Raw genomic sequence first — 121,896 nt, 5'->3', positions numbered from 1 at the left:
CATTATGATACTGAACTACCATGTGAGACTGAAAGGAAGACACACTGTACATGCCTAGAGGCACTTTTTACTTCACAGACAGAGTTCGCATAAGCTTGATTTCCTTCCTTTGTTCTCTACTTTTACATGGCTGGTCCCAATTAAACCCTATCCTGTTTACATTGAACTGGTTACTATTATTCATCTTTTGTTCCATGGAACTTATTTGCAAGATAGTAGGAAGGGGATAGCTACTCTGCAACCTGATCCTCTGCATATTTAAAGGGGTAAAGGGGACCCCTGACCGTTAGGTCCAGTCATGGACGACTCTGGGGTTGAAGCGCTCATCTCGCGTTATTGGCCGAGGGAGCCGGTGTACAGGTCATGTGGCCAGCATGACAAAGCTGCTTCTAGTGAACCAGAGCAGCGCACGGAAACGCCGTTTACCTTCCCGCCAGAGAAGGTATTTATTTATCTACTTATTTATCTACCTATTTATCTACTTGCACTTGGTGTGCTTTCGAATTGCTAGGTAGGCAGGAGCTGGGACCGAGCAACAGGAGCTCACCCAGTTGCGGAGATTCAAACCGCCGACCTTCATATTTACCCAGGAATAATTTGCACTGAATTAAGGCTACCTAACATTCAAGAAAGCAGGTGGCTGCCTCCCCTTTGATTCTTGGGGAAATAATAGAAAAGCTAAATGACTTGCAAGTAGGTTAAAAAAAAAGCTTATTTAAAACCACTGCAAATTCTTTCAAGATACAGTTCTTAGAATAAGAAAATAGCTGCATAATCATATATACACACCCAGTGCTGATTATGGGGTTGGTTCTCCTCACTGCTAAGAAGGGGCGTACCTAGGAGTTGGCCAGGTTGGCCCCCGCCAATGACACAGGCCCAAGGCAGGGGTAGATTGTGGTCTTTCAAATTTCAGCAGTGCCCTCTGTGAGACCAAAATTCATTCACACACACACACACTCTTCATGCCATACACAAACACTCTTCACGTTCACCAGGTCTTAGCTGTGACACCCTGCAGTGCCCCCTCCTTGGCTCAGTGTCCAGTGCAGGGGAACCAGTTGTGCTGCCCTAAACCCACCTCTACCCAGGGGGTGCAAAAATCATGCCTCTCCACTCTGGCTCTGCACACTCCCTGGCTGGCTGAGGAGTGCAGTCTCCTCTGGCCACCTTGGTGGAGGGGCATAACGAACTGGGCGTGGGTGCTGATACAGCTCCTTGCCAAGGGCGCTAGAGAGCCTAAGTATGCCTCTGATGCAAAGTCCAATGCCTGTTTTCTTCTGTGTCATATACACACAAACTGCCTTCCTCTTTCTCAGTCAGGTGATAATTAGGGCTACCCCAGCAATCTCCCCCTGCCTTGGGCTTGGAGAGTGACTCTCTGGGCAGTAGTATAGTGTGGATTGCCCATGCCCAGGGCAAGGCAAGCATTACACCCCCGACCTGTGGATCGTTAGCACTCCCTGAGTCCCTTCCACCAGTCCAGTATTGAACCCCTTTTTAGCCCCTAGCACATGCATTGTATTTTAAGAAAATACTGATGCAATTAAAGTAAAATGCATTTAATGATAGTATACTTAAATGTATTTAAAATTGCTTGGTTTAAATTTGTGCAACTTTTTCAGTAACAGTATCAAAATCTACATTGAAATCTCTCTCCATGGACAGTTTTGCTAGGTTACTCAGTCTTTCTTGGCTCATTGTAGATATTTTGATACTTTTTGATTAAAGTTTTGTGATCCTCAGCATGGGATGGACTTTTTTCACAGTTGCTGCCATGCATTTGTGTGGCATCTTCATCACCTTGACCCCAAGGTCTTGTTAGGATACTGTGTAGCCTAAGAAATGAGGATCAAGGAAGACTTAAAAGCAAAGCTAACATCATCCCGTTGCCTTGGTGAGCCAGGATGTCTGTTCCCTAAATGAAATAGGAAAATTTGGAGACTTCGCACACATACGACACAACCTACCTAATACATGCAGAGTGCTGTGCACAACAGCTCTCCCAGGATTTCATTCTGTACTCGCAAGAAATTGATCTTTTAGTGTTACAGCAACCACAGTTCGTTTATTTATTTCATAAAATGTATACACTGCTTTATTGGGTTTTTTATAAAATGGTTAGAGCAGTTTACTAAAAAGATACAAGAAAAATTATCAATAAGAAAGAATAATAACCATAATTTAGGACTTTAAAATTTTTAAAACAACTGTAGACTGAAAACATTAAAACTTGCATCAACTTTCCAAGCATTTGGGTAGGCTTGTCTAAACAAAAATGTTTTTAGCAGGCCTTGGAAAACACACTGTGAAGGCATGATCTGCCTGTTGTCAATAGGCAGGGAGTTCCAAAGTGTAGGTGTTGCCGCTCTTCACAGGTCGAGTTCTTGCAAATGTAGAAGAAGAGGTCCCACGTGGCACCAGCGGCAGCGCCAGTTCCGCCGATTGAAGCAGTCCAGGGGCGTATATGGAGTAAGACCGCCTGGAAGGTGGTGGACTCTCCTTCAGTGGAAGCTTTTCAGCAGCGGAGGGGAAACAACCGTATGGCTCCGAGCTTCCCCTTGTTAATTCTATGCTCTTGTGAGAGCCGAAAGAAAGGGAGGCATGACGACTCTACACGTTTCTCAACTCTGTGCTCTTGGGAGGCTTGAGAAGAGCCGAGAGGACAAACCCGGCTGCACGGCGCGTGCGTGGAACGTCATCTTCCAGCGCCTCCAAGACGCGCTCCCCTCTGACGCAACGGCGCGATGGCCGCCGCCGTAGCTAGGATGGCCGCTAGCCGGGGGAAGGTCGGTGATCTGTGGGCGGAGAGCTGCGGCGTCCTTAGCGGCGCTCTTCGCCGGAGGCCCTGGAGCGGGGAGGCCCCCGGGCAGCGCCAGGGAAAGGCTGCGCCGCCCAAGCCCGCTCCTCTGCCCCCGCCACCCCCGGCCCCCTCGTTTCTGGAGCAGCGCCATCGCCCCAAGGACAATAAGAGCCCCTCCTTTGCCATCCCGCCCCCGGGCAATAAGGCGAGGCGCTCGGGGAGCCTGCTGCCGCTGTGCGTGGCTCCCCCCTTCCCCGCCCCCCGGCTCGTGCGCCTGGCTATCCGCTGCCGCTGTGGAAAAGCCGCGCCAATCGTTCCCGCGGTCAAAATTTATAACTTGACTGCCTCGAGTTTCTGGTTTATTCTTGGTAGGGATCCCAGTGCGGAATAACTGTGGGAGAGCGAGAGCGAGGCATTTTATTTTATTGCTTGTGCCAGTGTGATTTAGGGGATTGTCAGTGATAGCATGCAGAAGGTCCCAGGTTCAGTCCCCAGCATTTCTAGGTAAGGTTGGGAAAGATTTGGGCCTGAAACGCTGGAGAACCACTGCCAGTCAGTGTAGGCAATACGGAGCTAGGTGTGACTCAGGTGGTGGCAGCTTCCCATGTTCCCATAGGGACGTTTGCATCCTTTGCCATGATTATAGTTGTCTTTATCCTGAAGATATCCCAACTAACACAAACTCTTTCCATTTTTCATCAGATCCATTTTCTGCTGCGCAATATAGTGCGGACCTTTGCTTCACAGACGGAGGGAGAAATCAGGGTGGCACAAGTCCTTAAAGAAAAGTTCCCTCAGGCTGCTGCTATCAAAGTAGTAGATATATCAGGTAATTAGCAAAGCTTCAGGGCTCTGTCTGAACACTTGCCATTCTGCAGGCTTTCCTGTGATCTGAATCATTTCTGTAGATAAGATTTTGAGAAAGGTATTGCTACGTGGTTAATTGTAATTTTGGGTTAAGATTAAGAGTTGGCATTGTGTACCCCTTAGTCTACCTTGTGGGTTTACATTAGCCTAATGAGAAATACTGTTTTGCTCATTTTGCTCTTGGATGCCTTTAACAAAGGTATACAGTAATACCTCGGGTTACGAACGCGATCCGTTCCGGATCGCAGTTCGTAACCCGAATAGTTCGCAAACCGAGCGCGATGGGCGCCGCCATTTTGCGCATGCGCAAAGCGCGATTTTCGCGTTTTGCGCATGCGCAGATCGCGCGCGCGCGCGGCTTATGCGCGTGCGCGCGCGGCGAAAACACTTCTGGGTTTGCGCAGTTCGTAACCCGAACTGTTCGCAAACCGAGGTGGTCGTAACCCGAGGTACGACTGTATTGAAAAATGTAGTGGCAGTACTCTTAGAGAATCAACATTTAGAGAGAAATGAAAAGGTTATATGAATTTCCCCATAAATCTTGTAAATTCTAAGTCCAACTAACAGGTTGCCTTAGGTTTCCCATGTTGTTGTTGTTCTTTGGTGATCGCTCATAGCCGAGTAAGATTGTTTTACATGAATATGGTCTTAACAGTGTGTCCATGACTGTGGAGGCCAATTCTGGAGCAATAATAAAAATAATAATATTTATTTATACCTCGCCCATCTGGCTGGGTTTCCCCAGCCACTCTGGGCGACTTCCAACAAAATATTAAAATACAACAGGGCTGCATTCAGATGTCTTCCAAAAGCCTGGTAGTTGTTTTTCTCTTTGACATCTGGTGGGAGGGTGTTCCACAGGGTGCGTGCCACTACCAAGAAGGCCCTCTGCCTGGTTCCCTGTAACTTGGCTTCTTGCAGCAAGGGAACCGCCAGAAGGCCCTTGGCACTGGACCTCAGTGTCCAGGCAGAACAATGGGGGTGGAGACGCTCCTTCAGGTATACTGGACCAAGGCTGTTTAGGGCTTTAAAGGTCAGCACTTTGAATTCTGCTTGGAAATGTACAGGGAGCCAATGTAGGTCTTTCAAGACCGGTGTTATGTGGTCTCGGTGGTTGCTCCCAGTCACCACTCTAACTGCCGCATTCTGGATTAATTGTAGTTTCCAGGTCACCTTCAAAGGTAGCCCCACATAGAGCACATTGCAGTAGTCCAAGTGAGAGATAACTAGAGCATGCACCACTCTGGCGAGACAGTCCACGGGCAGATAGGGTCTCAGCCTGTGTACCAGATGGAGCTGGTAAACAGCTGCTCTGGACACAGAATTGACCTGCACCTCCATGGACAGCTGTGAGTCTAAAATGACTCCTGGGCTGTGCAAATCTTTCCACATATGTAGGTTGGGCATAGGTTTCTGGGCAAGAGTTGATCACGGTGAGGATTTGCCAAACATGCCTTCCTCTTGCTCATGCAGAATACAGTGCAGCTTTCATTTGGTATCCACTGCACTCTTGAACATTTCATTTCATTATTTAACACTTTATACCATGTATTGGCTGCCAAAGTACAGCACGGAACACAAAATAAAAATCACCTCTGCAAAATTATAATTAATAATGAAAATGAATGAATCCTAAAACTTAAAAATAAAGTAAAATGTTAGAATAAAATAAAATTTAAAAGCCAGGTTTGGGCCATCTCTTAAAACAGGAAAAGCAAAGTAGCCCAAGTATGCTCCTTACTGAAATATATTCCAAAGTTCAGGCAACACCACTGAGAAGGGCTGACTTTGTGCTCCCACAAATCGCAATAGTGTGAAAGCATTGCTTCCCTTGAGAGTGGGGTAGAACATATGGAAGGATCCTGAAAGTATAGAGGACCTGCACTATGAAGGTAGTTGCCAGGATGTTGAATTGGGCCCTGGAGCATATCAGAGCAGAATAAAAGTGATATTGCACTGTAACATTCCATAGCTCCTACACACAGCGAGCAACACCTTCTGTTATCACCAGCTGAGAATCTTAACAGGAAAGTAGCACCAAAGAGAACCCCACTGTATTCTGAAGGAAATGTAACCTTGTGCATAATGCCAAAACCGACAAGCCTCCCAACCTAGGCTCTGCCACCGTCATGATCTTTGTCATTCATTGAATAAACAACTTGTTTGCCCTCAACCATCCATAATCATAGGCTTATAGAATTGTAAAGTTGGGAAGGATACCAAGGATCATCTAGTCCAACCCCTGCAGTGTAGGAATCTCCACTAGATCATACATGACAGAAGGGCACAAATGAAATATTGTAGAGTAAGTTATTATAAATTGTCATGTGGTTTCTGTTACCATGTAGATTTCTTTCCCTGGTTGATTGTGTGACACCCCCCTCCAAAAGCCCCTATTTAAAAGTGATATCAAGTTAAAGAGCATAGGGGATAAATAAAATAGCTGAAAATATGGTAAAATCGAATCCATTTTGTCAAGGTGGCTGTGGAGCAATGTATGAAATCCATATAGAGTCTGAAGAGTTTAAGGAAAAGAGAATGGTACAGCAACACCAAATGGTCAATCAGGTAAGCAGGTTAACATATTCTGGGTTGTCTATCTCTGTGTTAATGCAGTGGGAAATTATATTACATTTTCATGGATGCTTTGGATCTTGAGTTTTTGAGTTTCAAGCATTTTCCAGGATAATCTGCACAGAGCCAGTGTGGTGTAGTGGTTAAGAGCAGTAGACTCGTAATCTGGGGAACTGGGTTCGCATCTCTACTCCTCCACATGCAGCTGCTGGGTGACCTTGGGCTAGTCACTTGGGCTAGTCACACTTCTCTGAAGTTTCTCAGCCCCACCCACCTCACAGGGTTTCTGTTGGAGGAAGGGAAAGGAGATTGTTAGCCGCTTTGAGACTCCTTTGGGTAGTGATAAAGCAGGATATCAAATCCAAACTCCTCCTCCTCCTCCTCTTCTCAAGCTCCTCCAGACTGTTCCCTATTCCATTTTCTTTGAATTAACTTAATTGTTCATCTTCGACCTTAGTTGGGATGAGCTAATACAAACAGTAGAATAAATTTTTGTATGACCAGATGTTTAGAGTATGCTTTTAAGTTGTTTTCGGTTGCCTTGGACAAGATAAACTGACCAACAAATACAATAAATAATAATAACAACAACAGAGATGGAGTACTCTGAATGTCGGTAACAATTCACCTGCTGCCCAGTGCATTCCAGTAAACAGCATCCATACCTGGACACAAATAGCCTCATTTTTGAACTAGTTGGGTTTTTTAATTCCACAAGCAGATGGCCAGAAGCACCTTTCCCCACTTTGAAAGCAAAATACATTGGGTCGAATAGAAGCTGCTACTGTGCTTGAAGGGGTCTTGAACCATGCCTGGGTGCTGCCTTCTGGTCTTTGAGGTGGTTTCACCCCACTTTTGTGTAGCTGCTTGCAATGCTTTCTTTTTCTAGGCTTTAAGTGATGAAATTAAAGCAATGCATGGACTACGGATATTTACTTCTGTTCCCAAGTGTGGAAGCTAGGAGTGGCTGACGACGTGCAAGATTTTCATATTCCAGAAACTGGTGAGGCTCTGAGAGAATGCTGGTTAGCACATGATACAGCCAGATGCCTTTATTTCCACCCTCCCATGCTTCTCCATCTCCCTCTGATCTACAATCTACAAATAAAATAACTGTGCTGATGTGCTGTAAAATAAGGGTACCTAAGGCTCGTTTCAAAAGCAGTATTTATTTCAGATGCAGAGGTCAGCTCTCTTAATTGCATTGATTAACCTCTTTTCCCCAAGAAGACTTGTGTCAGAGTATTGTGTGAGTCTCTTTTACCAACAGCTCTAGAGAAAGAATGAAGAATATTGTAGACAGGAAGAAGTACACCTTGATATCCACCCCTCTTTATGCAAAAGTATGCCAAATTTCAAGGGAAAATTATAGATGAAATGTGCTGCACTTGTTTCTGGGGTTTATGGCAATTGAGGAGCTCAAAAGGAATTTCAGAACAACAACTTTAGAGAGATTACTGAAAGAAGAATGCAGCTGCCTTGTACACAGAGTGCCTTCTTTGTAATGAGGTTGCGTTAAACCATCTGTTACAAACAGCGCAGTTTTCTAGGGTTAAATGATCCTAGCAACATTGTTTTATTAACTGTGATGAGCAGGGCTGCCTGTCATGACCTTTCTAGGAATGTTATTGCAGTTAGTTTCTTGAAATGTTAAATGAGGTGTGATCTTTGGTGAAGAGTCATTTGTCATTTTAGCATGAGCAGAAGTGTTGAATTCTGAATATCTAAAATAAAAATGCTACTTAAGTTTTATTCCAGTCTAACTGCAAAGCGCTCTGTACTCTAATAGTATTGTATAGTGGGCTGCACTGGAATACAAAAGGGACTTGTTGGACTGCAACTACAATTAGCCATATACCACACTGTGGTCTCTGGGAAGCGCCAGTACCATTGCGGTGCAACCCACTGTAACATTGGTATAGGATCCTTTGCACGCCCTGCAGCAAAGTTGAAAGGGCAACAGCATCACTTCAAGCCACAGAGAATGCGGCAACAGCATTAGATAAACCTCAGCAACCATGGCAATGTTGTTGACATCCACAAATTACACTGCAGCATTAGGATGCCTTCACATTAACCTTGTGTGCCAGGAACCAAGCCGTGCATAGTGACAGGGTACCCCTGTAATGCCATACTGCTAATCACAAAGATGAGACTCAAACTGGCAGATACTACAGCACTTTCACAAGGCAAGTTTTTTTTTATTACCACTTTAATACTGTAGGTATCTTCCTGTGTGTTTAGTTCTCTGTAAATCTCACTGGAATCAAGAACTGACGGGAAGATACACGCATGTTTTCATTACATAAACAGTCCAGCACTCACTGCAGCTGGGGGATTGAATCCCCTTTTTCAACATACAGAGCTTGCCAACAACAGCCTGTGCCGAAAGGGAAGCAGAAGGAGGTGCAGAGGAGAAGGAAAATGGAAGCCCCTAAGAGCTGCTATTGATTGTGATCACTTACCATTCATACTCAACAGTTCTGAGCACTTAGCCAGGCAGAACACAGTATGGAATGTGAGCATTGGATACCACCTGCTAAGTGATTAATGTTACAAAATGGCTGTGGAAGGTGATGGAGCAGATCATACACCTGTGCCTAAACAGACTTTTGTCTGTCTTTTAGTCATGTTAATAGAGAGAATCGTATCACCTTATTGTCTGTTGGCACTATAAAACACCCACTGTGATCCTAAAACATAGCTTGTGCTACAACCTTTATCACAGAAATGAGAGCGTTTCTTCAAATAAAACATAACATCACTTTATCACTGAAGTCTTAAGACTTGTTTTGGAGCTGTTTCATCAGAGAATCTTGAGTTCTAGTCAATTATTAATTCATTTCCTTGACTGCTTTCCACAAGTCTTAAAGCAACTTACAAACACTATAAAAAATACAGTATTTAAAATTGGCAATTAACACACTAAAATCTACTAATATAATCCCCTAATATTTAATAAACAAATGAAACAATGGATAAGCTTGGTCACTATAAAAGAATGCCTGCAGGAGCCATAATGACCTTAACATTAAAATGCTTGAGAGAAGAGAAACATCTTCATTTTGCACCAACAAGATGTTAAATGTCCCTGTTCACTTACACAGCAGTGAAACTATGACTGGACTTAGGGGACTGGCCTGCAAACAGATTGGCTTCACATTGTAATGAGAACAATGAAAATATTGGTGTAAAACCAGTCCCCACAAGGGGGAGAGTGGAGCCGTCCTTTCTTCATGGTACAAGCAGGAGGAAAGCAAGATGAGCTTACATGCCTCTTATTATTTCTCCTCCTCTTCCTCAGCACATTACAAAGGTTTGAGGCTAGCTTGAAACTTGCAGGGGTCTTACTGGCAGAGGAGATTGTCCTGCTGACACCTCTCCCCTCTGGGAGTAGCCCTCTGGCAAAAAACGGGTGTGTAAAATACCAGGTGCTAGACCTGCTTTTCACGTTTAGTGGGCAGTATTTGACTCACTACTAGAGATGTATGTTTTTGTGGCAAGAATAAGGCAATGAGTGGTTGTGTTGTGGGGGTGGAGAATATTGAGAAATACAAAGCACATAACTTTTTAATCACATCTTAGCACACTTTGCTGATTTAAGAGCATGGTAATTTGTTTTGCAAACATGTTCAGCAAATATATGAATTAATCTTTTCATGGCATAGAGCACCCTTCCCCAACTTTGTGCCCTTGGGCTGCTTGGGCCTGATTGAAGTTGTAGTCCAAACCATCTGAAGATCACCAGGTTAGGGAAGGCTTGCATGGAAGTCCATGCTAAAGAAAGTAGAACCCAGCACAAATTTCTCACATCTCTTGTCGCTGACCTTATTTAACACCAGCTACTGTGTGGGAAAAGCCACTGGGAATTGTGTTACATATTATAGTGGGTTCTTTGCCAAGCCTTCCAGAGATTTTTTCTCCCTGCTTGCCTGGGAGACTTAAAAGCAGCAGGAGAGCTTCCATCAAGCAAGGTCGTCTGAGGCTAAGCATCCATATGCACACGGAGTACAGTTGCCTAGTAGGCCTTGATAAGATATCTTTATTGTCATTGTCCCCTTGCGGGAACAACGAAATTACTCGGTTGCTACATCCACTCTGATAAAGCATTCCGCATAATCCAAAATTACAAAACCTAATTAAAAACAGTAAATATAATACAAATAACAAGTAAAATAAGATTACTTCAAAGTCCAGGCTTTCCATTTAAGGCCAAAATCGCTCTAGAGAAGAAACTGTTCCTGAGACGGCTCGTTCTTGCCTGCATAGTTCTATATCTCCGTCCCGATGGCAGGAGCTGAAAGAAATGGTGACCAGGGTGCGTTGGATCTCTTGATATGTCTAGCACTTTTCTATGGCACCTGGTGGTGTAGATTTGTTCTAAGGTGGAGATTGAGCAGCCAATAATGCTCTCTGCTGTTTTAATAATTCTACACAGTCCTCCTCTGTCCTGAGAAGTACAGTTTCCGTACCACACACATAAACCGTACGTGAGCACGCTTTGTATGGCACAGTGATAGAAGGCAAGCAGCAGCTTTTGTGGAAGATGGTTTTTCCTTAAAATTCTCAAAAAATACAGTCTCTGCAGCACCTTCTTCACAAGCCCCCTTGTATTAACACTCCAGGACAGATCCTCCTGTAACTCAATGCCTAGAAATCTAAACGTTGTTACCCTCTCCACACAAATTCCGTCAATCAAAAGTGGCTGGACCTCGTTCTTCTGTCTCCTAAAGTCCACCACAAGCTCCTTTGTTTTCTTTGTATTTATGAGCAAGTTATTAATTCTGCACCACTCTGTCAGCCGCTCCACCTCATCTCTATAGTCCGTTTCACCCTCCTTATCAGAGATGAGCCCGATCACAGTTGTGTCATCAAATCAAAAGAATTGTAGAGTTGGAAGGGATTCCACCCCCTGCAAAGCAGGAATCTTAACTAAAGCATCCATGATGGCTGCCATCCAATCTCTGCTTCAAACCTCCAAGGAAGGCGAGTCCACCACCTTCTAAGGAAGTGCATTCCTAGCTTCAAGTTACAAGAATTTCCTTTCTTGTAACTTGAAGCCATTGGTTTGAGTCCTACCCTCCAGAGCAGGAGAAAACAAACTTGCTCTATATTCCATGCGACAGCCATAGGGTTGCCAGACTCAATAGAGGACAGGACTTCTGTGCCTTTAATTGCCCTGCTCTCTTTTGAGTCTGGAAACCTTAAAGAGAAACCAGCAGACCCTTTGTTTAATTTCCAAGCAAAGGGTCTGCTGGTTTCTCTTTAAGGTTTCCAGACTCAAAAGAGAGCAGGGCAATTAAAGGCACAGAAGTCCTGCCCTCTATTAAGTCTGGCAACCCTAGACAGCCATTGGAATATTTGAAGATCATATCTCTTCTCAGTCTCTCTTCCAGGCTAAACATAATCTGCTCCTTTAACCATTCCTCATACGGCTTGGAATTGTTATAAAATTTAGAGTGCACACACATAGCAGACACACCACAGGAAACCAATCCACTTCAAAATTTAGGAAATATTTCCTGAGAAAATTACACAGGATCACACTTACACAGGATCACACATGACCTTAACAGATTAGACAACTGGGCCAAAGCAAACAAGGCACAAATACAGGATGGGTGACACCTGGCTTGAGAGCAGTACAGTACATGTGAAAAGGATGTAGGAGTCTTGGTAGATCACAAACTTGACATGAGTCAACAGTGTGATGTAGCAGCTGAAAACGCCAATGCAATTCTGGGCTGCATCAATAGGAGTATAGCATCTAGATCAAGGGAAGTAATAGTGTCACTATTATAGCGGTAATAAAAAACTTGTCCCGTGTTGCGGAAACCACAGTGGAAACTTCCCCTTTCATAGCAAAAGAAAAGAAAAGGAAGTGCTACCCGCGTGCCTGCACAAGCCATGGTCACGCCCCTTCCCTCAGATTGCTTTATTTCAGGACCTGCAAACGCGCTCTTCTTTCCTGCGTTTACCAATCAGGACTTTCGATGGGCGTTTAAGCCCGCCTCACGGGTCCCTTCTCCCCGGGTTGCATCAGCCTTTCCCCCCGCCGGTTACAGTACGTAGAAGCCACGGAGCGCTCCTCGGAAGCACCCCGCCCTGCATTTGCGTCATTCCCGGTCCTCGTCCAATCAGGGCAGCCGCGACGTTCCCCTCGCCGGATCGCGTCATTTCCCTTTGCAGCCAATGGCGGCGGGGCCGGCTTGGGAAACGAGGCGGGGCAGAGCCTTTATAAGGCCTTGCTCTCGCGCCGGCGGTCGGTTCCTCGCCCCTCTCCCGCGTTGCCGAGAACTATCGCCATGACAACCGCCTCTGTCTCCGCGCTCCCGCTCTTCCGATTTGTGGCCCGAGCAGCTTCGGCCGGCCCCGCCAGTTGCTCCTGCCCGCGCTTTCCTGTCCCGCGGGGAAGTCGCCGGCTGCACCTCACGGCGCCCAGGTAGGGCGGAGGCACCAACTGGGGTCCGGCGGACGGGGGGAGGGGGCGTCTCGTTGGGTGGTGGAGCCTCCCTGGCCGGGCGCAGTTTGCCAGGGAACACAGAGCGGGAGAGCCAAGAGCGCGCCGAGGCTTCCTCCCCTATCTCCCTTCCCGCGTGGAAACGGAGGGGCTCTTGTGGAGTGGTGGAGCCTCCATGGCTGGGCGCAGACTACCCGAGGATGAGGATGATAATGGCCGGAGGGCTTCGAGGCTTCCCCCTCTCTTTTCCTGCTTTTCTTCCCCGCGTGTCCCTGGCTTCGCCCGGTCGCCGCCTTGGGAGAGGAAAAGGGGCAGGAGGGGCTGGCGGTGACCCCCCCCCCGCGACCCCCCCGGTCCATCTCTCCGGCCTCTGCTTCCCGCTGGGAGCCCCTCCTGGGCGGGCGTCGTGGCGCGACTCCCCCTAGCGGCGGCTCGGAGGTGCAGCAGGCTGATGAAATCGCCCCGGCCGCTTGCATGGCTCGGCCCGGAGCTGCTTCTGCCGCGGAGTTTGGCGCCGCCAGCCCGGGGTTGCTTCCGTGCCTCTGGAAGAGAAGCTGATGGGGCGGGTCACGGGAATGCTTTATAATCATCATTATGGGCATCGGAGGCGCAGGGGTGCGCCCAAGGCTTCCAGGAGCAAAGAGTTGGAGGTGCAATGTGTTGTGCAATGGTTAGTGTTGGCCCAGCAGCGCACCCTCAGAGCCCCGAGTTCTCAGCGCTCACTGGGGGCGAGCAGTCACTGTCTCTCAGCCCATCCTACCTGGCAGGGTTGTTGTGGGAGATTATATGAGGAGGGGGAGAACCACATGCGTTGCCTTGAGCCCTTTGGAGAAAAAAAGGTGGGGTATTAAATAAATACATATTCGTTGCTTGAAAAGGAGTACTGTACTGAATTCTGTCCCCAGAAACCTGCTGAAGTGGAGAATGCGTGCCCCAAAACTTTCAAGGGCAAAGTGTGGAGCGGTAATTGGAAAAGGGGCATCTGTCATCTTTTTCTCTCCCTGGTGCTCTTATCGCTTGAGGAAGCCTGGTCTGCTGGCATGCAAGATAATATTCCGCAGAGCGCAGTTGCACTTTCCCCACTTCATGAAAAACAGCTTTGAGAACTTGGTTGGTGTTGGGCAAACAAGTTTCCCAGGCACTTTTTGAGATTCTGGAAGTTTGAAGAGTGCAAAAGGAATGTGAGAGAAAGATGATCTCTTTCCACAGCAGATTTGCCCTGTGGGTATCAGTGTATCTGATTCAACAAGACCCATTGCATGTTAGCCAAAACCCCAGCATGGTTGGCTCACAGTAGCAGCAAGGCGGTTTCCTGGCTCACTGCAGCAATAAGTGAAACTTTCTTCTGAGGCTGCACCAAAATATCCTCCATTGTTTGCACAGAGATAGTAGCTTGAGTAAAATGCTTTTGCCCGAATACTGTATATTTAAATGTCGTTCTTCCAAAGGGACGCTGTGAAGTCATTCTACTGATACTGCAATGGCAGGTATTTTCTATTTTTTAGAGCAAGAGAAGGCCTGATCTTGTTCTGGAGCCCATCATTCTCTTGCTCTTCACAGTGCCTGTGAACGCAGTTATGTAATGACTTTGTGGCAGTTGTTCATGTGAAGTTTTTAGCTCCCTTGCATTCTTGCTCCATTTTGTCAACTGTTGGCTGTAGAGCACATGCATTCGGCTCCCCCCCCCAAGTCCCTGCCCTTTTGTTAGGATCCTGCCTCCCATGAGATCTGTGAACCTTTAAGCGTTGGGTCAGATAGCCTGGGAATATGTGTAAGCTGCTCTGTGGGGAAGTGATGAATTTCCAGCAAGACACTCCTAAGCTTTTGGGGGATCAAATGCTTTAAAAAAAGCCTCTGCTTGCAGGAATGAAGCAGTTGTCATTTCTGGGAGGAAGCTGGCACGGCAGATCAGGCAAGAAGCCCGTCATGAAGTGGAGCAGTGGGTTGCAGATGGAAACAAACGGCCCCATCTCAGTGTGGTTCTAGTTGGTGAAAATCCTGCCAGCCACTCCTATGTCCTGAACAAAACCAAGGCTGCGGCTGATGTAGGTATGTCTTTCTTGGACGGGGTCTTCTGCAGTATTAGTCATTGCACTATTGCTGGCAGAAAAACGGGCTCAGACGAGTGTTGGTCTCCACGCTTGGTTTGTCTCTCCTCCTGACCATCTCTTGGAGCCTGTCTCAGCTGCTGCTTCCTCATCTGCCCTTCGTTTTGAGTAGTGTAACCTCGCCTTACCTCAGGAATACTGGCTGCAAGTGGTTCCCAGGGTTTAAAAGAGCCATCCTTCCTGGCCCTACTTGGACACACCCAAGATTGAACCTGGGATATTTTGTATGCAAAGCAAGTGCTCTGTTGCTGAGCTACAGCCCTCCTCTAAATTTTGGGCAGTGAAGGGGCTGGGGTGCTGGTGGGTTTGGCCAAAACTGTCTCCCCACCACCACCACAGTCCACTTAATTTTGGTTTCTCTGGCTTCTGACATCTCATCCCTAATGCTGCTGCTCATAATAATCCTGCTTCACTTCTGTGTCAGTCGTAGTTTCAAAGCTTGAGGTGGGAAATTGAAGTAGGACTTGGAAAGTTTCGAACTGAAAAATCCAGCAGGCGTTGCCTCTTTAGTACTTCCTCCTACTATGGTGGTATTATGTTAGTAGCAACAGCAGAGATCTAAATGCTTTAAAACAATATTTTGGGTTGCTGAGCTTTATCAGAACTCTGTCTAGGCAGCAGCTGCTTTTGGGGCTTCACTCTAGATGTGAAATGTAAAAGGAGAAAGACCCAAGGGCTTGGCAGCCACTTGAGGTTTTCATTTCACTGGTCAGATTGCAGTTACTGGATCTTCACTGCCTCCTCCACTCTTGCTGTAGTTTGACATGAGGACAGTGGGCCTCATGTATCCTAAAGAATGTACACAACATTTTTGCACTGTTAAGCAACTCTGCTATTCATGGATTCATTTAGCTGGCTCTGGCAATTCCCTTGCATAGTTTGTAAGCCTGCTAAAGTGTTTTGGGATGGGAAGTGCTAACCAGGGGCAAAAAGCATAGGCTCACTGTCTGTCCAGATGTAGGGTCATATAGCAAGACATTTGGGTTTCACCAACTTGTGGACGATGTCACAATTAAAAGCCCTTCCCCATAGCCCAGGACACAGTGTTCACCAGAAAAGCCAAAATGGGGTGTTGCCCACTGCATCTATTCTTTTGCTTCTTCAGAATACTTTTCTAACAAACATTTCAAAATCTATTGTATTCTGTGTTTCCATCTTGATCTGTTTGCCCGTTGTGTTCCTTCTCTCCTGTATTTTTCCTCCATAATGACTTAAAAAAAATGTAAATGGCTTTGGACCAGGATTCTATTTGATTTCTCCCCTCCTGCCCCCCCCCCAAATAAAATAGAATAAAGTTTACACTGGAGCCATTCCTTGACCTATGAAGTATGGCTTACCAACTTCAATTGTCTTTTGACCCTCTTTCATCACTTTTGGTACTTGTAGGAATCAGCAGCGAAACGATCCTGAAGCCAGCCTCCATCACAGAAGAGGAGTTGCTTGATTTAATCAGCAAGCTAAACAATGACAGAAATGTAGATGGCCTCCTGGTTCAGCTCCCTTTGCCTGGTGAGTGCGGTGCTTTAGGAGAAGCTCTTCCTCCAGCATCCCTAGACACATACTCCTAAGGGTCAGCTTCTGATTTCCCCCTCCGTTCATCCTGTTCCTGGGATTACATGCATATGACTTACTGCACTAAAATCTCTCTCTCTCTCCCTCTCCCCCCCACCCCCGCTTTTCCCTCCAGAGCATATTGATGAGAGGAAGGTCTGCAATTCTGTGAACCCAGAGAAAGATGTGGATGGCTTTCATGTGGTGAATGTGGGCCGGATGTGCCTTGACCAATACTCCATGCTGCCAGCGACACCTTGGGGCGTGTGGGAAATCATCAAGAGAACGGGTGGGTGTTTTTGTGCAAATACTGCTGACCTTGAGTTGCTTGAAAGAAGGCAGAGCCTGACTTGGGTGTGTGTGCTGTGTTGCAGGGATCCCAACCCTTGGCAAGAATGTGGTTGTGGCTGGCCGGTCAAAGAATGTGGGGATGCCCATTGCGATGCTGCTTCATACGGATGGGCGGCATGAGCGCCCTGGAGGTAAGGGTCTGGGGGGCCTTCAGGTGCGACCTGTTTTTCCCACAGATTGTTTTCCTCTTGGTCCACTTTCCTGGTGAGACGGAGGATTTTCTGATATTTGCAGGAGGCAGCAAGTCATATTTGCTGCGAGTTTTTGTCGCTGTTTGGCTCCAGACCGACAGGTCCACTGTGCTTCTGGTCAGCTGTAGCCGCTTCATCTGGCTGGGTTGTGTCCTTGAACTGTGATACTGCCTCTTGCTTTCCTGGATAGAAAAGGGGTGGGGGTGTTGCAGGGGTGGGGGCTGCATGTGAAATTAGTGTATTCTAATACTTCTGTTGGAAGCCACCCAGAGTGGCTGGGGAAACCCAGCCAGATGGGCGGGGTATAAATAATATATTATTATTATTATTATTATTATTAATTTTATTATTTGCAAACCTGGCTTTTGCAGTACAAACTTAAGAACCACACTTGTCGCTCCACCCACTGCCTGCATGTTGCCCAGGAGGTCCTTCACCCTTGCGTTATATGGAAGGTGTGCGTAACCCACATCTCCCCTTCAACTGAAGCCTTTAACTCCGGATCGTTAAACTGTTGTTGTTTTTTAAAGCGCTTTTTCTTGAGGCGCTGGGAGGTCTTGCTAGACCTCTTAGTGGGAGTATACAAAGTAATGCAGCCCAAACTGTTTCATGAGGTGGGTGCAAGGAGTGCAGATTCTGTGGGTGGCAGGGGCATGTGGCGAATTGCCAGAGGAGATGCAGCCCCATTCCACCTCCCTAGCTAACGCTTGCCCTTCCGAAGGCCGTCTGAGGCTTCTGCCAGGAGGCCTGGTGTGTCCTGTTCTCACTGTAACTTCTCTTTTCAGGGGATGCAACAGTAACCATCTCTCACCGCTACACTCCAAAGGAACAGCTCAAGCAGCACACGATTCTTGCTGACATTGTGGTTGCAGCTGCAGGTAAGGTTCTGGGTGGCTTCTTTAAGAAAAACAGCCTGAAAGCAGAAGCCCTTGAAGAACACGGCTGCCATTCCTGTAGTGGCCGTGCTAAGAATAACTAGGAAGGCTTCCGCTAGCTGGGAGTCTGAATGCCGACGCTTCTGCCTGTGGAATTTTACATGCTGCTTCAAGCAGATGACTAGTGGCTTGCGGCGGCTGCCCTACATTACAATGGATGACATGCACCCTTCGTCAAGATCTTGGGCTGCCTTAGATGTTACATGCTGAAGGGTAGGTCAAAAACGAAAGTAAATGAATTAAAATGTTAACCCCTGAAATGTTGCATTGCAGGCATCCCTAATCTGATTACAGCCGATATGATCAAAGAGGGAGCTGCAGTTATTGACGTTGGCATAAACCGAGTCCGGGACCCTGTTACTGCAAAACCAAAACTTGTTGGAGATGTGGATTTCGAAGGTATGCGAGGTGCTTTGTTTTTGGACCCCCAGCCCTCACAGTGATTTAGGCCACCTGAGGCCGTACAGCTGTTTTGGAGTACGCCTCCCCTCCATCTTGTCCTGACTGGGGCTGATGGGAATTGTAGTTCAAAACATCTTGAGAGCGCCAGGTTGGGGAAGGCTGGGTTAGGCAGATAGGCTCCTGCTGTCTCAGCTATCCTTGGGAGGGTTGCAGTTTTGAACGAGCTGCATAGCTTCTCCTATAAGGCAGTGGGTTAGCTTGATGCAGAATATATCTGGTTACTTGATATCTTACATAAAAAAAGATTGTAATTCTTCCTTGTAACTTCATCCTGCAACTTCTGTGTTGGATGGAGCAGCTGGTGGGCTGCGAATTTTGAATCTGGTGTGTGCTCTTGGCAGCACGGAGTGGACTCTTGCGAGTGACCTTGTTTCAGCAAGTAATGGCAGGAGTTCAAATTTCTGAAAGCTTTAGCACATGCAGCTCTTGATAATGTAAATATCAGCTTAGCTAACGTGTTAAGACAATTTGCCCGACAGAGAAACACCTACGGTAGATCTGGCCAGTTTTTTTTTTGTTTTTTTTGGTAATGTAAGGATGGGTAGCTGTCCAGAACTCCTGCTGAATGTACACCACTGTGTGGTTTGGGGCTTCTGGCAAAAGGGCTTTGACTCCCTTTCCACTGTTGCCCCCGCAGGACTTCCCCTACCAATTACTCTGGCTGATAATATGGAAGCACTCTTAACTATAGAAGGCATCTAGAATGGAGAATATGAGGGGTGCAGGCAGTGGACTTTGAAGGACACTGTAGCTCATTAGGGTTTTTTTTTTGGTAAAGGTTAATAAGGGTTCTGAATTTCATATAGGACAAGTATACAAATTATGTTATCTCACAATGCTAAGTTTTAGATACAGTAATTTGTTTTTGTTTTATTTGGCAAGTAACTTGGAGACAAAAGCTCAGAGGTCTCTGAATCTGGGAGAGATCTAGGGTGGCTTTCCAGTGGCCAGGGGAAGTGGCAGTACAGTGGTACCTTGGGTTACAGATGCTTCAGGTTACACACGCTTCAGGTTACAGACTCCGCTAACCCAGAAATAGTACCTCGGGTTAAGAACTTTGCTTCAGGATGAGGACAGAAATCGTGCTCTGGCGGCAGCAGAAGGCCCCATTAGATAAAGTGGTACCTCAGGTTAAGAGCAGCTTCAAGTTAAGAACAGACCTCCAGAACGAATTAAGTTCTTAACCCAAGGTACCACTGTAGTGCTCTCAGCAGCACCTGTGGCTCTTACTTTGCCCTTGGTCCCACATTCACCCTGTTGTTGTCACCACAGCCTTTCCCAGCAGAGATTTCAGGAATTGGCTTCTTTGGGGCAGCCTCCCTCTGCACCCCCCATCTTCTGTGATGGCTGGAATACTCTCCCCATGGAGACTTGCCTGATGCCTTTGTTACATATCTTTAAGTGCCAGGCGAAAACATTCCTCTTCTCCCAGGCCTTTGGCTAATTAAAATGTGTGTGGGGGATTGTTTTTGTTTGTTACGATGGTACACATTTTTATGTTTTTATATTGTAAACTGCCTTTGATCCTTGGATGAAGGGCAGTATGGAAATACACCAACAACATTGGTGTCGCCTTGAATCGCCTCTGTCCTGCTTGCAGCTTCCTCCTAGGGCTTTTGACACTTGTTTTCCTTCTGTGCTCCATCACCTCCTTTCTTCCTTCTCTCCAGGTGTGAAGCAGAAAGCCAGCTACATCACTCCAGTCCCTGGTGGGGTTGGGCCCATGACAGTTGCCATGCTCATGAAGAACACCATCATTGCTGCAAAAAAATTGTGGCGGCCTCAGGAGCTCGAAGCCCTAAGTGCCTAATGCTGGACTTCCTAGTGGCAGCAGCAGCAGCATTCCAAATCTCTTCCCAAACACAGCCTAAGGGACAATGCAATATTTATTTATTGGCTGAAAGGTCATCAGAGAGTCTCACTCTCGAGTATTTATTTTAAAACAATTGTTTTTCAAGGCAAAAGGGTCCAGCATGATCCAGTGGTACCTCGGTTTACAAACACAATTGGTTCCGGAAGTCTGTACTTAACCTGAAGCGAACTTAACCTGAAGCGAACTTTCCCATTGAAAGTAATGGAAAGTGGATTAATCCGTTCCAGATAGGTCCGCGGAGTACTTAAACTGAAAATACTCAAACCGAGGCGTACTTAAACCGAGGTATGACTGTACATTATGATTCCAATCATTTAAGCGTCTGCATTTATGTGCAGGAACCAAGCTTGAGGTTAGAATACAGGGGAGTGATTGTGCAATCTCTCAAACCCAGCAGGAAGCTGTAACTGAGGGCCAAGTGTGTGTGTTCATTGTACAAAATGTGTCTTAGTGTGTACATGGTACACCAACCTCCACTGAACCCAGGAGATACTACGTTATCTGCTGGGATTATACTACAGCTATTCTGGAGTCAGATGTTGCTATTTTCTACAAAGCCTTATTTGTATGACCTTTCGAAGCTCTTGTAACAAAAGTTCTCAGTTCCTAAACATTTTTTTCAAAGATGGGATGGACTCAAAAGCTAGACAGTATTTTGAGATATAGTGTGTTAGCCTGCAAAACACTGTGCCTGTTCAAGCTTGCTTGCTATTTACATGGGCTGTTACTGGAGCTTGGAGGTTGCATCTGAATAAAAGCGATTCTCATAGCACATTCAAACATTTGCATTCCAATGTGTGCACTGACAAGGGGGGTCTTAATTGTGCAGCAGCTGAGGAAGAATAGTAACTTGGTGGTAACGCATATGTGCTGTGTGCCAAAGGTCCCAACTAAGTATCCCTGGCATTTGCCTGAAATCCTGGAGAGCAGCTGCCGGTTCGTGTCCACTAATGATGCTAGTGTGTCCCCAGGTTTTTTTAAATACCAAATCTGTGTGGCCCATGTGGTTTTTTTGCAGTCTGGTTCCATGTTTTGTGACACATGACATTTCCAATATGTGACTGCATCTGATTCTGCTATTAGACTCTCTTTCCCCAATCTGGTGCCCTCTAGGTATGTGGTCAGCAGTGCCCATCAACTCCAGCATCTAGCTATCTATGCTGGCCATGAATCATGGGAATTGTAGTCTAAAGCATCTATAGGGGCACTGTGGTGCGGAATCCTGGCTTACACCACCCAAGTCATTTTAGATGGTATAAATTTGAGAATCCTTAGCAATATACTGAATTGGCTCTTGAAGATGGACATGATTTTCATGAGCACAACACAAATGGAAGAGGTTCAAAAATTTATTAGACTATAAATGTTACCATAGTACCAATGCAATAGCTCTGGGGCTGAAAATCTTTTGCTTTTGAAATCGTGCAGTGTGAGCACTGCAGTGGTAAGTAGCTGATGGTGGGAGTAACAGATTTCACAAGCACAGGTGCATGAAACACTTGGCTTCCACAAACACCCTTTTGATTTTCAAATCTTAAAACTTTAAAACAGTATTGTTAAAGCAGCCTCTAGTAAGCAGTGCAACAGTAGCACACAGTAGTGGTACAAAATAAGTAAGGAAAATATACAAGGCTATGTTCAAGTTCAAGTTGTTCTTGCAGCCTTCACGGCTTGGCACCTTCTAAAGGTTTAGGAATCCAAATCCTGTGAACCTCCACTAGCATGGCCATGATGCTACAATGGACTGATGGGGCACAAGTTGCAGGGAGGCTGAGTTAATTCTATTTAGAAGTTGCCCAGGCATAAAACACGGTTTTGTTTAATTTTGTCCAACAGTTAATGGGTACTTGATTGACATAATATGATAAATAGGATGCTAAATTCAAGTTTCTCTTTTGTTTTGACTTCAATATTTACAAAGTTACAAGGAAATCAGCATTAATTTCACACAGGTTCAAACCAGGTGCAATATTTAGCAGGGCAGAATATTCTGTACATAAGAGTCCTGCTTTAGAAGTAAAGTATCCTTTCCAAAGAAAACATCAAGTCCTTGAAACTGCACAACAGGGAAGAAATTGTAACTGAAAAAAAATCCCATGCCAAGATGTTTTTCTGACAAGTAGAAGGCATAGCTGACAAGTTTTCCCTTTTCTCGCAAGGCAGCCTATTCAGCATATTCAGCATAAGGGAATTTCCCTTAAAAAAATGGAGAACTTGACAGCTATGGTAGAAGGAATGATCTTTAAGCCAGTTAAGGCCAACAGCAAACAGCAAACGGATAGCTTGACAGCCAGGTGACAAGCCACAAACTCACATTTCTGCTGTAGACCGCCTTGTTTCTGTGACAGGTGTGTGATGCTGTTTGGGTGGTCCTTGGCTAAGGGACAATTTCTTAAAGCCTTGAAAAGTTCTTGTGCTCCTTTGATCTGGGTCCTCACCTCCTACCAAGCAAGGGGGGGGGACTTCTGTTGCAACAGAATAATAAAGATCTGCCTTGCTTTCACGGGATCCTGCCTCAGCTCGTTCTTCTCTGACCAGTAATAGCTCAGTTGGTTAGAGCAATAGTGCAGATAATGCAAAGGTTGCAGGTTCAGTCCCTGTATGGAGCAGCTGCATATTCCTACATTGCAGGGGATTGGTCCATTCCAATTCTATGATAACAAACTTGGGGGACTTGAGTCCCTTAAAAGGGGTGTTAGGCTGTTAAAGCCTACCCTCCAATTTTCTGGGGACAGTGGTATTGGCATTATGGTTGGCCAGGGAAGCCATGGTGGGAACTCCCAGTACTTAACAGAAAACACTCATTCACTAAAGGTTTGCCCACATTTCCTCTTGTTCAGATGGCGACTGTGACCGTTCTCTTGAAACCAGCTTGGGGCCTTCATGGCAAATGCACAAACAACCAGCATTTCTCATGAAGGAATTCCACGGGAAGTGTCTCCTTGGGCAAATTGTTGAGAGTCATCAGAAGTCCAAATCTGCTTTGCTGCAACTGGATTCTGTTGCTCCTCAGCCTTCGTCAACAAGCATGTGCAGCATTCAGATAAATGATACGTCATTTGAAGATGGCAGTAATCCGGCTCCTCCTGCCTCTGCAATGCTATGGTTGATAGTGAGAGAGAGGCTTTTTCTACAGGAGTGGAAGGTTTTATACGCTTAGCTACGAAGTGAATAAAAAAAGCCACTGGCTCCACTGAGAGATGTCCCACTGAAATCCATGAGCCTTCAGAGGAAAAGACCAGCAGGTTCAATTGGAAGGAACTGCTGCAGACCACAGGAAAGTTCTGACTGAAGACATCCAAGTCCAAAAATGATACTGTTCCTCCATCCAAGGAGCTAAAGTTCTAATAAGTTCCTTTGTTCCCGCAGACTTTTAAAGTCCTATTTATTTCCATGTTGCTTGGATGGATCTTAAGCTGGAGATCTAAGGTCATCATGGCACATGACCAAGCAGGATGGAATGTCACAAATTGTCTACTTTTCTGATGCTAAATGTATATATATATATATATATATATATATATATATATATATATACACACACACACACACACACACATACATACAAAGGACCCTCCGTTCCTGGGACTATAGAGTGGTCTCGCTGCCCATGTCCCGAGGGTGCTTTTCTGTGTCAGTGTCTTCATAATCTGACTCCATCTCTATCTTCACCTGGGGCACGGCACAGATGGGATTCCGAGAGTAATTAAATGCAGGAGAAGATGGGCAGGAAATCTTCAGGTGAAGTGTAATACTGGAAGAAAAGCAGGAAGGAAGGAGTTAGTTGGCCAGACCATTGCAGCCAAGGAATTCAATTCTACTCTACTCAGGCCTGGTTGCCCCTCTGCCTGTCAGCTCATCATGCGGCACATCTGAACAAACCCCCTTTCCACACCTCTCTTACGGACCCTGAAGACTCACGAAACAGCTGCTACCTGATGCCCTCTTGGCTCCCTGGCCCACAGTTCAAATCCTTTCTCATCTTGCCACTTCCTCCTGGGCTGACCATGATGGCGGCGGCGGCAGAGTCGGGTCCAGCCCTGCTTTTTGGCTTGGCCAAAGCTGCCCTTTCTGGGTGCTGCTCTTCAGCCCATTGCTGCTTTGCTCCAGTTCCTCTGGTCATCCTGTGCTCTCTGGCTCTCTCTCTGCCTTGTTGCACAGGCTCTCTCCTCACTCTAAGGACAGTGAGGTTCCTTCCAGTTGCCTCACTGTCATTGTCCTTTTCCTCATCCCTTCTCCTTCACTTAAACATTCCTCATACCTCCGTTGGCTTGACCTTGGCTGCCTTGCCAATTATTGAATTTATTTACTTATTTTATAGCCCACTTTTTCCTCGAGGAGCTCAAGGTGGTATACATGGTTCTTCTCCCCTCTTTTCATTTAATCCCCACAACAACTCTGTGAGGGAGGTTAGGCTGAGAGGCAGTGACTGGCCCAAGGTCACAAGCAGTGAGCTTAATGGCCAAGTGGCAATTTGAACCCTGATCTCCCAGGTCCTAGTCCAACACTCTAACCCAGGGGACAGCAAACTTTTTTCAGCAGGGGGCCGGTCCACTGTCCCTCAGACCTTGTGCCCCACAAATAACCCAGAGATGCATTTTAAATAAAAGGACACATTCTACTCATGTAAAAACACGCAGATTCCCTGACCGTCCATGGGCCGGATTTAGAACATGATTGGGCCAGATCTGGCCCCCGGGCCTTAGTTTGCCTAACCATGCTCTAACCTACACTGCAATAGCCCTCCCTCCCTCCTTCCCTCCCAAGATGTCTTTCCAGCTTTTCAGCTGGCACAGCAACACTGTTTGTGCACTTGCTTTGACTCAGAGCCAAATGGACCAGTTTTTATGTCATGTCACTGAAGTTGACTTGAAAACATTAGTTGTTCCATGAAATGCTCACATACCATATTTTTATTATGCCAATCTGTGCTGCAAGACAGTGTGGTATGGTAGTCTAGAACAGGCATAGGCAACCTTGGCTCTCCAGATGTTTTGGAACTACAACACCCATGATCCCTGACCACTGGCCCTGTTAGCTAGGGATCATGGGAGTTGTAGTTCCAAAACATCTGGAGAGCCAAAGTTGCCTATGCCTGGTCTAGAAGATGGAGGGTTGGGGACCCTCTGAAAATCCCCACTTGGACATGTTCACCTGGATGAATTGCTCTCCAATTTGTGTGCTGTTTCAAATTTACACATTTCATTGTGTAAATCAGTGCCATGACTGCTTAACATTGTAGGGCAGGCATAGGCAAACTTGGCCCTCCAGATGTTTTGGGACTACAGTTCCCATCATCCCTAGCTAACAGGACCAGTGGTCAGGGATGATGGGAGTTGTAGTCCCAAAACATCTGGAGGGCTGAGTTTGCCTATGCAAAGTAAGTAAGAGATGGCAAAACCCTTTGCAAATTGAAAAGGGGTATAGCAATGAGGCATTTAATTGCTACCTCCTTTATAATTAATAATCTTCCTATTCTTAATTCCCCTTTATCAGGGATTTCCCCCCTCATTGGAACTCACCAGAACTCAGCCATTGCCATTACAAGAGAACAAAGGTGGTGTTCATGCTGAGTTACAGTAAATCTTTTTCTAGAAAAACAGCACTGCCCCTTCTATCCTCATCTTCTTCTGCTTTCTGCTCGCCAGATCTGGAGGATTCTCTGTTTGCATTTCCTTACGTTAAAGTAGGAAGACTATCAGCTGACCAAGTGTGTTGTTTACCTGCGATCCAGGTCTGACCCGTTAGGAGATGTATCAGAACGCAAAGCTGCAGCTGGAAGACTTCTTTCCTGCAGAGAAACAGAGATGGCTATGAAACTGTTTCAAGGCAGGGGAGGAGGAAAGCATGACATGAGCAAGAGAGAGGAGGAAGAGCTGCAGAAGGAAAGGCTCGGCTTGTTTGCAACCAAGTTCTCATCACCCATCCCAAGGTGCCTCCATCCATCACTGACCACTTTCTTGGAAGGAACTGTTTAGTGGAAAAGGATTTTGGATTGAATGAAATTTGTATACCCGGCCCTGCCCTGAACCAATTTTAGTAGAACTGTGTTCTTCCAATAGTCTTTTACCAGCAGTGGCTTGAAGCCACCCCAAAATGCAAAAGCCCCACCCCACCCCTCTGGCTCTGGGAGTGAGAACATGACACACCATGAGATTTCTGGGAGCTCATGACCTCTGGGCCCCTGCTGGCACCCCCACTTCCAGAAATTAACATGGGGCACAAGCAATCCACCTGTGCAAGCCCAACTGAAGTGAGTGCGGCCCCCTGCTGCTCTGCCCCAGCTCCCACCCCTCTCAACGGGACTACTGGCAGCTGCTGGACTGTTGGGCAGACTTTGCCCTCAAAGCACCACACTGGTTAGACACCCACTCTGCTGCCACCGGTAACAGCATCCAAAATCTGCTGCCTCTCACCTTGCTCATGGTAGGGCGGCCTCTGGTGACTCCACTGAACTGGAGCCTTCTTGCAGGAAAAAAGTGAAGTGTGTATATCAGACATAGGCATCGTACGGAAGACAGGCATTGACGAGTCCTGAGTAATCCAGAACACTCTTCACCATGGCTCTTCTGAATGCTCTTCTGCTCATCTCAGAGAGGCAGCGCGTCGGTTTTTGCACTGGGTTTATCAACCTGCCCTTTCCAAAAAGGCTCATAGGGTGGCTGGTGGGTGATTTACTGGCCACAGCTCAGGATCCTCCCCCAAATCCTTTCAAGTGCATAAGGGCCTAACACTATGTATTCCACCCAAGAGCATAGAATCATAGAGTTGGAAGAGACCACAAGGGCCATCCAGTCCAACCCCCTGCCAAGCAGGAAACACTATCAAAGCATTCTTGGCATATGCCTGTCAAGCCTCTGCTTAAAGACCTCCAAAGAAGGAGACTCCACCACACTCCTTGGCAGCAAGTTCCACTGCCAAACAGCTCTTACTGTCAGGAAGAGAGCAGGATGAGAGCTGGAAAGGCTGTTCCAGGCAGAGTGCACCTCTTTCTCCACCATCCACTGCCTCTCCCACTTCCAAGCTTTCCCTCCCAATGGGTTTCAAATGCCTCTTTGCCTCCCCAAGAGAAACAAAGCTCTGCCCAGCTGATGGATTTACTGCTGAGGAACTGGACAATAGTCTTCTGAAAAGTGTTGTAGTGCAGAACTTCATTTCCTGCAACTAGAAACAAAGGACTGGCCATCAGTATTACCCAGGATAGGCTGCAAAATGCACCTATGAAGTCCTCCTGAGATAAAGCCACAAAACCTATTTGCATTACAGCCTGCACAGGAGTTTAGTGTGCGATTGGTGCTGCTGATTCATGTAAGCAGCCTACAGGTTCCACATTACATCGCTGGCATCATAATGTCACAGCCTGTATTTCCCTCTATTTAATATGAATTTACTCGTTTCATGGAAAATCTGATAAGTTTTTTCCCCTTCCCATTTTAAAATGTTCCTCAGTACCCATTAGTGATATTCAAATGACCCCATTTGCAGTATCTTCTGCCTGGAGGCAGCCCAGGATAGTTTTGTGGCAAGAAAGATTGTATCCAGTGTCAGCAACAAGAGATTTAAAGTTGTTCTCGAAATCCTGAACATCCCTAGGATCACTGTGAGCCAGCTAAATGCTCATAATATCTCCAAACTGCAATCTCTAAATGGCAACCTGGAGTATCACTGGGTGTGTTCCAAGTGCTTAGATCCAGCCAGAGGCCTTAAAGTGGTGCCTCTGCAGAGCCCTACTGCACCATCATGTGAGCTGGATGTATGTTTAGCCTGGAGAAGAGGAGACGGAGAGGTGAAATGACAGCCATCTTCAAATAACAAAAGGAAGATGGAACAAACTTGTTTTCTGCTGCTCCAGAGTGCAAACCTCAAACCAAAGGATTCAAGTGACGAGAAAGGAGATTCTGTCTAAACATTAGGAAAGATTTTGTGATGGCAAGAGCTGTTTGACAGTGGAATGGACTACTTTGGAATGTGGTGGTCTCTCCATTGGAGGTCCCTTCCAACTCTACAATTCTGTGATTCTATGATCATGGCCTCAGAACCTTGTTGCTGGTGGGGAATGAGTTGAACCCATGGTCTAAAGGACCCTCCTAAAGGACCCTCCTCCTGCAAGTCAATAAACTGAGAGGCAAACTAGAAAATTAACTGCACCGGGGGGGGGGGGTTTGAAGAACTGGGGGCAGAGAATACCCTAAAAGCACCCAAATGCTCCGTCTGTCTCCTTATCCCCACCCTGCAAACATGCACACATTACTTCAAGCTGCAACGTGAACTCAAGTTATGTCTCATTCTCACCATGGGTTAGTGTGATTAGTAACCAACAAAAGATAAAGCCCCACTGAAATGAAGGGGAAATATGCAAGAAGACAGGCCTTCTCCTCTTCTTGGCCAGTTCCAGTTCAGTTCAGTGGCTCTTGTGTTTCTGGACAATCATGTCCAAAGGTTTTTAAGTTGCTGAGTTAGCTGTTAATTAAATATCTGACAGAGTGTGAGCATGTTACTTACTGGAAATGCAATGCATACTGTTTTGGGGTTCAGATGGGACAGGGTCCAGTGGGATGGTTATGACAGAGGGACTGGGGAGCTTGGGCTGGGAGAAAAGGGGAAAGAGAGACAGTGAACAAGTCCAGGTTCAGGGCAGACACAACACCCAACCCAAAGGAAAACACATACAATCTGAGTATTTGGAATACTGTACATCGCATCCTCCACAAGGTAGACTCAGATTCATATTAGAGGCTGGGCAGAAAATCAGCCAAGTTACCATGGCTTTTCCAAAGCACTTCTCATAATAAATTAAAACTCTTTCACAGGGACTGTAGTAATGTTGTTTCAGTTTGAAAATTTTAGTCACTCAAAAACAAACTAAGTAAAAAAAAAACCTCAACAAACTTGGTAAGCAATTCATTGCTGGGGCACTCAATTGTCATGTGTATTAAATTGTTGAAATATTCTTTCTTTTAAAAAAAGTTAAATAGCATACATTTAAACATACTAGATGTACACCAGGTCTTTGAACTTGCATTGCTTTAGTTTCTGGTGCTTAAGAACATCAGAAGAGCCTGCTGGATCAGGCCAAAGTGGGCCCATCTAGTCCAGCACCCTGTTCTCACAGCAGCCAGCCACATACCTGTGGGAAACCCGGAAACAGGACCTGAGCACAAGAGCAAGAGCCGCCAGTTGTGGAGGCAGAGCAGAGCCATCCTGGCTAGTAACCATTGATAGCCCTCTCCTCCAGGAATTTGTCTAACCTTCTTTTAAAGCCATCCAAATCGGAGGCCATCCTGTAGGAGCAAGTTCCATGATTTAGCTCTGCACTGAGTGAAGAAGCACTTTCTTATGTGGAAATACTATATATGTGGCAATGGATCTCAAATGGTACAAAGAGGTAGGCCCTCCGTAATGCTTCTTTTCAGAGAAGAACTGCTCCTTGCGTTGACTTTAACGAGTGCCAATGCAGACCATTTAATGCAGGGGTCAGCAAACATTTTCAGCAGGGGGCCGGTCCACTGTCCCTCAGACCTTGTGGGGGCCCGACTATATTTTGAAAAAAACAATGAACGAATTCCTATGCCCCACAAATAACCCAGAGATGCATTTTAAATAAAAGGACACATTCTACTCATGTAAGAACACGCTGATTCCTGGACTGTCCGTGGGCCGGATTTAGAAGGCAATTGGGCCAGATCTGGCCCCCGGGCCTTAGGTTGCCTACCCATGGATTAAATGGGTCTGGCTGGCAAGAAAGAAACATGTCCCACCACACTGCCCCCAAGCGTCACGGACACACCTCGTCACTGCTATCATCCTCCCCTTTGTTGCCTTTCTTCTTTTTCTTCTTCTTGTCCTCCTCCTTCTTCTTATCCTTTTCAGGGATGATGTTATCAATCCATGCGAGGTCATGTTGGGAAAAGACAAGGTCTAGCATCTTCCGGACTAAAATCAAGGCTAAAATCTAAAAGGAGAGAGAGAGGGGAAAAAAAGAGAAAGAGAGAGAAAGAAAGGAAAACAAAAACTCACCAAGACAAGGCTCAAATAATCTAGCATGAAGACTATGAGTTGTTTAGAATCCAAGTACTCAAAGTGCAATGAATGAGATCAAATTTCAGTGGGTTACAGGTTGATTCCTTGCAGGGGCTGATTCTGTGGCAGACCTGGGTTGGTGTAGAAGCAGCAGCAAGAGGAGAACTCCTGGCCCTGATACTGGCAGGCCAAATTCTTTGGAGGTGATGCAATTTGGAGTGGGAGTTCATTCATGTTTCTTACTCCTTGCTCAAAGTTTCACATGTGGAAGGCACGGAAAGGCTGGGTTTGGGCCTGGCACTTTCCAGCTCTTAGGTGGAACCATTTCTCTTTTGCACCCTGACTCAGACAAAGAGATGGTCTACAGATTAACTGCTTCCCATCCCACAGAAACAGATATATATTTCTCTCTCTGGACAGAAGTTGGCATTCACTGCTTAATTTCATCCAACAACCTGGAGTCCTGGTTTGGTCTACAACTCCCACCAGTGCTGGCTGGGGCTGTTCGGAGTTGTAGCCCAAAATATCTGAAGGGCACCAGGCTGGGGAAAGTTGCTTTCTTTTTTATGCAATAACTTTTATTGGTTTTGTAAATGAACACAAACTGTAAAATAACAAATCCATATACTGTAAAGAGATTCTCTGAATCTCGAGACTTCCCCCCATCCCCTCCATGGGGTCTTCATTTTAAACATCTACAGCTGCATATTCAGCCATACTCCAATTTTTATATCAAACCATATTTTCCATAATATTTTTACACTATAAGTGAGTCAAAATCCTGGGAAAGTTGCTTTCTTTAGTAACAAAAGAAATCTGAATAAGACACATTTTGGGCAACAGATCATTGGCTTTGTGGGTGGATGTGCACATCCCAGAACCTTCTCCCAGTGGGCCCTAGAACAGGAGACAACAGTGAACATAGCTGCCTACCATCACAGGGAAGATTATGGCTGCCACAGTGGATTTCAGGATCCAGAGAACAGCCAGGCAGACAATCTGAACCATGGTGAACAGGTGGATTCGCCGGAGGGGGACATGCCTTAGGTAGACGTAATCAGGCTGGTGTTTGGCTGGCATCAGGAAGAGCTTGCAGCGATCCCAAAACTGTTCAAGGAAACGGAAGGAAGGCATGAAGACTAGTTCTGGGGGGTGGCCAGTGAAGAGGAGGGGCAAAGATGTTGAAGCAATCATTGAGGGTTTTGTTAAATGCGAACAATGTACAGTGGAACCTCGGGTTACGTACCGTCCTCCTTCGGGTAATGAGCTCCGCTAACCCAGAAGTTCGCTAACCCCGAGTTGCGAACTTTGCAAGCGGAAGTCATGCGGCAGCAGCGGGAGGCCCCATTAGCGAAAGCTCGCCTCATGTTAAGAACGGTTTTGGCTTAAGAACGGACCTCTGGAACAAATCAAGTTTGTAACTGGAGGTACCACTGTACAAGGATCTGTGCTAAGCACAGAATTTTATAAAGTCCATTTTCTGTGGGCTGCTGTCAGGGCTGGCTCAGATGCAGGTCAGCACTCAAATGCAGAAATGACCAGGAAGCTTAATTCTTTATTCAAGGAAACACAGGGAACCCTCAAGGCAGGAGCAGCACAGTTGCCAGGACTGATGGTTCCTGCTTCCCGCTTCTCCCTAAAACCACTCCTCCTCCAGAGGCTGCCAACACAGATGTAAGCTATGGTGGGAGGGAACTTTGCCCGCTTGGCCTTTTCAGGAAGAGGCAGAAGCTGCGGACTGTGAGGCTAATCATCTCCATGGCCGGCAACTGCCTTCTTCCTCCCTGCCTCCTTTCCGACTTTGTAATATACAGTGGTACCTCTGGTTGCGGACACGATCTGTTCTGGGGTGCTGTTTGCACCCCAAAAAGTCCGTAACCAGACTGGTGCTTCTGCACATGTGCAAAGCGTGATAGAGCACTTCTGCGCATGCGTGAACCGCGCAGAATGCTTCTGCCCATGCGTGCGCTGCGAAACCTGGAAGTAAACACTTTCAGGTTTGCTGCGTTCTTATCCCGAAAAAACGCAGCGTGAAGCGTTTGCAAGAAGAGGTACAACTGTACCACCATATCATGAAGTTTAGCTGGCTGCTTATTACTATATTGGAAAGCAGATATCACCCAGCCCTAATGCATAGCTCTACGTGTTCTTGGAGGTAACGGGGGGGGGGAGGGGAGCCTAATACAGCAAGACAGGCAAGCTCCTGGGAAGCTTCCCGCCCAGAGTCTGAACCACTGTCTGCCCTTGGCTCTTCCCTCTCGCTCGCTCACGCCTGTTGCTTCTTCAGCAGCCTACCATTCCTCCCCTCCTTTGTCTTCTGACTGTCCTCAGTGCCCCACCACCATCCCCAGACCTTTGTCCTCTGGGCTTCCCTAGGGGATTCGCCAGCTGGTGCCTCCCCCAACTCCTCCCCACCCAGCCAGTCCCTGGCAGCTTGATAGTGGGGCTGGCATCAATAGTTCACCTGCACCTCAGCTGCAGCCCCACGGACAAGGATCCCCTGGGCTTGGTGCAGTAAGGAGATGGGCTCCCTGAAGCAGGTGGGCCTGTGGATGGTACCTTGCCCACAAAACCCTGCAGAAACGTAGCCTACACCTTTCTGAGCAAACTATCCCATTGCTGAGTAGAAACCTGGCCACTTACGCAATAACCTGAGTGGGTAGATATAGGTGGTGATTGCCAAAATCATTATGAAGTTGCCAGAACAATTCACATTCCTACCTGGATGCCATTTAGCGAGGCCACTCCCATGTAGAGGAAGACTCCATAGAGCACAGGCATTGGGATGTACTATGGAGAGAGAGAGAGAGAGAAGGCAGGTGAGGCTTCCTCTTTATCAGACATCTCCACAAATGCTATTGCAAGGGCTGCTAAGGCATGTTCCCTCGAGTAATCTACCTTTTCAATGATGAGTCACTGAAGGCTGCAACACTATGAATGCTCACTTGTGAGTAAGATCTTTTGAACATGGCAGGATTTATATCTGAGTAAGTATGTATATATATATATATATATATATATATATATATATATATATATATATATGGTTGAACTGAAATTAATCTGATGTAGATGTTCCGATTGGGCCAAAGTTTTGGATAAAAATAAGAAACCACATGCTAAGCCTATGCCTAAGATGATGACAAAAATCTCTGGAATGTGTTACCTTTAGAATAGGAGCCAGGAAGACAGATATCCCAGTCAGAACAAAGACAACGATTCCCGTGACTCTCTGCTCCCTGAAAAAGAACAGAAGCAGTGAAATTGAGGATTCAACTGTTACCACATTCTCTGTTTGTGGTTCACCATAATCTACAGCACAGCCCCATGAATGTTGACTTGGACAGCATTCAGTGGAGCTTACCTACAGGTAAGTGTGCACAGGATACAGCCTAAAACTCTTGTGATGCTCTACTAGAGGTCATCACTGTGCATGGACCGGTTCTTCCCATGCCTAGCATAAGCACAGTTAAGAGTGCCTGTTGGTGTATGGCTGAGAAGTGATCTACAAATTTAGTAACAAACAAACAAGCAAGCAAACAAACAAACAAACAAACAAACAAACAGACAGACATTGTTGTACTGTTGACTCGAATGGCAGAACTGCATAGGATTCTGCTTACATTATGCTGATGGCAGGCCAGGTTTAGTGGCCACTGGCATAACAGGACCATTGAACTGAGATCTATGCAAGGTGAACAGGAGGCAGCCAGAAACACAGTCTGGTGAACTGCAAGATGTGTAACAGGCCTGCTATAATAATATGCTCCCCCAAAACCCACATGGTCAAGGAGGAATTTATGTAGAACACTGTTACATTGCGCTTCTATTTACAGGTCAGTTCAAGGAAGCCTCACCTCACTCCCAGGAACTGAGGCTGCTCTCCTGGTGCACTGGTCTCTGTCTCCATCTTTAAGCTGTCAATGTGTGCGATGGAAATGACTGTGGCTGCTACATACCATGGTAGCCCCATGAATGAACAGATCGCCATAAGGACGCCCACCCAAAAGAGGTCCAGGTGATAGCCAGCAGCTTTCTGAAACAAAAGGGCACACTGTTTTCATAGAAGGAACTGGATTCTACCCTTTTAGCCAAAGAAGGTCTCAATATAACTGACACATTAAAAGCATTTGTGCCAACTTATCTGTCTGAAAAACTAGAGAAATCGAAGATTAAGGATTAAGCCAGAAGTATGGTCAGGTATAACAATGGGGAAAAAGAGCTGTGATAACTCCTGTCTGCAGCAAAGTGGCAGAGCATCTGTTTTGAATACAGAAAGTTTAATCTCCAGCATCTCAAGGTAAAGCTGGGAACAATACACAGGACACACAACAGGGACCTCTAAAGGGTCAGCTAAGCCACAAAATTGGGCTGGAGCAAAAGAAAATGTATGGATTGCTATTAAAATTGATATAAAATAGAATTCAAGTTTAATCTTCCCCAACATTTAAAGATACATAAACAATGAATGAAATAATTATAAGGTAAAAGGTAAAAAGGTAAAGGACCCCTGGGCAGTTAAGTCCAGTCAAAAGCGACTATGGTGTTGTGGCGCTCATCTAGCTTTCAGGCTGAGGGAGCCGGTGTTTGTCCACAGACAGTTTTCCGGGTCATGTGGCCAGCAGGACTAAACCGCTTCTGGCGCAATCGAACACTGTGACAGAAACCAAAGCGCAATGAAACACCATTTACCTTCCCGCCACAGCAGTACCCATTTATCTACTTGCACTGGCATGCTTTCAAACTGCTAAGTTGGCAGAAGCTGGGACAGAGCAACGGGAGCTCACTCCGTCACAGGGATTTGAACCATTGACCTTCTGATCGGCAAGCCCAAGAGGCTCAGTGATTTAGACCACAGCGCCACCTGCGCCCCTAATAATTATAAACACAGCAATAATAAAATGAATGCTGCAGGCTACGGGCATTTCAACCCACAAGGGGTCTTCCACAGCAGCCAATAAAGAAAGAAATTACAGAGTTGTTGCCAGAAGTAAACATTTGACTGATCTAAACAGATACGGTGAGCTGACCAATTGTTCCACCAAATAATTCTGCATGCAAGGGAAGCCTGGAGATGAATGGATTGATAGAGAACAGGCATTTTTCTACTGCCCGATCATGTATATTTCGAGGGCATTCTCCAGGGTTCTGAATATCAATTGTCATTCATGATACTGAATATGAATTGTTAACCCACATTCATCCTGGGTTGTATTTTAGAAATTTCACTCATTTTTTAATTGTATGTTTATATTTTCAGATTAACTTTCAGATTAAAGTTGAAATCTATGTTATATAAATCTTAGCAGCATTCCATATGCACCCTTCTGCTCACATACCATTTTCTGTCAGGGATGGGAAAGATTCCTGTGTGAAACCTGGGGAGCATGGAGTCTTTATGCAAGCTTGTGGATAAATGATCAAAGAGATTAATAGAAGGGGAAATGTTTCCCAAAGTGGGCAGTACTGCCCCCTGGGGGCAATGGGATTACTGAGAGGGGCGTTAAGAGCCAAGGGGTACTGGAGGTCTAAATGACTTTGAAAAATTGGCATCACTGGATCAATCCATCAATGTTGTTGCATAGTTTTAATGGGATTTTGCATAACTTCACAATTAATTGTAAGGGAAGATTATTCATTGCATTTATATCTCACCTTTTCTCCAATGAGCTCAAGGTGGTACACATGGTTTCCCCCCTGCCCATTTAGTCCCCCTGACAACCCTGTGAAGTAGGTTAGGCTGAGAGGCAGTGACTGGCCCCAAAGGTCACCCAGTGATTTACAGGATGGCCAGGTGGGAATTCAAACCCTGGTCCGGCACTCTTAACACCACACTGACAACTTCTACTTCTAGACTCCACAAAAATTGCTGGGATAGTCCAGTTCTTAGAGTGTGAGTCTCCTAATCTCAGGGCCATAGGTTCAAGCCTCACATTGGGCAAAAGAATCCTGCATTGCAGGGGGTTGGATAAGATCACCCTTTGGGTTTCTTCCAACTCTACAGTTCTTTGAATCTATGAATTTTATTATCTTTCTTAGTCGGTTGTGCAAACTGCTGTTCTGACTAATGCTTTTTATAGGGTAGGAGGGAGTGGAGATGAGTTTATGGAACCAAGGGGGCAGTGGCCCCCAAATATTTGGGAACCACTGGTATAGACAATACTGAGCTGGATGGACAAATGGTCTGACTTTGGATAAGGCAAAGTTCTATGTTCCTGGCCTTGTATACTGATCCTATCCCTTTCCTTTTCCAAATGAGCGGGCCTTTGAACTCCATGCCCACCATGACTCCATCATCAATGCCTTCTTCCAGGTTTCACAGCAGACAGTTTTCTCTCTCTCAGTGGGTTCAGCATTGGTGAACACCCAAGTTGCAAGGCAGGGAAAGGAAAGGAAAGCATACCCTGAGCTTGTGCTCCTTCCTGTTCACTATGACTGCTGTAATTTGCTGGTCCATGAAGATCAGGATGGTGACCAAGAGAGCAGGGAGCGCGCTGGCCAAGTAGATCCACCAGGGATTCTTGCCAAATGGGAACACAAACCATCCACGGTCTAAGCGAGTGGGCTGTAAATGCAGTTCAAGGGTAGAAGGTTACCTATCACCACATTATGAGTATGGCACACAAGACTGGCGGGAGGAGCCCTACATTTCTTGCATGCTGCCTTACAGCACAGGTCTGCCTTGCGTGGGAGGGCAATTTCTCTCTCACTTCAGATTTCAACATCAAAAGTGCTCAAATGGAAAGCAGAAATGTAGCTGGACAGGGGAAGCCATATAGCCTGGGAGCCCAAGATGGAGGGGATGTCAGGTGGCCCATGCAGGCCTATACAGTATCTTAAGACAAATTGAAACAAACAATAAGAAAGGTTGAAATGAATTGATTACTTCAGTGCAAATTTATCAGGGGGAAGGTGGAGGCACCGGGGCTATGGGCATGGGCAAGAAAATACTTGATTTAATTAAGTGAACAAAAAACATAGCTATCCCTGGATATTCTTCTTTTTCTGAATTCAGCAGTGCAGTTCTCCAACCAAATAACATGCACAGAAATATACATATTAGGGGAAAGTGTGGGCAGAAAGGCAGGTAGCCAAGAAAACAGAATAAAGGTATGTATTATGCTAGGGGAAATTGCCATACAAAAATGTGTATACTGGGCAAGATTGCATTAAAATGTGTATTTGAAATGAAATAGGAATGCAGACAATTTTTAATGAGGACTTCTTTAAAAATTGAAATTGATATGGAAATGTGAAGAACTAAATTTAACATGAGAAAAATGGAACTGCAAAGAAACGAAATTGACTAATTCATCCAGTTCTAGTTGGGGCAAGTTGGCGTTTTGATCTGATTCATTGATTTTACCTTAAAATCTGTAGGCACTTGTAGTTTTGGAGTATTCAGTCCAAAAAGACAATCAAGACCAACAAACATTAGTATGGACATGAAGATAGAGAAATCACTAATAAGCTTTCGGAGCTAGAAAAGTAGCAAAGGGAGAGAACACAAACCAGAAAGAAAGCAGAAAGTGGCCAGGTTAGAACATTCAATAAGAGAGAAAGAAAAGATTTCAGTTGAGAAATTGTTTTAAAACAAACAAACAAAATCTTATTCTACTTTGAAGGGAGAGAGAAGCATCATTTATGGACATTAGTTACAATACATTTTTCAGCACACTGGGGTCTGAATTAGGGCGACTGATGGTCCAGATCATTCTGCCCTCCCCAATCCCTTTCAAGCACAACTTGCTTTGCATGCTCCAAGTTCAGCATTCTCTGAGACATTGAAAATCCTACATGCAACTCTCAGACCAAACACTGATCTGTTTGTACTATATATATATATATATATATATATGGGCAAACCACATTTTCTCATGGACAACTTTGTGGGTGTTTCCAGAAAAATAATAATGTGAAACTGGAGGCAGAAGTGAGCAGATGTGACAAATGACTACTACACTCCAGCCACACAAATAAGTCAGGTGTATATAACTCTGACACACACATATCTCCAGGCAAGCTAGGAGCATCACTGTAGTTCAGAGACAGATTCCAGCCAGGCAAAAGCATTCAAGAAAAGGGTGCAGAGCAGGACCAGCAAGGGGCGTGACCCAGTGAGAGGGGCTGTGGTCTGATGAGAGTCCCAAAGGCTGAGCAGAGCTCTGTGTGGCACAGCATTTGACCCTGGGCTTGAGCAGGGGAAGTCCTTGATCTTTCAAATTTGACACCCCTGCCCTCTCGCCTTCTGTTCTGCATGAGCACTACCATCATGGTTGTGGCACCCTGTGCTGTCTCTCTTGGCTTGGCGCCATGTGTGTGGAAGTGGTTGCGCTGCCCTAAATCTGCCTCTGGCTTGAGGTTCCCCCCATTCCTGAGATATACCAGTTCCCTATGACTGTTGGTTGTTGTTCAAGTAACTGGGCCAGCCAACCACAAAGCAGTAACAAAACCTTGAAGCTACACATAGAAGTTTTTGGAAGAAGCAAGCAAAGGGGTGGAGCAGGGGAGCATTAGGAGATAAGAGCACATCAAAACCCACAAGGGAATCCGAACCTTAATTATACTGGGCACATGCAATTTGGGAGTTTCCAGTCCCAGACCGGCATCTATTCCACAGAAGAACAGGATGGAGAAGACAATGGAAAAATCAGCAATCAGGGCCCTGACCTAAAAAAAGAGGAGACAGGGTTTGGAAGGAAAAGGCAAGGGATCCTTGGCATCATTTTTGCTGCCACGCAGGTAAGCAGGAAGGGGAGCCATCTGCAGGTTTGCAGCTTCTGGGAGCTAGATGAGCAGACACACAGAGGTTTCAAGCTCAGGCTGGTTAAAGCAACTGGTTCACACCTCATTTTATTTCAGGTTCACACCCCATTGGCTCAGAAGAAATCATTGCCTTTTTTCTACATCAGGCATCCCCAAACTGCGGCCCTCCAGATGTTTTGGCCTACAACTCCCATGATCCCTAGCTAACAGGACCAGTGGTCAGGGATGATGGGAATTGTAGTCCAAAACATCTGGAGGGCCGAAGTTTGGGGATGCCTGTTCTACATAAATGTGCCTTCTCCTAGAGTTGGAAGTGCTTTTTCTTACTAAATTTGTGCAGCTGTTTTACACTGTTTGTAACCCTGCTTAGGGTGAAGAGCAGGCAAATAAATAAAATAATACAATTGTACCCAGCTTGATCTAGTTGGGGGGGGGGAGTGTTGGATAGAACTGATTAGCATGTAGCCTATAGTTTTTTGGGGGATCCAAACTGTTTTCCTCCTAATGAGACTCTTAATCTCTGGGTCATAGGTTTGAGCCCCATGTTGGGCAAAAAGATTCCTGCACTGGGCCCTCGGGATCCCTTCCAACTCTACACTTCTATGATCAATTGCCCCCCTTTGACCTGGTTCTGTGCCCCCTTGCAGAGCTCACTGGATTCAGACTTGGATGCAGGTCACTTTCCTGGTAGTATTTCTAGCGGATCAACTTGCATTTTGTGATTGAAAAGTTTTGCCTTTGGAGTACAGAGCTGTCTTCCCCTACTTGTTGCCCTCCAGATGTTTTGAATTACAATTCCCATCAGCTTCCAGCCATCTCAGCTGCGCTAGCTGGGGCTGATGGAAGTTGTAGTCCAATACACCTGGAGGGCACCAGCTTGGGGAAGGCTAGTTGAGAGGACATGTGGCTTTACTTACCTTTGTAGGAAAGTAGCGACTGAACTTGAATTTTTTCAGAGTCAAAGTCATGGAATAAGTCCCAAAGAAGAGAATGAAAGACATGAGGGCCAAGTCAGGGACGAATTTACAGGACTTCCCCACCAGACTTCCTCCATATTTCAGACATTCCTTTTTGCTCAGCTGGGTCCAGTCCAGAGCTGTTACATTAATAGGATTGTACTTGAAGGATGGAAGAAAACAAACAACAGTATTTTTAAGGATGCTAAACAATAATTTGTTTTCATTGTCAAGTAAAATGCTGTTAGTCTTAAAAGGCACAAATCTCTTGAATTTAGAAGATTAACATTCCTAATCACTATCCTGTCTGAAAAGCTTGTCAGAGGGAAGTGTAGAGTATATACTAGAAAATGAAATATTAGTAGTAGCAGAATTGACTGGTAATACAGTTTTTCAAGGTTGCACAAAGTTCTTTTGAAACTTTTGTTTTGCTTTGTACAGTGTTTTAATTCTTATTTATTTTATTTCATATTTCTTACTGGATTATTTTAACTTCATAATAAAGTCTTGAAAATGGAAGAAAAGCTATTTTGAAGATTATCACAATTAACATTCACAACCTTCTTCAACAAGTTTGACCTATCTAAAAACACTTTGGATTGCTCTGATTTATATGAGTAATCATACTCCATTCCTTTGCTATTTGTAATCCATGAAATAACACTATCAAATCCCATTAAAAAAAGCAGCTGCAGGGTTAGAAGGCAGATAAAGAGTGAAGAATCAACTCAAGCAATGCAAAATACCCACTGGGTGGCAGCAGTCACCATTGTTCAACTGGGTACCTGGAAATTTTGGTTGATTCACAGCACAGTTCTATGATTTAAACAACTTCTCAGGTGTGCTCAAGGGAGTTTGCTCCTGTGCTTGCCTCTGGCTGCCTGGTGCGTTTGTAGTTGATAGGAAATTTTAATTATGCCATCCTAGCTTGGGCTGATGACCATTGTAGTCTAAAACATCTGGGGGGTGGGGACTTAATCAAATCTTTTTTTCTCAGCCTAATCTACATGGTTTGTAGATTCACCCTGATATAGGTAAAGGTAAAGGGACCCCTCATCTCGCGCTATTGGCCGAGGGAGCCGGTATACAGCTTCCAGGTCATGTGGCCAGCATGACAAAGCTGCTTCTGGCGAACCAGAGCAGCACATGGAAACGCCGTTTACCTTCCTGCCGGAGCGGTACCTATTTATCTACTTGCACTTTGACATGCTTTCAAACTGCTAGGTTGGCAGGAGCTGGGACCGAGCAACGGCAGCTCACCCCGTCGCGGGGATTCAAACCGTCGACCTTCTGATCGGCAAGCCCTAGGCTCTGTGGTTTGACCCACAGCGCTGATATAAGATAAATGCACCTGATATAGGGTGCATTTAATCTGATATAGAATATGCATGTTTGTTTTGCTGTGTCAGGGCTGTTCCCAATGTCTTGCTTGTCCTTTGAAAACACTGGTCAGAAAGTGAAAAAGAAATGGCTGAATTCTCCCTTCTTTTATTCGTTTACATCTTAATAGATTTCTTTACTGTCCTTCACCCAGGGCCGGCTCTAAGACAAGGCTGGGTGGGGCAATGCGCCAGGCCGCCAGGGGGGGGCCCACGCTGCAGTGCCCGTGAAAGCCGCGATGCGCCCGTCAGATAGCTGCACTCGGAAACCCGGGGGGGGGGGCGGGGGCGCCGGAGTGATAGTTCGCACCACGGCTCCAGGGCGCCAGATATGCTTAAGACGGCCCTGCCTTCACCAAAAATGGATGCAGGGGCCATCAACAAGATTTTTAAAAAGACAGTAAGCAAAACATTAACATGGTTCTCATAAATTACATTAAAATGTAATTAGCATCATCATTCAAATGACAAACCACCAGCCTCTGAAAGCCTGACCAAAAAAGGTATGTCTTCACTTGGCATTCAGAAGAATTATAGAATCATAGAATCGTAAAGTTGGAAGGGACCTGAAGGGTCATCTAGTCCAACCCCCTGCAACGCAGGAATCTCAGCTAAAGCATCCATGACAGAATATAAACGTGGGGTAAAGATGGAAGCCAGCAGGGAGGCCATTCCATGGGCACAGAGCCACTACGGAAAAGGCTCTTCTGCCCCCCCCCCACTAGAGCCTGCTCCTCTGATCTTAGTGCCTGAGCAGGTCAATGCAGGAGAAGGCCTTCTCACTCTGATATTTGGGCCCAAACCTGTTCAGGACATTGAATGCCAACAGAAACACACTGAACTTGGCCTGGTTATTGCTGAGATGTCAGAAAATAAAGTTTTATAAATGCAAGCAAAGAGTTCTATCTTCATGGAAGTAGCCCTAATTCCACTGGCTTTATCTAGTTTTGCCTACTCTATGGACATAGCTCTCAACTTTCGGATTTGAAAATAAGGGATCAGCAGCCTCACCTGTCCCGGGGACAGTCTAGGGTATATCTAACAATCCAGGATAGCAGCGGGAAACGGCATTGGAATAAGGGAATTTCCAGCAAAAAAAGGGAAGGTTGACAGCTTTGGCTTGGAATAAGGGAGTTTCCCACAAAAAAGGGAGGGTTGACAGCTATGTCTATGGAGTTAGGTAAAACATGTAAACTGCTGCAAGCAGCAGTTATTATTCATGGGAGGGGAGGCAGAGTAGAAAATAAATCCCAGCTACTTACCACAGAAATGTTAGTGTTGTTTGGGGCCAGTGGAACTGAAGCATTGAACAATGTTGTATTCACTGCAGAAAAGGAGTTAGTTAAGATTTTAAATATATATATATTAAAGAAAAAGTCTCACTCCAGATACGAAATCTTGCTTAACAAGCCATTGTTATCTGCACTGGCTTGAACTGTTTCGAAAAATCACTATTTTATAGGCAAAGCAGAAGCACAATCCATATTCAGTTACAAATTCCAGGGTGGGATCCAGAATCTCCAGTCAGTTGCATGATGAGGCATGAAGCTTGAAACATTGACAAAACTCTGACCAGATTTGGGGATGCAATTACAGATTCTTGTTGGTGGTTTAACAAGGAAATGCCTTTCTGCCTGAATGAGGTTTGGCAAGTTGGAGGACAAATGCCCTGGGTTCTAACTCCAGCAGAAACTTCTCCCTGATTAACATAATGTGTGGCCTTCCAATTGGGCTTCAGGGGTGACTTCTAAAAGCCGAATTAGATGCCTCCCAGATACTCAATGTGTCTTTTGGTCGCATATTGAAACAGTTGACCTTATCTAATAGCTACAGAGTATCAGGGCTGCTCAAGAGACTGCATGGCTGAGAGGCAAATGGTCCAATTCAGATCAATCCGGAGGACAGGATCTACAACTGCACAGAAAACTCTCCATCTTGGAAGAGGCAGTGACGGATCCTTATTTGATCCCACATTTGTTTCCAGACATCCTGGCTGCCAAGCAAGGCTGGCTACAAAAATGCAACTATCTCAAAAATATAGAGCCCTTTGCAACAGAGAGCCAATGTAATGTGATGGTGATATTGTTGAGCCTTCATCTACCTCGTGCCATGCTAGCTGGAGCTGGTGGGAATTATAGTCTAAAACATCTGGAGGGCACCAGACTGCTTAGTTCAAATCCCAACTCAACCAAGATGCTCACTGGATAATCTTGGGCCAGTCTTGATTTCCCAGTAAGCTGAAGTCGAGGTGTGGGGTGCCATGCATGTTGGAGAACTATTTGAAGCCCAGCCCATTAGAACACACAGCATCACATTTTGAGAAGGTTGCAGTTCAAAACAGACAAGATACTCACCTGTTAAAGGATGGGAGAAAGTGGCAGGAAAATCTGACCAGATGGCTCGCTTTTTATTAAAAAACATACCACATAAATATGACTTTTGTACTTTGCTAGGTTGCCTTCTTTGGTACAAACCTTTTATATTCTGGAATTATTGTCCCAAGACAAGAGATAGGGTAGAAATTTGTTTTGGTTTACATTTTGATGCAAATTCACCTAACTCACACTTCCCAAACTAGCTTGCGAACTGAAACAGTTCACAATGCAAATTTTGCAATGCAGCTTGCAAAAAAAAGCAAGCATAAAAAGCTTATGTTAACAGAAGATATGTACACATTAGTGAAAGGAACCTTATAAAAACAAAAACTGGTCAAAATTGTGTACAAAAATGTCTCTGTTTAGGAGAAACGTGCATGAAAATGCATACAATTTTCTCTGTAGTTTTTTTATTGTAAAATGATGCAGAAATAGGAACTGAACTTAAGATTTGAAGCAGGAGAAACTGAATTTAACAGATCCCTCAATCCCTACTGAAGGCCACCACTGTGGCAAATACAAATAGAAAACACCCACCCACCCTCCAAAATTTGTGGCCAGTGGGTAGCATCTTCTTCAGGAAGTGTTCTTCATCTGCCATCCTGGATTCTCACTGCAAGAAAGAGGATTCTCTTGATCCTTCCCCACCCACCTTTTCCAGAAGAAAACAGAGAAAAAGCAGGCCACCTTTCAGGGAAAATATGAAGAGAAATTCCAAATAAGCAGCACGGAAACCAAAACAATCTTTATAATACTACTCCAGAATTTCATACCAGGGGATCTCAAAAGATGTGCTTTTGCAAATAGTAATGAAGTCCAGAACAAGTCAGCATTATCCTTACTTTACAGATGTGGTCTATCTGCTTCAGCTTGGTCAGGTAAATACTTGAAGTCAGTCACAGGTGGCTTGAAGGAGCTGCGTGGCCAATAAATGCAGCAGGTTCACTCACCCAGGTCTCCTTCATTGGACTCTCTCACCCCCACTGAGTTTAGGGAGATCAGACCCCAAGCAGCCAGGATCTCTTCTCGGAAAGCCTCCTTGCTTTGGGGACCACAAATATTTAATTCACCTCTGCTCAGGATTCCAGAATGATAACAGTGGGGGAAAGGAAAACATGTGGCTGAAAATAACTCTTATCAGCCTGAGCAATTTTGTGCAGAAATGTGTGTTTGATTTTGATCACGGCATCACTAAGCCGAGCTGTGGTTACTCTGCATTATCTCAGCGATAATGAATCTTTCCAGTGGAGAACAACATTACCGGAGTTAATGAAGGAGAAGTGATTGCTGGGTTAGAATCAGAGTTTTTGGTACTATTGGGTCATAACACTCCACTGCTGAAGGAAAGCAAAACAAGAGAACAGAGAAAATCACTGCTATTCATTCCAGATTCCTTTATGGGGTTACAAAAAAGTTTCTCTCCACAACTGTCAAGTTTTTTCCAGGACCAGACATATTTTGTGATTTCCAGTAGCTTAAAAAGTGATTGTTTCATTACCCAACTTAAAAGAATTCTGTAGCATTGGCTGTATTATTATTATTATTATTTAAATGGTTTGGATGAGAAGGCTCATGAAATGCTTTATGTAGGCTGTGTATATTCAGAAGTAGTGATGAAAGTAATAACAAAAAAGGAACGAGTATCAAATATTAAATAATTTTAATATTTATAAAATGATACTCACTTGAGATTGAAAGCAGCCAAATAGATGTGTGCAGCAGAGACAAATATGGTACAAATCAGTTACAGTAATAAAAAATCATAACTAATGAAAAGAGAAACGAAAAAAAGCACCAGAGGGCGATTACAGCAAGTACTCTCAGTTTAAAGAGGAGAGAGAAGTTTAATTCTGATACCATTTATGTAAAAACATAAAATAACAAAATTAAGCTGATCTGTGGAAGGACCATCAACAACATGCAAAATGCTAAAAAGAGAATGTACCAAATTATCCTACGGTGCAGACAAGACAATGTCAGGGACCAGAAAGCTGGTATCAACATGGTTCAGCATCCATTTCTGGTTTGCCCACAAGCTAACACAGAACTGAATCCCATCCATGGTTTCTGAATGACTGGAAATGGATCTGGGATTGCCACAGCTACCCTGTTGTTGATGTTGTTGTTATGTTTACAGATAACATTACTACCCAGTTATCTGCAAATATCACCCTGTGTCCAATTCTGGCCACCACAATTTAAGAAGGATGTTGACAAAGCTAGAACATGTGCAGAGGAGGGCAACCAAGATGATCCAGAGTCTGGAAACTAAGCCTTACGAGGAGCTTTTGAAGGAGTTGGGTATGTTTAGCCTAGAAAAGAGGAGACTAAGAGGAGATAGGGTAGCCACCTTCAAATATCTGAAGGGCTGTCACATGGAAGATGGAGCAAGGTTTTTTTCTCCCTCTTTGGAGGATAGAAACAAACCAATGGCTTCAAAGTTATGAGAAAGGAGATTCTGACGAAACATATGGAGAAACTTTCTGACAGTAAGAGCTGTTTGACAGTGGAATGGTCTCCCTTGGGAGGTTGTGGACTCTCCTTCCTTGGAGGTTTTTAAGCAGAGGTTGGGTGGCCATCTGTCATGTTTGCTTTGGTGTGATTCCTACATTGCAGGGGGTTGGAGTAACTGGCCCTTTGGAGTCCCTTCCAACTGCATGATTCTATTTGGTACCTGGTAATGCAGTCTGCATCAGGTTGCTTTGGCTTAGACAAGGCACCTGTGAAAAACCTTAGCTTTGCTCTGGTGCACACACAAACCTCTCGTGGATGTGGACTGCCCAACTCATCGTAATGGAAAAAGCAAGACTGCACAGAGGAACATCCATTACGACCTGCTTCCCCCAATGGAAGTGTTTGGGGAAGTCCCTGGGCTCAGGTCAGAGCGGTCTCTGCACACATCAGAAGCCCCTCTCCTAAGAAATCACTGAACCTACTAGAGACCTTGGCAGTAAAATGGGAATTTTACCTTCACCTTCACGCCTTCAGTCAGGCATGGAAAGGAGACTGGCCAATGTAGCTTTGGGTTTGTTTGTGGGAGAAGCAGGTCCAAATCTTAGTCATGAAGCTGACTAGGGAACCTCAGACAAGCCACTCCCCTCTCTCACTTGGTTGCAGTAATGGAAAATTGCAATAAGAATCCTATATAATAAAGTGCAAGTGTCTCTGCGTCCAGATTCCCTGTGTCCCTGGGTTTGTGCTACTGCGCATGTGCCCCACAGACACAGGGATTGGATGCAGAGACTGGACGCACACACACGCCTGCTCTCCCCCTGTGCGCATGCTCTCCCCCTCTCCCCCTAAACGGGCGCTAGAACATATGTGAGCGCTGCGCGGAGCACCAAATCGAGGAGCCGGTCTGAAGAGTCAGCGCCCAGCAATGCCATGCTGGATTGAGGAGGCAATGCTCCGGGCGGCGTTGCTGGGCGCTGACTCTGCAGACCGGCTCCTCGATCCGGTGCTCCGCGCAGCGCTGATCAGCGCCGACCCAGCAGGCCGCCGGATCAAGGAAGCGGCCTGCCGGGTCAGCACCCAGGAGCGCTGCACGGAGCACCGGATCGAGGAGCCGGTCTGCAGAGTCAACGCCCAGCAACGCCGCACAGAGCATTGCCTCCTCAATCCAGCATGGCATTGCTGGGCGCTGACTCTTCAGACCGGCTTCTCGATTTGGTGCTCCGCGCAGCGCTCACATATGTTCTAGCGCCCGTTTATTTAACGGGCTGAATGACACTAGTGAATAATAAAGTGCTTTGTGCACTGTTTAATGCAACCTTCCCCAACCTGGTGCCCTCCAGATGCTTTGAACTGCATCAGCCTCAGCATCCAATGGCTGTGCTGGTTGGAGCTAAGGGGCATAGGAGTCAACTCCTAGGGGCTGAGGTCCCTTTGCCACCATAAAATATTTGAGCACCCCCCCCCCCCCTGTTGATGGACATTGCCATTCAAACGGTATGTGTGCACCACTTTATGTGATTGATTATGCAGGATGGGGCTTCCCTGACCCCCCATATTTTATTCATGTTGACATCCCTGCTAAGGGGAGTTGTAATCCAAATCATCTGGAGGGCACCAGGGTAAGGAAGGCTGGCTTAGTGATACACAGAGGAAGTAGTTGAAGTTGCTTCTGTGTATGGGGCTTAGAATAAGTAATACCTCTAGTGGCCAGAATGAACCTTGAGCATAAGGCTCTCTCCTTAGATGCTCAGGAGATGTTGATTGCCAGGAGCAGCTTTGATCAGCTGCCATTGATTCACCAGCCACGGGTCCTGCTCAGAGCAATGGATCTAAGCTCATGCGCTGGTGACATCCAGACTGCATTGCTCTTTATGTGGGGCTACCCTTAAAGGGTGACAGTTGGGAAACTTCGATTGCTGCAAAAAGCAGTTGCTAGAGTACTAGTAGGACAAAGACAGTCAAGCTCACAGTACACCTACCCTACAGCAGTTAACACTGGTTGACCATTTGTTTCTGGGTCCAACTTAAGGTGCAATCATTGACCTGTAAAGCCCTAAGCACCCTGGGACCCAGTTACCTGGAGGTCCCCTTTCACCCTTAAGAATCCAAGTGAGTCGCTTTAAGATGATCATCTCAGCAGAGCAGAATTATGCTAAGTGCTAAGGAAAAAGGTTCCTCACTCCGAGAACATGCTCAGCCCAAGGATTTTTGATGAGTACCACACATAGCTGCCAAGTTATCCCTTTTTTAAAGGGATTTTCCCTTATGCTGAATAGGCTTCCTCGCGAGAAAAGGGAAAACTTGGCAGCTATGGTACCACAACCAAGCTCACAAGTCCTTCCGTACAAAAAGCCATGCCTGGTTTCCCCCAGTATTTTTCAGCAATCTAATTTAAAGTGGGAAAGCTTTTAAATAATTGCTATAGACAATTGACAGTCAGAAATCCTTTTCTCATCTATGGCAGATCACTAAGAGATCTGGTCACACTGAATTGAACAGGCCTTCCTTCCTCCCAAGTCAGTGTGTATAGGATTGCAGTTTTACTGAATCCTGGGGTAATATTGATAGATTTCACAGCCAGCAAAGAGCCACCACACACAGTTCCAACAACAAAGTAAAGTTTGTAACTAAAGTTCAAAAAACTAACACAGGTGGTGGGGGTAGCTATATTGCCCGTGACCTGTGATGTCTCAGTTAAGTGTCAATAATATTTGAGCACATTCTATAGAAAATTTAGAACAGCAATGAACACTATCAGGCTAGGGAATGTGGAGGCCATGTGTCCTTCAGTGGGGGTGACAGGATGTGGTTTGAATGCTAAGGAAATGAGATAAACTAGCAGCAGAAAAGCAACCTAGAGAGATGATGCCAGTGCCTCCAACAGGAATAAAGGTAAAGGGACCCCTGACCATTAGGTCCAGTCACAGATGACTCTGGGGTTGCGGTGCTCATCTCACTTTATGGGCCGACGGAGCCGGCGTACAGCTTACGGGTCATGTAGCCAGCATGACTAAACTGCTTCTGGTGAAACCAGAGCAGTGCACAAAAATGCCGTTTACCTTCCCACCAGAGCGGTACCTATTTATCTACTTGCACTTTGACATGCTTTCAAACTGCTAGGTTAGCAGGAGCTGGGACCGAGCAACAGGAGCTCACCCCGTCACGGGGATTTGAACCACTGACCTTCTGATCGGCAAGCCCTAGGCTCTGTGGTTTAACCCAGTAACTAACTGCAAATTCGTTGCATGAAAAAAATGCAGAGAGGAGAGTGTGACCCCCCAAATGAATGTCTTTCCCTCCAGTCCAGGATGGAGACAAGTAACTGAGAAGTCCAAGTTGGAGCTAGAGCACATATGAGGATGCAATAACTTCAATCGTTTTTTTTAACTGCGGAATTTCCATGTATTTTGTTCCAAATACCACTTCTTCTGAGAGTTAACATCTTCTGCTTAGTTATTACTATGCAGAGAACTCTGTTGCCCTTCAATATAATGAAGGTAAGTTTTGCACTTTTTGAGCAAATATGTACTTGAGAAATGGCAAGTTTTGGTGCGGCTCAAATGGGCAGGTGCCCCCCAGGAGTGGGGATGAGGGAGAAATTCAATTCAGCTGAATCTATCAAATTTGCACTTTCCAAAACAATAGGAGAACTGAAACTCAGATGTCTGTCAAAATTCACACTTACATGAATTTTGCAAGACAGTTCTCCAACCAGACAGTGTTTACAAAAATGCACATAATAGGGGGATATGTGTATAAAAATGAATATATTAGTGAGAATTACAAAAGTGCATTATATCAGGAGAAGCTGTTTGTAAAAAATGTGTTTGTTACTCAAAACTGCAGACAAAAGTGTGTTTATTTATTAGGAGAAATTCACACTAAAATGCTGAAGAATTTCCAGGCTGTTTTTAAAATCTGTATCCTGGGAGTTCATGCTGATGTTCTGTTAACAAGTTGACAAAATAAAATAAAATAAAATAAATAGCCTTCTACAATACAGCCACTGTCAGAGAAGAGTACATCATGGCTCTGGAAAAAAAGAATTTGGTTTCTTTTTCCCTGATGAGATATTAAATTGTCATATAAGTCTGCTCACCCCTCTTGGTGTGGCGGCATTGCGGGACAGTGGAGGCTTCACTGGGGCCCCAACGAGGGAACTGGAACTGCGGTGCCCTTCTTGATAGGCAGTGGGGGCATAAGCCTCCACCACCTATCAAGGACAGGGTCCTAGCCCCAGACGGTGGTCCCTGCGGGGGCCACCCTATTTGATGTATGTCTTAGGAACCCCCGCCTGGATTGACCACACATCACTTCCAGCGGGTGGGCCGGAAGTATATAGATTGCCCCATGCCCAAGCCAAACCTCTTTCATCTGTATTCAATAAAGTGGTGGCCTGTATTGGTCTCTTGTTTGCATGGCTTGGGGTATGGGGCCTGGTCCTGCAACTAAGATGCTCTCTCCTTGCAGTTGTAGTATCAAACACTTGATAGACGTTCAGGAAAACTTTCCAAATGTCAATATTATAAGTGGAGATATATCTAGATCATGGGTGCCACATCGAATTTTAAAATTTTAGTAGAACCCCCAAGGCCAACCAATGAGAGACTGGTGTTGTTCTTTTAAGAGGAATGGACACGGGGTGGGACCTAAGGGGATATCTTCTTCTGTAACTCTCACTGAGTATTACAAAAAGTGAAAGTCACTGGGTTTTCATCTTTTATTCATCATTTGTAGAAGTGGAGTTCTTTTAGTCGTTAGTTAAGTTTGTCAGTTTAAAATAAAAGTAATCATTGTTAAAGAAGCACATGAATTCATCTACCACATAAATCAGAGATGGGTTACAATAACATGAACTCAATTTTTGTTTTGTTTCATTCTGCTTACCATATATAAAAAATAAGAGCTCTTCTCCTTGGGAGTATCTCAGAGAGAGCTTGCTAACTGAATGTGCTAATAAATCCAGACTCCGCTCTGTGTGAGGGTATCTCAAATTCAGCACCAAAGAAACAACAACTTGATGAATTAGGCAAATTTGCTTATATTTTCCTATTTTTGTAATATCTTCTGCTGGGATGTATTTTTACTAAGGGACAACTACTCTGCTGGATGTCACTGCTCTTTCCCTTTCTGGAACTTCACACATTTTCAAGCTTAACTTCACAGTCATAAGGACTCCAAGCTTACATTACAAAAACCCAGAAAGCTGGAAAAACCTCAGGAATTCGAATTCTGCATACAACACCATATACCATGCATGTGCCTTGATATTTCAGTATGCATGCAAGCCTCTTTGTGATCCATCAGCTTTAAAATCTCACACGGAAGGAACATTGATAATGTTGAAGTAAGATTCAGTTGCCAGTCTAGGCAGCTTCTGTGCATGGCCTCTGCCTCAGGCAGCAAAATGACTTGGGCTGGCCTTGACTCTGACTCACAGACCCTGGGGTCCTTGGTTCTTAAATAGCATTTTCTTAAAATGCTGGTAAAATTATTTAGTACACCAACCACAACCACCAATTGAACTTGAACACAGGAAGACTTCTTGCATGCCAGTTTTCACCCGATTGCCTCAACATGCGATGCCTCCCACATGGTGCACCCCGATGCCACCTCTATGCACAATGCTCCTGGTCACTGGCCTGACTCTGAGCACATTACAACATCATGCAGAACAAGCCCCAATGAAGACGGGCAGCCAGAGATGCCTCTGCTTTCTCAAACCAGTCTTTCTTTGCAAGGATACATCAGAAACCTTTTGCAGGACTCATTTCCTGGCACAGGGTATCAACACAGAACTGTGGTTCAAACAATGGATGGCAGCAAGGAACACACACCAGAATTTCATCAGGAGGATGCAAGACTTGTACTCACCTGGGTCTGGAGCAATGCACTCGCACTTATACATTGTCACGTAGTCTGGCTTGAAGCCTGCATTGATGGGGTAGTACTTGAAGGCTCCAATCATCTTCTTGATGGCATCGTAGATGAAGATGAAGCTAATGAGAGTGGAGAAGCCTTCCTCAGTGAACCGTGTGATGTATTTTATAATGAAGCTGGCATCTGTAGCCACCAGGATAAGGCACTGGAGAGCAGAGTGCAAGCCGATCCAGAGGCGAAACTCCATGTAGTCAATGCCATTGCCTCTGAAATTGGAAATGAAATGAAGTCATGGCTTGTTTTAAGTAATACTAATAAGACGTTTGATCCTTATAAGGAAATGCAAGAACATCACGTGAATGATGTTGCCATAACTCATCTAGTATTTTATTTCATTAGGGTCATGTGAGGCTGCTCATCCACTAGCCCAGGAGGCTTCTACTTGTGCAGTGGACCCTCCCTTCCTCTTTGCAGCCCCCTCAACTGCTGATGCAAAGAAACATATAGAAAGGAGAACTCCTGCATGCCAAGACCCAAGTTTGGGGCAGTACTCTTTGGTGAGAGAACCCCAGCAGAGATTTAATTAAATCACAAAATATGCAGCAAAGCAAAATGTGGAAATACAGGCTGTTAGACCTTTAAAATATGTGCAAGTGAGTTCCAAAATGCCCCCTTAAAAAGTTTCTCTCAAAAGGTTTTCTTAAAAAGTTTATTTCTTTCCCCCTCTGCCCAGTACATAGTTGGGAAGTTAAAAATTTACTTACAAACTCTCCAAAGGTCAGGTTTATGTGCTTTTCCATACATCAGTCAGAAAAGATGCACAGGAAAACTTATTTACAAATTGGTAAAGGTAAAGGGACCCCTGACCATTAGGTCCAGTCGTGACCGACTCTGGGGTTGCGGTGCTCATCTCGCGTTATTGGCTGAGGGAGCCGGCATACAGCTTCCGGGTCATGTGGCCAGCATGACAAAGCCGCTTCTGGCGAACCAGAGCAGCACACAGAAACAACGTTTACCTTCCCGCTGTAGCGGTACCTATTTATCTACTTGCACTTTGACGTGCTTTCGAACTGCTAGGTTGGCAGGAGCTGGGGCCGAGCAATGGGAGCTCACCCCGTCACAGGGATTCAAACCGCCGACCTTCTGATCGGCAAGCCCTAGGCTCTGTGGTTTAATCCACAGCACCACCCGTGTCCATTACAAAGTGGTAAAAGTCCCTAAACTATTGCTATAGGAACTCAAGAGAGGCTTGTGAAAACTGTGCAACTGAGCTGGAGCTACCAGCTCAGACCTCTTCACATGCTGAGCTTCTTAGGTAGACTGGGGGAGAACAAAGGCTTACTCTATGGTATCAAACCCTTCATGCATTTATTAGATGTTGGTTATATGAGGCTGGTTATCCCACAAACACCCTGAGGGAGTGGGATAATAGCTGCCAAGTTCTCCCTTTTTTAAAGGGAAATTCCCTTATGCTGAATAGGCTTCCTCGCGAGAAAAGGGAAAACTTGGCAGCTATGAGTTGGATGAACATCTGGAGCAGATTTTGAGAGTGCCCAGGGAGTGAAACTCTGCACCTGTCATGTTGGATTATTTGTTTATTCATACATTTTGTAGAGCCCTTCTCAATGCAGACATTTCCAACACTAATCAAAACACAGCACTTAAAACAAAATGACAGTTAAAACATAAATTAGCAACAGCACAGAACTGAACAATCCTAAACTCCGGAGTAGGGTTGTTGTTGTTGTTGTTGTTGTTGTTGAGTCATTTAGTCGTGTTTGACTCTTCGTGACCCCATGGACCAGAGCATGCCAGGCACTCCTGTCTTCCACTGCCTCCTGCAGTGGAGAAAACTTACTTCTGTAAATGAATCCTGTTAGGAATTATTTCACTTACTTGCTGAAATCGTAGAGAAGTTTTTCAAAGATCAGGATGGGTCCTGTGCTGCTCAGGATAATGAGGGGCTGCCCAGCAAAGAAGCAGAACACGGACCCTGCCATTGCTGTGCCAAGAAAGCTCTCCATGACTCCCTGGTGGGAGGAAAACAGCTAAATGTCAATAGGTGCCATTTTAAGTGCTGTCAAAAATGACACTGTTTGGGTGCAAAACAACATCACAACAATCATCACCACATGTTCAAGAGTGCCTGGGTACCAGGTACCTGCGGATAACAGGGTAGGGCTCTGGGGCCACGGGCAGCAGGCAGAGTCATATCTGTGCTGATAGTTCTTCACTCACCTGCAATGCTTTGTTCTACATGCCCACATTTGGAGATGGAAGATGAGCCCGGGTACACTTAGGTAAAGGTAAAGGGACCCCTGACCATTAGGTCCAGTCGTGACCGACTCTGGGGTTGCGCGCTCATCTGGCATTATTGGCCGAGGGAGCCGGCGTATAGCTTCCAGGTCATGTGGCCAGCATGGCAAACCAGAGCAGCACATGGAAAAGCCGTTTACCTTCCCGCTGTAGCAGTTCCTACTTATCTACTAGCACTTTGACGTGCTTTTGAACTGCTAGGTTGGCAGGAGCTGGGACCAAGCAACGGGAGCTCACCCCGTCACAGGGATTCGAACCGCTGACCTTCTGATCAGCAAGCCCTAGGCTCAGTGGTTTAACCACAGCTTCAGTCCCACAAATATGCATTTAAGCATTTGTTTATGTATGTATTTTCATACAGGATGGAATGGTCTCCAAGAACAAACACATTCATAACTAGCCTGGACTATGAATCGGCTTATCTGCCCATTCCTAGGGATCACTGCCTGTTCCTGAAGCCTCCGTTTTGGCCCAGACTTGCCTGGTAGTTTTCTGTAGCATCTCCCAGCAGCCCGCCAAACGTAATGGCATTTGTGATGCAGCCAAGGTAGATGAAGAGGATGGCAGAGATGGACTGAATGTGAAAGCCCTCATAGAAATCACTGGGAAACCAGGGCAGCTTCCTCTTGATATCCAAATACAGGCCCCCACAGAACCTGGAAAAGGGAACAGGAGAGGCTGGGCACACTCTGCACCAAAAGAAACCACACAAGAGCCACTGAGGGAGACCAGCGTTTGAATCCCCACTCAGTCATGAAGCTCACTAGGTGACCTTGGGCCAGTCACTCCCTCTCAGCCTAACCTACCTCACAGGGGTGTTGTGGGGATTAGACAAGGAAGGGGAAAACAATATACACCACCTTGAGCTCCTTGGAGGAAAAGTGGGCTACAAATGCAAATACTACTACTACCACCACCACCACTACTACTAACAACAACAACTGAATAAAACTAAACAATAAATAAAATTTTAAAAGAATACGTTTCCACAAAAGTCAACTTCTGTGACTAGAATATATTCTGCAAATCAAATAACTCTGGCTAGATTTTCAGTGTTGCCCGGTGTATTCTACTTCTGGGGGCAATAGGGGGAAGATACTAGCCAGCACAACACTGTGGCTGCCTTCACACAACAGTTCATTCTGTTTCCCCAACTGTTAATCTCGGCATTATATTTGAGCTTTCACATGACGTAAAAGTCATTTCCAGAAATCTAGCAGAATACAGTGGAAGTTTAGTGCTCTTTTCCATGTTAATGGATTAACAAAACTGTTTATAACTCCACTAACTCTGAAAATTGAGGGTGTAAAGTGATGAAATTTGGGGTGGTATCCTGCCATACAGTTTTCATGGGGGAATTTAGTGCAACTTGTCAGTACATTGGTCCAAAAGCTACAGGTCCGAAACACAACAGGTACTGCAGTGTGAAAGGAATATTAGAAAAAGGAAACGCTAGCATTATAACCAGGAAAACTAATATAACACCCTGTTGGAATGCCCTTTATCATTATCCCTACCCCAGCCCCTGGGAGTCCTACTGTGCTCGTTCTCCATCAGCAGGGCAGTTTGCCTTTTGCATGCTTCCCCCACGTACAGAAATCCAAGGTGATGCAAAAGAACAAGAGGCTAGCTTTGCATGGCTGTTAGAATTTCTGAGCGTAGGTTGTGCAGCATCGAAACATACGGTGTTTTCTGGAGCAACACAAGGCCAGACTAGACATAATAGCATCAGGAGTGGTTGGTGGGGCACGAATGATGACCTGGCTTCCCAATGCTGTGATTCGCTGCCTGTAACAGAGAAGCTTGTGCTGAGCTTCCTGTTCCCTTGCCTTTCCCCCTCTTGGTAACAAATAGCTCCACACCGTCACACAACCCTTGGCGCACCACCACCCCACCAGCCACTACTGGATGGCAGTGGGTTCATACATTTAAACCTGCATCTATCTATCTATCTATCTATCTATCTATCTATCTATCTATCTATCTATCTATCTATCTATCTATCTATCATCATCACCAAGTGGTTCACAACATAAAAGTACAAAATGAGAACACAAAATACTTGAAAAACAAAAACAAACCAGTAACCCTTATGGAGACAGGTGGTCCTTGAGGTATTGTGGTCTTGAGCTGTTTGAGGTTTTATAAGTCAAAGCCAGCACTTTGAATTGGACCCAAAATGTATTTGGCAGCCAGTGCAGTCAGGCAAGGACTGGTGTAATATATTCAAACCGTCTTGTCCCAGTTAGCAACCCAGATAAAGTTTCTGAACCATCTTCAGAAGCAGCTCTATGGAGAATGCATTGCAGTAATCTAACCTTGAGGTTACCAGAGCATAGACAACAGAGGTTAGGCTATCCCTGTGGAGGCAAGGGTGCAGCTGGGCCTCCAGCTGAAGCTCATCCATATAGAAAGCAGGGGGTGGGAGGGCAAAAGTGGTGACCTCCCTGCAGACTGTTCCTGAAGGCAATTTTCACCTGCTCTGATGATGGATGTGAACCTGGCTAGGGAATAAGAGTTGGGAGCCCAGTTTAGATGGCAGATTGCAGAGAGGACTATTATTATTATTTTGGTAAAAAACAACATCCCTGTTCTACACAGTTGCAGTAGGTCTGGGTTTAAATACATAGATTTGCTGCCATATTATCAAGTTTGGTCCATGATCTCAGAAGTGAAAATATCTCCAGCTTCATGACTGTGCACTTTCCCTCAGTCCCTAAACAGATTCTCTTTCTGCTCACTGAGTCCAGAATGTTTTGCTTACCTTCCAGTCCAGATCAGCTCCTCCCCAATCTCATGCACAGTGGGCATCTCTTCATCTTCGCTGCCTCCCCCTCCACCGCCCCCTCCGCCCCCTCCGCCTCCTGCTCCTCCGGCTGTGCCGTTCATTTGTCCAGCCTCACTCAGTGAAAACACAGATTTTCTAGTGGAAGAGAGAAACAGCAAAGTGTTAGGAAACTTGGTGCCCGAAGTGCAACACCGCTTAGCCCAGCCTGCAAGCCTTTGTTCCTTTGAGGTTCTTTCATCTCAGGGCTACTGCTGAAAAGAGCCCCCCCCCTTTTACCTCTTCTCAGCAGAGGGCACTTTCTTGGGTGGCTCTATTCTAATGTTTGGGTCCCACTCTCCAGGCGGCAGAACAATGACCTCATCCAGAAACTCATCTATTCCAGCTATCAGGTCATCTCTGTCTCTAGCTTTGTAGGCGACATCGCTGAACAGCTGGAGGTAAAAAGTGAAAACAGGAATTATCTGGGCAAGTCATTACCCAAGAAAATGCAGTGAAATACAATGGAGAGCCTCATTTCTTATGTGTAAACCAGTCTCCACTTGTGTAATAGAACTTCTCCCCCTCTCTACCTGTGTGCTCTCCAGATCTGTGCTAGGGTCTCCTCCCCCCCACCTTCTGGAGCAGATCTGGGAAGGGCACTGGAGGTGGGAGGTGTCATGCAAGCAGAAATCCTTCACTGACTTACTTGAACCCTTTGGTTCAGATCCAGCAGAGTTGGCTATGTGCTTACCACCTTTCTGCACAAGATACAGAATATGCCTTTTGTAATGCGGATCCTGGGTTATGCTATTGCATGCCATCCTCAATAAAATATGACAGCAGCATGGGTGTAGCCAGGATTTTGTTAGGGGGGGCAGGCTTCATGTTTGGGGGGGTAGAATCTCAGTTAGTTAAGTATTTTTATTGATTTACTTGGATGGGGGCAGCTGCCGCCCATGGAGAGGAGGCATCTAAAAAGGCATTGAAAATGCACTTACATCATCTACCATGAGGGTGGCGATGGCTCTACCAATTTCATTGTAGGATTTTGCCTTTCCAGTGGGACCCAGGAGGATAAAGAGGAATCTGGTTTAAAGAGGGGGAAAAGAAGCAAACTCATGAAGCATGAATGATGATATGCAAGCCATCTCACTGTGCTGCCCCCAGCTTAAATGACTGTTATGCTCCTTCAGTGTCTCCCAACATGGTCCCTTAAGCTGTTTAGGACTGGGGCTGATCAGCTGCAGCTGGTGAGAATTGGAGGGCAAGCTGTACTAGGCAAAACAGTTTCTATCTATTGCTCCTTTTTGAGGCTTCTATCCTAGACTTCTCCTAATGAATTAAAACATCTTGAACTCCTTGGGTGTTATTTTCGTTTCAATAGTTAACATGAAAGTCATATTGTTCAGACAGATTTGCTCTGCCAAGATGGGACTATAATGCCTGCTAATTTCACTACAGTCATACCTCGGTTTAAGTATGCCTTGGTTTGAGTATTTTCAGTTTAAGTACTCCGCGGACCCGTCTGGAACGGATTAATCCGCTTTCCATTACTTTCAGTGGGAAAGTTCGCTTCAGGTAAGTACACTTCAGGTTAAGTACAGACTTCCGGAACCAATTGTGTTTGTAAACCGAGGTACCACTGTATTGCTGTCTAGATGTACTTAGAAACATTACCTTGGTGTTTTGTATGTACAATGGGCCAGTTACAGTCATGTCATGCAGAAATTACTATTGCTTGTAATTACTATTACCTGAGATTTAATTCTATAGCACAGAAAAAAAATTATCTGTGCCTATAGTTTTGGGAAATAAAAACCAGTAGCTCCTGATGGGTCGTTTTTCTGCTAAACGCAAATTTTTGGCAGGTCTGGGCTTAGTCAATGTTGGATGACTGCCTGCAAACTGTGTATTTGCTGCTTTGGGTGCAGTGATGGAAGAAAGTGGAGATGAATATACATGTAGCAAAATAAAACTAAGAAAAATGGAAGCAGAGTTGAGAATGCTCATCAAAACGAATTCCAGCAAAAGGGTGTACTTTCATGGGATGGTGCCCAAATGGCAGACATATTCAGGGGCAGAAGGCGTTCCTTCTGAAGGCCTCGCTTTCAGTCACCCTTTCCCTCTGCCTTTGTTTTTTGTAGGGCTGGGCGGGGGCAGGGGCCCAACCCTGCTTTTAATCATCTACCTACCTCGTTGGGACAGGCACTTCTGTCACTCCACCCAGCATGGTTGACTGAATGAGCCGGACAAACGCTACAAACGGCTTGTCCAGGAAGTCCACTTCTCCCACAAGGACATTGGAGGCCTCAGCATCTTTGGGGATCTTCTTAATGAATTTGTTTTTGAGCTGGGAGAAAAACAAAAGCATTTCTCTAAAGATCAGTGATCCCCTTCTTTTGATTTGTCTCTTTCTGCCTGAGTCAAAGCAAGAGCAAACTCCTTGCCAGCTGGGGCAAGGCAGCGCTTAGAATCTGCCTGGGACTCTTAACACTCACAATGTGGCTGCAGTTGGATATGTGGTAATTTCCATTTGCATGGACAGGCGGAGACCCCCGACCTTGGGCGACACCCGTGTGGAATAATGACTCAAGACAACGTGTTATGGGATTAAAATTTGGCCACAACTTTATTTAAAACTTCAGATGTAGGGAGACCTTGGCTTAGGCATAGGACGTTTATCCTTCCTAGTCCCTGGCTGGGGATCTGGGGAACATCAGGGTTATCCAGAATGTGGGGGGATTGGGCTGGCTCTGGAGAACGACTGTTCAGGCAGAGAGCCCGCACCCCATTTTGCCACCGCCGCAGGGGAGAGCAATGACAACCTCTCAGCGTATGGCCAATGCTTCCCCTCAAAACAACCCCTTTAACAGGGAACCCTGGGATCACCGCCGCAGGGGGGGGGCGTGTGGGTCACTGCTTCATGCCCCCCTTTAGGGAAGATAGACTAAAGGATTCTGTCCAAGGCCTGAAACTGCCAAAGTTGTGACATTTTGCTACGGGGAAGGCAAAACCTGCCAATTCAGGAAAATTCCTTTCCGGCCCTTCAACAGCGACCATAACGTTCTTATTGTTAAAATTGTTAATATTTTTTAAAAAGGAAAACAGAAAAGAAACTAGAAATATTGTCACATGAAATTGTATTTAACAGAGACAAATGCACATATTATGGGAAAGAATGCACAAACATGAAGATATCGTGAAAATAACATACAAAAATGTGTTATGTTAGGAAAATTGCTTGCAAAAATGCATATTTTAGTCAAAACTGCATATGAAACTGTTTATTAGAAGACATTTGCAGTAAAATCCTGTTCAATTGTCATGAGCATTTTTTTTAATTAAAAAAAGAGTAAAGGTAAAGGTAAAGGGACCCCTGACCATTAGGCCCAGTCGCGGACGACTCTGGGGTTGCGGCACTCATCTCACTTTACTGGCCAAGGAAGCTTCCGGGTCATGTGGCCAGCATGAACCAGAGCAGCGCACGGAAATGCCGTTTACCTTCCTGCCGGAGTGGTACCTATTTATCTATTTGCACTTTGACGTGCTTTCAAACTGCTAGGTTGGCAGGAGCTGGGACCGAGCAACAGGAGCTCACCCCATCGCAGGGATTCGAATCGCCGACCTTCTGACCACAGCGCCCTAAACTTAGATCTTGGGATCCAGGAATTCCCACCCCCTTCAAATGAAGCATACTGAGATACAAAGAATTCAGCTTTTGATAAAAACACCTTTGTGGAATTATTTCTTCTTTGCAAACATTGAAGCCATTGCAGCAGAAGAGAGAGATATGGATGTAGTGGAGGATGGAAGCCTCATTTAACAGATCCATCCATGCCCAAGACTCTTCTTGTCCTTTTCTAGCTGTTTCATTATTATTAGCCTAAAAAGGCTCAATAAACTTCAGGCTGAGGTTTATTATAATCTATATGCTGGCATGAGGAGAGGCATGTGAGTAAGGCAGAAAGCTCTCCCTGCTACCCACTGCTGCCACCCCACCCCCACCCCTTTTACTAATCTTTTAAATCCATAATGGAAAAAAAAGCCAACAAAGCTTTTGGAATAAGCAGAGAGCAGGAGTTAGGAGCAACCTCTAAGCTTCATGTAAAACTTCATGTAAAAGTCCCTTTGTAGTGGCCCTACTAGGCTGATTAAGACCAGTGTTCTTTTGGGAGCAAAATACTTTGCATGCCTTCAGGTTAACCCTCCCCACACCCACTTTTCAAAGTGGAACTCTTGGATCCAAGCAGGAGACGTAAACTTGCATTCAAAAGCTGCCCTATACCGAGTCAGAGCAATCGTCTGGACTGATGTCTAAGTTCACTCCAGGATTTCTGATAAAAGTTTAGTGTTTTCTAAATGTTTTTATATATGTTGGAAGCTGCCCAGAGTGGCTGGAGGAACCCAATCAGACAACAACAACGACAACGACAACGACAACGACAACGACGACAACAACAACAGAATAGGACGTCCCTATTTTCATTGGAGAAATGTTGGAGGTAGCTTCTGGAAGAAACGTCATTTGAATTTACATTCCTCAGTATATCCACTCCTTTCACGAACTACTGTCAGTAGCCCTGCCAGCTGCCAAAGTTTCCTACTGAATGCTAAAGCTGCCACCGCCACCACTTCCAATGCAATGGACATGGCTGCTCAAAAGTGGACTCCAAATCCCCCCTCCCCATTAGGATGAAAAGGGATGGGGGAATCTGTCAATTCTGGTTCTCTCAGTTCCTATTTTTCCAAATCATAAATTAAGTCATCCAGATTTCTGCACCAATTTGCGATTTATTATTATTTAATTTTCATGAAAACTCACCAGCATTTTGGTGCAAATTTATCCCAATAATATTTTTGTTGGGAGTTTTGACTAATATGCATTTTTGCAAGCAATTTTCTTAATATGATGCATTCTTGTACATTATTTTTGCTAATGTTTTAACTTTCATGTACACTTTCCCCTAATATATTCCATTTTGAACAGACTGATTGATTGGAGAACTGCACTGCAAAATTTGAATAAGTGCAAATTTTGAAGGATGACTGCATTTAGGTTTTCACAGCGTTTCAGAAAGTGCAAATTTCACAGATTCATCTTTAAATTCAAACTTGTTTTGTTGCACCTTTCAGAAAGCGGTTCCTGCTTTAATCCTTCACAAGAGGTACATCCTGCACAGCAATGAGAAGTTCTGAAAACAATTTCAAGTTTGTTTTATTGTGACAAAGAACACACATGCAAGAAAATTGCAACTGGTTCTCGTTTTGGGAAGCCAGTGACTACATTCATGGCTGACATTTGGTCCTGGGGGTTGGGAACCTAAAAGAAAAGATGTTACTGTCTGGGATTTCCTACCTGATCTGTGCTTGGTGTATCTGTGATGTCGTTCATGCTTCTGCTTTGTGCATGGCCTAAAGGAGTAAACACATGCACCCATATATGATTAAAAAATAATAATCATTTATTTATTTATTAAAATGAGAGCTGAGATTCTGGAAATTCTGTCTAGAGATTCAGGCTTTATGTTGTCTGTCCTTGATGTGATTTCTTCACCAAGAAGCCACTACAACCTAACCTTGAGTATACCACCACAAAGTTTCTCAAATCAGATAGAATCAGGGCAGGCTATAAATGAAGATTGATTTGGGGAGCTGTGTATATTCATACAATCCCTTCATACCCCAAGAAGATCTCCAACCACATTTTCTGCAACACATTCATTGTTACCACCAATTTGCATATGTGGTGGAAAACTTGTAGATAGATAGTTTACAATATAAAAAAGGTAAAGGTAAAGGTAAAGGACCCCTGACAGTTAAGTCCAGTCGCAAACAACTCTGGGGTTGTGGCGCTCAACTCACTTTACTGACCGAGGGAGCCGTTTGTCCGCAGACAGCTTTTCCGGGTCATATGGCGAACCAGAGCACCACACATTAATGCCGTCTACTTTCCAGCTCTATGGTACCTATTTATCTACTTGCACTTTGATGTGCTTTCAAACTGCTAGGTTGGCAGGAGCTGGGATTGAGCAACGGGAGCTCACCCCGTCGCAGGGATTCGAACCACCAACCTTCTGATCGGCAAGCCCTAGGCTCAGTGGTTTAGACCACAGCGCCGCCTGCTTACAATATACAGACATTAAAAAGAAAGTGTCAAAACCATGTTGGGGAGGGGATATTGAAAGAAAGAAAAAAGGAGCCAACTGGTCTTTGAAGATGTGTGAAGGAATTTGCTGATGAGTTTTATGGCCCTGCTCTTCCTCTCTGCACCTGAGATGCTACTTTTGCTCTGCCTGATAAGGCAGCTACTGAGTTATCTAACTGTAACCTCTACTAGTTACGTGACTTAATTTCTATGTACTAGTAAAGCTCAGGCAAGGAAATGCCTCCATATAAGCCTGTGCAAGGTTGTTTTCTGCTGCTCCAGAGAAGCGGACACTGAGCAATGGGTTCAAACTACAAGAAATAAGATTCCACCTAAACATTAGGAAGAACTTCCTGACAGTAAGAGCTGTTCAACAGTGGAATTTGCTGCCAAGGAGTGTGGTGGAGTCTCCTTCTTTGGAGGTCTTTAAGCAGAGGCTTGACAGCCATCTGCCAGGAATGCTTTGATGGTGTTTCCTGCTTGGCAGGGGGTTGGACTGGATGGCCCTTGTGGTCTCTTCCAACTCTATGATTCTATGATTCTCTGAATTTACAAGTCTGTGGCCTCCACTTTTGTGGTTCCCCAGCAGCTGCTGTTATTCTGACCAAGTGAAAGGTGTTTCAGACATCACAACAGGTGTGGCTAACTGAAGAAAATTCACTGCACCTGGCCCCATGCTCAGCACCAGAAATCATGGCTTTCCTCCATCATCCTGCTATCCTGGTACCACAGTGACATGCAGAAGTGTATCAGGACAAGGATGCCAGGGCTTCCTCCAAGTGCCAAGACATGGGGTTGCCACAGTAACTTGCTTCCTGCCTGCTGAGTTCTCTCCTGCCATTCTGTGACAGGAAGAACTGGAAGGAAACTCACGTAATCGCCCATAACTTGCGCTCTGCCTCATTCTGAGATCTTCTGATGAACGATGAAAGCTGGCCCCTGCAGCTGGACTCCGGACAGGGCTACGATCTGCAAACAGGAAGAAAGAAGACTGGAAATGAGAGGATTAGCTTGACACCTTGAAAACGTTGTGCTTTGCATTTTTCTTTCTGAGATAATGAACAAAACAAATTGTTCATCACTGCCTCAATGCCTCTGTTTTCGGATGGGCATGCAACTCCATGAAAACCATTTTCCTGGCTGAGGTGCAGGACAAGATGACACACCTCCCCATTTCATAGACCAATGCTGATTGGACAGGCGCCATTGACATGGCAGTGTCCTCCACTCCCACCCCTGAGTGCAGCAGGCTGGCTTAAGGGAGCGTAGGGTGGTAGAGATCTACATTGGCTCCCAGTACGTTTCCGAGCACAATTCAAAGTGTTGGTGTTGACCTTTGAAGCCCTAAACGGCCTCGGTCCAGTATACCTGAAGGAGCATCTCCATCTCCATCATTCTGCGCGGACACTGAGGTCCAGCACCAAGGGCCTTCTGGCAGTTCCCTCATTGTGAGAAGCCAAGTTGCAGGGAACTAGGCAGAGGGCCTTCTCGGTGGTGGCGCCTGCCCTGTGGAACGCCCTCCCAACAGATGTCAAAGAGGAAAACAACTACCAGACTTTTTGAAGACAACAGGGAGGCTTTTAATGTTTAATAGATTACTGTGTTTTATTTTTCTGTTGGAAGCCGCCCAGAGTGGCTGGGGAAACCCAGCCAGATGGGCGGGGTATAAATAAATTATTATTATTATTATTATTGGGCATTTGGCATGAACATCTCTGTCTTCTAACACCTCACTGCCACCCCACAGCATCTGCCACCTGAGGCAGCTGCCTCACTCTACCTAATTTGTGGAATGTTCCTATCCATTGCCTACATTATGATTCTGGATATGATGCTACAGAAGAAGCCAGTGTGGAGCAGTGGTTAGAGTGTCAGACTAGAACCTGGGAGACCAGGGTTCAAATCCCCACTCGGCCACGAGGCTCACTGGGTGACCCTGGGCCAGTCACTCCCTTTCAGCCCAACCTCCCTCACAGGATTGGACTTAACCACCCAGGGGGTCCTTTACCTTTACCTGTGGGGATTAAATGAGGAGAAGGAGAACCATGTATGCCACCTTGGGGGGATACAAATGCAACAACAACAATACAGCTATGGGTACACTACCACTGCACATGTGTCTCTCCCACCTTGCCTGTGCAGAATGGCAAGCCGGGCAACCTGCACTTACTTGTGTTTGAGACAGATTTGCCAATATCTGCCAGTGATCGGTGGATGGGTTTCTTGGTCTGGTGACGGTGTTTCCTCAGGAGCACGTAGCTTATTTTCTCACGCAGTTCTGGTTTCAGCAGGCCGTCTTCTATTTGCTTCTCAATGACATCATCTGGGAGGGAGATATCATACATGTTACTGGTCTACAGGACCACCCCACCCCAGGGTCATGCGCTTAACTGTGGCAATCCTTGATGCCGCAGGAGGAGGGGGGAAGTCACTGTCATGAGCCTCATTAGTGCCAAATAAGGCTCTATCCATCCATCTAGCCATCTACCTACCTACCTATCATCTACCTACCCACCTACCTACCTACCTATCTATTATCATCTCTATCAACTAGCTATCTATTGGCTATTTGGGATGAACAGCATGTCAAGAGACTAAGAAATGTGTGTGTGTTTTTGTACATTCACAGTCACACTTAGAATGGGTTGCTGAGTGCTAGTATGGTTGGTAAAGCTATTTGACCACCCAGTTCCTAGTAATACATGCTGATAACTCAGGATTTTGCTACTTTGATAGTGATTTCACTAACCCACTGACTCGTGATAGGGACTTATTGGTGGCAGTGGTGGTTCCCCATTTCTGGAGTGTCCTGGTTGAGGTGTGCTTGCCCCCCTCACTATTAACATGCAGGAGGGATATTAAAACATTCCCATTCACCCAGATATTTGATGACTGAAAGATGCCTAGCAACCTAGAAATTATTAGCTGTGACAGTATGTGACTGGTTGTTTTTTTTAAATTAGATGTTCCTAATGATTTAATGATTAAAGACAGATTCTTAGCTATTTTAAATTTTTTAATACATTTTTGTTTTATTTTTAATTGCACTATTTTATTACTTTGCTGTTTGCTGCCCATGGCTGCTTCTGGAGGACAAAGGGTTGCAGCCACACAAACAATAAAAACCCCTTTTCAGAAAAATAAAATACTCATCGCCCCCCTGGAAATCTACCTCCTTTAAGCAAACAAAAGAAGAATTGATAAATTTGTGTTCTTTATTGTATCTCTGTTTCTACCTATGTTATACAACATGGTAAATAAAGATGTTGTTGTAAATAAGGCACCTTGAAGCTTGAAATTTTAGTAAATAAAATTATTTACTAAAAACCCATGGGGCAGACTGGAGGGAAGCCTGCAGGCTCAGTCCAATCTGCCTGCCATTGGCCAAATAGGCAGGCAAGTTGCAATCCACTTCCTGGGCCTGAGGGAAGCCAAAAAGGGTTTCCCCAAGCCCGGGAAAACCTCTTGCCTCCAGCATGATGGCTGGATCCAGGAGAGACGATGTTGCCATCCTGCAACAGCGTCCGATCTGGTGGTAAGCGTCACAATAGATGAAACATGTATGAACGGTTTTAGAAAATCTTCTTCTCTTGTTTCTTTATGCTTCCACTGCCCCTGTATTTTTATTCAATGCCCCCCAGTTGCACCCAGGCTACCAGAGCCCCCTGGATTGTCCCAGGACCCGCCAGGGGGAAATATTGCCCACTTCGGGAAACATTGGCATTGGTCACCAACCTGGATTGCTTTAAAAGAGGATTAGACAAATTCATGGGTGATAAAACTATCAACAGCTACTGCTTGTTGTGAGTCACTTTGAGTTGCTTTTGTAAAAAATAGAGACTAGTAAGTTTAATAAGTAGCAATAGCCACAATTATTTTCTATTTCCACTGTGTGAGTCAGAATGTCTCTGAATATCAGCTGCTGGGAGTTACAAGTGGGGAGAGGGCCACTCTTCTCAGGCCCCACCTGCAGGATTTCCACTGGGGCACCTGGTTGGCCACTTGGAGAATAGGATGAAGGACTAGATGGGTCCCCTTTGGCCTGATCTAGCAGGACTCTTCCTATTGACCGAAATACATTACAATGCATGGTCCTGACACCACCTCTCATTATTGGTTGAATCATAGAATCATAGAGTTGGAAGGTACCCCAAGGGTCATCTAGTCAAACCTCCTGCAATGCAGGAATCTCAGCAGTAACTTTCGAATGCTTCATTGATTTGCTCAGCATCTTCTGAGTGGATTGTGCTTATAGTTGCATTTCTGAGGCTCATACCTATTATTTGCGGCAAGGAGTAGCCATCTAGATCGAGCATCACGGTACCCGTCTGCAGGCAAGTGCGTAGCTCAAACAGGCTATGCAAAGATAAGGTTGACACATGTGGTTTGCTCCATCTCTCCCCTCCTTCTTCTACCTTCTCTTCAAACTTAATCCACCTGAAACAAAGATGAAGGAGATGAGTCATGAATAGTGCTCAGCACAAATGATACACATGTGGGATGACCAACATGTCTTATTAATGCATGAAGGGGTTAATGCTGTTCTGCCAGGCACTCCCTCTCCCCTTGAGAGTAAGGTAAACATGCCTATTATTGTATTTCAGTCTACCAGATAAGCTCAATGTGTGAGGTCTGAGCTAGGTGCCACCAACAATATAGATGTGTGTGCAATCACACAGTAAGCGTCTCTTGGTACAGCATGCTTAAGTTCTGATAAGAGGCTAGGCAGCTGTTGGGGAGATTTTCACTTTTGGCAGCATTCAGGATAAAACTGCAAAAACATACAATGTATTTTAAGAGTATTTGCTATGGTTGTTGTTGTTTTTGTTGTTGTTGTTCCCAATAGTAATAACCAAATAATCAATTCAAGGCAGTCATCTTTTTGTTAAGCAAAATGATATGTGTGTTGTATTGCTGGTACTAGGGCCATTTAACGATTTATGGCCACTTCCAGACTGTCACTAATTTGCAGATACATATAATTAAATTGTAACTCGTAACATTATGCAGGAGGCAGCAACGAAAACCATCCCAAGGAAAAGGAAATGCAAGAAAGCAAAATGGCTGTCCAACGAGGCCTTACAAATAGCGGAGGAGAGGAGGCAAGCAAAATGCAAGGGAGATAGGGAAAGATACAGGAAACTGAATGCAGATTTCCAAAAAATAGCAAGGAGAGACAAGAGGGTCTTCTTAAATGAGCAATGCAAAGAAATAGAGGAAAACAATAGAATGGGGAAAACCAGAGATCTGTTCAAGAAAATTGGAGATATGAAAGGAACATTTCGTACAAAGATTACCATAATAAAGGACAAAAGTGGTAAGGACCTAACAGAAGCAGAAGACATCAAGAAGAGGTGGCAAGAATACACAGAGGAATTATATCAGAAAGATATGGAGGTCTCGTACACCTCAGGTAGTGTGGTTGCTGACCTTGAGCCAGACATGTTGGAGAGTGAAGTCAAATGGGCCTTAGAAAGCACTGCTAATAACAAGGCCAGTGGAAGTGAGGATATTCCAGCTGAACTATTTAAAATTTTAAAACATGATGCTGTTAAGGTGCTACACCCAATATGCCAGCAAGTTTGGAAAACTCAGCAATGGCCAGAGGATTGGAGAAGATCAGTCTACATCCCAATCCCAAAGAAGGGCAGTGCCAAAGAATGCTCAAACTACTGCACAATTGCGCTCATTTCACACGCTAGCAAGGTTATGCTTAAAATTCTACAAGGCAGGCTTAGGCAGTATGTGGACCGAGAACTCCCAGAAGTGCAAGCTGGATTTCGAAGGGGCAAAGGAACCAGAGACCAAATAGCAAACATGCGCTAGATTATGGAGAAAGCTAGAGAGTTCCAGAAAAACGTCTACTTCTGCTTCATTGACTATGCAAAAGCCTTTGACTGTGTCGACCATAGCAAACTATGGCAAGTTCTTAAAGAAAGGGAGTGCCTGATCACCTCATCTGTCTCCTGAGAAATCTCTATGTGGGAAAAGAAGCTACAGTTATAACTGGATATGGAACAACTGATTGGTTCCAAATTGGGAAAGGAGTATGACAAGGTTGTATATTGTCTCCCTGCTTATTTAACTTATATGCAGAATTCATCATGCGAAAGGCTAGACTAGATGAACCCCAAGCCGGAATTAAGATTGCAGGAAGAAATATCAACAACCTCAGGTATGCAGATGACACAACCTTGATGGCAGAAAGTGAGGAGGAATTAAACAAGAACCTTTTAATGAGGGTGAAAGAGGAGAGCCAAAATATGGTTTGAAGCTCAACATCAAAAAAACCAAGATCATGGCCACTGGTCCCATCACCTCCTGGCAAATAGAAGGGGAAGAAATGGAGGCAGTGAGAGATTTTACTTTCTTGGGTTCCATGATTACTGCAGATGGTGACCGCAGTCACGAAATTTAAAGATGCCTGCTTCTTGGGAGAAAAGCAATGGCAAGCCTAGACAGCATCTTAAAAAGCAGAGACATCACCTTGCCGGCAAAGGTCTGTATAGTTAAAGCTATGGTTTTCCCAGTAGTGATGTATGGAAATGAGAGCTGGACCATAAAGAAGGCTGATCGCCGAAGAATTGATGCTTTTGAATTATGGTGCTGGAGGAGACTCTTGAGAGTCCTATGGACTGCAAGAAGATCAAACCTATCCATTCTGAAGGAAATCAGCCCTGAGTGCTCACTGGAAGGACAGATCGTGAAGCTGAGGCTCCAATACTTTGGCCACCTCATGAGAAGAGAAGACTCCCTGGAAAAGACCCTGATGTTGGGAAAGATGGAGGGCACTAGGAGAAGGGGACGACAGAGGACGAGATGGTTGGACAGTGTTCTCGAAGCTACGAACATGAGTTTGACCAAACTGCGCGAGGCAGTGGAAGACAGGAGTGCCTGGCGTGCTATGGTCCATGGGGTCACGAAGAGTCGGACACGACTAAACGACTAAACAACAACAACAACAACAACAACAACAACAACAACAACAACAACAACTAAATTGTACACCAGCAAATTTAAGCCGTGCAATTGAAGTGGATTTGGAGCCCCTGTGCAACAAGCCCACTCTCAAAAATGAAACAACTCCCCAATGCTTTTATGTTATGAAAAGTAACGGGAAAATGCACTAGAACGTCTGGGATGATGGTGATACTGGGTGATGAATATAACCTCCATGCAAACAAATCCAAATGAGTTCTGCTCAATAAACAGCAATGTCATATAACCATGCATAACCATGTTGGGCTATATATAAGGATGAACGCTTAATAAACAGGTCATTTGGAAGAGCCCCATACAACTGTCATTCAGTTATAAACTACTGCTTTAAAGATGGCATTACAAGTGATCCTACATAAGGGAGGGGATACTTTTAAAAACAGTATGTTCAAAAGTCTGGACGGAAGTTTTATTTATTTCTAGATTGTCTATTGACCAAAATCCTCTGGGTGGTGTACAAGAATCAATAAAACAGCAGAAGAGCTCCATTTCGGCAGGCCCAAAAGTTTACTTTTAAACTACTTCTTGCTTAAGGATGTGTGCATTTAGTCACTTAGCTCCCTGTGTAAATTTGGTATCTGACATCTTTCCATCTTTAGTGGGCATTCATTCTGATTTCTTTGTGGGGAAGTGATATGATATGATTTGATCCTGATCCTCATGCCACTTGGCCACAGCCATGGCTTTCCTCAAAGAATCATGGGAACTGTCATTTGTTAAGGGTGCTGAGAGTTGATAGGAGACCCCAATTCACCTCACAGAGAGGCACTTCCCTGAGTTCTCTGGGAAGAGGGATTGATTGACATTGGGGGGGGGATATGGGTCTCCTAACAACCCTCACAACCCTTAACAGATTACAGTTCCCATGATTCTTTGGGGGAAGCCATGACAGTTCAAAGTGGTACATATGATCCTGCTTCAAATGTATACTGCAGAGGGGGCCATAGGCTGTAACCACCTTGTAGCAGAGACCTTCCTTTCCATAATTTGTAAAGGATCATGAACACAGATTGCGCTATACAATCAATTAACAACAAGTCTTTCTTTGCAAATTCTCCTCAGAACACAGGAGCCAGGCATGTGCACAGAAATGGGGAAATCAGGAGGATGGCACAATAAACTGCCTAGGTTGAATAACGTCCCTGCAAACTTTGCACAAACAGTGCAGGATGAATGCCCCCCCCAAAAAAACACCAGTTTGTCTGGAAGCGACCAGGGTCACAGAATTACATACAGTAATGAGTTGTGATCCAAAGCATCTGTGGAAGAAGGCCCCACAAGTCAAAGGCAACACATTTTAAACATGGCTGTTATTACCTTTCTGTGTGCAGTACAAGTATAACAATTAAAAGTAGGATGTGTAGACATGAATATTCTCTTTTTATTCCCCCACCCCTAGCATTGCAGGGTATAGCCAGGAAAGTAGGACCATTACAGTGAGCTGTAATGTTTCTTGCTTGCCGATGTGCCATTTTTAGGCAAGGGAGGGTAGAGAAGTCATTCCCTTTCCCCACCCAGCACACACATTTCCAAGCACATGTACTTCAGGAATGCTTTGATATGTGGCCAACTCACTGGTTCTATGCTCCTCTGTAACGGGTATGCATGCCAAAGGTGCAAATCCCTTTATTCAAAGAGGCAAATGTTGATAATATTGCTTCAGAATTATTAGAGCAAAACATAATAACCCTAATAAATGCTCATAAAATACGCTCCTGTTTTGCAATTTAATCCAGAACAAAGAGCAGGCTGTGAAAGTTTCTCAGCTTTCAATTAGCTGGAGAACTACAGAGCTGAATGACTGCATTGCCTGTGGGCAAGTGGTGGCTGGGACCACCAGCAGGTGGAGTCAGAATCAAAGACAGGGAGAGTCACTCTGCTGCACTGGATATAAGGAAACAGGCAGGTGGGTAGGAGCTGGCTGAAAGCAGACGGCGCCTGGTGGCCAGTGCCCCATTTGTCCTGATGGACCAGCCTCCATGACTGTGGGTCCTAACACAGCTGACAGAAATATCTTTAGGTGCCATTTAACATCTATCTGAAGCCACTGGGAGCTGTCATCAAGTGTGATGAAGCAGGAAAAAAGGCTAATGCTATTCTAGGCTGCATCAACAGAAGTCTGGTGTCCACAAGGAGGGAAGTCATAGTCCCACTCTATTCTGCCTTGGTCAGATGCCGCCTGGAATCCTGTGTTCAGTTCTGGGCACCATAATTTAAGAAGGATATTAACAAGCTGGAATGTATTTAGAAGAGGGGCGACCAAGGTGATCAAGGGTCTCTGGAAACCAAGCCTTATTTGGGATTCCATAGAATGCTGTTTGCTCCAATTCAGCTTTAAATAGTGGGCTTTTGCAGGGAAAGCTCGAGAGCAAAAAAAGACACTCAGACACGGAGCTTTAAAACACAGAACATGCCTGAAAAGTGCAGAGGTAAGTGTGACCAGTGGCAGGCCTTGGCATCCCAAATTCCAGTGGCTCTTAGATCTGCCTTTGGTACGGCTAAGCCCTAAGTTAGGTTGTCTAGGATGGGAGCTTTCTATTTAAAGCAACTGTGCCATTTTGATTGGTGCTGGGCTCTGAGGATAAAGATTCCTATTTTGACTTGCCAAAGGTTCATTCGCAAAGTACCGGTCTTTTACTATGTGAAGCGAAGCCTAGGCACCCTGCAGCTAAATTCCTGATCTGGATTCCTAAGTCAAGGAGAGCGGAAATCCTGAGCTGGCAATGCTAGAATGCTGACAAAGAGAGGCAAGCAGATATCCTCGTGGACTATGGCAGTGGTACAGAAATTCAAACGATTTCAGGCATTGACATTAAGTTTGTAGCATAGGAAATGCACAGTGCTCTCACCCTGGAACCTGGAACGTATGAGTGTTTGCTGGGTTAACCTCCACATGTTCAATGGACAGTATCCTGCCCTGTCATGACAGATATATGATAGGGGACATGTGATTTTTAAGAACGCAAGAAAGTAAAAAGAGCCTCACCGCAGTAACAAGCCAGGACTCATCTAGAGTTCTCATCCTGTTCTCACAGTGGCCACTCATATTCCTCTGGGAAATCTGCGAGTGGAACTTGAATGCAAAGCACAACCTTCTGGGACTCACTGAAATGTATTCACTGAAACCACCTGAAATCTAGCACAGCTGTGACAGGGTGGCCCACTGGCCCTACCTTCTGGCAATCACCTCCAGCAGCATTACACTGGGAGGCTGCAGTAACAGGCCCTTAGCTTCTCCTCTCCCACAATAATCTCCTCTGTTAAAAGGTAAAGGGGCCCCTGACCATCAGGTCCAGTCGTGTCCGACTCTGGGGTTGCGGTGCTCATCTCGCTCTATTGGCCGAGGGAGCCGGCGTTTGTCCACAGACAGCTTCCGGGTCATGTGGCCAGCATGACAAAGCTGCTTCTGGCGAACCAGAGCAGCGCACGGAAACGCCGTTTACCTTCCTGCTTGGAGCAGTCCCTATTTATCTACTTGCACTTTGATGTGCTTTCGAACTGCTAGGTTGGCAGGAGCTGAGACCGAGCAACGGGAGCTCACCCCATTGCAGGGATTCGAACCACCGACCTTCTGATCAGCAAGCCCTAGACTCTGTGGTTTAACCCACAGCGCCACCTGGGTCCCTAATCTCCTCTGTTAGAGCAGAGCTATAGTCTCTTTCTCTCTCAAGAATATAAGGAGAGCCTGCTGGATCAGGCCAATAGCCCACCTGGTCCAGCACTCTATTCTCGAAGTGGCCACCCAAGTGTCTATATAGGGAAGCCCACAAGAATGTTCTCTTGCCTTTTGACTAACTCAGCAAACTTTCTTGGACTGGCTCTGCTTAGAAACTAGGGATTAAGATGTTTCTGTTATGTAGCGCTCAAGCTGTGCTTATCCAGAGTATGGCTGTTGCCTTTTTCTGAGGGCTTTTCAGTATTGCCCAACAGAGTATCTACATTGTTAACCTGTGTGCCAGGAAGAAAACTCTTTTGAAAATCTCCTCCTTCTTGATAACCATACTAGACATTCTTCTTAATCAATTATTACTTTACTAGTGGATTTTAGCCCGTTTAAAAACGGGCGCTAGAGGAAGCGGCCTGCCGGGACTGGCTTGGCGGTGGCGGGTCTTCCCGCCACCACCAAGCCAGTTCGCAGCGGGGGCTTTTCGCCGTTTGCCTTCCCCTGAGGGGGAGGCAAACGGCGAAAAACCCCGCCGCGCCGCAATTCGGCTCCGGGACTGGCTTGGCGGTGGCGGGTCTTCCCGCCACCGCCAAGCCAGTCCGCAGCGGGGGCTTTTCGCCGTTTGCCTTCCCCTGGGGGAGGCAAACGGCGAAAAACCTCGCCGCGCCGCAATTCGGCTCCGGGACTGGCTTGGCGGTGGCGGGTCTTCCCGCCACCGCCAAGCCAGTCCGCAGCGGGGGGTTTTCGCCGTTTGCCTTCCCCTGGGGGAGGCAAACAGCGAAAAACCCCGCCGCGCCGCAATTCGGCTCCGGGACTGGCTTGGCGGTGGCGGGATGTTCCCGCCACCGCCAAGCCAGTCCGCAGCGGGGGCTTTTCGCCGTTTGCCTTCCCCTGGGGGAGGCAAACGGCGAAAAACCCCGCCGCGCCGCAATTCGGCTCCGGGACTGGCTTGGCGGTGGCGGGTCTTCCCGCCACCGCCAAGCCAGTCCGCAGCGGGGGCTTTTCGCCGTTTGCCTTCCCTCGAGGGGGAGGCAAACGGCGAAAAACCCCGCCGCGCCGCAATTCGGCTCCGGGACTGGCTTGGCGGTGGCGGGTCTTCCCGCCACCGCCAAGCCAGTCCGCAGTGGGGTTTTTTCGCCGTTTGCCTTCCCCTGGGGGAGGCAAACGGCGAAAAACCCCGCCGCGCCGCAAATCGGCTCCGGGACTGGCTTGGCGGTGGCGGGTCTTCCCGCCACCGCCAAGCCAGTCCGCAGCGGGGGGTTTTCGCCGTTTGCCTTCCCTCGAGGGGGAGGCAAACGGCGAAAAACCCCGCCGCGCCGCAATTCGGCTCCGGGACTGGCTTGGCGGCGGCGGGAAAAAGGGGAGGAATTCCTCCCCTTCTTCCCGCCGCTGCCAAGCCAAAGCGGGCCTCCCTCCGCGCCCGCTGCCGCTTCGGCTTCCTCGGGTTCCCCGAGGAAGCGCCGTCCCATGCCGGAGGTGTGCGGCAAGGCTGCCGGGGGGGGGAGCGCTTCTCTCCCCCGCCGCCTCACCGCGCACCTCCAGCATGAGACTGGGCTTCGGAGCGGCGGTTGGCGGAGCGGCAGTTGGCTGTTCCCTGTGTTCCGAGAGCACGGGTCCAATCCCTGTGTCCCTGGTTGTCCCTCCGTCCAATCCCTGTGTCTCTGGGGGACATGCGCAGTACCCCAGGGACACACGGGACATCTGGACGCAGGGACAACATGGACATTATTATATAGGATCACAGCTACCTAGAATGCAGATGGTCACCCTTTGCACTCTCAGGGACCACTTCTCTTCTTGGTTCTCTGGAGCAGCCTTTCCCCCTTTCGATCTTTTGAATTATTGGCTGCATTCATACGGCAGTTTGTTTCCCCCCCCCCCGACATTTCCCTAGTGTCACAGTGGCTGGAGTGGGCTACTTCAGAGTAACGACGCTACGTAGCTCTGCATTTTATTCTTTTATTGGTGCTGCGTATTTACAGTGCTGAAGTCATTGCTATTTACACGGAGTGATGTGGTCAGTCGGTTTCAGAACCTCCGAATGGCTTTTGGCGCGTCTTTCTCCAACACAAAAGCTTTGGCAGACCCATCCTCTTTCCCCTCCTCTTTCTGCGTAATTCCGGAGTTGGGGGGATGGGTCTCCCCCCCTTATTCGCCCCTTCCTGTCCCACCTGGGACCCTGGCTCCTCTACCTTGCCTGAGCCTCGGACACGACTTCCTGCTTCCCCACTGGAATCGGAACTCTCCCTGCTTTCCCCTGTGCTCGGGGGTGGGCTTGAACTCAGGAGGGGAGGGACTTCGCGATATCCCCTGTCCCTCACATCCACCCCCCTCCCAAGCTCTCCTTCACCCCTCCCCAGGTCCCCCCCAGGTGTTGGTGACGACTGGAAGCCTAAGAACTCAGTGCTTTCCGAGCCCGTTGGTGTGAACACCTCCCCCCAGTCCTGCGAGCCCCCCCCCTTCCGCCTGGGAGGACGGGAATCCCAAAAAGTCCGTGGCGTCAGAGCTGGTGGGGGTAAAAATGTTCTGCCAATCTGCTCCTTCCTCTGACTGGGTGGATCTCGGTGACACCCATACCTCATCCTCTGGTTCCTCAAACTCCGCTTCCCAGCGCCATGGTGAACTGCTCTCCCGTGCTTCCTCCCCCTCCCCCTCCCTTTCCATGTGCCAGGGCTTGGGTCTATGGGGAAAGAGGGCGTGAAATTCTTCTACCAGGAATTCCTCCTGTATCTGAGTGGCTGGGACCCATTCATTCTGGGACGGTGGAGCATCCTCCCATGCCATGAGGTACTCCAGGCCCCCCACCCCCCTCCTTGAATCCAGGATGGCCGTGGCCTCATTGAGTTGCTCCCTGCCTTCCCTCTCCCCCCCTCCCTCAGGGGTTTGTTCGCTGCCTCGGAGCCTGCTGCTTTCCCTGTACGGTGACAGCAGCGATCTATGAAACACTGGGTGCACCCTCATGTCCTCTGGCAGTGCCAGCCTGTATGCCACCGGGTTGACCTGTTGCGTGACCGTGAAGGGGCCCACCCGTCTGGGCGCCAGCTTTTTGCACCTCCCTCTGATGGGAAGGCCCTCCGAGGACAGCCAAACCTTGTCCCCCACCCTGATGACCTCCCCCGGTCGCCTGTGGCGATCTGCCCCCTTCTTGTACGCTTCCTTGGCTCTCTCCAAGTGTTCTCTGAGCTGCTGGTGCACCGTCTCCAGTTCCTCTGCCCAATCCTCAGCCTGTGGGCCCTCCTCCTCCTCCTCCCCCTCCCTCTCTGGGAAAGATCTGAGGTCGCGCCCGTAATTGGCCTTAAAGGGCGACACCCCTGTGGAGACGTGCACCGCATTGTTGTAGGCAAATTCTGCCAGTGGCAGGCGATCCACCCAGTCCGTTTGCCGCTGGCTGACGTAGCATCTCAGGTACTGCTGCAGAATGGCGTTGACCCTCTCCGCCTGTCCATTGGTCTGCGGGTGTCTAGCCGTCGACAAGCTGACCTCCACCTGCAGGAGGTTCATGAGCCGCCGCCAGAACCTGGAAACAAATTGGCGGCCACGATCCGAAATAACCCTTAAAGGTAATCCATGCAGTCTGAATACGTGATCCACAAACAGTTTGGCTGTCTCTTCTGCAGAGACCGCCCTGGCACACGGTATAAAGTGGCACATTTTGGACATGAGGTCCACCACCACCAACACTGCGGTCTTGCCCCTGGAAGAAGGCAGATCTGTGATGAAGTCCATGGACACCACTTCCCACGGCCTGTGTGGCGTGGCTAAGGGCTCCAGCAATCCCGGTGGCGCTGCTCTGACCACCTTTGCCCGCTGGCAGGTGTCACAGCCCCTTACATAGTCCCGAACATCTTCCCGCACCCCTGGCCACCAGAAGTGTCTCATGACTAGGTGAGTGGTTTTGTCCCTCCCAAAATGACCCGCCGTTGGGTTGTCGTGCATCTGCTTGAGGACCGTACGTCTAAGCTGGGTGGTGGGCAGGTACAGTGCACCCTTGTAGAAAAGCAGCCCCCTGCGTTCTGCAAAGTCTTTTGCCTGCTCCCCCCCCTCTCAGTTCTCTGAAGATGCGGTTGGCAAATTCATCCGCTGCCGTCAGTGCTGTGAGTTCTGCCTCGCTCACCACTGCTGCTCCGCAGGACCATGCTGACGGGGGGAAAATGTGCCTGGGTGCCGGTGGCGCCTCCTCCTCCATGTACTCTGGCTTGCGGGAGAGGGCATCCGCCCTGACATTTTGCTCTCCCGGGATGTAGTGTATGGAGAAGTTGAAGTTCGAGAAGAACTCTGCCCACCGTATCTGCCGCTGGTTGAGCACCCTGGCAGTTCTCCAGAACTCCAGGTTCTTGTGGTCTGTGCACACCTGGATGGGGTGCTTGGCGCCCACCAGGAAGTGTCTCCAGTGCTGGAACGCAGCGTGGATCGCAAGAAGTTCCCGATCAAACACCGTGTAGTTTCGCTCTGGCTGGGTCAACTTCCTGGAGAAGAAGGCACAGGGTCTCCACTCTCTGTTGGCGTCCAGTTGCAACAAAATGGCACCCACAGCTTTATCAGAAGCATTTGTCTCCACGCGTAGGGGCGCGTCCTGAATCACGTGGAACAGGTTCTGGTCTGAGGCGAACGCCCTCTTGAGGCTTTCGAACGCTGCTTGCGCCTCTGGTGTCCACCTGAACTTCTGCTTGCCTCGCAGGCAATCAGTGATGGGAGCCGTAACGCGAGAGAAGTTCTTGATGAACTTCCTGTAGAAGTTGGCGAAGCCTAGTAGGCGTTGGGCATCTTTGCGCGTCCTGGGGCTGTGCCAGTCCAGGATGGCCTGCACCTTGTCCTTGTCCATCGCCAGCCCCTTGTCTGACAGCTTGTAGCCCAGGAAGTCCACTTCTTTGGTGTGAAACTTGCACTTCTCCAGCTTCACATACAGGTGGTTGTCCTTCAGGCACTGCAACACCTCCCTGACATCCTTCACATGCTGCACTGGGTCATTGGAGTAGATAAGGATGTCATCCAGAAAGACCAAGCAGTTCTTGAAGAGGAGGGACCCCAGGACGTGGTGCATGAAGGCCTGGAAGCATGCTGAGCCCCCTTGCAACCCGAAGGGCATCACCAGATATTCAAAAGAGCCCAGAGGCGTGAACATCGTGGTTTTCCATTCATCGCCTTCCCGGATCCTGATCAAGTTGTCGATGAAAGCGCGCAGATCCTCCAGTTCCTTCGCGATATCCCCTGTCCCTCACACCTAGTTTTAATTTCTGCATTATATTTGTGCTTTCACACAACAGGAAAACAGCTTTTGGCAGCTCTGATATACAGGAGCTATTTTGAATACAAAACCAAAGTATGACGGTTCTGCCGTTCTGCCCTGCCCCGTCCCTCCTGGCACTGAGTGAGCACGTTAGACAAGGTCATTATGTGGCACAAGCTTGGAGCCACTGCGGGGCATGTGGGGCAGAGGGAGACAGAGTTAATCAAAATCTATCTTATTAACTGCCTGACCTCACGGCATTGATCCCATTTAAACAAGGCATAAACACCCACAAATCCCTTTGTTCTTCACCATTGAGAGGCTCAGCTAAACCTGCTATTCGAATCCCCAACTCTTCCCCTCCCTGCTGCTCAAACTCAGGATGTGAAATTTAGTAAATAATAATAATAATGAAAAAACGACTGGTTATAAAGCCTCTGCTGGAAAGGAAAATCCATGTGGATTTTGTTTGTGTGAAAAACGTTAGTAAGCTCGTAATTCAATAAAGCAAGGACATCTTGCATTCTCTCTAATACTTTGATAAAAGTTATGGGGCTTTTAAAAGGTTTACTTTATTGGTTTGCAATAAAAAGAACAAAGTTAACTCTTTAACTGCTGGCTGCAAATAAGGCTCATACCAAGGTGGCTTTTTCTTGTGACTTATTCATATAGTTCAGATTTATGCTACCAGATCAGCATGAGGCTGGCCTAAGGGAAGTGACTTGCGCACTGCCGAGATAATGTTTAATTCAGACTCAACGGCCTATTTGTGTTAAAGCAAACCCCACTGTGTTCAATGTGGCTTACTTCTTAGTAAATGTGCTTAGGACTTCACTCTGAGAGCTCTAGGTTTGGGTGGGTGGGTGGGAGGGCAGATGGCCAGAGGAGATCAGGTGCCAACTGGGGAAACTGGAGGAAGGAAACAGTGTGTGTGTAGTGGCAGGGGAAAGACACTGAAGTTGGCTGCACCCTCCATGCAGGAGCAGGAATGCAGGGAGGAAATGGTAAAGGAAACGCTTAAACAGGGTTGGTCAATCTGCAGCCCTCAAAATCAGACCCAACCAGCATGGCCAGTGGCCTGGGGTGGTGGGATTTGGAATCCAAAGCAGCTGGAGGTTGCCCACCCTTTTTCTAAAGGAAGCTCCAAGCCTGAGCCCAGTAGCAGCAGAATGGATTTAAGAACATAAGAAGAAGAGCCTTCTAGATCAGGCCAATGGCCCATTGAGTCCAGTACCATGATCTTACAGTGGATGACCAGATGCCTGTGGGAAACCAGCAAGCAGGATCCAAATGCAAGAGCATTTCCCCCTCCTCTGGTTTCCATCAGTTGCTCTTCAGAAGCATTGCTGCCTCCAAATGTGAAGGCAGAGTAGGACCATCCTGGCTGGTAGACTTCAATAGCACTCCCCTCCATGAAGGATCCATGCTGGTCCAACTAAATCTGACCATAGTTTCCTGTTATGTATGTGTGAACCAGCTTTCAAGGTTGCAAAACAGAAAGCAATGAGCATATGAAACAGGCTAGGACTGAAGGCTTTCAATAGCTTTCTCCACCCCCACCCCAAACATGTTGGATCACTGGACAAGATAATAATCCTTTTACTCCTGATAAATAATATTTTGCAGCTTTTAGTTTGCCCAGAAGTGACAGTGTGGCAAAGAAGATTGTGAATCAAGGCATCTCTCAAACCGGGTTCTGCTCTCTTAAAAATCACTGTCTGCCTCCAGCAAAGGCCATCTTCCTTCAAGAGCGCATACCTCAGGAGGAAAATGTGCAAGTCACCCAGGAGAAGCAGCTGCTTACAATCCTCCAGCTTTTTCCATACCTGGCTGATTCCTTCCACTCCATTTCTTCTCCATCATGCTGGAGCGTGTCCATCTCAGTGAACAGGGTGGGGTTGGGGGGTTCGTCATCTTCACCCAGGATATACCGGAGGCGTTCAGCAGCTGGAGACACTGAGCCAAGATTGGAAAAGAGAATCAATGGCAGGCAGGTGCTATTCACATGTTCCAAATTTTCGATTCATTTGCTCTAGAAAACCATCTAGAAGACATGATGATGATGATATTTTATTTATACCCTGCCCATCTGACTGGGTTGCCCCAGTCACTCTGGACACATCAAACATTAATAGTAACAATCTGATGCAATATAAAAAGTCACAAAAACTTTAAAATAAACAACTTATATCAAATAGAGCAATATTCAGTATTATTATTATTATTATTATTATTATTATTATTATTATTATTATTATTAAATTCACTGCCCTATACCTGGAGGTCTCAGGGTGGTTCCAACAAGACCATAACATATAATGTTATATATGAAAACAAAATGTAAACAATTAAAAACACTAGCAGGATTGACATAAACGTGAACAGTAAGAAATAACTTAAAGGGAGCAAAAATGTTACATTTGTAAATAGGTTTGAATTGGTTATGCAATAAGATTATGATATAAAATGAGTAACCACATAGAGGGGAGGAGGGAAGTCAAAGAAAAAGCAAGTTGAATTTGTTTATATTTATATTTTGTTGTTAAAATATTGTAAAATGGAAAAATGAAATATTGTAAAAAAGCAATATTCAATAATGCATTATAATCCAATAGTAAACAGTTAAATTCAACATCAGCAAATAATAATTAAACAGTTTACACTTATCAATTAAAATAAATAATTACTAATCTATAATCAATAAAAATAACAGTAAATCACAATGCATAAAATACCACAAAACATACAAAACTATTTAAAAGGATCAAATTGAGAAACAAGGACACACAGTTTATAATTTATTTATTTTTAACTATCCCTAAGCTACTCTCTTCCCAGCTCCTTCTGCTGTTCTCAAAGTCATGGTCTGGGAAAGGCTCCTAGGGCTGGAGGGTGGGGCAAGGCAGGTGCCTGATGACCATCAGAAAGTCTGTCTACCTTCAGTTCTTCAAGTAAAGATCAAGTAAAAAAGTTGGGGTTTGTTGCAAGGGATGTAACTATGGTGCTAATATGCTCTTCGGAGGTCCCACCTTGAACCTTGTCAGCGGGGCTGAGCTAACCCAAACCTAATCTGCTTTTGGTGGTAGTGAGAGCCTTTCCTAGCTTGGTGCCTCCAGCTGTTTTTGACTACAACTCCCATCAGGGTATTTAAGGCAGGATTAACTGCCATACCTTTTCTCCAATTACAGTAATCTTTGGAAATTGTGGTGTAGGTTTAACTGTTATTCTGTCCTTCCAACAGTAGGTGGCACTGTGTCCAGCTGAGGCCGTTGTTCTAGACCAGAGCTTTCCAAACTGTGTGTCGTGATACATTAGTGTGTCGCCTGCAGTGTGTAGGTGTGCCACACAAATGCTCCCCGTGTTCCGCCCAGGGCTGAAAAGGGAGTGGGCAGCCTGCCAGTTTTCTAGTAAAACTGAATTAGTGTGTCGCGAAATGATGCATGTCTAAAGAGTGTGTCACCAACATGAAAAGTTTGTAAAGTTCTGTTCTAAACTGTTCTTTTTGCAATAAGGCTGTTCCTTGGCTACATGGCCAGCAAAGTGCACCACATAATCCCATACATCACAGAAGACAAAATGAAACAATGGGTGCACATGAAGATAGATAAAGCCGGAAACACCCCCACTACAGCAAATCCATTCCTACAAAACAAACTAAAGAAAATTCCCGCAACACTAAACAGATTCACACAATGCACGCTTAAAGCATGGAAGGAAAAAGGAAGAAAACTGGTCCCATTCCCATCACTGCTAATTCCCCTGGCCCAACACCTGCTTTCCATCAAGAATCCCAAAGCATCCAAATAAAATGGATTATAATATCCATGCCGACACGACCTTACAAGGGGCCGCTCGGGACTTCATGGAAAGCATGGCCTCCATGGGGTTGTCCCTGAATAAGTCTGGCCCAACTCATAGCCACGGACATGCCTTGGACCTGGTGTTTACCTCTATGGATGTTGGTGATCTGACACTAAGTAAAAGTGAAACTAAAGAAGTGCCTGGTGCAACTGGACTTCTCCGCGACCCTTCCCCTCTGCAGGGAGGTGGAACCAATTTGGATGGTCCGCCCCCGCCACTTAATGGATCCAAATGGTTTCCAGAGAGTGGTAGGGGATGCTTTATCCCATGTTGATGGCCTTTCAGCCGATTCCCTGGTGGCCCGCTGCAATGCGGAATTAAAAAGGGCTATTGACTGTTTGGCTCTGAAGCACCCTCTCCGATTGCATGGAGCCTGGACAGCCCCATGGTTTTCCACAGATCTGAGGGCAATGAAACAATCGCTGAGACGGCTAGAGCGCCGGTGGCGGATAACTCATTCTGAAGCTGACTGGACATGGGTTAGAGCTCAATGTCGAGCCCACCAAATGGCGGTAGCGACGGCGAAGAAGACTTTATTCACCGCCTCTATTGCATCTGCAGAAAACAGCAGCAGGAGACTCTTTCAGGTGGTTTGCAATTTAGCGGAACCACCTGCTCCATCCGGGCCCAGTACGGGCCACATGATCTCCTGCAACGATTTTGCAAAGTTTTTTTTGCAGATGAAGTCGCTCAGATTTGGGAAGAGGTAGACTCCACCGTGGGAGCAGGGCCGGGGCAGGAGAGTGCTAGAGTCCTGTCTAGTCCAGTTGCGTGGGATCAATTCCAATCTGTTACATCCGAGGATGTGGACAGGCTGCTTGGACGAGTGAAACCAACCACCTGTCTCCTTGATCCTTGCCCATCCTGGCTTATAAAAGCTAGCCGGGAAGGGCTGGGCGATGGGCTTTGCGGGTTGGTGAATGCTTCTCTCTGTGATCATCTTGGGCAAGGTGATTGAGCGAGTGGTTGCTGAACAACTCCAGGCACGCCTGGAAGAAGCGGACCATTTGGATCCCTTCCAGTCGGGATTCAGGCCTCATCATGGGTCTGAAACTGCCTTGGTTGCACTGGTTGATGATCTCCGGCGGGCTAGGGACAAAGGTAAGAGCTGTTTCCTTGTTCTGCTGGATCTCTCAGCGGCTTTTGACACCATCGACCATAACATCCTTCTGGACCGTCTAGAGGGCTTGGGAGCTGGGGGCACTGTCATGCAGTGGTTCCACTCCTTCCTCCTGGGCCGTGTTCAGAAAGTGGTGGTGGGGAATGAGTGTTCGGACCCCTAGGCTCTCACTTGTGGGGTGTCTCAGGGTTCTGTCCTCTCCCCCATGCTTTTTAACATCTACATGCAGCCACTGGGAGAGATCATCAGGGGGTTTGGGCTGGGTGTTCATCAGTATGCGGATGATACCCAGCTCTACCTCTCTTTCAAATCAGAACCAATGAAGGCGGTGAAGGTCCTGTGTAAGGCGGTTGGAGGATGGATGGTGGCTAACAGCTTGAGGTTGAATCCCGACAAGACAGAAGTACTGTTTGTGGGGGACAGGAGGCAAGCAGGTGTGCAGGACTCCCTGGTCTGGAATGGGGTAACTGTGCCCCTGAAGGACCAGGTGCGCAGCCTGGGAGTCATTTTGGACTCACAGCTGTCCATGGAGGCACAGGTCAATTCTGTGTCCAGGGCAGCTATCAGCTCCATCTGGTACGCAGGCTGAGACCCTATCTGCCCGCGGACTGTCTCGCCAGAGTGGTGCATGCCCTAGTTATCTCTCGCTTGGACTACTGAAATGTGCTCTATGTGGGGTTACCTTTGAAGGTGACCTGGAAACTACAACTAATCCAGATTAGACTGGTGACTGGGAACGGCCACCAAGACCACATAACACCGGTCTTGAAAGATCTACATTGGCACCCAGTAAGTTTCCGAGCACAGTTCAAAGTGTTGGTACTGACCTTTAAAGCCCTAAATGGCCTCAGTCCAGTATACCTGAAGGAGCGTCTCCACCCCCATCGTTCTGCCCGGACACTGAGGTCCAGCGCCGAGGGCATTCTGGCGGTTCCCTCGTTGCGAGAAGTCAAGTTACAGGGAACCAGGCAGAGGGCCATCTCGGTGGTGGTGCCCGCCCTGTGGAACGCCCTCCCATCAGATGTCAAAGAGAAAAACAGCTACCAGATTTTTAGAAGACATCTGAAAGCAGCCCTGTTTAGGGAGGCTTTTAATGTTTAATAGATTATTTTATTTTTCTGTTGGAAGCTGCCCAGAGTGGCTGGGCAAACCCAGCCAGATGGGCTGGGTATAAATAATAAATTATTATTATTATTATTATTATTATTATTATTATTATTATTATTAGGGAAATACAAGATAAATTAGGGGACACTCCAATACCCTGGCTGACCCAGCACCAACTACAAGCCTTCCTAAACAACCCAACTACAAAAACAGCAGCCACCAGGCCACAGACTAGCTTTGAGAAACTCCTCCTAACAATGGAGGGACAGAGTAAAGGGGTGGCCTCTACAATACTGTATGTAAAATACTACTTCAAGACTCTACAAACCCCCTTACCATGATTAAAAACCAAGGAAGCATGACATTATGGATTAAACCCTACCCAATGGTCTAGACCAGTGGTCCTCAACCTTGGGCCTCCAGATGTTTTTGGCCTGCAACTCCCATGATCCCTAGCTAGCAGGACCAGTGGTCAGGGATGATGGGAATTGTAGTCTCAAAACATCTGGAGGCCCAAGGTTGAGGACCACTGGTCTAGACTATAGACCACCATTTAAATCCATCTCAGCTAATAATAATAATAATAATAATAATAATTCATTACTTATACCCCGCCAAAAGAAGAGACCTCACCCTAAAACCTATACACAGATGGTACCTAGCAACATGGAAGCTGGCACTGATACACCCAGGAACCTCATCTAAATGTTGGAGAGACTGCACTTCCATAGACACACACATCCACATGTGGTGGAAATGCCCCAAAGTTCAATCTTTCTGGATATCAGGGCTGCAGGAAATTTCCAAAAGAACAAAACAGGTAATAGAATCAACTCTAGGACAGCGCGCACACGCACGCACGCACACCTACACACACACACAACAAGGAACTCATAAGTTACTTGCAGCAGCTAGAAATATCATAACTAGACACTGGAAGGAGCTATGGGGAGTGAGCATAGACCACTGGTACCAAAATGTATGGGAAACTGCCCTACTAGAGAAGTTAACCAACAAACTCAAAATACCACGGGGATAAGCAAAGGAGAAGACCTTCATCTCAGTATGGTTTCCCTTTATCACATACGCCACACAAAAAGTTACAGGTGTTGGTCTGACGTAGTCGAAACAAAATTAAAAAAATCCTTCCAGTAGCACCTTAGAGACCAACTAAGTTTGTCATTGGTATGAGCTTTTGTGTGCATGTACACTGTGTGCATCTGAAGAAGTGTGCATGCACACGAAAGCTCAAAGCAATGACAAACTTGGTTGGTCTCTAGGGTGCTGCTGGAAGGAATTTTTTTATTTTGTTTCGACCACACAAAAGGACAGCACAACCTATCCTCCCCAACAGCATATGAATAAATATGGCTAATTTCATCCAACAACCTACCCACCCCCTGCACACACAAACAAGCCACCCTGCAATCAACAGAGCACAACCAAACAAACCTGGGGGACCCCCCCCCACGGTATCAATAAAAATAAATAAATACATAAATGAAGGACTATCCATGTGATGCTGACACAAACCCCTGCACTAGCAACAGACAATAGAACAATACTCTATATCTTTTTCCTCCTCCCTTTTCCTTCATGCAAGATGTATACCACAAAATAGATAAATGTAAATCACTAAATGCAGTCAAACTCTGAAAAAGCATATGAACTGAAAGTGGAGACAACAAATGCACCTTTCCGTGTTTATCTATTTGTATTGTAACAAAACAAAACAAAACAAAAACTTAACAAAAACTAAGAAAAAAAAGCTGTTCCTTGGTTTAAGCAACCAATTTGCATAGCTGCCAAGTTATCCCTTATTTTAAGGGATTTTCCCTTATGCTGAATAGGCTTCCTCGCCTGGCATCGTCTCGTCTCTGAAAGAACCTGACAGAGCCTTGTGTGACTGCTGAAAAGCAGGTTCCCAGAACCTTCATTAAATAAACAACAGTCCCCAGATTTCCTTGAGAGTTTGGTGGATTAAACCACTTGTAAACTGCCCTGAGATCTTTTTATGAAGGGTGGTATATAAATTTTAACAACAACAACAACAAGCTCTGAGATTTTACTGTTGATGTGCCCTCAGTTTTTCCTCTCCTCGGCACCCCCATCTCCCTCCGCTCTCTCTCTTCTTTCCTTCTTCAATTCCCTTCTAACAACTGACAAAAGGAAATGAGTACCTAAGAAGTTTTTGATACTTGGGCTGTGTGTACACCATGCCTTTAAAGCTCATTCAAAACACATTCCTTTCCCTCCAAGAATTTCTGGACATGGTAGTTTAGCCCTCATAGAGTTACAGTCCCCCCAAACCCTTAACAAACCATCGGGCTCAGAACTCTCTGAGGGAAAGAATGTGCTGCAGGTGTGGAGAAACTTTGGCCCTCTGGATGTTGCTAAACTACAATTCCAAACTAGAACAATCAGGGATGGTGGGAGTTAGAATCACAGAATTGCAGAGTTGGAAGGGACCCCAGGAGTCACCTAGTTCAACCCCCAGCCTCCATTCCAGCTTGTCAATATCCTTCTTAAACTGTGGCACCTAGAACTGGACACAGCATTCCAGGTGGGCTCTGACTATTACTTCCATTGATCAGGACACTACTTCTGTTGATGCAACCTAGAATTGCATTAGCTTTTTTTGCTGCTATCTCATGTTGTTGACTCACATTAAGTAGTAGCATTTGTTGTTGTTTAGTCGTTTAGTCGTGTCCGACTCTTCGTGACCCCATGGACCATAGCACGCCAGGCACTCCTGTCTTGCACTGCCTCCCGCAGTTTGGTTAAACTCATGTTCGTAGCTTCGAGAATACTGTCCAACCATCTTGTCCTCTGTCGTCCCCTTCTCCTAGTGCCCTCAATCTTTCCCAACATCAGGGTCTTTTCCAAGGATTCTTCTCTTCTCATGAGGTGGCCAAAGTATTGGAGCCTCAGCTTCACGATCTGTCCTTCCAGGGAGCACTCAGGGCTGATTTCCTTAAGAATGGATAGGTTTGATCTTCTTGCAGTCCATGGGACTCTCAAGAGTCTCCTCCAGCACCATAATTCAAAAGCATCAATTCTTCGGCGATCAGCCTTCTTTATGGTCCAGCTCTCACTTCCATACATCACTACTGGGAAAACCATAGCTTTAACTATACGGACCTTTGTCGGCAAGGTGATGTCTCTGCTTTTTAAGATGCTGTCTAGGTTTGTCATTGCTTTTCTCCCAAGAAGCAGGCGTCTTTTAATTTCGTGACTGCTGTCACCATCTGCAGTGATCAAGGAGCCCAAGAAAGTAAAATCTCTCACTGCCTCCATTTCTTCCCCTTCTATTTGCCAGGAGGTGATGGGACCAGTGGCCATGATCTTGGTTTTTTTTTATGTTGAGCTTCAGACCATATTTTGCGCTCTCCTCTTTCACCCTCATTAAAAGGTTCTTTAATTCCTCCTCGCTTTCTGCCATCAAGGTTGTGTCATCTGCATATCTGAGGTTGTTGATATTTCTTCCGGCAATCTTAATTCCGGCTTGGGATTCATCTAGTCCAGCCTTTCGCATGATGAATTCTGCATATAAGTTAAATAAGCAGGGAGACAATATACAACCTTGTCGTACTCCTTTCCCAATTTTGAACCAATCAGTTGTTCCATATCCAGTTCTAACTGTAGCTTCTTGTCCCACATAGAGATTTCTCAGGAGACAGATGAGGTGATCAGGCACTCCCATTTCTTTAAGAACTTGCCAAAGTTTGCTGTGGTCGACACAGTCAAAGGCTTTTGCATAGTCAATGAAGCAGAAGTAGACGTTTTTCTGGAACTCTCTAGCTTTCTCCATAATCCAGCGCATGTTTGCTATTTGGTCTCTGGTTCCTCTGCCCTTTCGAAATCCAGCTTGCACTTCTGGGAGTTCTCGGTCCACATACTGCCTAAGCCTGCCTTGTAGAATTTTAAGCATAACCTTGCTAGCGTGTGAAATGAGCGCAACTGTGCGGTAGTTGGAGCATTCTTTGGCACTGCCCTTCTTTGGAATTGGGATGTAGACTGATCTTCTCCAATCCTCTGGCCATTGCTGAGTTTTCCAAACTTGCTGGCATATTGGGTGTAGCACCTTAAGTAGTAGCATATCCCCCAACATTTTGGAAGAACAAATGAGGGTACACCCTCACCACCAACCCGCTGCCCCCGTTGCTCACCCCCTCATCACAACCACCAGCCCCTCCCTCACTCTCTCCCACCCCTCCCTCCTGGCTCATAGTTTTTTCCACAGCCTCCACCTCCTCCTTCTTCGCAGCCTGAGCCTGAGCCAGCCAGCATAGCCTCAGGGAAGCTGCACCGAGCAATTACAGCCATGCCAACCAGCCCATTTTTTTGGTCCTGCACTCTGCTGTGAGCCAACTGACTCACAGCACAGGGCAGGATGTGGAAATGCTCATCTTTTGGTCCTGCATTCTGGTGCAGTCAGAGCATGGGAGGCAAAACGTAACATGCAGGATTGCGATCAGAAGTCAGACCGGCTTCTATGAATCCAGATGTCCCACTTTAAATGGGACAGTTGGGCGGTAAGTCTTAGTTCAGCAACCTCTGGAGGGCCAAAAGTTCCCCACATCATGTATAGTCCAAGCAGCAAACAGAGTCAAGCACTGGGGGTGGTTTAAAGGCATCCCAGCCCAGCCCCTCTCCTCCACGCTCTGGTGCAAGACAGACTATCAGCCCTCACAGATCACCCTATTGCAATCCAGGCCAGAGGCTGCCACAAGCAGGGAGCAAACTTCAAACGCCTTGGGCCGATTCCCTGCAGAGAGCCAAGTAAATCATATGGCAAAAACAACCCCTGAACCAGAGGCGCCAGCTTGTGAGGGCCGACATTGTGCGCCGGACATTAGGAGGAGCTGGGGCAGAACCAAATGCAGCGGCAGTGCGGCTTCAATGGCCGGTGGCTCCTCCTACTACCACGTTTTGGCCAAAAGGGCTGGGCCCCAGGAGTTGGTGCCCCTGCCTTGAACTGCACACAGTTACTAACTAATGTAGAGATTGGCCAGATGCAGGCAGAGACCACCTGCCAAACCACTTGTACTTAAGGTGAATCTCCCCACTCATTAATGGCAGAAAATGTGACTCTGGAATCTTCAAATATCAAACGGCTGTCAAATGGAAGATGGAGGCAGCTTGTTTTCTGCTGCTCCAGAGGGTAGGATTCAAATAGCAAGAAAAGAGATTCTGACTGAACATTAGGAAGAACTTTCTGACAGTAAGAGCTGTTTGACAGCAGAATGGACTCCCTCAGAAGGTTGTGGACTCTCCTTCATTGGAGTTTTTTTTTTTTTTTTTTTTAAAAAAGAACGGGATGGATGACCATCTGCCATGGATCCTTTCGTTTTCTCCTGGATCTTAGGCAAGTCAACCAAAGAATTGCAACCCTAGACTAGATGACCCTTGGGTGGACCTTCCGACTCTAAGATTCATTATTCTATTAAGCCAGAAAACCCTTTGGCACAACAAATTCTTTGCACATTTTTCTGTGGCCCATGCCCGTCAGATTCACAATTTCAGAATGTGGTAAATAGCAGCCAGTTGTCGCAGCACCTCAAATGAAAAGACCGTTTGAATAATAATAAGTTGTTTGAGGTAACAACTCATTAAAAAACAATATGCCCATTCAGGACCCATCAGTATGAAGATAATTAGCAATTCGTGCCTAACTCCTTTCACAAAGAGGGCTTGAAATGTGGAACGATTGGCAAAATAGAAAATAATGGTGAAAGAGAGTACTGTTTGCTTGCAGAGATAGTTTCTATTTGGAGCTTGATGAGATTGGGACCTGATAGTCCAAGCAAACTGTGGAGCTGAGCTGGTTTTTGGGGTTCTGTGTTGCCCTCCTAAATGTTGGGATGGGAGCGGGGTTTGTTTGGTCTGTGCTTTAAACTGAATTGACCCAGGGCTGTCTCCAACTAAGTTCTACTCAGAGTAGACCCAACTGAAATTAATGAACCTTAGTCACGTCCATTAACTTCAGTGGGGCTACTCTGAGTAGGATACAAGCCTTTATTAACACTTCTTGGATTAACAAATTGATTGGAAAGTAATAACCTTTAAGGTTTCACACTTCTCCAAATTATTCAATATGATTCTCAATTTAGAAACTGTACCAAAATGGATAAAAATTATATATTTTAGGATAAAGTAAAAATCCACACATTATGATAAAATACATATGTAAGCACATAATTACGATGAAAAATGTTTTAAAGTACATATCTAAGTATGACTATTTTGTACAGATATTTTAAAATTGCAGACTGATGAAAAATGGGACAGAAAATACTTATATTTACATTATATTTGTCATTAATTGATATGTTTCAGTGATTAGTTTGTTGTACAATGACTTTAAAAAGTTATAAAGTTCACATATTCCAACCGATCTATTTGTTGGACTGTCATGTTACGTTTCAAAATGATTTAGTATTCGTTTGTTCTTGTAATGAAGTACTGTATTGCTTGTATTTTGTTGTTGTTGTGAGTTGCTTCGAGCATAGGTAAAGGTAAAGGGACCCCTGACCATTAGGTCCAGTCGTGACCGACTCTGGGGTTGCGCGCTCATCTCGCATTATTGGCTGAGGGAGCCGGTGTATAGCTTCCAGGTCATGTGGCCAGCATGACAAAGCCGCTTCTGGCGAACCAGAGCAGCACACGGAAACGCCGTTTACCTTCCCGCTGTAGCGGTTCCTATTTATCTACTTGCATTTTGATGTGCTTTCGAACTGCTATGTTGGCAGGAGCTGGGACCAAGCAACGGGAGCTCACCCCGTCACAGGGATTCGAACTGCTGACCTTCTGATCAGCAAGCCCTAGGCTCAGTGGTTTAACCCACAGTGCCACCTGGGTACCTATATGGAAAAGCAGCACACAAATTTAAATAATGAATAAATTTAAATGACAAACGCATGCAAAACAGGTAGACTTGTGAGGGTTGCAGTACGGTTCCGAGGGCTCTTTGTGCTTTAAATGCATGGTGTGTAACCCAAAGGAGCTGGTCCATGACCTCCCTCCCTCCCTCCAACAATTCTTGCCTGGGTGGGCTCAGATACATTTCCTGGAGCCCTGTGAAGGAACTGGAAGGGCGAAGGAAGCGCTTGGATGCTCGACTGCCCCACTCAGCGCTGCTTGCTGAGAACAAGCTTGGCTGATTTTCTTCTAAATCTCTGTGCTCACATGGTTTTTAGATCTTTGGCGGCCTGCAAGGCTGCAGGCAGGATGGCCTTATCCCAGTAGCTAGTGTGTGGTCATAGACTGTATGTGTGTATAGGCATAACAACAAATTCAGAAAATAAAGGAACTACGAATATTGATGTTGGAAGACAGGTTTGAGTTCTAACATCACCAGCATTTCAAGTGGACGGCTAATGCACCTATTACCCACAAGTTTCTTCAGCAAACCATGTGGTGTCCCACAGACAAGCAAAGATGATGTGGATTATTTCTCCAAAGCTCATTCCCCCACCCCCAGCTGCTCTTGTGACTGTTACAAACCCCAGGGTCCAGGGTGGGCTTTTTCAGGAGTGAGAGCATTACTGCCTTTTTAAGGGAAGCAGATGCTGTTCCATTGCAGTGGGTACTGGTCACCACACCCTGGACCCACCTGCTCAACCTGCTCAGACTGGGTTCCACCAGGCAGGATGGACAAGGATCAAGTGAGAAAGCTGGTTACATCAATGCAGGTGTCTTCTTGGCACCATCAGGCTATATATACTGAAACAGACCTCATAAAATATGGGAAGGCACGATACTGGGACCTTGACTGAATTTGCAAGATTTGCACAGCACTATGGAGCCAACTTTTTAATCCACTGAGTTCCATGCAAACTGGTGCTGAGTGCTCCAGAAGGTCACCTATCACTTCTGCTATGGCTGGCCTTTGGACCAACTCTACTGGATTGCTCATTGAGGATGCAATACAGGTGGAATGTCAGGTGAGAGTGGGTCAATAGCTCTTTTCACCTCACCTCCCCACAGCGAAACAGAGTCTCAACAGGATCACTGGCTTTACTCTCTGGAACACCCCCCGCCCCCACCCCAAGTATTCAGAGATCTAACATGAGTCTCCAGGACACAGTTGCCCATCATGGCAAGGTGTTTGCACACAGTCCAAACTTCACCAGGAAGTGGTTTGATCATGCCTGAGTGGTGCCATGTGGTGAGCACTATCTGCTTAAAATAAAGTTAGCTTTAACGTGTTAGAAGTTAATCTGATTATTAAAATGTCTGTGCTCAAAATCCTCCAGCTTGTTCTTTCACACTGGGTACAAACAGTGAGCATTTTTGTGTTTCAATGTCTCTATACGTGTGCGTGGTCATAAGATGAAATCCTAATGCGGCAAATGAATAGGCTCCAAATATTGAGGTTGCAATGAGGAGCGCCTTCTGAACTGAAGTCATATGAATTTAGCATGTGTGCTAAGTGCAACTTGCTTTCCCTCCTGGAGAATGTTCCTGTTTTCTGCCAAAAGAATCACAATGCCCCCCAAAGAATAGGATGTTCGCTATTACTCTAGATTAGCCTGATTTACTTGCTAAGAACCTTGAAGCCAAACTACTGGAATGAAGGTGATATCCTCAAGTGCTTAGTGGACTTCAAAGCCTTGGCAAATTTACTTCTGGTTTAGGGTTTCCATCACAAAAGCACCCAAGGTGAGACAAAGGGTCTTTGGGGTTAAGATGTTGGTGTTAACAAAACAACCCAAAGCTCGGTGTTAGGAGAAGAGTTGCCTGTGGCACCCGCTTGGCATGCAAAGGTCCCGGGTTCAATCAGCAGCGTCTCTCGATAGAGCTGGGAGAGGTCCCTAGAAGCCGTGTTGATAATGACAACCCAGGTGAATCAGAGGTTTGCCTTATAAGGCAGCTTCCTTCCTATGGAGCAACAATTCTGGGTTTGAGCTGCCAATGACCTGGAAATGTCACTACAAATGTTATCACTGTAAGAACATGAAAAGGTCCCACATAGTTTTTAAAGTTGGAGAGCCTGTCTGCTTCACATGGGCAGTGGTGCCCATGGCAGTCTCAAGTGGCAGGGGCGTCTTGCCCATAGAGGCAGGTGGCGAGGGGCACCAGGGCGCCAAGTTTGCACTGAGTTCTAGAGGGTGCCTGGGACGAGGCGGAGGCTGGACGCGGTGCCTGCCGGCATCAGCTCACTGTCCTCGTCCGCCACACTGAAGCAGTGCTGGGCCCAGAGCCTCCTCCTGCCGTGGCCACCGCGGCATGGGCGCCAGGGAAGAGGCGGAGGCTGGGCACGGTGCCCTCGCCCGCTGTGCTAAAGCAGCCGTGTGCCCAGAGCCTCCGTCTCTTCCCCACCGGAGGAGCCACCCTCTAGCTGCCGCCTGCTTCCTCCAGCCCCACAAAGTTGCTGGCAGTGCTGTAAAAAGGCCAGGAACTCTGGGAAATGGGGGAGGGGCGCCAGAGGGATCTTTGAATCACGGTGCCAGATACGCTTAAGACAGCCCTGTTTATTGGCTCCCCATAAGAGGCATCTAGTTGGCCACATCTGGTTAGACCAGAACAGGATGCTGTACTAGATGGGCCATTGGCCTGATCCAGGAGTTATGAGCAGGGGTGCCAATTGGGGGGGGGCAGATACCATAGTCATTAATCATAAGTGGTTCGATAAATTAAACCTGTATAATATAAATGTGAATATGAATCAAGCCATAGTTTGGGAGAAAAGCACTTGTTTCAGATTCTGTATGCCAGTGTTACAATGCAAGAAGAGGGAATGCCTGCAATTTTTAGCTTTTGTGAGTTCTGAAGACTTTTTTTAAAAAAAGAAGTGCTGGAAATATATTTAAGCAAAAGCAATTGATTCATCAAACTGATTATCATAGAATCAAAGAGCTGGAAGCAGCTTCAAAGTTCATCTAGTTGAGGGGCTTACAAGCTCAGGGGCCTAATTTTTTTGCCACCACCAATTTTTAGGATAGTGGCAAACGGGGTGGGGTGGGGTGGGGTGGATCATTTGAAGAAGACACATGTTGCTGTGGGTAACAAATCATCTCCTAGTCACTCATCAGATTGAACATTTGATGAGTGGAAAGAGGGGGTGATACTGCTCCGTGTACATTCAATCTGCATGGATCATCAGAGGAGAGGAGAGGGTGCATGGTAGTGTTTGGGAGAGTGTGTGGGGTGACCATACCCACTTGTTACTTCCGTACAATAGAACTAGTTTCTACACACACTTGCAAGTGCTTCTCTATTCAGGAAACAAAGGGGCATTATTCTAGCCAGGCAAAAAACACTGAAGAAGGATGTGAAGCAGGGCAGGTGAGGGGCGTGGCCTGAGGAGAGGGGATAAGATTGTGGAGGGTGGATGGTTTGGGGATAGTCCAATGAGCCAGACAGAGAGGCTTGGAGGGCTGCATTTGCCCCCCCCCCGGCCTATAACAGCATCACAGGGCTTGCCCACACTTCCACTTGTACCGCTGCTTTCCCACTCAGGGCCGGTGCTAGGGTTTTTTGCGCCCTAGGCGAGATCACCTTCTGGCGCCCCCCACCCCATATTTCCCAGAGGAGTTGACCTTTTTTAGAAAAAATAAATGTGGAATAAAAAATAAAATAAAAAAGGGAAGCAATGTCAGTGTATAATAGATTACATGAGGTAATAACAGCAGCATGGTAATTTATGCTTTTTTAAAAAAAGCTTTCATGTTTTTACATTTTACAGCTATGAGTTGAAAGCTGGCAATTAAAACATTTTAATTACAGGTAGGTAGCCGTGTTGGTCTGACGTAATCGAAACAAAATTTAAAAAATTCCTTCCAGCAGCACCTTAAAGACCAACTAAGTTTTTATTTTGGTATGAGCTTTCGTGTGCATGCACACGAAATGTATCTGAAGAAGTGTGCATGCACATGAAAGCTCATACCCCCCCCCCAAAAAACCCCTTAGTTGGTCTTTAAGGTGCTGCTGGAAGGAACCAGGCAGAGGGCCTTCTCGGAAGTGGCACCCACCCTGTGGAATGCCCTCCCACCAGAGGTCAAAGAGAACAACAATTACCAGATCTTTAGAAGGCATCTCAAGGCAGCCCTGTTTAGGGAAGCTTTTAATGTTTGATTTCTGTATTTTAATGTTTTGTTGGAAGCCGCCCAGAGTGGCTGGGGGAACCCGGCCAGATGGGCGGGGTATAAATAAATTATTATTATTATTATTATTATTATTATTATTATTATTATTATTATTATTATTATTTTGTTTCAAAAACATTTTAATATTTAATATTCTTGATATTTGCTGTCTCTCTCTCTTTATGGCCTTGCTGGATTTCTGTTATTTATCTTTTAAGTTTAACAACTTAGAGCACAGAGTAAGGCTTGCACGTTTTCTACCAGTTTAATAAGCTGTACAACATCACATTATTTAGAGACAATAATAATAATAATTCACAAGAGTTGACAACCATGAAAATAACTGTATTTATAGAAACAGGTGCTAATTGACTGCCTTGTAATGAGTATTTTTTTCCTTAGGGTGGTTAGAATGTCAAAGGAACGTCTGTATATCCAGTAGTTTTAAATGCTGTTCTAAAGTGTTTGGACTTTTTGAGAGAAGTTTTAAAAACAGGTGTTTGCAGTCACAAAATGCATTGTGAAGCATGTGAAAAGAAAACCAATGAATATTTTAGGCACACATCTTTTGAAGTGAAATAAATGGCAAGGAGATTTAATTACATTAGTCCCTCATGAAAGTATTTAGTTTGACCATAAAGAAAACAAAAACCCAGATTTATCATGCATTGTAAAGACTATTTTAATTATTCTCCCTACAGTCAATTTAGGTGGCTCAGCGCTGACTGATTTGGAAGCTAAATGAGACCACATTAAAAAAAATGGCAGTGGGTCCTTCCTTCCTTCCTTCCTTCCTTCCTTCCTTCCTTCCTTCCTTCCTTCCTTCCTTCCTTCCTTCCTTCCTTCCTTCCTTCCTTCCTTCCTTCCTTCCTCCCCCCCCCCGGTTCCTCCTCCTCCTCTCTGCCTGCTTGCCTGTCTCTCTCTCTCTCTCTCGCTTCTCCTTCTCCTTGCACTTCCTGGTCCCCTCAGCGGCAGCGCGGCGGCAATGCCGGAGCCCGGAGAGGGAGACGGACATTCCATTCGAGCTTGCAGTGAAACCGGTTACCAATCATTGGCCAGAGCCAGGCACAAACCTCCAGTGCGGCCCTGGTTGGCTCCCTCCGCAAATCGGCTGTGAAGGAACCAGTTCCTGCGCGGAGCACCACTTCCTGGAGCCGGCCTGCCCTCCCGCCGCACCGTCGCCTCCTCTACAGCCGGTGCCCGTCCCTTCGCGAGAGGGTTCATCCCACGATGGGGCAACCCTCCCGCTGCTGTCCGGATCCTCCTCTCCCCCCTCCCTCCATCCTCCTGCTTTCAAACGGCTGCACGCCTAGAAATAAATAAATTATAAAACAAACAACCTGACGGTCACAAGCGGCGGCGGCTGCGCAGGCCTGGGCCGGCCTCCGCTGACCAGCTAAAAAGTGGGCGAGGCGGCCCAAGGCTAGCGCTCCCCGCGCGAAGCTCTGGAGGTGCGCTGGGAGCGCTAGCCTGGGGCCACCTCGCCGCGCCTCTCAGCTGTTCAGTGAGAGGCGTGGAAGAGGCAGCCCCAGGCTCGCGCTCCCCGCACGTCTCCGGATAGCGGCCTGAGGCGGCCCCAGGCAGCAGCAGCGGGCGGCGGGCAGGCTGGCCAGCAGCACCCCCTCCATTTCGGCGCTCTAGGCGGTTGCCTAGTTTGCCTAAATGGATGCACTGGCCCTGTTCCCACTTCACCCTCAAATTGGAGCAAATGTCCATTGTGTTTTCCACAGATTGATGTTTGCTCCAAGTCAGCAGTAAAGAGCAGGTTTTCCCGGGGAAAGGAGTGGAGCAAATAGAAAACCATTTGAATCCGTGACTAGAAAGCATGAGACAAGTTGAAAACCTCTATAGGCAGAGGAAAGCAGAAGTGTGGACAAGCCCACACTGAATAAAAACAGAGAAAAAAACTACTGTCTGTTCCACAGGCATGCTGGTAAGTGTTAGAGAGGTTTTGGTGCAGGACTTAAAAGTTTCCAATAGCAGAAAGTGTGGGGAATGCTATATGGAATGAAGCTCCTTTAAGAAACATATATTCCCAAACTAGATAAGTTGTGCTGAAATTAACCTGCCAATGGCACTTTACACCAACTAAGGGCTCACCTACACTTCCATTTGTCCCATGTCTAGAAAGCACGGGGCTGAGTTATTTCCCCTTGATGCTGCCCCTTTCCCAGGGAAAACCTGCTCTATATCTCTAAATCAGAGCAAACACCAGTCCTGCCCGAACTCGAATGGCTGTCTGCTCTGACTGAGCACTAAAGAGCAGTTTCCCCAGGGAGAAAGCAGCGGGACTACCAGGGCACCATCATAGAGGAGCCCTATCCCACATGAGAAGGATCTCTCCTGCAGAATGTGAGGCCCAAGCTGGCGTATATAGGTGGAGGGGCTCCTTCAAGAATCTGGCTCCTAAACTGTTCAGGGTTTTCCATGGAAAGGAAAACACATTGAATTGACTTCAGTACAGTGATACCTCATGTTGCGAAAGGGATCCGTTCCGGCGGCCCGTTCGCAACATGAAAAGGCCACAACATGAAGCGCCACACCTGCACATGCGCGTGATGGCGCTTCTGCGCATGCGCAAAGAGCGATTTAGCTAAAGGGGGGAGGCCGTGAAGCGGTGACCTCACCCCCTTTGTGGCGTCAAGATCAAGGTTCCCGTTAAAGGGGTCTTGAGGGCAGGCATTGGCCATACGCTGAGAGGTTGTAATTGCTTTCCCCTCCAGCGGCAGCGAACTGGGGGGGGGGGGTGTTCTCTGCTTTAACATGTACTCCAGAGCCAGCACAATCCCCACACATTCTGGATAACCCAGATGTCTTCCAGATCCCCGGCTGGGGACTGGGAAGGGTAAACGCCCAATGCCTGAGCCAAGGTCTCTCTACATCTGAGACTTAATAAAGTTGTGGCCAATTTTAATCCCATAGCACATTGTCTCGAGTCATTATTCCAGTCAGGGGTCACCTGGGGTTGGGGGGGACTCCGCCTGTCCACTCAAAAGTGACCAGTCAATCAATCTGAATGTTTCTGGTACAGCACAAGCAAACAAAATAAAGAAATAAAAAGTTTCCGCTTTTTAAGGGTTTATTAAGATATCCTAGGAGACCAGCAGATCTTTCCTGGGAATGAGAGATTCTTGGATTTGCAAAATGATCTCCCTGTACAATTGATTTCTTATTCATTTATTCATTTCCTTATTAATTATTTATTCACTTTCCTTATTCATTCATTTAAAATTTAGAAATCATGTTTCCATGGTGCCAAAGGGTACACAGTAAGCAGCCATTATTAAATACTAAAACAACGAGGTTGTGGTGATGGGTGGGGATTAAGATCCTAAGGACAACTCTGCTCCACCACCTGGTTTTCCACAGCGGCCCTCTGGGTGCCACAGAGCAGGTGCGCACGAGGGCAGGAGCTCTTTCCTGCTAATGTTCTCCAGCAACTGGCATTCAAAGGGTTACTGTTTTCTGACTCTGGAGGAAGCACAGAGTCACCAGGACTAGTCCCTTCCAACTCTACAATTCTATGTGTCTGCTTTTTTTTTTTTTTGCATCAGCTCCAGAAGCTTAACCAGTTAACTGGCATATTAGCTGCTTGTTCATTTCGACTGTGTGCTACTGCATTAGAAAAACAAAACCCAAAATAACAATTAAAAAATATCACAGCAAAACTACTAGTCACTGAAACAAACAGAAAACAAAGGAGGACATTTAAATAGAAAATAAGGTTTTTTCCTCTTTCCTTTCCCATTTCCCCAGCTTAAGGCCTAAGCCGATCTGTCTATGGGCAACACGTAACCTCGGCTGCATTCAGCTTTTGCTGGGATCCACGAGGCATTCTATCCGACTGGAGGAAACTTCCATCATTCAATATTGTGTGAATAGATGATCTTAGGGTCGTTTTACAGGTCTTTCCTCTCTCTAAACCTGCTTGTGTTGGGCTTCTGATTGGGGTCACTGGTGCAGACAAAGAGTCATTTGCTAAAGCGGAGAGAATTTCTGTGGAGGGCAGGAAACAGAACAGCCAGGGCAAATTCTTAGTGCTCATTCACCTATGAGACCTATCTTTCTTTGCAGTCAAACCAACAAAGGCACTGAAGCCTAGCTGTGTTTCCAAAGTATAAAACACACCTGGGAGGGGGCGGGGGAGAGAAGCTTTAAACTCTCTCACTGAAGGAACCAGAAGGTCTGCAAAACGCAGTCCATTTTTGATTGCTCCAGCTGGGCCATGGGGGTACCTTCCATCTTAAATGGAGGATTCAGAAAGAAGAAGGAAGCAGGTTAAATCTTTCGGAGCTCTGATTCAATAGAACAACTATGGATTGGTGGGTTAAAAAAAACTTATGCTTATATCTAAAGACATTATATTTCAAAAGTGCCTCAGATGCTCACATATTTAAGGCAGCAGAGGATAGTATTTTGGGGCCTAAGGGGCACATTCTTCTCGGGGGGGGGCACATATCAGTTAGTGGAGATTGCCACAATCTCTCATGTGCACTCTCACATGTACATGGGGCATGTACACATAGAGGCAGAGACCTACACACAGACACACACTCTCACCCCTCTGCTGATCCGTGGAGCCCCCCCCCCCCGCTTTCTGCTCATCAGGTGCTCAACCTGAGGAATGAGGAGGGAGTGATTTGCTCACCTCAGCACTGTGGCGTCTTTCAATATTTCTCCTCATACTGCCATTGCCAGAAAAATTGGTGGGGGTCTGTGGGCCAGGGAAATTGGCCTGGAGGGCTAGGAGCTAGTAGTCACCCCTGCTTTACAGCTACTCTCTTGCAGAGAGGGATGGTTAAGAAGATATATTTGTTGGAGTGGCACAGGGGTTATTCACGCCCCGAGACAGCCTGTCACTGGTACAGTATGAGCAGCAGGCAGTACCTCAGTCTCAGATACAGACCCCACAGTGATTTGGAGGCATATTTTGGTGAGGATGGAACTTATAGGAAGGTTGTATGCATTACGATTGCTTCTGCAAAGAGAGAGATCTTGTAACTGCTATGTTTGTTTAGACCAGGCATCCCCAAACATCGGCCCTCCAGATGTTTTGGACTACAATTCCCATCTTCCCCGACCCCTGGTCCTGTTAGCTAGGGATCATGGGAGTTGTAGGCCAAAACATCTGGAGGGCCGCAGTTTGGGGATGCCTGGTTTAGACTTTATGTTGGGGAAGGCTGGTTTAAACAAAGAGAGCATGCAGAAAGCAGTCTGGTCTACTGGGAGACTTTGAGGGCCTTTGATACTTCAACACAAAAGATGCAAGGTGAATTTGGGAAGGAGATGCTTTGGTCCTGGGATTCAGTAACACTATATTTCATGGTGCAAATGTACAAGGCTCACACTAAAAAAAAACAAAAAAACAGCTGCCCTTCATTTGATGTTTTCAGAACTGCTCCTTAGGTACACATGCATGGCTTACATGTCTCATACCTCCAGTATCAGAACACAGTTTATTTGTTTTTTTATACTTGCTTTTCCTTACCCTGTATCTCAGCTCATGCATTTATATACCGTAGCCACAACCTGTTCTGCCAGCTTCATGCATCTGATACAACGGGCTTCTGCCAACTAAATCTCAGACCCAAATGTATTAGCTAGCCCTCAGGACTAGCTAATTATACCACATAAATCTTTGCATAGGAAGAAACAGATTATATATATATATATGGCAGATGAAGGCTGCACAGCAAATTGTACCATAGAATCAACCATTTTCAGCACCAGCTAATCCACAAGAGAGGATATAGACACAAAATATCTCAATCTCCCTCCTCATTAACAGCTGGTGACATGTTCTAGCAGAACCTGCTTTCCATCATTCATAAAGACAGACACCTGCCTAGTTTCCTTTGCTTCAAATCAAACTAGACCCGGAATGTTTACACTTCTTCTTTTTTTTAAAAAAAAGATTCCTACTCTCTTTTGAAGAAGAACATATGGGGGCTATCAGATAGAGGGGAAGAAAAGACAGCAGCAAATCCAAATGCCAAAGGAAAGAAATGCACACCTGAATCACAGTATGAATAGAAATGATGATTTAAAACACCAGTCCTTTTACCTCTGGCCTTTATGCACAACACTTGCTTAGGCAATCATGCAACTTTACATGGAGTAGTTTTCTATCACATTCTCTTCAGTGCCTCTCATCTAAGTGGACAGTCCACCATTTCAGCCACCACACTTTCCAAAATGCTCTTTCGTCTTACATTTAGACACCTGTCTAAGGGGAAAGAATTTGGTTGTGCCACAGCCCCTGGGGGTTGCCATCCTCAGTCCAAATTTGTTCATTTGGGAGTGTCAGATGCAGTACCCAACCTTCCCTTGGGCTGTAAAGAGATGAAAAGGCAAACCAAGACTCCTTAGAGTCCCTTGGATCGTAACAAAACCTTCAACAAGACCACAAGGCAGACTACAGAAAACTCTCAAATCAAAGCCAAAGGGCTTTCCAGACCCCAAGATATTGAAAATATGTAAAATGGTTTCCTACCTGGAAATGTTTGGAATTTGTCCCCCATTTTTTCCTGGCTGAAGAAATATTCACAGCACTACACACAACCCTCCCCCCCCCAAAAAATCCCAACCAAAACGGAGCAGCAGCAAAAAACAAGACCCTCAGACTTATTTTATCCACCCTGTTTAGTTAAACTCCACAGCTTACTGAGCAGATTATAGGGCATATGAAGCCCTTTCCTTTGCCCTCAGCTCTCATGACGTGAACTTACCGAATAAACGCGATGCCTCAGAAGAGGTGGGCCTGTTGGTAACGGGGGTGGGGGGTAGTGAGAGGAGTGAGGTAGACAGAGAAGATGGAAAACAACAGGACCTTTTAAAAGTATATGTAATCCCTTCACAACCAGAAATGTTAAACATGACAACGCCTGCTGCAAAGTATTCCGAGGAAGTATTCCGACAATACCACAAAAAAACAGGTGCTTTGATAAAATAATTTTATTCTGATATGCCTGTCGTTCTGGGAAACTTAAATTGGCTGAATCAACTTGCCTATTTGTTTCACATATGTAAGAAATTGCTTCTGTTCAGCATGACTTGGGCCAGCCTTCACAAACTTGGCGTCCTCCCAGCCAACAAGCTGATGGGAGTTGTCGTCTATAGCTTCTGGGGGGCACCAGGTTGGGGAAGGAGGGCTTGGTTATTATCTCACCAGAGGCAGAGAAGGTGGAAAGCTCCAATGCCTTGTGCTTCTCCATCTCTGTGCTGCTTTCCAACATCTTCAAGGAGATGTGCAAGCTTTCTCTGTGCTCCACGTCAGGCATTGCGGAGAAAACAGGAAGTAAAGAACATGAGAAGAGGGGCAAAGGGGGCCCATCTTGTCCAGCATCCTGTTCTCAGTGGCCAACCAGATGACTCAGTGGAAAGCCTAAAAGTCAGCACTCTCCCCCCTGGTTTCCAGCCGGTGATATTCAAAGGTGTTAGGGGACACATCATGCTCCTTTTAGGGTAGTTTGTCCACCTTTGGTCCCCACACTGCACTCAGTTTTCACCTGTGGCTCTAGAAGTTGCGTGTGCAGACCCTTTAACCTTCCCCAAATAAATTCAGCCAAGACTCAAAATTTTGGTTTGGTTTTTGGCAGAATTTAGGCCACAACTTTATTGATTACAATCAAGTGAGTGGTTGCATAGGCTCTGGTTCGACTAGCTCCCTGCACCCTTGCAGGTAGCGCTGACCCAGGGCACCAACCATAGGTCAGCCTTGGGTGAACACCCGGCAAAGTGGAAAGCGGGGTCAAGCCAGTCCACCAGCCAGATGCCCCCCCATACTCTGGCTTAGGGCACAATCCCTCACAGGGTTGACCAACCAAGAGTCCCTGGATTCCTTTAATGGAATACCCATTGCATGTTGTTGTTGTTTAGTCGTTTAGTCGTGTCCGACTCTTCGTGACCCCATGGACCATAGCACGCCAGGCACTCCTGTCTTCCACTGCCTCCCGCAGTTTGGTCAAACTCATGTTCGCAGCTTCGAGAACACTGTCCAACCATCTTGTCCTCTGTCGTCCCCTTCTCCTTGTGCCCTCAATCTTTCCCAACATCAGGGTCTTTTCCAGGGAGTCTTCTCTTCTCATGAGGTGGCCAAAGTATTGGAGCCTCAGCTTCACGATCTGTCCTTCCAGTGAGCACTCAGGGCTGATTTCCTTCAGAATGGATAGGTTTGATCTTCTTGCAGTCCATGGGACTCTCAAGAGTCTCCTCCAGCACCATAATTCAAAAGCATCAATTCTTCGGCGATCAGCCTTCTTTATGGTCCAGCTCTCATTTCCATATATCACTACTGGGAAAACTATAGCTTTAACTATACAGACCTTTGTCGGCAAGGTGATGTCTCTGCTTTTTAAGATGCTGTCTAGGTTTGTCATTGCTTTTCTCCCAAGAAGCAGGTGTCTTTAAATTTCTTGACTGCTGGCACCATCTGCAGTGATCAAGGAGCCCAAGAAAGTAAAATCTCTCACTGCCTCCATTTCTTCCCCTTCTATTTGCCAGGAGGTGATGGGACCAGTGGCCATGATCTTGGTTTTTTTGATGTTGAGCTTCAGACCATATTTTGCGCTCTCCTCATTGCATAGGGATGGCCAGACTCCTATCCCATTGCATAGGGATGGCCAGACTCCTCTCCCATTGCATAGGGATGGCCAGACTGCTCTTCCACCCCTATCACCTGAACCAGAGCTTATCCGCAACCTTACAAGTTGTGACGATTTGCTACACGGGAGGCGAAACCCAAATGGCACCAGCCAATCAGCCAAGTTGGGAAAATTCCTGCCCTGCCCCTGTCCCAACGACAGACGACACACGAAGGCATAGCAAGGTCATGCATGCAAGCCCTAAACATAGGGAGAGGTGAGCGGGTGTTCCGATGCACTGGCCCCAAAGAGGAAGCTCAGGGACATGTGCATGGGCTTAAGTAGAGGTCCCTCGAATAGAATTTAGCTGGCATCCCATTGATCTGATTGCACTCAGCATCGAGGGACCTCCAAACGGGTGTTGTGGCCATCCAAACGTTCCCACCCACAACACAGGGTTTGGTTGCCAGGTCGCACCGCAACACCTGCCCTCTTGTTAGGGAGGACCCGATCTGTCTGCATGTGACAGCAGCAACACCTGGGAACAGCCTCGACTAGCCAGCTAGCCAGGTGAGGGGAGCCAATTGGTCTGAAACCCTCAGTGAGTTAGGGACTTCCCCTGCATGTGGAGACAGACTCCGGTGGATTGAGTGGACGAGACCAAGAGTGGGTCCAACAGTCAAGAAGGCAGTTTCTACATGTGTTGTAGAAGGAAGCGAGGGGCAGGTGGGCCTCATCCACCTGGGGAGGCAGCCCATCTAAGGAAAAGGAAAACTCTGATCCTAAACCATGCTGGATATCTTCAGGAAAAGAAACGGCCAAGGAGTAAACTCTACACAAATGTGGAATGGAGTCACAAAGGCAGTTGGATGGCACCTTGCATGCCTCCTTCTGGCAACTCCTGCAGCCAAGCTGGTGCCAAATGTATTGCTCTGCTTTCCTTTGGACCATATTAGTAAGACTGAGGAGGGGTCCTGTCGTTTGAGCAGCCCACGACCTCTATCTATACATATCACCCAGGTTTGCGCCCTGGGGAGGTAACTTTGATGAGGCTAACACAGCGGTTTTTCACCCCTGGAAGTGTACTCCATTGTCTCTTGAGACCAACTTGAATAAAATATTGTGGGGGCCCAGGCAAACCCAGCCCTGCATAATTGATTGCCTGATGCAGTGCACACACACACCATTTGAATCGGAATGTCCATCAACTTTGTGGGGCCCCGGTTCCCTCAAATATTTTATTGTGGGGGCCAAAGCCCCCACAGCCTCTAGGAGTTGGCTGCTATGCTTGAGACAGACAGGTGCCAACAGCAACTTTCTCCAACGGTGCAGGAAAACATAGCCATCAACATCCCTCTCCTGCATGAATTTGTCTGATCCTCTATTACAGCCATCCCTGTTGGTGGCCATCCCACTCACCCTAGTGGGAGCCATTTCCATAGTTTAACTATGTGCTGCGTCAAGAAGCACTTTCTTTTATCAGTCCTGAATCTTCCAGCATTCATTTTCACTGGATGCCCACGAATTCTAATATAATTGGAGAGGAAGAAAACTACATCTCTGTCCACTTTCCACATGGCATCCATATTTTAATGCCTTTCTATCATGTCCCTTTGGGGACCCAGGTGGCGCTGTGGGTTAAACCACTGAGCCTAGGGCTTGCTGATCAGAAGGTCGGCGGTTCGAATCCCTGTGACGGGGTGAGCTCCCGTTGCTCGGTCCCAGCTCCTGCCAACCTAGCAGTTCGAAAGCATGTCAAAGTGCAAGTAGATAAATAGGAACCGCTACAGCGAGAAGGTAAACGGCGTTTCCATGTGCTGCTCTGGTTTGCCAGAAGCGGCTTTGTCATGCTGGCCACATGACCTGGAAGCTATACACCGGCTCCCTCGGCCAATAATGCGAGATGAGCGCGCAACCCCAGAGTCGGTCACGACTAGACCTAATGGTCAGGGGTCCCTTTACCTTTACCTTATCATGTCCCTTTATACCTCTCCTCCCTCAACCAAACAGCCCCAAATACTGCAATGTTGCTCCTTCCTCTTGATCATTTTGATTGGACTTTTCTGAACCTATTCCAGCTCCACCATGTCCCTTTTGAGGTGAGGCAACCAGAACTGTACACAGTATTCAAAGTGTGATCACACCATAGATTTGTATATTATGATATCAGCAATTTCAATCCAATTCTAACAACTGTGGAGGGAGCTGCGCCTGAAATTACAGGAACTTAAGATTTGGATCTCAATCCTTAGTCAAAACAAATAGCTTGTCCTTTCGTTAATTCTGACAAACAAAATAGGTAAAGCATCAGTCTCAGGGAATCAGAACCTGCTGGATGAGGCCAATTGTCCATCTAGTCCAGCACTCTGTTCTCACAGTGGCCAACCAGATACCCCAAAGGAAAACCCACAAACAGGGTCTAAGGACAAGAGCCCTCTCCCCTCCTGTGGGTTCCAGCAATATAGAAGTATCACCGCCTCCAATTGAGGAGCCAGAGCTGAGCCAATATCTTGGATTTACAACAGTAAAAACAGTAAAAAGCAGTTGTCTAACGTAAGAGGACAAGAAGAGCTGATGACTGGTTTAACCTTTGTCCCCTTTATGAATATCCATCATTATTTCACTCCTATGAAAACATCAAGCAGTGTTCTATTGGGGATTTCACAGTGCGGGGTAGGGGAAAAATATTGGCCTTTGCCCCAAACACTGATTGGCCGAGCTAGCCATGGAGAAGGGCCTCACCAGAGAGTTGAGATGGGTAGTGCAGTGTGTCTCTGTGTGCCGAACAAAGAGGCACACTGGCCTCCCCCTCCCGGGATCCTTGCAACTTCTTGGCCTCTGGCCGCCCCTGCCCACCCTAATGACGGACATTGTGCTAATGATTTTGTAAAACCCAAGCAAAGTTCCTTACTGAGTGCACCATGGAAAGCAGACAACTATTTTGGTATGCAAAATGCTAAGCTTTCCTAAGGAGCTTACAGACTAGGCTGCATGGAATAGACGGGAGTGAACAATTCCATGTTGGCCTCCAAAGCAAAGTCTGCAGACTCTGCCATTCGCAATGGAGGATATTAAAATGGTAAACTGTGTGTGTGTGTGTTCTCTTCAGTTCTGTGTTTCCCACAGCAAACAAATACTTTATCCCAAACATCTCTCTCTCTCTCTCTTTTAATTTAAAGCTTTCAAGCAACGATGGAGTTATGGCTCCCAGGGCCAAGGGGTGGCAAGGTGGGCCCCTGCCAGGGGTACAGGTGAGAGGGGAGCACAAAATTGGCTAAAATATAAATTGTCCATATATAAAAATATTGATTATTGCCTCATAAGAAAAAGTTTTAAATAGAGGGTGAATTGAATGGGGGGGGATTTGGAGGAGAGGCGGAAAGAAGAGCTAATTTGTCAGTGGCTAGGGGGCGCAATCTGGACAGTTCTGCTAGGGGCGCAAGATCACCCAGCTACAACTCTGCTGGCTCCTTAGTCAAAAAGAACATGCAACCTTCCTTTTTTTGGTAGCATAATGTGATCTGTCTTGAAAATGTTAACCCGCAAAAAACCCCACCCTCAAGTGGGACTGGGTGATCTTGGCAAGCTTGGCAAGAGAGATCTGATTGCATGCAGAGCCACCAATTTAGTTCTCGTAGAGATGTGTTTTCAACTTCTTCCTGATTTTGCAGCTTCTACCTCACTCCCCAAATAATGCATGATGAGCTGTGTAGAAATCAGGCAGTTTCTTTTTTCTTTTTCATGCAGACTGCAATGAATTGTGATCACTTGCCCTCCCTCTCTACTGTCAAAATTTAGCTTGTGGGCTCCCAGAGGCAGCAACTTGTCTTTCACTTAGGCAGGGTTGGCACCAAGGGTTGGCATGGTTGGGCATTTGCTGGGGGCCCAGTGACAAGAGCCCCCAGGACTTGCTGCAGGACGGACACACCTCCTCCAAAACCTGGAGCCAATACTGTGTTTATGGTACCATGTATACTGATAGTAGTGATGCAGAGATACGAATGATGATCCTAAGGAAGCCTTAGCCTTATGTCTCCCCCTTTCCTACTCACTAGTCCTGCTGGCATTGTCGTTTCCATTCTCATAGCTGATCCTGCCCCCGTCGTCTGTGTCTGAGCGGTCCTGGCGCTCATAATGCCTCTCACTGTCGCCGTTCTTGTCCCGACTGGACGACGATCTCCTCCTGCGCCTTTTTCTCCTGTAGCCACGTGGCACTGGCACCCCAATGTAGATGGAATGGTAATCTGCTAGGAAGAGGAAGAGACAGAGACGAAGAGAGAGTGCAAGGGAGGGAGGATCAGAGGGGAAGACAGAGACAGGCCCGCAAGGCAAAGCTCCAAAATTATTCCCAACAAATCTCTTGGGCTCTCTTTCATTCTGTCCCTGGCTCTGTTGGAGGGTATGGAGTTATGTGACCCCAGAGCCAAGGAGATAAGTAACAATACAACCTTTAGAAAAAACCTGAAGGCAGCCCTGGAATGGGCTTTTAGAACAGTTGGTTTTAGAACAGTTTCGTTTATGAACAACTTGGAAATAGAATGCTGCAAACCTAGAAGTGGGTGTTCCGGTTTGTGAACTTTGCCTTTGAAGATGAACATGTTCTGCATGCTGTCGAGTGTGTCCCGCTTGCTCTTTTTGTCAAGTGTGTTCGGTTTGTAAAAAAAAAAAAGGGGGAGAGAGAGAGAAAGAGGCTTCCTGTTGAGTCTGTTGGCTGTTGAGTCCTGAGAACCCACGCAACACAGAGGTGATATTTGGAGCTTTTGTTTTTGCTATTTTTTGTGTTTTCGTTTGTGTGGCTTTTTCATTTTTTTTGACTGTGACTTGTTCTTCGTTTTATGGGACTGACTTGTGACTGTGGCTCGTGGCTTTTTGTGACTTGTTTTTGTGACTGTGTGGAACCCAGTTCAGCTACTGATTGATTGTGTGACTGCAGAAATGGATAAAAGCCCCCCCATTCAAACAATGACTATCATCAGTGCATAAGAAAAAATAAAAAAATTTTTTTATCATCTACAATACTGTCTTATTTATTTTATACTACAGTACATTGATTATTGCTTTCATTTTATGGACCAGTGTTCTCGTTAGATAATAAAATTCATGTTTTGCATTACTTTCTATGGGAATGCGCACCTTGGTTTTAGAACTCTTTGGTTTTGGAATAGACTTCCGGAACGGATTAAGTTTGGGAACCAAGGTACTACTGTATGTCATTTCAACAAGTGAATTAATTAATATAATAATTAATAGAAGCTGAACAGGGGAAACATGCAAAGGCGATATTTTCTTCATAAAGGTAAAGGGTAAAGGGACCCCTGACCATTAGGTCCAGTCGTGACCAACTCTGGGGTTGCGCGCTCATCTCGCATTATTGGCCGAGGGAGCCGGCGTATAGCTTCCAGGTCATGTAGCCAGCATGACAAAGCCGCTTCTGGCAAACCAGAGCAGCACATGGAAACGCCGTTTACCTTCTCGCTGTAGCGGTTCCTATTTATCTACTTGCATTTTGACGTGCTTTCGAACTGCTAGGTTGGCAGGAGATTTTCTTCATGCTGATGTTCAAATGCCCCATAAAAAGGGACGCTTAGAGGGTCTGTGATTGCACCCTGCCCATCTGACAAGGTTGCCCCAGCCACCCTGATGGTTCTGCATTGCCTCTGCAGTTAGAGGAAGCAATGTTTCTGAATCCCACTTGCGGGAAACCATTGGAGGGGAGGCTGCCGTTGTACTTGAATCCTGCTTGCAGGTTTCCCACAGGCATATTGTTGGCCAATTTGAGAACAGGATGCTGAACTAGAAATGCCAATGGACTGACCCAGCAGGCTCTTCTGAGGTTCCGATTTTCCGAGCTTCGTGGCCATAAAGGTTTTTGTTGATTGTGTTTATTACAATTAGTTTTAGTATTTCTGGTGTGTTTGTAAGTCACTTTGGGTCATTTTAACAAGTGAATTAAAATAATAATAATAATAATAATAATAATAATAATAATAATAATAATAATAGCTGAACAGGGACCATTTTGGCTTCCGAATGCCACAAACCTGGAAGTGAGTGTTCCAGTTTGTGAACTATTTTTGGAAGCTGAACAGGGCTTCTACGGCTTCCGATTGGCTGCAGGAGCTTCCTGCAGCTAATCAGAACCCATGCTTTGGTTTTGGAAGTCAAATGGACTTCCGGAACAGATTTCGTTCGACTTCCAAGGTACGACTGTATTTTCCTCATGCTGATCTTCAGTTGCCCCATAGAAAGGGAGCATACAAGGGGGCCTGTTCCACTGTACATGCCCAGCATGCCTTCGCTATTGGCCACAATGGAAGGCAGACAGATCAAACTGTGATACATGGAGCCAACTTACCATCTTCATCATCATATCGCATCCTGGAGGTGCTGAGGCCTCTCTCGCTCATTGCATCATCATCATCCATCATGGCCAATCAGGGGACACTTAGAGAGTACAAAGAGCAGGAGGAACAATTAAAGTCTTCTGGGTTTGGTTTCGTAAGAAAATCATTTTTATTGTTATTTCCCATCAACTCAGGACCTACACAACATGAGAGAGAGCCCCTCCACATCCCTGCCTTAGCCATCCATGAAAACAAAGGCAGTGTAGTCAACACAGTGTAGTCAAGGTGGCACATTTTCACCCCATCTTTCTTCCTCCCTCTCCTGTAAGGAACTTCCTAACAGAGCAATCCTGTCTCTTTTAAAAATTGGATATCCTTTTATCCAGATATCTAGATCAGATTTTGCTAAGCCTCAATGCAGTAGGCAAATTAGAGTCCTGTATGACATTAACACCATCATGCGCCGCCACCACCTCCATTTTATTTGTATGCTGCCTTTCTACAAAAAAGTTATGCCCAAAGCGGCTTGCAATAACAATGAGAACAATAAATCACAAAACAAGGGTTTCCATATTTCAAAAAGTGAAAATCTGGACACAAAAGTTGTTGCAAAGTTGCTGAGCTGCTGGGGGGGGGGGCAATGTCTCAAAAAGAGAGAGTTTTTTACCTTTTTTAAAATAGGAAATCCGCCAAAAAATCAACACTTCCAATATGGGCTGCCATACACCCGGGTTTCCCCGTACATTTTAACTGAGTTGCAAAAAATTCCACCCAAACACAATTTTTGACAGACGAATTCTGGCTATCTCCAGGAAATTCTGAGCGTATGGTAGCCCAAACAAAACCCATTGTCTCAATAGCAATTTCACTATAACAGCAATAAAAAACTGGAACGTATATCAATATCAACAAAGCTTTATAATACAAAGCTTTTAAACTATGATATTACGGGCAGCAAAAGTTGTCCATAAATAAATAAATAAATAAATAAATAAATAAATAAATAAATATTATTGGGGGGGGGCGACAGAGACAAAGCCACCCCCTTCACAGGAATTCTGGATCCTAGGACTACTCAACTAGTTCTCCATAGTTGTTGCAGGGTGGGTAGGTAAGGTTGCTTTGCAGTTATGTTTTAAATGCTCTCATAGAATTGTCTTGTTGTGTGTGCCTTTTAATAATTGATGGATTTTGTAATTGATTTTACACTTGTAAACCACTTAGAAGCCATTTGGGCATGTGAGCAGTAAATAGCAGTAAATTCGTAAATAGTAAATAGGTAATCAAATCTCCTCCACGTAGCATTGGCTGTTAACCTTTTGCCTGTGAATCCCAGCGGGGGAGAAGAAAACAGAAGTTTCTGATCCAGTGGGGAACTGGCCAAGAAATCAGAGAAGATGGAGAATTGAGCGATTGCTGGTGTGCTAGTCTTTGTGATGGAGTTTTGCACTTCTGAAAATGGCATCAGGCTGATCATGCAAGCCAGTGATTAGTCACAAGTGTTAGCAAGGGGCTCTGCCTCACCATCCTTTTAAGACTTAGCCTAACAGCTTCTTCATGCTAGTGAACTCCATTTTGCCAGGGAAAGTGAACCTTAGGGAACTGGCACAAGAGCATCCTTTACCTTCTGGAGGGATGCTTGCTAACTAACTAGACAAAGGGATGTGAGGGAATGCAGGTGCCTTCCTCTCTGCTTAGTCTCAAACTCAGTCAAGTCACCCAAGGCTCTTGGGCCTTTCAAAGAGCCCCAGTAAAGGCAGAGCCATGCCTAAAGCACTGGGGAACCCACTGGCACACTCACTATACATACCTGGTCAGCCATCAGCACCCATTAGCATTTGTCATGTATAGGAACCCCATCATAGGAAGCTGGCTTTTACTGCACCAGACCACCTAGCTTAGCATTGTCTACAATGGTCATAGGCACCAGCTTTGCAAGGTTTCAAGTAGCATTCTTTCTCAGCCCTAGTTGGAGGTGCCAGGGCTGCATGGCTTGGGACCAGGATAACAGAAAGACTCCTTATATACCTCACTCCTTATATACCTAGCTGAGGTGAGGGCGTCCTGCAGGTGCTTTCTTTTCACACAGTGTAGGAATCAGGCCTTTTGTGTAGTGGCCCCTGCCCTTTGAAATCCGCTCCCCTGGAATGTTAGGCAGGCGCTACATCCTAGGCTGTCTTTTAATTACCTACTGAAGACCTTCCTTCAACACGTTTCAAAGTTGAGGTCTGCATCAGTACTGGATTTGTTTTTAAGATGTTATTTTAGTGTTTTTGGCGCTTGCGGTTTGCCACCCTGGGCTCCTTTCGGAGGAAGGGCAGGATATAAATAAAATGAATAAATAATTGAGCAAGGAGGTAAATAGAGGTGGGGACTCATGTGACAGAATGACACTCCCCCATACTTCTTTTTTGAATGCCCTGAACCTAGAAAACATGAATGGCACTGGGAAATCTAAGATAGCACCCTTCCCCTTTGTATCTAGTTTTACACATGGAAGGATTTTTTTTGGGGGGGGGGGGAGTTATGGAGGATCATTCAACCAGCTGCCACCTGCAATCTAAAGTGACACAGGCACACACAAGTTTATCACCTCACCTGCTGCTTGTGAGATGTAGGTCACACAGTCTACTTATTAAGGCAGAATTATTGAACAGCAGCATAGTCATCCACAAAGAGTGTTTATTCCAAGGCTCAGCTTAAGCCATAGTGTCAAATTTCTATTCTGCGGCATCTTTCCCTGTATAGCACCTGCAGAGTATCTGAGTCTTTTTTTATAAAAAAATATTAATATCACAACTGCATATTAGTTTGCTAATTATTTCATGTGCCCTGATTGCCCTTCATGGGTGACTGAAAATCAAAGGGTGATTGCTCATGGCAGGAAAATCAATCCCCTCCAAAGTCACTTTGAGACTGAACCAGCAGCCATCACCCATTCAGGGCTTCCTCCCACTGCAAACTAAGGGCTGGAATCCATTCATTTCATTACTGCAACACCCTGACCAACAACTAAGAGAAAATATTGTTGCATTGCAGCTGATTAAGGAATATAAATATTTAAATATTTATTATGACTGCTGCCAGCCAACTGACACAATTTTAGTTGATTAATCACCTGGGTTTTTTAATCAGTCTGTTGCAGCGACTTGACAACTAGCCCCATCACACTGCAAGACTTAAAAGATAAGTTGCAATATCCCAAATAGGCTTACTATGGAGTAAGTATCACTGAAGTCAATAGGACTTTTCTTTGGTTAAACATGCACAAGCTCGAGCTGTTAGTTGATTAAAGCACCCATGAGAGCTTTTTGCCTCTTTGATATCCCACTTTCCTTTTTTTTTGTCAAATGAAAATACTAAGCTACAGTGCTCAGTGTAATGCAGGCTGCCCACCTCTCCCTTTTCTGAACAATTCCAGTACCTGACAGGACTACAAAAGTTGAATAAGGATTGTACTACTCACGCTTGAAATGTCCCAGGAAATACTCCAAACTGAGTTCAGGGGATCTGCAGCCAATCTGGGTTTCTATCAGGTCTCGGGTGGCTGAAGAATGAGCATAGAAGTCACGGATGCAAGGGCACTATTGACTCCCAGTGCCCAAGGCTGGACAGCCTCCCAAATGAGGCCATCAGGATTGATTCTTTCAGAGCACAGTGACATCACATCATGGGACACAGATAGATCCCCACAGAAGTTGCAGCAGCAAATACAGCTTCGCTCAGATAAACGCAATCAGCTTAAAGTAGCCAGTCTTCAGGTGGTCCACAAGCCAAGATGGATTTTCGTTTAGGGCTCTGATCTGTTGGAACTCATGGGTGGAGGGACTGAAAGGCCACAGTGGATAAAGTTTAGGTGAATTGTTTTGGATGGGCAAAAGTGATGGAGTTTCTGAATGATACAGAGGCAATGGACTCTACCACTGAGTACCAGATAGGAACAACAACATATCCTGTTGGGAGGGCCATATTTGCCAATTTTAGTTTCTCTCTTAAAATCTGTTTTTTAAAACAAAACAAAACAAAACAAAACAAAGTCCTCATGAAAATTCACCAGCATTTTAAATGCAATTTTCTCCTAATGCAGTCTTGCCTAATATGCACATTTGCGTGTTCAGACCCAGAAACCTCCCCCCTAAATAAATTCACACGACTCAAATTTTGGTTTGGCTTTTGGCAGAATTTAGGCCACAACTTTATTGATTACCGAAAGTGAGTGGTTGCATAGGCTCTGGTTTGACTAGCTCACTGTACCATTGCAGGTAGCGCTGACCCAGGGCACCAGCATAGGTCAGCCAAGGGTGAACACTTGGATAGGCGGAAAGCAGGGAACAGGCTATGTCCACCACCCAGATGTCCCCCTAGACTCTGGCACGGGCACAACCCCCTCACAGGGTTGACCAAACCATTGAGTCCCTGGATTCCTTTAACGGAATACAATGGACGCTCGGGTTGCAAACGTGATCTGTGTGGGATTGGAAGCACATTCGCAACCCGCAGTGTTCGCAACCCACAGTGCAGCATCTGCGCATGCGCGGGTCGCAATTCAGCGCTTTTACAGTCTCAGAGACCCCAGAGATATTGAAGCAGTTGATTGATTCTTACGCAACAAAAACATATAAATCTTTGTTACTAGCCAACCAATTTGATATATAGGTATTGAGGGAGGAATATAATAAAGAATTAGAGATCTCAATTTTAACCACACAGTGAGAAATTGTTTTAACAAAGGTGTCCTTGGACCTTAAACTGAAGCTCATGCAAGAAAAAATAACATTTGGAAAATACTGGACCCCATTTTTAAAAAGGCTACCTAAGGTATTTAACTGTTGGAGATGCAATAGGGATGATGCTTCTTTAAAATGTATGTTTTTTTCATTGTCCTATATTGAAAGATTTTTTGCAGAAAGAAACTGAAACTATCAACAGAACTGTACGGAACAACCTTACATTTACAGAGCAAAATATGCTTTTGAATTATATGCCCAGCACATGGAACCTTACAAAAGGACAATACAAGTGGACTCTCCGTGCCCTTACAATGGCAAAAAGACTGATACTGCTAATTTGGAAAAATAAAAATGTGGCTCCCTTCTACGACTGGACTGATGACTTATACAAATGCGCAGCATATGAACAACTTGCACATACAATCATACCTCTGGTTAGAGACTTTTCAGGTTGCACACCACACCGAACCCGAAAGTACTGGAATGGGTTACTTCCGGGTTTCAGTGCTCACGCATGCACAGAAACGCTAAATCGCGCTTTGTGCATATACAGAAGTGCCAAATCACAAACCCTGTGTGCACAGATGTGGTGCTGTGGGTTGTGAACTCTGCAGGTTGAAAACATGCCTCCCGCACGGATCACGTTTGCAACCTGAGCATCCACTGTAAACGCAGACTTGCCATGGACAAATTCAATGATATTTCAAATCCATTCTTACAAATATTGTAATAGGTTAAGATCTGGTGAAGTACAATAACAACTTTGTAAAGTATACAGTTTTGGAAACAAAATAAAAAAATTCCTTCCGGCAGCACCTTAGAGACCAACTAAGTTTGTCATTGGTATGAGCTTTCGTGTGCATGCACACTTCTTCAGAATGAAAGCTCATACCAATGACAAACTTAGTTGGTCTCTAAGGTGCTGCTGGAAGGAATTTTTTTATTTTGTTTCGACTACGTCAGACCAACACAGCTACTGTAACTATACAGTTTTGGGTTGTTTTTTTCTCCTCCCTTCTGCATGGGTGCTGTTTCTCTATTTCTTTTTCTTTCTTTCATTTATGTCTCACCATGTTTAGTGCACATATAATTACGTACTTTTTAACTTTCAATAAAGATGTCTGGTAAAAAAATTAAGTAAGTTACAAGAAAGGAGATTCGAATTAAACATCAGAAAGAACTTTCTGACAGTAAGAAGCTGTTCAGCACTGGGATGGACCCCCGGAGGCCGCTGTGGACTCCCCTTCCTTGGAGGTTTTTAAGCAGAGCATGGATTGCCAACCGTCATGGATGGTTTAGCCGAGATTCCTGCATTGGAGGGGGTTGGACTAGATGACCCTAGGGGCCCCTTCCAACTCCACAATTCTATATGATTCTACTACACGACCCCAAAGGGAAGCATGCAAGCAGGATCTGAGCACAGGAGCCCTCTCCCCTTTAGTGGTTCCCAGCAATTGGTGTTCAGAAGCATTGCTGCCTGTGTGACAGTGGAGGCAGAGCAGAGCCAGCTTGAGAGGTTTTGCTGCTATAGGCCAAACCCCCAATGCCCCACCTGCCCCTGTGATGATGCCCCACTGAAGATCTGGGCCCTTGCCCCTCCCCCACCATCATGCCCGCACTGCCACCAGCACCACCACTGTACCCTTGCCAGGGGCTGTGGCGAGGGTGCAGCGGCAGGGGCGGGAGTCAGATCTGCTGCCCGAGACAAGTGGCTTCCCTTTGCCTCATTGACAGACCACCCCTGAGGCAGAGCACAGCCAGCATGGCCAGGCGCCATTGAAAGCCTTCTCCTTCTCCATGAATTTGTCCAATCCTCTTTTAAAGCCATCCAAGCTGGCCATTCTGCTCTCCTCCATCAACAGCTACAGATGATGCACAGCTCTCTGCTTCTGCTCTACATCTGCATGTGTGGCAGTAGATGAGCTGGGTTGGTGTCCAGCTTCATTAATGGTCTGGATGGGAGCAAATATACTGACGCTCAGTCCAGGTGATTGATTGAAGCAGCTGAGCAGAGACAAAAAGGGGTCAAGGCTGAATCCATTTTACAATCCTGCCAAAGTTGCCAGCCATTTTTCTCTGTTTCGATGATTCTTCATCAGCGGGGTTTCTTAGGTCTAAGTGTACCAAGTATGTTTGCTTTGCTAACTCAAATTGTTTGCAGCACTCAAATTGTTTGCAGGGCCTTGTCCTGATGTTGATATTTACTGGAAGTTATCCTGAATAAAACTTTGTGAATATTTTTTGAAATTATCCTTTCTGGCCCGAGTTCTTGCAACTTTTTGTTTACTTCTGGACTTTACCAAGAACTCCAATTTCTACTGTAATTCAATATAGCCATTTTTCTCTGGCTACCAAAACCATGAAACATGTATTCCAAGAAGGTCTCTGGCACATGGCCAGGAGAAATCTGATGATCAGCTAAACTTGGAAGTCCCAACCACACCCTGCCAATGGACACTGGAGAAATAGTCTCTTGGCAGGAAATAAATGGCACTTCAGCAATCTCAGTTCGAGAGAGACAAATAGATTCATTTGGGCTTCTATCAGCCTCTCATTTTTCCAATCTTAATTTCAGTTTGCCTCATTTCTGCTTCAGAGTGGATTACACACACACACACACACACACACACACACACACTGAGTGAACATTTGCATGCATTTTCCTGCACATTCCTCTAACAGGCACATTTTTCTCTGATACTTGGCCCAATATACTCTTTTTGCAAGCAGATGTCCCCAATACAATGCATCTTTCTACGTATGTTTACTATATACAACTTGGTGCATACTTCCCCCTTTTGGTTTTTCTTTTTTGGTATGCATTTTTTGTGTCAAGGAACCACATTGCAATGTTTGAAGAAGTGTCAATTTTGAAAGACAGCTGTGTTTTAGTCTATGTACTGGCTCCAGCAGGACAAATAAGAAAATGTAGAATCTGAACAAATTACTCCCTTGTGAATTTCAAAGCACACACACACAGACATGCCAAACAACAAAAAACAAGCCCAATCAACTCTTTTCCAAACCTATAACAGTGCCTTTTGGTCCACAAGATGGTGCTGCACAACCACACTCTTTACTCTGCTGGAGGAACGTGAGGAGAGTCAAGCCATTTCTTACTGTTGGATTTTTTAAAAGGCATTTTATTTGTCAACACCTGAAATGCCTGATATGGAGGGAAAGCCAAGAACCTTCTCTGTTGTTAAGCAGGCCTATCCATGCAGCCTCCCTCCCTCCTCAAGCATGCCCCAAAGGGGCTGAGCAAAACAGAAGTGAAATCCAAAACAAGGCAGAAAAGTGTTGATGGTTGGCAGTCCATGTGTTATGGAGGGAGGAGCGTCATACCCTTCCCAGACTAATCCTGAACCCTGTGTTGGGGAAGGGACATGGCTCAGTGGCAGGACACCTGCTTTGCATGTAAGAAGGTCTCGGGTTCAATCACCAGTACCTCCAGGTGGGGCTGGGAGAGAACCTTGCCTGAAACCCCAGAGAGCCACTGCCAGTCAGTGTAGGCAACAGTGAGATAGATGGGCCAGTGGTCCGAGTCAGAAAAAGGCAGCTTCCTGTGTTGCTCCATGGATGCAAGTGCAAAATCAGCTACATCTGACCCATTGAGTGACAGGAAGTTGCCCATTGTCATACAATTATGGTTTAGCTCTACCCTGAATGACTGTAATGGGCTTTGCATGGATCTGTCCTTGATGGCAGTGTGGAACGTTCAGCTTGATGGTTGGGGTGTGATGGACATTTTCCTCACTGCTGAGTCACATCAAAAAAGATAAGAGGGGAGGGTTTCTAGGTCAGAGGGGGTCTTCCATGGCATCTGTTTCTAGAACTCCCACATTCTCCCAGAATCCCATTTGGCTCGGGAAGCTCTTATCTTGGTTTAATGCACTTGTGAGCATGATGGTTCTCAGAGCAGAGTTCCTTCATGAGTGAGTTGACCAGCACCACCTTTTGATTCAATCATTGAAATAGAAATTATCAAGCCAAAGAAAGCAGGAAGAAAAGCTGAAGAACGAAGAGGCAGTGCCAGCAGCAACAGAAACAAAAGCTTGCATGAAATGGAATGTTCTCCATTGGTAGGACACAAATACAGAGAAATGCCTGCCATTCATTCATTCATTCATTCATTCATTCATTCATTTTCCACCCTTCACCCTAAGGTCCCAGGGCATCTTGTAACATTAAAACAGATTAAGAACAATTTAAAACAACTTACATACATAAAACGAAGCCGAGTTCTAAACACAGGCATCTCAAGTGTCAAAAAGGCAAAGTGATTTACCACTGCCACCACAATCATAATTATTATTTAAATTTGCATACTGCCCAATATTCGCAGGTCTTAGGGAAGTTCACAAGATAAAATCACAGTATAAAAATACAAAATACACAATCAAAATAGAAACAAAACCAATCAATAACCCCCCTCCAACACATTTTCAAAGGGCATTGGATGTGAATGAGCCTAAAGGTGTAAAATGAAGGTGCCAGCTGAATCTCCTATTCCAGGGGTGTCAAACTCAAATTCATTGGGGGCCACATCAGCAGTTTGGTCACCCTCAAAGGGCCGGTTGTGTCTGTAGGACTATGTGTCCACTCTTTATTATCATAAATTATTGTCACTGCATTCAATTATTACTGTTTTCTGTAATAATGTAAGCTCATTCCCGCCCCCACGCGGATCACATTCCTGCGTCGTGGCGCGTGTGTGGGAGGGGATGTAAACGAGGGAAATTTGAACAAAAGGTGGGGATCGACGGCTTCCGGGGGGGGGGGGGGCTCAACTAAACCTTCGGCAGGAAGGAGAAAGCCACTGCTGGGATTAAAAACCTGCAGATGGAAAGAGGGCTTCCCTCTCCCGCCCTGCGCACACCCAAACCCCGCTAGGCAGGATGCCATACGCTGCAACCCACCCCATGCTTTGGAGAGGGGCAGGAACATGCGGTGCAGCGCCAACTCCCTGCTTTGCTTTTGCATCCTCCCTCCTCAGCGCCAGAGTCCCTTCCCCTCGCGCTGAGGGAGGGCAGCGGATTTCCCAAGGAGGAAGGCGGCGGCAGCCCCAGCGGACGTGCATCTTCGCCTCAGAGCTGCTCTTCCCCCCACCCGCACTGTTGTCGTATTCACTTGAAAACCTCCCCCCCCCAAAAAAATTCCCCTCCCACCTACTCAAACCGCGAGGCGACTCCATCTGGAGCCCTACATCACGAGGGGCTGAGAGGAGGCGGCGGCAGAGCGGGAAGAGCAGGAACCCGTGCCGTCGCCGCCGCCTCCCTCCCGGCCGCCCCCCGGGGAGCAGCTCCGCCGGAACTGAGAAGCCAAAGGGCGGCTCGGGGGTGGGGGGCAGAGCAAAAGCCAGGCACCCTCCCGAGTGTCTATGAGGAGAAAACAGGGGAAGAGGGAAGAGAAACCCGGCTCCATCAAGAGAGCGGCTGTTGCGCTTCGCCTACTTCCCCCTCAGGCTCACTCCGCGTCCCTTTCGCCCACTCGCTCGCCCACCTCCCGGATGCAGCCAAGGAGAGGAAGGGAAGCGGCGGGCGGCGGCTCCCCAGTGCCACCTCACTCGCTCTCGGAGACTACAGCAAAGCCCGCCAAAAAAAAATCCAGCGCTGCTCCGTCCCGGCACCAACTTTGCCGGCGGCGCCTGTAGGGCTTTCCTACCTCCTCGGCGGGCTTCCTCCTCCTCCTCCTGCATCTCACTTCCCCGTCTGGCTGCTGTGCCACCGCCTCCCTCAGCCTCATTCGAAATTGAAATTCCCTGGCCAAGGCCGTCAGCGCGGCTCCAGCGCCCCGGCCTCCGCCTGCAGCCCCGCCCCCGGTTTTGACCCTCGGCCAATCGCAGGCTCCAGAACTACTGTCAGCGGCTAGTGTCGGCGGCAGCTACGCAGGCCACATGACGAGGTCTGGCGGGCCGGATTAGGCCCCCGGGCCTTGTG

The 121,896-nt window shown here is 46.1% G+C and overlaps 3 protein-coding genes across 4 annotated transcripts; 2 read left to right on the top strand and 1 right to left on the bottom strand.

The window, feature by feature from the left end:
* Window positions 1-2,733: 2,733 nt before the first annotated feature.
* On the top strand, window positions 2,734-7,996 carry BOLA3 (bolA family member 3). Its single transcript, XM_035120877.3, has 4 exons — window positions 2,734-2,789; window positions 3,506-3,632; window positions 6,150-6,238; window positions 7,134-7,996. The coding sequence occupies exons 1-4, from the start codon at window positions 2,748-2,750 to the stop codon at window positions 7,203-7,205; spliced, it is 330 nt and encodes a 109-aa protein (XP_034976768.1). The 5' UTR covers window positions 2,734-2,747; the 3' UTR covers window positions 7,206-7,996.
* Window positions 7,997-12,525: 4,529 nt separating this feature from the next.
* Window positions 12,526-22,683, top strand: MTHFD2 (methylenetetrahydrofolate dehydrogenase (NADP+ dependent) 2, methenyltetrahydrofolate cyclohydrolase). Of its 2 annotated transcripts, none has more exons than XM_035120159.3 (8): window positions 12,526-12,686; window positions 14,569-14,753; window positions 16,199-16,321; window positions 16,500-16,652; window positions 16,738-16,845; window positions 17,691-17,783; window positions 18,114-18,239; window positions 19,973-20,955. In XM_035120159.3, the coding sequence occupies exons 1-8, from the start codon at window positions 12,550-12,552 to the stop codon at window positions 20,110-20,112; spliced, it is 1,065 nt and encodes a 354-aa protein (XP_034976050.1). In that variant the 5' UTR covers window positions 12,526-12,549; the 3' UTR covers window positions 20,113-20,955. The 2 variants fall into 2 exon arrangements, with proteins under 2 accessions (XP_034976050.1, XP_088527574.1); XM_088671448.1 differs by lacking the exon at window positions 12,526-12,686 and adding an exon at window positions 13,139-13,374 and having other exon boundaries at window positions 19,973-22,683.
* Window positions 22,684-23,730: 1,047 nt separating this feature from the next.
* Window positions 23,731-111,311, bottom strand: SLC4A5 (solute carrier family 4 member 5). The gene is made up of 25 exons (XM_088671447.1): window positions 111,239-111,311; window positions 108,936-109,130; window positions 80,950-81,079; window positions 67,510-67,670; window positions 65,404-65,556; window positions 64,107-64,202; window positions 62,445-62,500; window positions 59,281-59,438; window positions 58,087-58,174; window positions 57,386-57,540; window positions 57,086-57,244; window positions 54,803-54,977; window positions 53,902-54,035; window positions 52,000-52,271; window positions 42,559-42,620; window positions 39,879-40,079; window positions 38,752-38,865; window positions 36,599-36,760; window positions 34,053-34,231; window positions 33,362-33,434; window positions 32,917-32,985; window positions 31,129-31,302; window positions 29,963-30,127; window positions 25,899-25,966; window positions 23,731-23,929 (listed from the first exon to the last, which is right to left on the bottom strand). Exons 1-25 carry the CDS (start codon window positions 111,309-111,311, stop codon window positions 23,764-23,766), a joined length of 3,438 nt encoding a protein of 1,145 aa, XP_088527573.1. The 3' UTR covers window positions 23,731-23,763.
* Window positions 111,312-121,896: the final 10,585 nt, after the last annotated feature.

This window comes from Zootoca vivipara, chromosome 6 (assembly GCF_965207765.1).
Source record: "Zootoca vivipara chromosome 6, rZooViv2.hap1.1, whole genome shotgun sequence".
NCBI lineage: Eukaryota > Metazoa > Chordata > Lepidosauria > Squamata > Lacertidae > Zootoca > Zootoca vivipara.
The sequence above is the reverse complement of the archived record's forward strand: the minus strand, read 5'-3'. Positions and strand labels throughout refer to the sequence as shown.

Excerpts from the sequence above, each read along its gene's own strand:
- BOLA3 (XM_035120877.3), top strand. The coding sequence starts at position 2,748 with ATGGCCGCCGCCGTAGCTAGGATGGCCGCTAGCCGGGGGAAG. Across the intron at positions 2,790-3,505 it reads TGGCCGCTAGCCGGGGGAAG|ATCCATTTTCTGCTGCGCAA; the intron begins GTCGGTGATCTG and ends ATTTTTCATCAG. Across the intron at positions 3,633-6,149 it reads CAAAGTAGTAGATATATCAG|GTGGCTGTGGAGCAATGTAT; the intron begins GTAATTAGCAAA and ends CATTTTGTCAAG.
- MTHFD2 (XM_035120159.3), top strand. The coding sequence starts at position 12,550 with ATGACAACCGCCTCTGTCTCCGCGCTCCCGCTCTTCCGATTTGTGGCC. Across the intron at positions 12,687-14,568 it reads CTGCACCTCACGGCGCCCAG|GAATGAAGCAGTTGTCATTT; the intron begins GTAGGGCGGAGG and ends CTCTGCTTGCAG. Across the intron at positions 18,240-19,972 it reads TGGAGATGTGGATTTCGAAG|GTGTGAAGCAGAAAGCCAGC; the intron begins GTATGCGAGGTG and ends CCTTCTCTCCAG.
- SLC4A5 (XM_088671447.1), bottom strand. The coding sequence starts at position 111,311 with ATGATGGATGATGATGATGCAATGAGCGAGAGAGGCCTCAGCACCTCC. Across the intron at positions 109,131-111,238 it reads GCGATATGATGATGAAGATG|CAGATTACCATTCCATCTAC; the intron begins GTAAGTTGGCTC and ends TCCTCTTCCTAG. Across the intron at positions 40,080-42,558 it reads ACAACACTAACATTTCTGTG|TACAATCCTATTAATGTAAC; the intron begins GTAAGTAGCTGG and ends CCATCCTTCAAG.